Source organism: Salvia splendens, chromosome 5 (assembly GCF_004379255.2).
Source record: "Salvia splendens isolate huo1 chromosome 5, SspV2, whole genome shotgun sequence".
Classification (NCBI taxonomy): domain Eukaryota; kingdom Viridiplantae; phylum Streptophyta; class Magnoliopsida; order Lamiales; family Lamiaceae; genus Salvia; species Salvia splendens.
The window spans coordinates 8,680,256-8,799,600 of record NC_056036.1 but is presented as its reverse complement, the minus strand read 5'-3'; the positions used below and the strand labels follow the sequence as shown (position 1 = coordinate 8,799,600).

Sequence of the window (119,345 nt, the reverse complement as noted above, 5' to 3'; positions counted from 1 at the left end):
TCGAATGAAACATGTGTTAAATCATTTGAAAACCTACTGTATGCAATGAACTAAAAACCTGTTTGAATGAAGTAACGACTCATTTAAATGAAGTAATATGGAATGAAGTAAATTCTGTTCATTTCAATATATTACGTACTGGAATGAAGTAATGAACTTACTTGAATGAAGTAAAAACCAACTAGAATGAAGTAAAAACATTTTCATTTTAAATTTATTAGATAATGAACTGAAGTAATAAACTTACTGTAATAAAATAAAAAACTACAAAAATGAAGTAATACCTACTGGAAATAAATTACTTCATATTGATTTGTTTATTACTAAAAGCGTGAAAAAATCAAATGAAACCTACTGGTGAAATAATTTACTAATGCTCTTCTTCTTCTTCTTCTTCTTCTTCTTCCTCCCAGTACTGCTAATATTACTTCATTCAATCTGGTGATTACTTCATTCAGATAATCTATTACTTCATACTGATCTATTTATTACTACAAACGTGGAAAAATAAAAAATATAAAAATTGTTAATATGAGTTTGTATGAAGAAGAGTGCCAATTGGTGTTTGTAGATCATCCATAATCAGAATTCTTCTATGAGATTCTGAAGGTAAGCTTGAGAAGTAATCGAAATTCTGATCTCACGAAGTAATCGAAATTCTTCACGTTCGGCCTCGTTGTGTAGATATCTCCAGCTTTATTTTCAGAGATGAATCACGATTTGATGCAGATCGCGATTGTTGAATTGATGAAATTGCAAAACGATCGATGAAATTGATGAATTGATGCAGATAGTGAATCGATGAAGGCGATGGAGACGATGGAGATTACAGGAAGAAGATCGATGGAGATTGAAGAAATCCGCGATTGAAGATTTGAGAAAGATGAAACACGTATTTTTGGAGAGTTAATAAATTGATTTCCTAAAATACCCTCAGCAAGTTTTTTAAAATAAAATAATGAAATAATGGTAAATTAATCATAACCACAAGATCTAGAAGATGGAGGGCCCTAATTTGGTCTCTAGTTCGGTCCTTAAGAATGGTTCGACATTGATCACAACCCTAGAGTCCTATTATTTACATTTCCACTCTTAAAGACCGAACTAGAGACCAAATTAGGGCCCTTAGATCTAGATTTGAATGGATGAGATTAAACCATGTCTCATGAATTTTGCTACTTCATTATGTAAGCAATATACTTCAAATCAGGGGTATTTCGGTCAAATTACATCTAGGCTAAAAAAAATTCCATGCTGCTTCTCCTCATTCACGCCGCTCATCTTCTTTCTCATCTCTCTCGTTTTCTTCTTCTCCAAATCGAAGAATACTTCTCCAAATCAAAGAATTCTTCTACAAATCGATGAATTTTCTTCCACAAAACGACGAATCTTCTTCTTCAAAGCGACGCTCATCTTCTTCTCAAAATCAACTCTCACTTCTACTGCAAATCGACGCTCAAACGCTGCTTCTCTACCAAAATCGACGACTCCACAACTTCCTCTTCTACAATCGACGACATCTCAAGCTGATTCAAGTCGATTAACCACAGATTCAAAATGGTTGACACACGAAAGTCGTCGATCGATAGTCGTTGATTAACCACGGATTCAACATCTATATCCGTCGATCTCAGCATCTCTATCTCTCTATCAGCCGACGTCCACATCTCCACGCGATTTGAAATAGTTGACACCAAATTCATCAATGGAAGGTGAAGGTTTATATTATATTGTTTTTCTGAACTTCCTATTTTGAAGTCTATGGCTAAAATTGCTTCGATTTACTGTTTCAGATGGACGCCGATTGCGTTCCGGCAAAACGTTATGCCTCATGTAATACACTGTATTGAAGTTTTATATTTTTCAAAATTCTACTTTACTTCATACTTTCTTACTTTGGTTTCTGATTTTTGCGTAATTAATTTATCAATCAGTGGGTAACAAGTTCAATTAGGGGTGAAATATAATCGTTTGCTGGTGGCTAATTCGCAACATCATTAGTATTACTTCAAGTCCAATTTATGTCTTCATCATGTTTCCTGTTACTTCATTTTTCAGATTGTTCATAGTACTTCATTCGTACACTTTATTACTTCATTCATGTTGCATTTTACTTCATTCGTACACTATATTACTTCAATCATGTTGCCTGTTACTTCATTTTTCAGATTGTTCATAGTACTTCATTAGTATACTTTATTACTTCATTCATGTTGCTTGTTACTTCATTCAATAGGTCTTGTTTCTCATATGTGCAAATCAGCATTATTATGTTGTTTGTTTTTGCTTCAAGAGAAATGCAATTGCTGTAATAGACAATTCTGCAAACGGGATGACAATGACCTCACAATAAATTATGGTCACATTCCAGAAACATTGGTTTGTATTCTTCTCTTATGATTGAATTTTATAGCACATACATATGAATACACACAACTATAAATGATATGTATTTGTTTTGTACATGCAGAGATCATACTTTTGTCACTTCCTCATCAAGAATGGTCTCCATGCATATTGTAAGATCGTGTCCAACTCCAAAATGCAGAGATTGAAAATGCCATGGAGGATAACGTTGAAGATTGTGGAGTATTTCTAACGCGGCATATGGAAACGTACAAGGGTGAGCGAGAAGGTTGCTGGAATTGTGACTTGAATAAATCAAGTTCGGGTGTGCTTCAGAGCTTTAGGGCTAAATATTGTTCGGCGCTGATGCTAGCCGAAAACAGCCACGAAAGCTTCAACAACAAAATTGTTACAGCAGCGTATTACGAAGAGGAAAGTAAACACACTGAAATTGATGTTGAGAAAATGATTGCAGCATATTTAAAGAAGAAATGATCATTTTAGTAGATCAAATTTTGTATTCGACATACATCTGTTATGAGCACTGAATAAGGTACCACGCTTTCTAATGTTGTTCATTATTAGCCTATACTACTGCATTTGGTAACAGATTTAGTCCATTTCAGAAATCTTAGTTCATTTCAAAGATCTATTGACAAATGGAAAATATTTCATATAAAGTAAGATTAATAATCTACTCCTACAATATATTTTGTCTATTCTCTTTAAGCTTGCAAAAAGTCTAAACAAATTCAAATTCAAAATGTAAATGAAGTAAGAAACTACATGATTGAAGTACAGAAGTAAGGGAATGAAGAACATAATTATCCGAATGAAGTAAATTTGGAACAGAACTACTTGAACTAAATAGAATAACCAGCCTTAACATCGGATTTTCCTCTTTAAATGTTGTTCAATATTAGCTTGTAATACTGCATTAGGTACCATATTTAGTTCATTTCAGAGATCTTAGTTCATTATTGAGATCTATTGATTATTGATGAGTGAATGACAAATGGAAAATATATCAAAGTAAGACTAAGAAAAACATTATAATAAAGAAAAAATAAGCCATATAAAAACACTTCAGTCTATTATCTTTAAGCTTGCAAGAAGTTTTAACAAATTCAAATTCAAAATGTAAATGAAGTAAGAAACTACAAGACTGAAGTACAGAAGTAAGAGAATGAAGAACAGAAATATCCGAATGAAGTAATAAAACAACCAGCTTCAACATCCAGAATTGATCCAATACTAGCTTCTTCATTATTGGTCGATGAAGATCCATCTTCAACCGCAGAATTTGTCGGTGTTTTTCCTACTCCATCTTCAACCGCAAAATTTGGACACTGCAGAAATGAAATATGCATAAAAGCATTTGAAGTCCTACTGGAATGGAATGAAGTAAAAACCTAGTTCAATGAAGTAATTATGTTTTTGAATGAAGTAATAAATCTATTGGAATAAATTATACTATTGTTTACACTGAATAAAGTAAAAACCTAGCTCAATATATTACATGCTGGAATGAAGTAATAAACTTACTTGAATGAAGTAAAAATCAACTAAAATGAAGTAAAAACTAACTGGAATGAAGTAAAAACCTAGTTCAATGAATTCGAATGAAACATGTGTTAAATCATTTGAAAACCTACTGCATGCAATGAACTAAAAACATGTTTGAATGAAGTAACGACTCATTTAAATGAAGTAGTATTTAATGAAGTAAAAATCTGTTCATTTTCAATATATTACGTACTGGAATGAAGTAATAAACTTACTTGAATGAAGTAAAAATCAACTGAAATGAAGTAAAAACTAACTGGAATGAAGTAAAAACCTAGTTCAATGAATTCGAATGAAACATGTGTTAAATCATTTGAAAACCTACTGCATGCAATGAACTAAAAACCTGTTTGAATGAAGTAACGACTCATTTAAATGAAGTAATATGGAATGAAGTAAATTTTGTTCATTTCAATATATTACGTACTGGAATGAAGTAATGAACTTACTTGAATGAAGTAAAAACCAACTAGAATGAAGTAAAAACATTTTCATTTTAAATTTAATAGATAATGAACTGAAGCAATAAACTTACTGTAATGAAATAAAAAACTACAAAAATGAAGTAATACCTACTGGAAATAAATTACTCCACATTGATCTGTTTATTACTAAAAGCGTGAAAAAATCAAATGAAACCTACTGGTGAAATAATTTACTAATGCTCTTCTTCTTCTTCTTCTTCTTCTTCTTCCTCCTCCTCCTCCTCCCAGTACTGCTAATATTACTTCATTCAATCTGGTGATTACTTCATTCAGATAATCTATTACTTCATACTGATATATTTATTACTACAAACGTGAAAAAATAAAAAATATACAAATTGTTAATATGAGTTTGCATGAAGAAGAGTGCCAATTGGTGTTTGTAGATCATCCATAATCAGAATTCTTCTATGAGATTCTGAAGGTAAGCTTGAGAAGTAATCGAAATTCTGATCTCACGAAGTAATCGGAATTCTGATCTCACGAAGTAATCGAAATTCTTCACGTTCGGCTTCATTGTGTAGATATCTCCAGCTTTATATTCAGAGAAGAATCACGATTTGATGCAGATCGCGATTGATGAATTGATGCAGATAGTGAATTGATGAAGGCGAGGGAGACTATGGAGATTTAAGGAGATTACATTAAGAAGATCGATGAAGATCGATGGAGATTGAAGAATTTGATGCAGATCCAGAATTTGATGCAGATCACGATTGTTGAATTGGTGAAATTGCAAAACGATCAATGAAATTGATGAATTGATGCAGATAGTGAATCGATGAAGGCGATGGAGGCGATGAAGGCGATGGAGACGATGGAGATTTAAGGAGATTACAGGAAGAAGATCGATGGAGATTGAAGAAATCCGCGATCGAAGATTTGAGAAAGATGAAACACGTATTTTTGGAGAGTTAATAAATTGATTTCCTAAAATAACCTCAGCAAGTTATTTAAAATAAAATAATGAAATAATGGTAAATTAATCATAACCACAAGATCTAGAAGATGGAGGGCCCTAATTTGGTCTCTAGTTCGGTCCTTAAGAATGGTTCGACATTGATCACAACCCTATATATATATATATATATATATATATATATATGTGAGCGTTATTCTCCTATTCATCCCTTAGATCTTTTATTCTTCTTAATATGAGCTGTTAGATCTCATTCATCAACGGTCCAGATGATCTGCATTATTACACTATAATGATGCATTATTAGTCGGTGTGCATTATTCAACGGAAAATCTGCATTATTACACTATAATTGTGCATTATTAGTCGGTGTGCATTATTCAACGGAAAATCTGCATTATTAAATGACACGTAGCACTAATCTAACCGTCGAATGACAAAATCGTGGGGCTGAGATCAAGAAGGAAAAAAGAGAAAATATGCAAAAAGGAAATGAATACATCCCTATATATATTAGACTTATTTTTAGTATGAGACTAAGTTTGGTGGAGGGAAGAAAATAGAAAGATGAATTTTTTTATGGACGAAAGAAGTACTATTAATTTGGACCCCCCAATATTAAAATCATGTGTCCGCCACTGTGCACACTTGAACTTATTCATGAAAAAAAAAACACTTAGAACTTATTTACTCAGATTGTCTGATTTGTGTTAAACTCTCATAATGTTTTTGGGTCACTTCCCAACCTCATATCAATAAAATTAGAAAAACACCACTTGTATTTCTTGCTTGCAATTTTACTCTTTCAGTAGTGAAATTAGGGAAAAACTTGTAGTATCTTTTGCGTACAACTTTACTTTTTCACTAATATAAAAAGAGTTTACACCTTGCCAAGTACTTATGATATACTTTATCGATCTTTTAACTTTGTACTTTTCATGTACGACGATTGAGATTACAATTTACTTACAATAAAATAAAAATGAAATTTTATTGAACACATGCATGTCGGTTATTAAAACTAGTGTCTGTACATAGGAAGTACTTTATTATGTAGATCGGAATCCTGATGGGTAGATCTGAATCCCATTGGTTACAATGTCTCGGATAATGTTTTCTATAGTCTATCCCATTCCATTTCACAAACTTTTATTTAGTTTTTGTTTTTATTTTTAACTTGATTAAATAAATTTAAAGATGACTCAGACTCTTTATCCTTCAATGACAAAAGGTCAAACATAATCTTCAATAATCCATTTTATCTTACGGAGTCATAAAAAATGGTTTTTGTAGTCCTATTTTAGAACATGTTCGTGAACAATGGTTTTTTTTTGGTATTCTTGATTGGTATTCACCTAATTCATATCGTCATAATTATTAAACCAGTGTGCAATGCGGAAGTCATATAATATGTGCAAGTTTGAATTTGACGAATTTACCAATTTCTAACCATTCTAGATCTAGAAATCACAATTACAAAAAGATGATTTAGATAGAGAAGATAGTCCGAAAATCTAATAGCCAAAGTGAAATAAATAGTCACCACTTTGTCCCATAAAAATTGAAACTATTTTCATTTTGATCTGTCCAATAAAAATAGTGCACTTCTATTTTTTATTACTTCTTTCTCTAGTGGTTACTACAATCTGAAATTGATAGAGGTGAAGTGAAATTGAATCGCGTTAAACTCGGGTGTATTTTGATTTTTTAAGTTGATGGCCGACTATATGAATTGACCGGTGAAATAGTGTCCTAATAAATGTTTCATGTGAAATGTAAAGTCAACCGAATTAAATACTCCATATTTTAGCACCAATCATGCAAATTAATTTTTGCCAATTAAATACAGTATACAATACAGTAGAAGATAGTGGAGCACAACGTTATGCTCAGTTGCCTAACTAGCCACCGGTAAAATTTATAAAAAATGGAATCGACCAAAAGTTTAAAAATCGATTCATACACTAACACAACCGTTTGAATATTTGGTTTGCCACGAGTTTTAATGCATAGTTGAAAAAGTAAGAGAGAAAATGTTTTTAAAATATTATTAGTAAATAATAGGTCTCACCTCATTAGAGAGCAAAAAGTTTTTGAAATTAGAAAATTCATATTTTTCAGGGACGGACTAAAAAAGTAATACTAGTTTACGTTCTTTGGGGACGGAGGGAGTATATGAATTGAGTTCACCCAAAACACACACTTTTGAGCTCTAACTCCGAATTTCTTCGAAGTTAATAAATTGTGGTTTTGTTTCGTATTAACATGATCATGGTAATGGGATATATCATTTGTAACTACATACCAAATATTAAAAGAACACGTGATTTAGTTTTATTATACAATTATTTTAATGATAATTATATTATTTTATACTAAAATCAAACAATATTAAACAACGAATTATTAAATGAGATCAACATAATTATTTGTGATATAGTGTATGGTTGTTATAAAGACAATACCTGATTGTCCATTTGTCTTCGAGATTAAATTAGTTATTAAAGTATTGGTAGATATAACTAGAAGCAACATCATCTCCAAACAAATGCCAAAAGTTTATGGTGTAGTATTTACTTAAATTTCAAGACCTTAATAAATTAATAATATTCTTTTGGCAAATGATGTATACAAACTATTTGTTTACTAGTAATTCTTGCGAGTTGCGACTGAATTTTCATTAGCAAACTTAGGATTCAAGTGTCCCATTAATCTATAACGAAACTCACTTAATCCCACAAGATTTAATTTTAAGTATCATCATAAAGAATAATGTTTTGGAGACATAATGTCTAAAACATAATGAGGTTAAAATGGTAATTATATATTATGTGGTATTTTTAATTAAAATTTTATTTTATGTGTTTACTTTACTACCCCTATATTAATTTGTTTATTTATTACACCTATAACCTATTTAAGGATATAAATGTAGATTATGCATATATTATGCATGCATTTAATAAACACGTGAATCATATATACGATTTTAAAATATGACTGGATAATATTTTTTTATCTATTCCCCTTTTATTGCATTTATTTAAAGAAAATTTTAAAATATAGAGTAGTACAATTTTACTACCAAATAAAAAATATTGGATTTCTTTACAAATTAGTTTTATAAATTTTAGTTTAAAATTACTAACTAAAAAAAGATATTATTAATGGAGCTTATGATTCTTCATTTTCTTAATTCTTAATATAATTAGTTGATGTACGATATATTAAATAATCTAAAATGAGAAAAGTTGATTCATCCAATTATTTTCGTATTAAAAAATACAACAATTTTTTATTTTTGAAACGTTATAAAGTTAACTTTCTAAGCATAATTTTGTAGAGTCGAAAACAAATATTACATGTGATAAAAGTTAAGAAAATTAATACAAAAATACAAAAGATAACGCAAATAAATGATTCATCATAATAACTACTACTATTATTTAATCATACAATTCAAATTTGAATAAGAAATTTAACAAAAAAAATAATAAAACCGGCTATGAAAGTATAACATAAAAAAGAAAATAACTCATAATTAAATTATCAACTGATTATATAAAAATTTATTTGAAATAATAATAATAGATGAAGCTATCAAATTATTTTATTATTAAATAATAATTTAGTATGTATTTTGTTAATTACTACTATAGTAACTAATTTATAATCTAAATTCATGATTTTTAAATGAATAAAATAGTATAAAATTAACATGAAAAAAATGATGTGTAAACATATAAAAAGTTTCGAGCATGATTGTAGTTTATCTCTAATCAAATCAATAAATATGCATTTAGATAAAGATATTTAATTTGATTTAATATTCCTTAATTAGATTTGTATCCATTTAACATGATATTGGGTAAAGTAGTCATAATAAAAAATATATCTATGTCAAAATGCCATAAGGGTATTATGGCATGGAGACATTATGTCTCTAAATCACTACCCCATCACAAAATAAGAATAAACATTATTGTCGTTGCAAGATTTTATTTTTTCCAATTATACCCACCTAACAAAGGTTGTTACTTCATTTCCACTCATTGTCAACTAATCATTATCTTAAACATAGCAGTTTTAGATTCATGTGTTTATTATCCAACGTGTATATCTGTTATATAATCATGCTGCATTGTGACATTATATTTGGCCTGATTGTGTAATCAAACTTTAAACATTAAAAGCATTGTTTTAATTAGACTCGTTTTAGCAAAAGGCAGTGACAAATTAACAAAAATTGTGTATACAAAATTGGACATTTTAGGTATTTTCATTCACAATAGTTTGTACATTACATATTACCCTTCTATAACTATTTAGGGAAGATTAAGTGTTTAAGTTTAATAACTGCACATTTAGGAAAGGTAATTCATTCCATCATAAAGCTACATAATTATAGCTAAATCAAAAAACTAAAAAGATAAATTTATCACATTCTTCTCCATACATTTTTAAAACTATTGGGTACGTATTTGAAGAATATTAAATTTCTTCTATTTTCTAAACACTCAAATACCTTATGCAATAAAATTTAATGAATAAATTAACATATAAAATGTTAGTAGTCATTAGAAAAAAGTCACATAATGTATTTAGATTTTTAGTATTGTCATTCAACTAATCAAATATTAGTATTTTAATTTTTAATATTACCATCCAACTAATATTATTTCGATTAACCATTAATAAAAAATAAAGTAAAACATTAATAGTTATTCAAAACCAACTATTTCATTGTGCAATAAAAATTACTACATAAATTATAAAAATAACTATGTGATAGTGTTGTCATTCAACTAATTAAAAATAATTAAAAATCATTAACGCCGTTTCTTTGAGTATTGTATATCTTAACTCAAAAATAATGAAATGAATATAAAATAGTAAAAAATAAATTAAAACAAATAACGGTCATTTGTATCCAACTATTTTAACACTCTTACTATTAAATTTTAAAATTGTAAATTATAAAACAACCATATGTATATTTATTTAATTTTTTAGTATTATCATCAAAGTAACTGTTGATCATTGAATCGATTTTTTTTGTGTATTCAATATCTTGACTCAAAACCATGAAACATTAAAAAGTGTTATAAAAGAATAAAAAAAATTAAAATAATAACAATAATCATTCACATCCAACTATGTTATTGTTCAACAATTTTAAAATTATAAATTATAAAAATGACTATATATATAATATATATACTTGATTTCTTAATACTCACATCCAACTAATTGACGGTGATTACATCGATTTTTTGTATACTAGAAAATTGATTAAACGATAACAATCATTACCATTCAACTATCATCCAACTAATTGACGATCACTACGTCGATATCTTTGCATACTCTACATCTTGACTAAAATATCATGAAATAGAGACAATTTTGAGTATGTCATAGTAACAAAAAAGTTAAAACGATAAAATCATTCAAATAGAATGATTCTTTAAATGTAAATTATAAATATAACTACAATATATATTTAATTTCTTAGTACTACCATCCAACTAATTAATGATAATTAAGTCGATTTACTTATGTACTCTTCTTGACCGAAAAATCATGAAACAAAATTAATAGTCATTCACATTCTAATCTACTATTATTGAATTATTCTAAAAAGTGACTATATATACTTAATTTTTTATTGTCATCCAACTAATCGATAATCATTAGATCAATTTTCTCGTAACTCTACGTTATTTAAAAACCATGAAACATAAATAAATTCAATACGTACTACTAAAAAAATACATTAAATCAATATTAGTTATTCGCCTCGAAAAATTGCAAATTATAAAATGACTAAGTAAAAATTGTAAACTATAAAAATGATAGTATTAGAATATGTACTTAAATCATGAGCATCGTCATTCAACAAATTAATTACCATTAATTCAATTTCATTTTATTCTCTGCATCTAGAATAAAAAATTATGAAATGAAACTAAAATTGATATAATAATAAAAATAAGTAAAAAGAATTTATTTGCATCGAACTATTTCATGATTGAATAATTCTAAAAATTATAAATATAAATGCAACTGTACTTAATTTCTATTATAAACACCCTTCATGTTAATTAAGAAAGAAATAAGATTAATATTTTCTTAATATAAAAATACCCATCACTAAAAGTAAATTAAAATAAAAAGTATTCATATATCTGCTTTTGGATATAATGAAAAAGGAAACAGGCTAAGGAAAAATAGTATTAAATCATTATGGCTATAATATTTTCTCATGTATTCCACATATCAAATATAGAAATGCTTTATTATTTTAATTTATTTTTCATATATTAAAAATTATTTTATTGTCACGACATCGATGATTTATATCGCATGATAATTTAAAATAAAAAATTAACAAAAAAGAAGACAAACAAGTTATGAAAAAGTAACACAAATGACAAAAATAACTAGATACTCCACTAAAGTATAAAATGATCAAACATAATTTTCGTTAAAAAAATATACGTTACTTTATTAAATTATGTAGTACTAGTAATTATTTTATGATTAAATATAGCACTTTAGTTATGTAGTATGTTAATTAGTAATACCATAAATAATTCATAATCTAAATCAATGCGGTTTTCCTAAATTAATAGGGTTAAAAATATTCAATATTAAATAAGGATAAATTAGTCATAAAATTGTATTCTGAAAATAGAATTAAATTAAAGGGTATTTTGTATATACAATTTTTGTCAATTTATTAGATTAAAAATTCCTATTATGAAAAGTTACTCTAACTCATAATCTTTATCATACAAAAATATCACTTTCAAATTACTCCGTATTTACTAAAAAAAGATTACGTTTTAAATTTGTCACAACAAAATAAGAAAATTTCCCGAAAATCAGATTTTATCCATTGTAGAAAAATGTCTTATTCATATAAAAATAATTGAAGAAGTAAAATAGAAAAAAATGCATAATCATAAACCAAACTGCAACCACCATCTGCTTAGTTTGAGAGAGAGAGAGAGAGAGACATTTCGACCGAAGAAGTCGCCTTTATCAATTCTTCAAGCAAACGAAGACGTCAATTTCTACCTACTGACTCCTGCTTTTGTTTTCCTGCAATTTTCTAAATTGTTTGCTTCAGATCTCTGCATTCCCTCTCCCAATTTCTAGGGCATCCTTTCATATATATCCGCGCATTGTCCACTGTGTATCACTGATTCAGTCGTGTGTATGTGTGTGTGGATGCACCTCAGCTCCCTGCATTCCCTTGATCGATGAGATTTCTGTAGATTGGGGATTTGGTGCTTGATCGTTTGAATTTTCGATTCCTGATGGCTGTAGATTCTGGCCCTGTGACGCCTGGACAGGTGCGATTTCGATATCACGACTTCATTTATGCTTCGGTTTTAGTTGATTTAGAGTTCCTGAGAGAGTTGAAGATTTACTTGATTTTGGATTTGGATGTTCAGAGAAGTTTTATTTAGTGAGGTTCAAGATATTCCGTGCATGCTGTCATTAGCTGTAATGGTGACTCGGTTTCTATTGTGAAGCTTTGATTTGCCATTTTTAAAATTTAGTTGTTTAGTTCTTGATAGATTGGCTTTAACGGCGTCATTGACTTGAGTCTAGGTTTTAGGAGTTCTTTTATGTAGAATGATGTAAATCTACTTTGATTTTCTCTGCTTCGATTTATTCGAGTTTTTTGGCCTCTGAAAGGTTAGTTTGACTCCTAGGTTGGTTTCATTTATTGAATGCAAAAATGGGGTAAAGGATTGATATGAGTATTAGCGATGGTGCTTGTCTGCTGTTATGCGTTTGTTTTCTGGGTGAGCTTGTACATTCGCTGGGGACTATTCAACTTGTTTTGGGATGGTTTGAGGTATTCTATGATCTGGTTGATGTAATGATATAACTAGGATGAAAGAAAGTAAATCTTGTCTGATGCAAGTGTAATGTGAGAAATTTGATGACCTTTTTCATAAAATTTGAAAAGAGTATGAGGCAGCGAAATTATTTCATCTAGCTTTGTACTAGTTCATTTTATATTTAGATAGTAATATAATTTGGTGGATTTCTACAATCTTGATTAGAAGACAGGTTTCTAATATAAGCTTAATAATGCACTACATGAAAAGGTAGCAATAATTAAATTTATTGGCCCTGTTGCAGAGGAACTCTTATCTTTGAATATAAAATAAAGACTATAAAGTGATTTTGCATTACAACTGAGGATGCTCTATTTTCAAAGGTTGTGCAACGATTTTTTGCCTCGTAAAGATGAGTCATTGGAAATGTTATGCAACTTAAGCTTAATTAACAGTTTTTGGGACATGCCTAATGAGATCCTTTTTCATTCATAAACCGAAGTGATATCATTGGTGGGTTAGTATATTTGAGGATTGCCACTCCCTTTAACTATTCTTCTCGTTTTAAATCTTTACTTGTGATTTTCTAGGTGTCGTTTTTGCTTGGTGTAATCCCAATTTATATCTCATGGATCTATTCTGAGTGGTTGGAGCATAAGAAATCATCTTCCCCTTCTAAAGTGTAAGCTCCCTAATACTTCTCTCGTCAATACACTTAGGACCAACAGGGTGGTAGTAACCATTATTATCATCATATCTTCGTGTGTTAATCATCTTCTCTGATGTATGAATTGTTTTTATGTCCAAAAGTCATTCAGATAATAACCTGGCTGAACTGGAAAGTGAAGCTATCAAAGATGAGCAGCGAGCACTATTAATGGAAGGCGGTCTCACTAAATCGGTGTCTACAAAAGTTTCTAGTCCATCCATTAAGACTAACATAATTAGGTATGTTTTCCTTGTGACTAGATGAGTAAACATAATTAGGTGACTTATTGAAATGTACATAATTTAATTGATGGATTCAGTCTTACCAGCTGTGTGTGATCTACAGGTTTCTAACCATGGACGATGCATTTTTACTTGAAAATCGGCTACTTTTAAGAGCAATGTGAGTTTTGTATGATGATTATTTTTTGATCTTGTGTTGTTTCATTTGTTAATGAAAAATAACTCACGCAGGGCTGAATTTGGGGGAATTTTGTTGTACTTTTATATATGCGATCGGACAGATATATTTTCAGATTCTACCAAGGTGATATTATCATTCTCTGTTATTATTGTTGATATATGTCAGAAATAGCTGATAGCAGTTACGCCTACCTGTTCAAAGTTAAAGTTATAAAATAGTGAACTTTACAAATATCTCATTCATATCTCCTGATACAGTATAAAGACTGCAACGAGTATACCTTAATTTCTGTATGTTTTGCTATAATGTGAATAGATTTTTTCATAATTTTCTCATTTTTCTATTGTTGGACAGAACTACAACCGCGATCTGTTTATTTTTCTGTATATCCTTCTCATCATAACTTCGGCAATGACTTCTCTTAAGAAGCACCATGACAAATCAGCTTTTTCTGGAAAAGCAATTCTATACCTTAATCGCCATCAGACTGAGGAGTGGAAAGGATGGATGCAGGCAAGTATTCTTTTAGTTTAATTTAATGATATACTCATGAGTATGTTGTATAAGAAATAAAAATAGTCTTGTAGGTGCCCCATGACTTTTAGGTCTGGCTTTCTCTTAGTTGATACTGGATGTTTCCAACACTTATCAGATGCCAATCTCTTTCTGCTGGCTATGTGTCTGACAATGTACTATGTTTATTATAGGTGCTGTTTTTGATGTATCATTACTTTGCCGCAGCAGAGATATACAATGCAATTCGCATTTTTATTGCTGCATATGTTTGGATGACTGGCTTTGGAAACTTCTCTTATTATTATATTCGCAAAGATTTTAGTGTTGCTCGATTTGCTCAGGTGATGTTGCAATCTGTCATTGGTCTTTTGTTGTTTTTCTAACAATTGGTCTAATTTGACTGGGTTCTTAATGCAGATGATGTGGAGGCTCAACTTTTTTGTGGCATTTGCATGTATTGTTCTTAATAATGACTACATGCTGTACTATATCTGCCCAATGCATACCCTTTTCACTCTAATGGTGTACGGGGCTCTTGGTATTGGCCACAAGTATAATGATATAAGATCAGTTATGGCTTTGAAGCTTTTGGTGTGCTTTCTGGTAGTTATCTTTGTATGGGAAGTTCCTGGAGTTTTTGAAGTTCTATGGAGTCCTTTCACCTTTCTTTTAGGTTCGTGATCCATTTATTTTATGTTCCTTGAAAACCAATCTCATTCTGTCTTCTTTTAAGTGATATTCACATCTTCCTCTAAAGCTATTCAATGCCAGTTAGCTGTATTTGTTAACTGTGACAGTGCAATGATACCTTATTGTCATGTTACTGACAGGATATAGTGATCCAGCAAAACCAGAACTTCCACGACTTCATGAGTGGCATTTTAGATCTGGACTTGATCGCTATATTTGGATCATTGGAATGATTTATGCCTATTTTCACCCAAATGTAATGCCCTATAATTGCAATTTTTGCTAATGTTCTATTAGCATGAATTAGGAACTAAGACCTTTTTGTCATTACAGGTTGAAAGGTTGATGGAGAAAATGGAGGAATCCGAGGCCAAGAGGAGACGTACCATCAAGGGATCCATTGTTACTGTTGCCTTAGTAGTAAGTCAATTTATTGATTCATGGTGTGTGGCATTTGATAATCTTCTTCAAACTTTCTCATAACTAAAAGGCAAAATTGGGTTGTAGGTTGGCTACCTATGGTACGAATACATTTACAAGCTGGACAAAATTGCATATAACAAGCTGCATCCTTACACATCATGGATCCCCATAACGTATGTACCAAAGCATTGTTTCAATCTAACTAATGGCAGTTCTTTTAAAATTTGTTAGAGAAGAAAGATCTGTTCTCATTTGCTTCAATCTATTTTTACAGTGTCTACATTTGTTTGCGGAATATCAGCCAGAACCTTCGCAACTTTTCCTTGACACTTTTTGCGTAAGTCATATTAAGATTTTCTTTAGATATCGACAGTCAACAGATGTAAGCATATCACGTTACTTTTGCTGGATTAATATTTGATGCTTTCTTTCCAGGTGGCTTGGAAAAATTACTTTGGAGACCTATATTTCCCAGTTCCATATCTGGCTGAGGTTTGTGCTTATTTTTGTATTTAAATGTCATATATATGGTGATATTCGAACACTTACCTTCAAATATACCCGTATATCTTGACAAATTGATAGTTCTTTATAAAATTCTGCTTGACTATGTTTGAGCAGTTTCGATGATATAGGAACTCAGTGTGGCCAAACATATGCGATTTACTACGGCTCACATGTTTCTCTTGATGTACTATAACAGATCTAATACGCCCAATGGACAGCCTAAATGGTTGCTATCCTTCATTCCAGATTATCCCATGCTTAACTTCATGCTGACAACTGTCATTTATATCTTGGTTAGTTACTTTGCCTAGCTTCGTGTTGAATCGATGTACTGCTACTAATCCAATTGGTGCTGCAGGTATCTTGCCGGATTTTTGAGCTCACCAATACACTCAAGTCAGCTTTTATACCCACAAGAGATGATAAGAAACTGTTGCACAACTTTTTTGCTGCGGCTGTCATCTCCGTGTGTTTGTATTCCATTTCGTTCGTCCTGGTTCAGATTCCTCATTAGTAAGTTCTGTATGTGAGCTACTGATTGGCAAAAATGTACCCCTCTGTTTTCATTCCTGACTGAGATTCGAAAAGCTTCAACCTATTAATTGGAATTCATGATCTGCGCTTGATGTTTTTTATTTGAATCTTGACTTGTTTGGTGCAGATTTGTGCATAAACAAGCTAAAGAAGGCGTGTTCAAGGCCCAAAGGGAAATCTGGGACCTATAATTTCTTCTCTTGGGATTGGTTTGATGATTGCGATCGTCCATTCCCAGCAATTTTGAGAGATATCGCTGCATTACTTTTCTTGTCTCTAATTGAAGAAAGATAAAAAATTCTAAGTGTATTTTGTTACACGCACAACACACACACATATTCTTATTCTTTGATTTCTCTTATGCAAAAAAAGTGTTTATAGGGATTCAAACTGATGGCCTTAATGAATCCACATCTTTGACCAAGAATAGTTCGCATGTTCATTTCATTAAATTGAGTAATTAATACATGTGAAAATTTTGTGCTGCGCTATTTCTCGTGAATTACTTTATTTTCCGGGGACAAAGTTTGTAGCATAAGACCAAGCATTGTTGTTAACGGGGTCAGCCAGGTGGTCGGCGAGGTTCTCCAACGGCCCTTTTCCGGTGACGATAGCCTGAACAAAGAAACCAAACATTGAAAACATGGCGAGTCTACCGTTCTTGAGCTCCTTCACCTTTAGCTCAGCAAATGCTTCTGGGTCATCAGCTAGGCCCAACGGGTCGAAGCTTCCACCAGGGTACAATGGGTCCACCACTTCGCCGAGGGGCCCACCGGCAATTCTGTAGCCCTCAACTGCTCCCATGAGTAGCACTTGAGTAGCCCAGATGGCCAAGATGCTCTGAGCATGAACCAAATTTGGGTTGCCCAAATAATCAAGTCCGCCTATCCAATATAGTAGTAAAGTATTAATTATAATGAGAATGTGTTTGATCGAATAGTTTGATATCTATAATGAAATTAAATTAAATGGAAAGTATACCCTCGCTGAAGATTTGAGCGCCGGCCTTGAACCAGACTGCCTCTCCGAACTTGACGCCGTTGCGGGCCAAGAGCTCGGGGAAGACGCAGCCGAGGGCACCAAGCATGGCCCATCGGCTGTGGATGACCTCAAGCTCGCGGTTCTTGGCGAAAGTCTCGGGGTCAGCCGAAAGTCCGGCGGTATCCCAGCCGTAGTCGCCAGGGAATTCTCCGGTGAGATAGCTGGGGGCTTCGCCGGAGAATGGGCCTAAGTACTTAACACGGTCGGGGGCCTCGGGGCCATACCAAGGGCTGCCGGAGGAGACGGCAGGCTTCTTGGTGGCGGTCTTCCTCATTGAAACTCTTCCGTTACCGGCTGTCTCTGAGGCGGGCGGAGAGAGCTTCACTGCCTGACCGGCGAAAGAAGAGGAAGAAAGAGCCATTGAAGTGGAAGCCATTGTATTGATTTGTGTAGAGAGTTGGGATTGAGGATGGGAGAAATGCAGGTTTGTTGATAGTTATATATAGAGAGAGAGGTAGTGATGATAGGGAGTTTCAGACCATCCACAACGCGTCTCGCGCCGGGCTCGCGTCTCGTCTCGGAGAGACGAGACCCCCGCGAGACGCATTGCAGCGCCCATCTCGTCTCCAGCTCGCGACCGTCTCGTCGCGTAGCTCGTCTCGGAGAGACACGATACGAGCTGTCTCGCCACGCGCCAGGGACACGTGGCACGTCCCCATGCGTGCGTGACGCCCACTCGCTGGCCCGCGAGTGGGCGTCGTCACTGATGACGCAATAATTCATTTTTTTTAAAAAAAATCGATTTTTAATAAAAAAAATTTTTTTTTCAAACGGTAATATTACCGTTAAATATTTATTTTCATTTTTTAAATTTTTAATTTTTTTACTCTATAAATAATTCTATTCCATACTCATTTCAAACACAAACACACATCTATTCCTCTCAAATCCTCTCTATCACTCCAATTTCCATCTTCAATCAACTCAAACAAATGGATCCTTTTGAGCAAATGCGCCAATTAATGGAACAATCACTCGAAGAAGATCGACGACGAGAGGCGGAGGAAGCCGCACCACCCCCACGACGCTCCCGGAAGTACATCAATCGGAACCGGGAGGAAGCCGCCGCACGGTTAGTACGCGACTACTTCTGCGATAACCCGATTTGGGGAGATACCTATTTCCGTCGCCGTTTCCGCATGCGAAAACCGCTATTTCTCCACATAGCGAATACTTTGGTGGCCAGGGAGGAGTTCTTCCGAGAAGGGTTCGACGCGGTCGGTCGTCCCAGCCACACGACGCTGCAGAAAAGTACTGCAGCCATCCGGCAGCTTGCGACTGGACAAACGGCCGACATATTCGACGAATACCTGCACATCGGAGACAGCACTGGGCGCTTGTGCTTGCTCAACTTCTGCAGAGGCGTCCGGGCAGCCTTCAGTGACGAATCTCCGGAGGCCAACCACGGAGGATTGTCAGTTCCTCCTCAACCTGCACGAACAAGTGCACGGATTCCCCGGGATGCTTGGCAGTGTCGATTGCATGCACTGGCAATGGAAGAATTGCCCGGTGGCTTGGAGGGGTTCCTACACGAGCGGCCACAAAGGCACCCACCCAACCGTTGTACTCGAGGCCGTTGCCGACTACCGACTTTGGATCTGGCATGCGTACTTCGGGGTCCCTGGCTCGAACAACGACGTAAACGTGCTCCAACAGTCCGACCTCTTTACCGAAGTTTTGGATGGTAAAGCGCCGGCCATCAACTTCGTCGCCAACAACCGGCGGTATAAAATGGGGTACTATCTCGCCGACGGCATCTACCCGAAGTGGCCGACCTTCGTGAAGACGTGCGGCAGGCCAGCGAACCCAAAGCAGGCTCTTTTTGCGCAGAAGCAGGAGGCTGCGCGCAAGGATGTGGAGAGGGCGTTCGGGGTTCTCCAAGCGCGCTTCAACATCATCAAAGCCCCGGCTCGTTCGTGGTTCATGGAGAGCATGGTCGACATCATGTATACGTGCATAATCTTGCACAACATGATTGTCCGAGACGAAGGACCCGATGCCGGAAATTGGTTCGACCCCGAATCCCCCGGAAGCTCAACCGCAAGTAGTCCGCCGCGAAGTGGAGCGCATCCATCTATACAAGAACGGTTGGCTATTCGGGCAAGGACACGCGACTCTAGCGCCCACACCCAACTCCAAGAGGATCTAATTGAGCACATTTGGGAAAACTTTGGCGGAGAAGATTAAATTATGTCATTTTTATTTTTTTAGAATTTTAATTATGTCTTCGTTTTTTTTAATGTTAAGTTGTAATATTGTTTTAATTTTAATAAAGTGTGTTTGTTTAAATTGAATTGGGTTTTAAAAAAAATTATAAATTAAATTGAATGAATAGTAATTAAGAGACGGTATAGAGACGGTTAAGAGACGGAGCGTTGCAGGTTCCGTCTCTTAGTTAAGAGATGGAGGAAAAAAGGACAGTGGGGCCCTCAAATAGTGCTCAAATAGTAGTTAAGAGACGGTTTAAGAGACGGTATAGAGACAGCGTTGTGGATGGCCTCATATTAGAATATGTCTCTCTCTTTTGATTGGATGTGAAGATTTTATGTCGAGTTGGCATATGCTTAACCATCTACTTTTGCAATTCGACACACATCCCAAATTCCCATCACGAAATCTATCCTTGATAGTTTGGATGTTGTGTGAATCATCCAATGCCACACATCAATTTTTGAGGTAACGTTTCTTAAAAGAATTAAATAATTACTTATAAATTATTAGGGACGTATCCGTGTATTTCATCTATACTGTATTTGATAAGTACCAGAGATTTTTGTGTTGATGAGAATTGAAAATTCAACAAAATTTTTTGCAGAAACGGATTCAAGTTATCCAAACCCAGAACAATTAAAATATCCCCAGCTTTAAGTTTGGAAACTCTGTAAATAAGGAAATTTTATAGCTATACGTGTTTAGGAATTAAAGGGATAAAATATCCGTTGTAGAACTCAACTTTCCATATGAAACTCAGGAGATTAATTAATAAGCTACATAAATAAGGAAAGAAAACCAGATATACTACTACATTTAGGTTTTATATTTCGATCATAAATAAACAGCTCTTACAAATCACACCAACAACATTCAGTTTCCAAGAGCAGATTTAGGTTTATTACTACTTAGTATTAGTCCAATTCCGATTCCAATTCTACAGTATGGCGTGCATTTATGGGTTCGTTTCACAGTTTCATTATCCAATTCCAATCCGTCCAATTCCATTGATCCCAATTCCGATTCGACCGTTGATTAAAGAGTATGATACGTGCCCCGAAAGTTTGAACGGCTTCAAGTATAAGGTGACGGGGCAGATTGTTCCCAACGAAGGAGAGGAGATGATTTCGCTCGCTGATCTCTGCGACGCGCTACACGCCTTCTGGCAGCCGTCTCTCACTTGGCGAGTTATCCCCGTGGCCGGCCAAGGCTACTGCTACTCCCTCCAATTTTCGAGCTTTAAAGACTTCATGAAGGTAGCTACTGCCACTCTCCCACGCGTATCCAAGAACCTTCACAAGGTTCTTGTGCCGTAGTTGGCTGGCCTAATATGTTTGCTTCTCTGTAGAAGCATTTGTCGGATTCCTCTGCAAATTGCTCCAAATTCAGCTTTTTTACTGCTATTACCTTCCCATCTTGTAACCTGCCTTTGTAGATACGCTCCCAGTACGCGAGCTGCTTTTGGTTGTTCGCGAATATCGGATCCTCCGATATATCCACCCAACACCTCGCCAAGACGAAGGTTTCATCCGGTTGATAGTTCGTACGTCCGGGGGCGTACTCTTCATTCGTTGCCGGAGGTGGCAACTTGTACGCCTTGTACTTGGTCCGCTTCTTTCTAGGGCTGGCAATTTTTGACACGACACGATAATCCGACACGAATCCGCACAAAATTATTGGGTTGGGGTCAAGTCTTATTGGGTCCGTGTCCTTATCGGGTTGACCCATTAAGAACCCGATAATTTCGGGTTGGGTGCGGGTTGGATGCGGGTCGGATACAGATAACCCATTAAGAAATAATAATAATAATATTATTATTATTATTTTAAAAATATGTATATTAATTTAATTTTTAATTTCTTGTAAATTAGGTTTAAATAGTATAAAACAAATTTTAATCGCGTAAATTAGGTTGAAAAATAAGGTTTAATCGTGTAATATCATGTTTTAATCGTTTAATATCGGGTTCGGGTCGTTATCGTGTCGTGTCAACCCATATTATATCGTGTCGATAACGGGTTCGTGTCGGGTGCGGGTCGTGTTCGGATTTGAAGGTAGCAGGTCGGGTTCGTGTTCGGATTTACAGTTTTCTTAACAGGTCAGGTTCGTGTTAGGCCTTATTGGGTTGGGTCGTTATCAGGTTGACCCGATAACGACCCAATCCGCACGATTTGCCAGCCCTACTTCTTTCTGGCGGAGGCGGCAGAGGCAGAGGGGGCGGCGGCGGCGGCGCGACGGGAAGGGGCGGCAAGGCGAGTTGGGGACGGCTCCATTTCAGAGAGACCTACGAATTCGTACTGAAATCGGGATCGTACTGCGTGTTGGGGTCGAACGACCGATATTCGTCAGGTTGTGTACCCGGCCAACGTGCACTGTCTCCAAACATCGGGCTATTGGGACTTGAGTATTCACCGGAATCCATTTTATAGCGTAAGTTGAGAGTGAAAAACTGAATCGAAAGGTTACAAATTAAATGTGGGGTATGGGTATTTATATAAACACAATTTTCGAATTTAAAAAAAATCAAAAACGCGTTGAATCGTCCGTGCCATTATCCGTGTCGCCCACAGTGGGCGGCCGATGGCGCAAACGATGTCCTATTGTCCGCGCTTCATCCGCGGACTAAGCTTAGGGCGAGGACGACGCATCGTCCATCGTCCGCGCACCCACAGTGGCGGACGATGGCGCGCCTGAGGTATCGGGCGGCCTATCGTCCGCCCCACTGTGGATGCCCTAAGACCACTCGGCCAAATTGTCAGATATTTAGTTAATCTAGGTTTCATATTATGGTCAACTAACGAATTATGCATGCAACTTTTGGTACAATCACAGTTAAATAAATATATGTATAGGGTTGTGATCAATTGATATTTTTAGCCTAATTGAGATGCATTATCAGCTACTCATTTTTATTAAATGAGTGGTCCAGAATTTACCACATGGAAAATATTTTTAGATTAATTAATTATGAAAGAGCAGAATGACAATTTCATGGTACATTTTATTCGATAAATATTTTTTTAATTTTTTTTTGTTTTTTTTAATTTTTTTTTAAATTTTTATTTTTGTCAACTACATATACAATTCATGTCAACTACGCACATATAATATCAACTACATATACAATTCATGTCAACTATACACATATAATGTCAACTATGTGTACAATTCATGTCAGTTACATATATAATCCATGTCAACTACATACATATAATATCAACTACATATATTTACATATATTATATGTAAAACGTTATTGTTGACATAAATAATATAGGTCGTTGACATTAAAATATTTATTGTTGACATTAATTATTTGTAAAATGTTGTTGTTGACATAATAGTTGACATAAATAACGTTTGTTGTTGACATCGTAGTTGACAATGTCTCTATCGTTGACATCGCGCGAAAATGACAATTATGCCCCCTAGTTGACATCGCGCGAAAATTGTGAATAAGTGGCTGAAAATGCATCTTAGTTTTTAATTAATAACGGCCGAAAATCATGTAGATATTAGACCAACACTACATTAGTGCACTTAATCATGTACTCTCTGTCCCACCGAAAATGACTCACTTTCCTTTTTAGTTTATCCCACCCAAGATGTCTCATTACCAAAATTGGAAACCCTTTATCTCTACTTTACTCTCTCTACCTAACACACAAAATAAAATTGCATAAAATCTCGTTCCGCCCAAGGAATGGGTCATCTTCCTTGGGACGGAGAGAGTAGATATTATAACATTTACGCGACACATATATGTTCTGTGCATGTAGACTGATTCAAAGACTAAAATACAATCAATTTGTATAAAAAAACTAAAATAGTAATATTTGGATTTTAGAAGTTAAGGAAATAACATCACGACCAAGATGGGAAATAAAATGCAAATGCAAATGCAAATGCAAATTCAAATTCAAGATTACAGAGGAGTACTTCATTTAGAATTACATTGCTACAGATAAGAAATTTAAACAAAGCATCATCAAAGACAAACTAGGCAATCATCAAACCTACTACACAATAATTATATTAAAACTACAAATATGGCGACAAATTTATAGTCAATCTTGCTAGCTGACCTGGCACAGTGGTCAGTGGGCGTCGTCAATTAAGTTCAAGCTTCTTCACCTCCACACGGAGGGACTTCAGATAACGAACAGCTTCATCAAGTACTGCCACAGAGCTCATCCGGTTAGCACCAGGCACAATCCCTCTCAATGCCTTCACCATCTTCCTCACACTCTGCCGTTTCTTGCCGTTGCCGCGGCTCTCAGTTGACTTCTTGAACAGTGACCTGCTCCTCTTGGACACGGACTCAAAGTTCGAACATGAATCCGGGGAGCTGCACTCATATGGAGCGTAAGTTCGCGCTGTGCTCACTTCATCGCCTGATTCTTCGTCTTCTTCGTATTCCGTGGCGAGAAGAGCATCAATGTCATCCAAATCTTCTTTTAGTTGAGATGCTGTAGCTTCTCCTTCATTGTTAGCTTCCTTTAGACTGACGGTCTCTTGGAAGAGAGCCGTCTCAGCACCAAAACCGGGATAGAACATTTTGGAGCTCATCTCTGGGTGGAGCATGATCTGGCTTCGGTTCTTGTTTTGGTCAAAGATAATGAAGTTTCTCGGGCAGGCATTGGTAGGTTGGATATCAATGTTGCCAAAAGGCATACATGGGTTGATAATGTCGGGGGCAACGAGCCCGTCAAAGAGAGAGGGCATACGAGCATTTTGTGCGTGATAGCTCACTTGATCAGCGAGTGGGGGTGGCAAGTTTGGATGGTGGCTATGCATGAAAGCTAGTTTAGAAAGTAGGTCTGAAACAAATAACAGTAACAGTTTGGGTTGGGTTTCGAATTTGGGCAGAATAGGGAAAGGAATAAAGTCTTGACAAAAGGCTAATGGTAGAACTAAGTTGTATCCATCGAGGCTAAATGGTGCGCACACTATTTTTAACAAGATCTCGGTTGATTTCAAACCAGATGATAACAAAGGTTGATCCCAATGGCCAGACTACGTAACAGGCTTAAGCAACTGACGGAAATACTCAGCCTGCAAGCAATAGATAAGCAAGAAAATAGTTTAGAAGCCAATTAAGCAGAGAACATTAGCAGATTTAACCATGCAGGTTGTATGATTCATCTCGTAACATCGAGCAAAAGCAAAAAACAAGCTCACTACGAAATTCACGTGCATAGATAAATACAATACTAAAACTCAATCATGAGATATTAAAGATAAATGATACAGTGAAGATGCAAAATCAATCTAAAATATTTATCATAATGTTATCATATCATGTGAAACTGCAAAGGGAAATCTACACAAAATGATGTGCATCACGAAAGAAGCACTAACCTGTCGAACTTGCATCAATTGGTAAAAAGCAATGCTTCCAATACTCATATTAATTTGTCCCAGTTGTTTTGCTTTCAGATTTTTCTTTCGATAAACAGCAATGCGCATTCTCACTTCCCCCACCACAACAAAATACAGCTAGTAGACAAGTCAGCCAAAACAAGGCAGCTCAAGAAAACTTATCTGCAAGAAACAAACTCAAGAGGTTATCGGCATGAAGTAAATCACATTACTCAAAAGAGGAAAACAACTTATCAGCAGTGCATCCACAACAACTAAAAACATCCAAGGAAAGGAAATTTAAGGTTTATTGATCTTAATTAAGATTTAAACTTTTACGTTTACTTCAACAGCACATAAGACATCATGAACTAGAGCTTCAAACAAAGACACGCATGCAAACAACTCCTCTGAAATCCTAAAATGTAAAATCACACACATTGGTCCTACCAAAAAAAACGTGTTTCTGTAAAACCAAAATTTCAACGGGTTTCAATATACCAAATAAGACCACAACGAAGAAACATTTATGCATCATTTACACATTATCAATTTAAATCAAGCATTGAAGTGTGCACAAATACAAAATGTCAATAAGAAAAGGGAGAAACTCACCAAATGAAAGCAATTTATAGGATAACGAGAAAAAACACAACCAATCGCATACACTTCCCAAAATAATTCGGAGCCCACGGCATGTTGATCTACTTCTTCAGCTCAGTAGGTTTAAATTGTTTGGCACGTAACCCTTTTCTGTCACATGAGAAAACGTAATCGAACACAAATCAATACCGGTTGTGGAATAGATATATAAATAACAATTGAATCGTAAAATCAACTACTTGTTTAAAAGAATTCAGGAGGTATAAAACAGTCAACAGTACTTCAGATCTCGGGCTTGAAAGCATTGAATCTAAAATGTGAGAGAGAATTTATCACAATACTTAGATCTCAGGCTCAGAAACAAGAAACCAGAAACTTAACCACCGCAAAATCACATCCATAAAAAGCCTAATTCTACATTAATTGTTTATACAGTTCATAAAGGGGAAAAATCTGATCTCAGAGATGCAACATTTAAATATACAAGAACAAATTCAGCATGAAAAGGTTACAGCTTGCAAGAATTAGAGGTTAATTAGCTAACATAAGCACCAATTAGAGACACACGTAACCCCAGATCGATTAAACCAATCACAATCCTAGAAAGTAGAAACCCAAAATCCAAGCAAATCAGAAGGCTCGCGGATAGATTACAAACAAAATACCCCAAAATCCAAAAAAAAATCACCCAAAATTCAACAAATCAATTCATTCACAGTAACAATCAACAACCCTTCAAAACAAAATCACCAAAATCAAGGAGAAATCACATGAGCTGAGCTGAGAAGATTACCCAAGAAAAAAAAAACAGAAATTAGAAAACCCCAAAGCAGAATCAGTCGTTCAGATAGGATAATGAGCAAGCAAACTCTAGAGAGATTAGTATTTTTCTTGGCAGAGATGGGAGAAAAGTAGTGGAGGAGTGGCGTGTGAAGATTATTAAATGCAGTAAGTCTGTATGGGGATGAGTGAGAGAGTTAGGGGGTCAAAGTAGGCGAAGGAGGGCCGTGGGATGGGGGGTTTCCGTGCGATACGGATGCGGATGCGGCGGTGGCCGTCGGATGAGCAAGCACGCGTGATAAGAAAAAGGTAGGCGTCCAAGACTATGTGGTGTTTGACAAAATGCGTATCTATTGGAATTCGTAAAATTATTTAATTCCAACCTTTTGACATTTTTACTTTTTATTTTCTTTCACTTTGTTTTTACTTTCTTACCCTTGCCCATTCACCCCAGTCTTTCTCCTATTTCATCCGTACCACAAAAATCGAGAATTTCAGGTTTCATAATTCTATGTGTATGTGATTTAGTGATGGAAGCATAAAAATACCCAATCTGTCTCATTAGGCTATTCGCAATAGGGTCGATAAATCTGTCCTGCGCGTCGGCAGTTTTATCGGCCCTATTGCAAGCCAACCGCCGACGAACCCGCCCTATGCATCAGGCGCGCGCCGATCCTCGGCAGATTTCATGGGCGGAGGGATGGGCACTATTGCAGCATCTTCATGAGATAAAACAAATTATTTCTTCTTGCTTTAAATTTTTTCTACTATTTGTAATATGCAAATACCATGTTTTTCATCTCATTTATCACCCCTTCATTTCAATCTCTTCTCTATAAATATCATATTTTTTCTACTAAGTTTTTTTCTTTGTAATTATTTAAAAATTAAGTAGGGTTTGATATTGCCTTTAACTTATTTTATTTTGCTATTTTTATTTTATTTTTCTATTTTATTTTATTTTACTATTTTATTTTATTTGATAACATAAATTTTAAAAAAAATAAAAAAAGTGGTTAAAATAGGGATAGACGGATTTTAAGGGCAGAATTTAAAGAGCTATACATATGCTTGGGTTGAAAGCTAAAATGTTGACGTGGCAAGAGAAAAATATGGATATGCGGATTTATAGGGCAATATTGTGAGTGCCCTTAGTGTTGGGTAGTACTCGTATTTCTTTTTACGTTGTCTCAAATATAGTTGAATCAGTTTTTTGTTTCAAAAAATCAACACATATAATTTGTCTTATTTTATTATACTACTGTCTTTTACTTTGTTCTCGGTTACTTTATTTTTCTTTTCCCCACTTTATCCTCTCGGCTTATCTCACTAAATATTTATTTTTAATTTTTTGTATCCAAAAGAAATTCTTTAACACTAATGGGATGGAGAGAATAGAATTTACTCTCTCCGTCCCAAGATAGTTATGGCATTTCTTTTGGATATGAGAATTAAGAAATTGAGGTATTAAATAAAAAAAATACAATACAACTCAATTATGTTGGTACGAGGGAATATATGTTATTAAATGGAATACTATTCAGTATTCACAAATCACATGCTGATAGGTTGAAATCATTACAAAACGAAGATTGTTTTCCAACATAAATAAGTACTCCATATTATGTGTAAAATAAATAAGTTAAAATGTCTTTAACACTAAGCTAACATTATTGTTACACCCATATCAAGAAGGCATTCTGTAATGAAAAATTTAACGATTTTATATCTTTAACTTTTCGTACAAAAAAGGCAGCTTGTATACTGTGTAAATATAAATGCCAATTAACTTAGGACTACTATAAAAAGATGAAAATGAAAGGTTCATATTGTAACTAGCCAAATTTTGCATAATTCAGCATGAGGAGTGACCGAGTGAGGATTGATTAGTATCGATACGATGGATTATGGAATAAGTAAATTGAGATATAAATTAATATTATGGAATGTGTACTCCTATTATCTATCCCCGCAATGAATTTTTTAAAATAAAACTGTATCATAATTTCGAATAATGGCTATTAACAATTGTAAGTATATACTTATATTAATATGTCTACAGTAACAGAACATACTTCGAGGAAAATAGCTAAATTTAAGTTACCCGTTAATTAAATAAAAATTGCATTATGGTATATATTAGGATTTGACTTACTCCAAAATTGGTTTCTCGAGGTACACGCACTCACCCTGATTTTAAGTAATTGTTGATTATATTTTATCTAATATTCGAATTAAATAAAATTTCTTTTGGATAAAAGGTGGTCAATCAAACCTAGTAGTATTAAAATTTCACCAAACAACTAACCCCAGCTCAAACAATAAATAAATAAACCTTGAAATTTCTTGTTGTAATGTAACCTATATACATCGCCTCATTTATAATTTATAGAAGTAATTTAATAAAAGTCGAGCTATCGAGAGCATACAAATGGTTTCACTGGAAACTTGCATATGTAGCTTTGATATATATCTAAAAAGTATTGTGATATGACGCGTGTTTTAGAGCACATATAATGAGCTCCATTAATAACGTTAATTTAGCGGTATAATTATACCATACATATAAAATATTTTGTTAATATTTTAAATTGGTAAAAAAAAATTAATTTACATAAAATAATACGAAAAGTTTCATTAATAATTCAAGTTAATGCATTGTTATAAAAAGTTTCATGGGAGAACTTGCATCGTATGCAACAACGCCTTCGCCTTCAGGCCAACAAACATTGCTATTTGCTATCATACGCGTTGTTGCCATCACCAAGCGACGTTCACATCCTCAAGGGAGTTGATACGAACACAACTAATGATGGCTCGATCGAGACGTGAGGACCTCGTCAAACCAAAGTGATAGTCTGGAAGAGATTGGTCTTAAGAATTGATACATGGATTAAAGTTTGGTGTTCAGACTTTTTATTATCATTGATGCATGGGACTGATAGTCTAGAAGAGATGAGAAGTGGCTTCGAGTTTTCATATCATCAAATTAATTAGTAGGAATTGTTGAATGTGGTATGTTTTGCTGGTACGTTTTTACTTGCTTGTTTTTTTTTTGTTGGGAGAAAATAGTAGGGTGGTTGTGGGCGTGGTTTTTACTTGCTTGTTTTTGTTTGTTGGGAGAAAATAGTTGGGTGGTTGTGGGCGTGGTAGTACTGTAGCTAGTCTTTTGTGATTTTTGCATTTTGAATCTGCTTAGACTATATCTAGATGTCGCTTCTCTTTTGTTTTTTATGATGCTGTTGTGCTTGGTCAATTTATAGACTCTTAACTCACTACTGATTTGAGCATTTTTTTATATATAAAAAATCCCACCACAAGACCAAGAAGGAATGGTACGATTCTAATAAATCATGTAATGAGTCAAATTAGTTATCTCTATTTTTTTTATTTCCTTGTCTTAATTTAGTCATTTAATCAATCATGTAATGAGTCAGAGCATTATTATACGTCTCACTACAGAAATTTCTATAATATACACATGTTATTGTATTGACATTTTTAATACAGTGTATTGATTGGTTAGCATATAGCACATAATTAAGTTGGTTACTATTGATTACACCCACAAATATGTGGTAAACCACCACCTCTCATGCCCCCGACGGATTCTACCATAGAGGCCAACGATAGACAATATCTCTCTTGTTACTTAACACAACAGAATACGATAAATCTTAGTTAAATCTCTCATACTATTATAGAACGCAATAATATATGTAAAACTCTCTTAGTTGAATCTCTTTTTCATCTTTTCTTCTGAAACATTTCGAACCCTAACCCTAGGGACTCGAACCTCGCACCCTTCCTCTCGGTCGACGTTAGGCCGGCCAACTCCACTGGTCTCTCTCGCCGATCGCAAGCCTATCATGGTCACCATATTATTAAAGGGGAAATGTGCATTTGAGAACTGAACATATATATAAATAATCCGGAATGTCAACATACATTATCCCTAAAATATATGTCCCCTCCATTGCCAAGTAGTCATCTGAAAAATTGGCATTTTATCTAATAACATTATTACCATGCGTGAATATTTTAAAATCCGAGCTCCTAGATAACTTAAAATTTGATTTTTCTGAAACTATTTTTAATAAAAGATTACGTAGCATAGCAACATCTTCTAATGGGGCAACTATTTTTATAATTCTCATGTTAAGTGTTTATTACGAACCGACCATGAATATATATTGTTTGATTGTTTTGTGACTATTCATCAATTGGAGATCAATAGAGAAACTTGCTATTTAAAACAATAAAAATTAGCGGATCAAATTGATCTGGATCACTATAGACGACTGTACTTTTATTTCCAAAAAAACTGAAGTGAAAAAAATTATATGCCGAGACTTTGTATTAATTTATCAGCCCTAATAATAGGTTAGGGCTCGTCCAACTGAACTTAAAAAAAATTATTACAACTTTAATTTTTATTCAAAAGTTATGGTAAAATATTTGGCAAAGAAACCAACTAAATAGTTAAAATAGTACTACTAGGAGTATAATATTTTAAAAACTGAAAAGTAGAGAAAAGCATGCTTTGATAGCATTGTAAATGATTTCGGTGAGTGGTGAATTGTTGAAAATTGTAAAACCAAAATATCACGCGGCTTCAACATTCAACCAATTCATTATTTATGGCTAGTTATAAAAGTCAATCAACAATCAAACTCGTCACTGTCAAATCCAGTTAAAATATCCCCAAATTTATATAGATGTATTTATAAAATTAATATTTAAGCTAGTTTTTCGAACATAGTAATACTAACTACACATCTCTCTTTAGTTTATTACTCCTATTTCCTATATGACGAGGAGATATTCACAATCACTAGAGACGTGCTTAATATCTCAACTAAAAGAGAAGTGGTGAAATTCATTGTCACGAGGCTTCTATAATATTATGCCCATTACACCATTTATATATGTCGAGATAACTAAATTAAACTACGGCCATAGTTTTTCTAAATAAAAATTTTGAATTATACTACTCCCTCAGTCCCCTATTAATTGGCACCAATTTCTTTTTTCGCCCGTCCCATATTAATTGGAACCCTTACAGTACTACTTTTGGTAATGAATATCACATTTCACTCACATTTTATTATAAAATTAATATATAAAAGTACGATTAAAATTCCACAAACTTTTTTTCACCTACTCTCCACTACATTTCTTAAAACTCGTACCAAGTCAACCGGTGTCAATTAATGGGGGACGAGGGAGTAGCACTTAACATTTTTAAAACAATATTTGTCGAAAAATGGTAAAATAAATTAAATCATCAATTTTAGTATTTACAAAAAAAGGGGCCAAATTGATGTTATTGCACATAGTCATAGTTTTCCGATGCATTAACTAATGGAGTATAATTATATTAGATGAAGATAGACTATTTTGTCGAGATAATAACGATAATCCATGAACAAAATAAAAGAAATTTATTTCAAATTTTTCTGAATTTATGACTTAAGAGACATCACTGTCTAAACGACCATTTATGCACTTATCTGATTAAAAAAAAAGGATATACAATGTGTTAATCTAATTAGTGAACCTAAATAGTTATAATTAGAAAATTAGGGAAATTGGGAGTGATATGAGTTGACGCGCATGCTAAGTGCACGCTTCTGTGGTGACAGCGCCAACCCAGTGTGATGATATGAACTTCTCCTCTTTCAAGGATCATTTTATTTTTATCAAATCTAACTTTTCTTTTTCTTGTTTTTATTCTTTCACGTGTGACAAGATTATAGTAGTAGTATATTAATTTCACTTTTTGCAGAAATAATTACTCATCCTAACTTTAATCTGATGGCTTGATAGTCTTATGCTTTGCATCGTATTTTTTTATTTAGGTTAATATCCGATGTATTATGAATTTTAGGAATAATTTCTTTTTAGTGTAGAAAAAGTTATTAATAAGCATAACTCTCATTTGTATGGAATTCTAAAAAAATTATAACAGCGTTAAATTTATATATTTATTCGCAATGTCCAAAATTCAATTACAAAATTAAAATACACCCAAAATCCATGTGCAACCACTTCTTTATATAAGATGATGATGGTGATGATGATGAATTCCTTCCACCAACATTAGGTTAATAGATTTTGATGCTCTGAGCCAACTCTCAGCCACTGAGAAAATTTTCATAACATAAATTTAAAAAAGTAGTAGTAACAAAGAAATATGTTATCCATACCATTTTCAATAAAAGTCTAACGTTTACACGTAGATAAGATAATTGCCACATCTCATTCAATATGGCTGTAAAATAGTTGAGCTAGGTCAATTTGAAAAATTCGCATAATCCTTAAAACTAGTACATTTTTTAGAACATTTAAAAAGTTTTGATACAAAATATTTAACTTTAAATATGTAGTTTTCCTTCCAATACCCCTTTTTCGTAATTTAAACTTACTAGATAGTTATGGACCAACATAATTTCTCTTTCAAGCCTGGAGCCCTGATATTATTCAAAAAATAAAATATTACAAATAAATTAACATGGATATAGTTCATAGTTCTCGATTTACACTCCTATTGAGCCACTGCGCACCTTCATTATACTTAATTTTTAATATTGCAAACTATACATTTTGTTTTATCCAAAAAGAACAAGAAAAAGAAAATAAAAAGAAGCACATAGATGTATTAAAAAACAAGTAGTACTTTGTTTATGGAACATCTATTGCATCAGAAACCCTAATCCATCAAAACAGGCAGAAATTATAAACTGAACAAAATATAGTACAGAAAATTTAGAGAAGAAAATAACGCCTAAAATGGTCTTCAATATGTAAGGAACTTCCTTTCATCAACCTCTTCCATGTATAGTTGCTATGTACAACACCCAAAGCTGTTTCAAACTTAGGGCACAAAAGACAGGTGAGTGTCGTAACCCCGGTTGCCTTCTAGCGCTTGTGATGGAGCTGCATCATGCCCTGTCCCATTCGATTTCTTCCTCCCCTTAATTTACAACACTGTCTTCTCACAGTTCCGCAGCTGAGGGCTATTCAGGCATGACATGGAGGGTGATGGTGCACAATGCAGTCTTTCATACCGGGCTCGCTCGAGAAATCTGCAATCGCGAAACCTCAAACCAGCTGATGGCAGAGGTGGGGCTAGAAATTTAGTAAATTTGGGAGACTGAAAAGAAGCGAACACAGCAAACAAAAATAGTATCGAAACTAAATCTACGGGGCTAAACACACTCGTTTAGCCCCCAAAATTGACATAGGCCAATTTCAGCTCGAACCTCAACTAAACATTATTCAATCATCATAAATCTTTCAGTGATAATATTATCTCGTTAATGATTCTTGGCATCAGAAAGTTCAGTTGAAAGGCCAGATTCTACGGGTGATATTTTGACCTGAATAAATTTAATGATATACTACTAGAAATTTAAGATTTTTCACGTCATTTATGTGTCTTTTAAATAAAATAAAAACAAATGCATAAAACATCATTTTGGTGATTTGGAACATTTCAACTTTTCATTATTAAATTTTATACGGGAGGAAATGTCAATTGGATTTTCCGACGTTGGATATCACTTCGAGCTAAAACTGTTACCAGTTCAATTTATGAAAGATTGAATAATGTTAAGTGAAGTTCCAAGTTAAAACTGCCAGTTAATCAAAATATAACACGGCACAAATTATCATATAAAGTATCTAAAACTATCATATATAGTATCCGAATCTCTAAGGAAAACAAAAATTTGAGGGAGGAGAGCCGAACCTGACTCCGTGCATTGGTTTCATTCGTCCGGCACTGTGGATGGACAGCCACAGATCGGTCACTAATGAATGCTATTGTGGTCGATTCTCGTCGTGAATTGATCAGGGCCAGAGGCGGTAACTCTCTCATGACAAATAGGACAAAGGCCGAAGGGACTGATGAACCTGGACATCAGACAAATAGGCATCAAGAAAATCCAACAGGACTTTCAAATCGAGTAGTTTCCATATTAGATATACAGGACTGTAACGGAATGGGGAAGTTGGAAACATTACCTATGAAATAATATAAAACCAGTAGAAGAGATGTATAAATGTCGCCTATCTGTTGCTCATGCCAGTGATAAACTAGCTGCAGCAAGAATAAATTTGCTTTGATGTGATTTCTCTGCAGAAATCAGAATCGGAGAAAATGTGTGACGAAGAACAGTGGAAACTTACAGGTATATTTGTTGCCATAGCAACTGCAGCACTTGATGTGAAACATATAACAGACACAATGGCCAAGCCAGCAACCTGTACATAGATGCAGGACACGAAGAGATATTTTAGACAACAAAAATATTAATTGGCCAAACTTGATATTTCGAGCTAGATTGAAAAAAGGGTGATAATTTGGGACATAATATTTGAGCATTTTGGCTAAGATTTTAAATGACAAGTGATACGACACAAAATAGTACAAAGTAGTTAACCTTCCACATTTCTGTTGAAGCTCGGTCGGATCTAACTTTTCTCATTTTTAGGAACAATATAAGTCCTGAAACCAAAGATGATTGGTAAAAGAAAGTATGGGTAAAGAAACATGAAGATATACTACACCGAGGACTTCAAAGTACTAACAGTAAGTTGAACTTCCGTGGACTAAATACAATGCATGCTCATGGTATTATTTTATTGGGCTAATCGTAATTTATGACCTCAATGCTAGCATTTGTTTTGTTTATTACCTCTATTTTATTTTATTTTATTTTATTTTTAAATATACCTAACCTTGCAAATTTCACCACACTCACCCGTAATTTTTTCCTGCTCCATATCCGATGCTGGAATATTTGTTGCGAGAATTAAAAACTTTGCAAGGTTCAAGAGATTTTCAATGCAAATCATAGTTGAGGTCATTGATAAAAACGCCAAAACAGAGGTCATAAACTCCTATTAGGGAATGCTTATGGAACAAACTAGAGGTCATAAGCTACCATCAGGGATTGCTTATGGAGCAAATTGGAGGCCTAAGGAATTAATATGAAGGAATGCTTATGGAACAAAAGATCTTCAAGCCAACGAGACTAGACACACATCTTAGAGCTCCTTTGTTGAAGTCGTGTGACTCCAAGGCTCAAGGCACTAGACACATGAGCATCATAAGCATTGCTTTAATAATTAGGACACTAATAAGGTAACCCATACGAGTATCGCACCACATGAAATTCAACAATTTTGTCATGGCACTTAAAAGTTGCTGAAGGAAAATCTGAAAATTTACTAAGAGGGAAACAGGTATTCACCATAGCAAGCCAAGGCTCCTCCGAGCAAAAGAACTGCTATGGCCATCAGATCTACATATACCTGCAAAAATGGTAATGAGCAGGCATAAAATTTTTGCTAGCTAGGCATAGGCATTACCGTATTAGCATTGTCAATAAAGTTGATGTATCTTTTAACTCATAACAGTGATGGGTATCCATTTGTGAACAAAATAACTAGATGAGACTCGAGAAGTAAGTAGTTAGATCTAATTTGAGAATAATTCTTTGGATTCAAACTCGCTAGAGCCGAGGATAACAAAGAGGCAAGTATTCGTGCCTGAGCAACGACAGCTGAGTCGATAGGATTCTTCCCCATTCCAATCCATATAAGCACAGAAGCCACAACCATTATTGCAAAGATTAAGATAGAAACCTGGTCAAACAATTGTTATTAGATAAGAGACATGTATGATAATATTTTTTAAGATAAAGACTGTTGCAGAAGGATTAAGAAGTTGATATTATACCAGAATCACAACTTTTTGACGGCTTCCTATACGAATTGACATGAAGGAGAAACATCTACACCGATTACTGGTGTTCGAGTCAGTTGTGTTCGTTTTCTCCAGCAAGGTATCTTGGGGGTTCCATCCATCATCTTCATCGTCATCATTTGAGTGATGGCAAAGGTCAACCCTGCAAGCCATCATGTCAGCCCTTTAGCTTCGAAGCATGATATTATTATTTTGAGTCAGCATTAAACACAAATGGGAATCTGAAAATCATTTGCCCGTGAATTACAGACATAACTAAGATAGTAAGGAACACAAACTAAAAAAAGTATACTATCCTAATGTCTGAGATAGGAGTTTTATACTATTTAGGATAGTAGCCTGGCGCACAGCAAAAAGATTCTGTACTTTACTTCCTTTTTAATGGTTCCGATGTTGCAACTGATATCTGTTTACCCCCAAAGTAATGCTGACATGTCTGGAAACCATCTAAATACTTTGCCATAATATAGTAATCACTGAAAATTTTTGTAGTGAGTTGCTTGCTTGAACTTTTGGGATAAACTGATCTCAGTAAGTTCATAATCAAATTATAAATATAGTGTGGGCAGAACTTTTGTAGTGAGCAAAACTAGAATTTGGGTAGAAGTTCAGTAACTTACAAGCTACAACTATTTCTAGTGCATATAATCATCTTATCTTAGTTCGAAATTGGTATATTTAGAAGTATTGTCATATTCAGCCTAGCAACACTCTAGTAGTGTACAGAGGGTGGCATAAAGGATCTTCATCTATGTAGTTCTCCCTAGACATTTCAATTCTACATTAAATATAAATATAGGTGCCTAACATATCCCAGATCATGATTGCTAGCATGTCTACAAGAAACCGCTTCATTATTCCTAATTTACAGAAAATAGAGATAAACACCATGGGTATTTATAGATGAAAATCTACATTTATTTTGCAGCCAGAAACAAATATGTGTTGAGAAGTGCAAGATTGCAAAAGTGGGACGAATACTAAGGTCGGTATACAATGGAAAAATAAATTTTTGATAACTAATTTGATAAAAAGAAAACTTACCAAAATGACAATAGTAGAAGGAATGCTGCAACAAACAGAATTTTTGGGCAAGCTGTGGAAAAATCATATAGCTGAGGTGAGCAACTGTTGTACTGTGATTATCAACATTGTATTTCTAAAATCGTAACATGCTTGTGCTCGGCATACCCATGACAATGAACCCACAGGACTGGGACCAACAAGTCCAACTCTTACAAGCAGCAACGAGAGTCAACACAAAATATAGGAAATTACCTGCCAGACAGCCAGAGAAATTTTATATTTTAAGAATCGATCATAGGACAAAGGGGGAGCTTCTCGGTTATTAGATTTGAGAATCTAAAAGCCATTGTCAGGAAGCACAAAATCAATTTACAAGAGGGTTAATAGTAGTTTATGACCTTATATTTGGCAGGGTTTTTATGACCTCATAGAAAACATGTCTAATGGGTGAGACTAACTGGATTTTTTATGCATGACAAAATTAAAGAAATTTGCAACGTTTGGGATATTTTTATGAAAATAAAGTTTATAAGAAAAGGAATTTGATTAAGAAAATAAAACAATACAAGCCTGTGTGCATGCTGTCGTGTGTGTAGCACAACTTGCATGAACTCAGGGGTTCTGTGTGATACAGTACTCGAAAGCCATAATTTTTCTCACCCAGATTAGAAGACCCGATCAGAAGATGAAAGACCTGAAACAAGAGCATAACTACATCAAATAAAAATTTAAATAAAAATGAATGCACGCTGAAGAGCCAGTTTGGAAAATCAACAACAAAACAACATAGTCTTGAGCACTCATTATTGATCATTAGGGCCAAAGGGTCGAAAATAAATTATTCCAGAATGTGGTTAAGAATAATCCACTCTGGAACTACCATGGTATTAGTCTGAACAATTAATTATAAAATTACCTTTTGACGGTTCCAGCCAAGCAGTGGATTCCTTGAGTGAATCCTTATTAACTGAAAAAATGGGGAGAGATTAAATGAGATATAAAAAGCTACACATAGACTGCTAAAAGGTTTTTATATAATGTTGATTTCAATGAGAGCTGTAGATCAGACAAAAATCAATGGTCCACATTGGTTTCGGACCTTCGGTTCCCATTTAACTCAGGGGAAAAGTATTTATTTGAACACAATATTCAAAATTCATGTAGATCCATTTGTTTCTCACATTACATAATTTTTTTAACATAGCATTTGGCAATAAATCTACTCAACTGATACAAAAACTAGAAAATGTTCATTTTCTCTTTCCTTTAGGTCTTTATCTATTAGGGTGTGTTATCTTTGATGGGAAAATGGTTAAGTGCCTATATTTCACTCTTTTTCACATGTTTTGTACAATGGAATACATTCCAGGACAACCCGTTTTCTCTCATTTATACTCCTGTTCATGATAACATTATCATGGGGTATTAATGTTCATTTATTTTCCCATATTTTCCACCCTAGAGAATATGTGACAGAAAAAATGGTGTTAGAAAATTTTCCAATCTTTTCTTATCCATCATTTTCTCATAATACATTTTCAATCAGAGAATGCACCCATGTAATCAAATTATCACATGCAAGAACATGCTTGGATGAATCTACATTTAACATATGCAACCGATAAGAAAATAAACATCATCAGTGCTTAGACATTTTGAACTATTAGATACTCCTATATATCAACATGAAAGTATGACCAAGTGCAGGCTAAACAGTGTTATTAATAGCGTATGGCGGCTTATGGCGGTCGGTCAAAAAACCGCCATTGGGATATGGTGGTCGGCATGGCGGTATTATGGCGTAAATGGCGGTCGATAAATTAACAAATAAATAAAATATAATACATAACATAAGATGCAAAAAAATTAGAATAGTTATAGGAAAATTAGAAAATTCAATGGTGGAAGACAATAATTATGGAGACGCTTTCATCGAGTAGAATAGTTATAGGAAAAGAGAGAGAATTATACAGTGGAATTAATCCTTGCATCGAGTAGAACAGTTATAAGAAAAGAGAGAATTAAATAGTGGAATTAATACAAATTGAGCATCCACAATAGTGGACTAGACGCCCGCCCTAGCCGCTGGCTAGCGGCTAGGGCGGGCGTCTAGTCCACTATTCCAATCGGCTAACGGTAAGGACGAGCGCGGAGCGGACGAGAGGTTGGGCATGGACTAACCGGCTAGCCGATCGCTGGCCGCCTATTTTGCGGCGAGCAATAGGCTACCCGATTTATTTATTTATTTTTATTTTTTATTTATACTCTATATTTACAACTCATTCTACTTCATTTTTTTAATATTTGATAAACACCAATAATTAAAATGAATTAAATCGTATTTGTCAATTTATTTGTTGGGCTAGGGCATTGGCTAGGCTATTGTTAGCCTATTGCTAGGCTGTTACTTGGCTAGGAAAGTGACTAGGCTGTAGGAAGGGCATGATGATGTGGCAGGAAGAGTTTTTTGCTAGACTATGCTAGTCTGATGCTATTGTGGATGGTCCAATTAGTAGTACATAAAAATTTTCAGTTATCTTGAATCGTGAATGAAAATCTAGAATCTGGAGCCTTGTGCATGTGGAGACTGGAGAGACGATAACTTGGATTGACAGCAGCGGTTATGGTTTTGAAGCCAGAAACTCCATACTGTTTATAATGGCCAATGGGCTAGGTTACATGTCACGTGGGCGGGGTAGTGGGGTAAGTGGGGTCGTTTTACAAGGCAAAAAGGCATCTCGACCGCCATGAAAGCCATATCCTGCCACGGCGCTTCGCAAATGGCGGCCGCCATTCAAAAAAGGGAGTAAACTGCCATATCACATGGTGGCGGTGGCTTTGAGCCTAGAAACTGCCACCGCCATCCGCCATGGCGCCGCCATCTCCGCTTTTTAATAACACTGAGGCTAAATATATGAAAATTCGACTACTCATAAATATAGCTAGTATGTCAAAAATGAAATAACACCTAAACATTTCCAATGGGATCTGAACTGCAATACGGATTCTAGCACATAAATTACATTCTAACAGGAAAAGGCAGAGACCAGCAGTCCTTCTAAGCTATTTCCAACAAATATCACATACTACGCCAGCACAACAGATAAGTTTCTGGGAAATTCTTCACCCAAGAGCCAAGATTAAGATCAAGGTAATATGATGCCATCTAAAACAAATCAGTACCACTGTATCAGCCCATGATTGAAATGCTGCATTCCTAAGTCAAACTCAATGAGGCATAAAAAAATCTTAACTTACGACTGGTGCTTATTAATAGAAACTCCATAGATATGTTCAAAGTTGCATTTAACATGATTCACTTTCTGCAGCTGCCAATAACCCTGACACTGTCTACTTATGCCTAAATCACTATCCAATTGCTTATCTCACCATGCAATTCTCATTTATGACAGCCAAACTAAATCTCACTAAAGAGCAAAGCAATGATCCACAATTAAACACAGTAAAACGTCAATCCTCTACCCGAATAGGCCAAAACAAATAAAGAGAACTTCAAGAGGAAACCTCAAGAATGCCACATGGCATTCACTCTAGGAACCTGCTTCCAGTTGAACCAAATCTACACCTAAAAACAACCAAAACCGAGCTAATCCAAACCAATTTCCTTCGAGAATGCAATGCCGCCTCGATACATCCACCAAATACTACACAGAACAACCAAAAGAAGGGCAATGATCACCTAATACAAAGCAATGAATGCCTCAATCAATCCCCATTTGCTTAACCATTGTTGCAAATCCCCATTCATTAAATCAAACTAAAGCTCAGTATTCCAAAACACTCAACATCACTCAACGCAAGCATCTAAAACCTGTTAATCCGAATCAATCGAACAACATGACAAAGGAAATTTAAAATTGCTGCATAAAGAACCTTTTTTTCCAACTGAATCAAATTTCCCAACAAAAAAATTGCCAAAAACCAATTCTCACCAAAAAAATACATCGTCACCTAATGCAAAATCATCAACTTCACAAAATTAACTATACATAAATTTATAAAAACAATAAAATTACCTGATAAAAAGCAATGAATGCAATAACGCCGTCAACACAGGCAAGCCCCACATTCACTCCTACCACCGCCTCCGGATAGCAATTTCCATCTCTCACTTCCAACATTTTAATTTCCCCCCTCTCTCTCACAGTCTGCGCAAACACTCACTTACCTCAAGTGTGTGCGGTACAATCACTTAGTTATAGATAATTCACACCGCAAAAGACAACGTATGTATAGAAATATATATATATATATAATGAATATACAAAACAGCGGCGATTATCGAGGAGGGTATCTTTTGATTCACAACTTTTTCGATGGTATCTTTGAATTCCTATGCTCTACAGATCTGATTCGGAATCCCTTACCTCTCTTGATATGTGTATCTCTCCTCGGTCTCTATTTAATCAATGGGTTTATAAAATAAATTACTAGAATTTAAATTAATCGCGTACGAATATATAGTAGTATTAAATTGATAAATTTATGCTCCCAAAAGTATTGGCAATACTATACTAGAATAGAGATTGACTTCAGCTAATAAAAGAGTCATTGTAAATTGAAAGCAATCGTTTTAGCACTAAGAGCATCTCCAGTGGGCGGACATCCCACTCGGACATCCACTAGGACATCCCAAAAACACCTCCTGCCACGTCACTAGGACATCCCACCCCACTGCCACATCACTAGGACATCACATGCATATCCGCCCTTCCCATCGCCCTTCCCACTAGGACATCCCGCAATAAAAAAAATCATAAATTCACAAATAAAACAATTTACGTTTACGGAAATAAAATTTGACCGAGAATACGAACGGGAAAAATTAACAACTTTATCGGAAAAAACATACATGATTCGAAAAAAAAAATTACACACTAATAAAAAAAAAATTCATACATTATCACGTCAACCCCTCCGAGTCCAAACCTCTTCGATAATATCCTGCTGAAGTCGAATATGGGCATCTGTTTGCCGCATGTCGGCAAATGCACGCAGCCGCTCGACCTCTCCATGAGGTACCCCCATATTCACATTCGCGGTGGCCACGCCATGACTTGGACCTGCACCCGTATCATCTTCATTGGTCCACTGAGTTAGTTCCGCAGCTTCATTTTCGACAATCATGTTGTGCATTATGATACATGCGTACATGACATCGCCGATGTTGGGAATATACCACTGCCGTGCAGGACCCTTCACTACCGCCCACCGACTCTGGAGCACACCAAATGCCCGCTCCACATCCTTGCGCGCTGCTTCCTGACGGCTCGCAAAGTATGTCTTCTTTTGTCCGGTCGCATGCTTGATTGACTTCACAAAGACAGGCCAGTTTGGGTATATCCCATCTGCCAAATAGTACCCCATATTATGCTGGTTGCCGTTGGCGACGAAACTGATGGCGGGACCAACGCCATTGCACTGATCGTTGAACAGGGGCGACGACTGGAGAACGTTGATGTCGTTGTTGGACCCGGCGACTCCAAAATAAGCATGCCATATCCACAACCGGTAGTCAGCTACAGCTTCAAGGATCATCGTGGGATGCTTGGCTTTGAAGCCGGTAGTGTACATCCCCTTCCAGGCGGCGGGGCAGTTCTTCCACTCCCAGTGCATACAATCTATGCTGCCCAACATCCCAGGGAACCCGTGCACCGACCCATGCATATCTATCAGCATCTGGCAGTCTTCGGGGCTCGGACTCCGAAGATACCGCTCCCCGAATATCGCTCTCACGCCCGCGCAAAAATTTTGCAGACACTCGACTGCTGTCGACTCGCCAATGTGGAGGTACTCGTCGAACATGTCGGCCGCGCCTCCATACGCCAGTTGTCTGATTGCGACAGTGCACTTCTGCAAGGGCGTGAGTCCGGGTTTGCCAGCTGCATCCTCTCTGATCCTAAAAAACAGGTATCTACTCTCTAAAGCACCCACGATGTGCAGAAACAGCGGACGATGCATCCTAAAGCGTCGCCGGAATAAGGCTTCCCCAAAACGCGGTTGCGGAGCGAAGTAGTCCGCATACAACCGAATATGTGCAGCAATGTGGTCACGGGGTACTTGAGTTCGACGATGGATCGGCCGAGGTACCGCCGCCTGCTGCCGCCGCTGCAACCTCTGTTGTAGCAGCCTCTGTATAGCACCTGAAACAGCGACCTCCAACTCATTCTCGCTATCACTTTCACTAGACATTCTAGATATACTTGAGATTATAGATGTAGAGAGAGAAACTTGTTATTAACGCAAGTGGTGCGAATGAAATAAAATTCAACGAGCCGTATATATAGAGTTTCAAAAAAAAAAAAAAAAAAAACGGGACGTCCGACCGGACGTCCGAGTTGAAGCCACAGTGGCGGACGTCCGCCCGCCCGTCGCCGGGATGTCCGAGGACACCCGACGTCCTCACGGGACGTCCGTATCCGACCTCCGACCTCCCAACGGCGGACGTCCCGTCGCCCTTCCCGGTGTCCGACCGGACGTCCTACCGGAGGGGCGCCATAGGAGATGCTCTAAGGTGTCTGATACGTGTCGTGATTATGTTTTTCAAATTAATTTATATCCCCTCCTCCCGACTAAATTGGCAGTACTACAAAACTGTTAAGGGTAGCCTTCCTTAACGTCAGAATTCCATAAAAACAAGAAACACAAACCGGAGTTGTCGAGCGCCCAAGAGATTTGGGTCGGCGATTACTTCCGGCGAAGGGGTTTGCTGAGCGCGAGAGAGGTTCTCGTCGGCAGAGATAGAGAATTAGAGTTTTGTGATTCAAGCCAAGTTGGGCGAAATACTTATTTTATTAATTGGTTGAATGAATAAAATGATAACAACTTATCCCTATTTATAATACTAGAATACTAGCTTATGGAACAAGAAAACAATATATGAAAAGACATTATGAATCAAAAGATAACTAAATAAAAGATATGGAATATATGGCATTAATATCTCGTATCAACTCCCCCACGGTTAAAATCCACCTTGTCCTCAAGGTGGAAACCACGAACCAACGACGAGAGTTGACAGCAAAAACTATTGCGAGGCGTCTCCTCCTGGATCAAATGCATACCGAACAACTGAACGTCTCCCTATATATTCTTGCACGGAATGATTGTTTACCAAGCAGATGTCCCACTCGTCGTGTGTATGTCCCTGCAGCAAACACTTGAAATCCCCGTCGACATCCGACAATAATGCAGCAGCAAGCAGAGGCGCTGTTGAGAGGATGTTATTCACATCGGAGCTGCATGACCAATATATTTCTTTAGAAGCTTAAACTTGGTGGTCTGCAGGACTTACAGCTCTATCCTCCTCAACTCCATGCTTCTCACCAAGCAAGGCAATAGACGAAATCGATACACCAGTAGCATCCGAATTAGAAGCATCATCGCCACATACATCTTCCACTTCTATCTCGGATTTAGAGTCCATTAAAAGCATACTGCCCAAGTTTTCACAATGCTCCTCTTCCACCGTCATGCGCTTAGAATAATAGTCAAAATCTCTTGTAACCTCACATGAATACCCAATCGGCGCAACGATACTCGATGAAGAAGAATTGTCTTCGTCTTGGTCTCTCAATTTATGTGCATATCCACACACATAACTATCCAAACACTCGTCAAGGTTTGGTGAATGTGTATTATTAATGACTTCTCCAATGCATCTTTCATCATCTGCTGCATTCTGACAGCAATGTGGTTGTGGTGGCTGCGGCAGAGGTTGGAAAATACAGTCCGGGGGCTCCATACGCACTGGTGGCTCATGTGGCTGGTATTCGGCATCGGGATTTTGCAGCGCCGCGTCTGAAAGCGTGCATGTGTACGGCGAATGCTCAAAGACCGGTGTTGGGTTTGATTGATGTCGAGGTCGGGAATCGCCAAACCGATTAAGGGGCTCCATATGTGCAGCAACAGGTTGGTGTTACTGCCTATAGGCGTGTGTCTGGTGCTGCTTCCCGTAGGCGTGCCGACGCTGCTGTGCGGACCAGTAACTTGGGGATGAGTGTTGCCAAGGTTGTGTGCCCGGGCGTGGGCTGTGCTGCTGCCGGAAGTGATCGGTTTGCCACCTGGGTGTATCCCAACAACTAGGCGGACATGGTAGTGGTTGATCATAATCCGAGTATCCTTGCAATGCACGATGAGGAGGTGGTTCCCAACAAGAGGGCTGCCATGACCGTGGTGGGTCATAGGGCTGGAAGCTCGGTAGTGGTCGGTTTCCGGGAGGATCCCAACAGGAGGGGCGACCTGTCCGGACAGACCCCATTCGGTGAGGCGGCGGTGGCCGGTGGCCATTCTGTCAGTATTGTTTCCGACGAAGGTTGTCCACGCGCCGATCTGCTTCGTCAATACGGGATTCCATCATGTCCAGTAGGCAATCAAGTTTTGCAATAATATGGTGCATCTGGTGCAGGGGCAGATATTGGTGGATTTTGGTTTGAGAAGTGGAGTTGGTGGTAGCCATGGTTTGTGAAAATTTTGACGGCTTTGATGAAGGGATAAAAGTGGTGGTGGATTAAATTGTTTTTTTGGTGAGGTTTGGGTTAGGAGTTTTGTGATGATAACAACGAGTGAGGGTGCATCGGAACCGAGCGTGGAGTGTGCAACACATGATCAAGAAGAAAGAGTTCAAGATTCAGTTGTGCAACGGCTACAGCGGCAGTTGCAACTGCATGAGGTGATGCGATTCCTATAAGTATGCTGCAAGCCACAGAGATCATTTGAGAGAAGAAACGAGAGAGAGAAATCAGCTGAGAGATCATAACAACAATCAATAGCTAGAGAGAGAGATACACACTATCTTTGTGAGGAACTAGCTTGTATAGTCTTCGGTTTGATGTGAGTTCATATGCGAAGAGAGAGTAGCTTGTTCTTGAGTGTGTGATCTTGTTGTATGATTGTAGTTCTTGATCGTGATTGAAGTAAATCGATCCGTTACTCTCCCGTGGATGTAGGCTTACGCCGAACCACGTTAAATCTCTCGTGTTCTTGTTTCTGTTTCGACTTTGCTCCGATCTCGATTTCCAACAAGTGGCGCCGTCTGTGGGAAGGAGGAGAATCGTTGGAAGAAGTCGGAGGATCAGTTCGAAAAGGGATGCGCAGCGGTCTTGGTGAAGGGATATGCAGCGGTCTTGGAGAAGGAGATTAAGTTCTTGATCACGTCAGTTGAAGGGACGACGGTGTGGCCAGTTTTGGTTCGTGCAGCTTTGAGCGATATTGTTGAGAAGTTTTCTGCATTGGCGATTCATTGTGGAGAGAGCTCGAAGGTTCATCGATCAAGAAAGAGGGAAGTTCTTGGTGATCGTTGGTGTAGCTCGCTCAATGATCGTTGCTCATACTGATGATCCATAATGGGATCGAGTATGGCGATATGCAACTCATTTCCGAAGCCTATGATGATGTTGATGGATATTGAAGGCCATGAGAGCCTTGATGAGATGATGCTTCAGAGGCAGACGACGATGGTGAGATATCTTGGATGGTGCAAAGAAGGTGTTCGATAGAATGCCTGTGAGAGAAAAGGTATGCTGGAACACTGATTGCTTGGATGCCGAGAAGGGCGTTGGAAGAAGCAGTTCGGCACCAAGCTCAGCAGTTCGGCACCAAGCTCAGCAGTTCGGCACCAAGTCCGGCAGTTCGGCACCAAGTCCGGCAGTTCGGTACCAAGCTCGGCAGTTCGGTACCAGGCTCGGTAGTTCGGCACCAAGTCCGGCAGTTCGGCACCAAGCCCGGCAGTTCGGTACTAAGCTCGGCAGTTCGGTACTAAGCTCGGCAGTTCGGCAGTTCGGCACCAAGCTCGGCAATTCGAGCAGAGCGTGTTCGACGAAATGTCTGAGAGAAGTTTTTTAGTCAGTGAGCTGTTTTTCAGTTGTTGAGTCTCCGAGGTTGAGCTTCTTGGTGAAATGAGGAGATTGGGGATAAGGCCAGACATCATCACGTACAACACGCCGATCAATGGATGCTCGCGGGAATGCAATTTGGAGGAGGCTGTGAAGCTTTGTTTGTTGAATTGTCCGTGAGAGAGGTGCAACAGCCGTGTCATCCTAAGCGGTGAAGGTGGCATAATCTTGACAGAAATTTGGTTATCACTTATGAGAGATGTGTGATATCTCTAGGGATCAGCGACTCCAATTCTGAATCGGGGAAGATTCAGATTAGGTGGAGGTTTTGTCGTCCGGTGGAGGCGATCGTCCGGTGGGGGCGTTGTGGCTGATCAAGGAAGTGATAAAGGAGGATCTGGGTATGATTCTCGGAGTCAGGATGCTGACAATAATAGTCAAGATTGGCGCTACTCGGACATGAGATCAACAAAGAACAAAATGATCGAAAGATGTGTTGTATCATCTCAAAAGGTGGAGGATTGTTAGGAGTTTTGTGATGATAACAACGAGTGAGGGTGCATCGGAACCGAGCGTGGAGTGTGCAACACATGATCAAGAAGAAAGAGTTCAAGATTCAGTTGTGCAACGGCTACAGCGGCAGTTGCAACTGCATGAGGTGATGCGATTCCTATAAGTATGCTGCAAGCCACAGAGATCATTTGAGAGAAGAAACGAGAGAGAGAAATCAGCTGAGAGATCATAACAACAATCAATAGCTAGAGAGAGAGATACACACTATCTTTGTGAGGAACTAGCTTGTATAGTCTTCGGTTTGATGTGAGTTCATATGCGAAGAGAGAGTAGCTTGTTCTTGAGTGTGTGATCTTGTTGTATGATTGTAGTTCTTGATCGTGATTGAAGTAAATCGATCCGTTACTCTCCCGTGGATGTAGGCTTACGCCGAACCACGTTAAATCTCTCGTGTTCTTGTTTCTGTTTCGACTTTGCTCCGATCTCGATTTCCAACAGTTTGGGTTATGGTTGATAGAAGATGGAGGATGAGCACGAGAAGCGGCGGTGATGATGGTGCTGCGGAGGGTGTGCGGAATGATTCCGTCGGGCAGCGGTGTGGCTAGTTGCTGTGCGTGGGTGGATTCCCGTCGGGCAGCGACGTAGCTATGGTTCGATCGGTGTTGTGGAGGGTAAGCTCACAATGAAAGCACCAGTTGTTAAGGGTAGCCTTCCTTAACATCAGAATTCCACAAAAACAAGAAACACAAACCGGAGTTGTCGAGCGCCCAATAGATTTGGGTCGGCAATTACTCCCGGCGAAGGAGTTTGCTGAACGCGGGAGAGGTTCTCGTCGGCAACGATAGAGAATTAGAGTTTTGTGATTCAAGTCAAGTTGGGCGAAATACTTATTTCATTAATTGATTGAATGGATAAAATGATAACAACCTATCCATATTTATAATACTAGAATACTAGCTTATGGAACAAGAAAACAATATATGAAAAGATACTATAAATCAAAAGATAACTAAATAAAAGATATGACATTAATGTCTCGTATCAAAAACTTTTAGACATAATTAACAAAATTGAGTTGAATAGATTAAATGAAAGTAAATATAAAAGAGAGTGAAAAAAGTATTAGGACAGGGTAAAGTAGTGATGAAATAAAATAAGAGTAATTGAATGTTATATAAAAAAATGACTCAAGTTTGTTGAAACATCCAAAAATAATACAACATAACTTAATTAGAATAGAAGAAGTAAATATTGTGACATGAGATCTAGGGATATCAATCATATCAATGGACTATTAAGACACTAAATTTTGTAGGCTATATATTTTCAACTCTACCAAGTTCTGAGTCAAAATGAAATAAAACATATATTGACATTTTTTTAGTTTTCTAAACATATTCTTTTATATTTTTAAGGGGTAAATTAAATTCATAAAGCAAGTATGGAGTAATAAATTTCTAAAACGGAGGAGTACTATTTATGCAAGTATACAAAATTGTATTGGAGTACGACAAGATATCAATCCCACATAAAGGAATTTATTGCTAATGCTATTAAAATCCACTAAAAATCAGTAAATTTGTTTGATTTAAAATTTTGAACAAAAGATGGGTAAGACGAATCGGAAAGACGCAATACAAGGGGATCAAAATAAAGAGAGGAGATTACTCATATATTGTTTCGGTTGCTTGTTTGGTGCATGGTTTTATACAAATATAATTTGGCCCATTATCATAAGGTAGATGAATCATTATCCTGATGCGGTACTTACCTATTTTTATAATCAAGAGTAATGGAATGTGTAATTCAATTTATATCTCTCGTTATACTCACTGTAACCCATTTATGAATAATAATAAAATTGATTATGAATTTACTATTGTGTTTTATCACTCAGCCCTCAAAGTAAATAGTACATAATGAATAGTTTACATATCTCATAATTTATCACTTCATATTTATGTATTAATATAGTACTACTATTGATAGTACTTTTCCACGTTTATAAATACGAAATTTTGATTCGTGAGACAAGACTCTTAGGCCATCCACGATAAGAATAGCCCAGCAATAGCTCATCCATAGCCTAGCCACTGCCACTGCCACATCATCAGCACAAAAAATCCTCCTGTCACATCATCAAAACAAGCAAATAGCCCAGCAATAGCCCAGCCATAGCCTAGCCACATAATATCCACATCACTATTAACAAATATATACAAAATGAAATAATTAACAATCACACAATATACGAAATTTAATTTACGAGACATATACGGAAAAAATTTAATAATACTATTAAAATTTTAAAAAATACAATAATAAAAAAATACAATAATAAGATAGAGAGAGTACTCGTTAAAACAAGTGGTGCGAATGAAAATGACGAGCAAAGCGCGTATATATAGTGTTTCGGAAAAAAAAATTAAATTTCGCGCTAGGCGGTGCGCTGGGCGATCCGGGCGCTGCAATAGCGCCGAGCGGATCGCCCAGCGCCACGAAACCGCCCAGCGCTGCGCGGTTTCTCTCTCCATTCGTCCGCTGGGCGACTGCAATAGACCGCCCAGCGCCGGCGCTCGGCTGGGCGCTATTGTGGATGGTCTTATGTTTAAGTTTCCATCATTGCTGAGTGAGTTTCATGATTGGTTTCAATGATAATATTCCATATCTATTGCAATAATTCTCTCAGATTTTTTTTTTGTTATTTTCGAGTATCCCGTGCATTCAAATATCTAACTGTTATTTGTACATTTAAAATATTGCATGTACATAAAATTGAGTAATATTTTTCGAAGGTTTAGATTTGGGGTGAGGAATTATACCGAAATACCGGATTTACCGTACCGAAAAATACTGAAAATACTGATTTTTCGGTATATCGTAGTTTTCGGTATGGTATATCGTGGTATACCGAATCTTCGGTATACCTGTATATACCGTCATACTGAATCGTCGATATATACCGACACTTCGGTATACCGTAGTATACCGGTATACCGATTGATTATTATACATATAAATTTAATATATATGTATGTATATATATATGTTATATTTATACTAAATTTTAAAAATAGAATTCTCTATTATACGAAAATAAAAATAGAATTATTTATTTGAATATTTTGGGTATAATACAAAAAATGGTATAACAGGTATAACGGTATGTCGTACCGCAGTTGGTATACCGAAAACACGGTATGGTAACGGTATCAAAAACTACCTTACCGAATCCCCGGTATACCGAACTCCGGTATACCGAAAGTTCGGTACGGTATCGGTATGAGGTTTTGTCATACCGTAACTTTGGCAACAGTATACGGTATGACACTCACGTTACGGTATACCGTACCGAACCACCCCTAGTTCAGATTCGTTGGGATACTGTAATTAACCATTATAGACACAAATACTCTTTCAACTTATGTAGGGATGTAAATCCAGTCCGAAACTCTGTGGGTCAGCCTAAATAGCCCGATAAAATAGTGGGTTGAGGCTATGCAAAACGGGCTAGCCCGAATGGGTTGACGGGTTAAACGGGTTGGCCCGACGAGTTGCAACTTTTAATTAAAAAAATATTAACTTTTATGTGTTTTTTTTGTATTTTTGAATTTCACATGACACAATCATTAGTCTCCTTCAATATTCATTCTATATTTTTCCACTCGATTCCATACTATCAACTTTCAAGTTTCACCTCGACTTATTATTCCATCGTTCCATCATCTGCCACTATTGTTGTACCACTACCAAAGTCAATCAAGACAAAATCAAGAACCAGCCATCAAAATCTCAATATATTTATCGTTTTAATAACGATCAATGTAAGATATAATTTTTAATCTTCATAAATAATTAATTATGAACAATGCCAAAATAATGACACAAACACAAGCTTTAATTCAAATTGATTGATTTAATATTTACTTATCTATGATTATGTTGTAATTGATCGAGATGAAAGACTTCTCTACAATTATTATTGAAGAAAATTATGAAAAATTGAAGATTTTATATGATTCTAAAACTAAGAAGAAAAAAATGTCTAAAATTTAAAATCATTTTATTGAGAAAAAATTTGATACAAGAGATTATATTTGAAAGTTTTTAGGCCAGAATAGCCCGATTGGTTAGCCCGAAATTCGGCGGGTTAGAGTTGAAAATTTATTACTCGAAAAATCCATAACCCGAATTGCCCACACACAAATAGCTCGACAACCTAAATAGATCGGCCTGAACTCGAACGAGTTAGCCCGATTGACATCCCTGATAACTACTAGGAGTATATAATTATGAATTTGTTATATATAATTATGAATTTGTTGTGAAAAATAATGGATTTGATAAAATGTAATCTGTCCATATCCATGCTATACAAGCTTTGGAGTTTGGACCAACAATTTATTTAGCTAAATTCGTCATAAATCTTTCAGTATCGATATGCTGAAAATAAAACATATCTCAACTTTTTTGAACAGCTCACCATATATAGTATAAGAAAATGATAATCATATAAAGATCCAAATTTATATTCGATCTTCAATAGTTTTACACTTTTACTGATTCATTATATTATCTAATCTAACAATGATAAAGTTTTATTGATTCATTAAAAACTAGCATCCTCAAGTTCCATGTAATAGAGTATTATAAAAAGGTCATATTAGAGCATCCGCAGCGGTGGCGAAAGACGCCACCGCCGTCCGCGCCGTTGGCAAGGCGCAGGACCGCCGCCGCTGCAGCCGCGCCGCTGGCACGGCGCTGCTCGATGTATCGAGCACGTCCGTGCCAGCGGACGCACACGTGGCGCGCTCCCATTCGTCAACGGTATAGCCGTTGTGTTTAAACTTTTTTTATTATTTTTATTTTTAAAAATCGGTATTTAATTATAAATAATGCTAAAAAATAAAAAAAAATATTTTCCAAATCCCAAAAATATGGCCGTTTTTTTCCCGTTTTTTCTGAATTTTTTTGATTTTTTTTATTTTTTTTTTCCCCAAAATCATCTATAAATACACACATTCATCATCCATTTATCACATCAAATCATCTCTCATTCATCTCTCATTCATAATTCTCATACAAACTATCAACACATTCATCACCCACTCAAAATCTCAAATGGATTTCACGCATATTATGGCGGAAGCGGAACGCGAAGAACAAGAATACTACGAACAACATCGTGCCGCTTACGAAGCATATGTCGCGGCGAATACCCCTGCTCCTCCTCCTCAACGAACCAGATCAAATCGACGGTACATCCATCGTGACCGGGAGGGAGCCCACGAAAGGCTCGTTGCCGACTACTTTGCCGACCAGCCGCGGTTTCCGGCAGATTACTTCAGGCGCCGTTTTCGCATGTCAAAGCGCTTGTTCATGCGAATTGTCAACACATTGTCCGCACGTGTTGAATACTTTCAAACAGGTGTAGATGCAGCCGGCCGGCAAAGTATCACGGCGTTGCAGAAGTGTACGTGTGCCATCCGACAACTCGCTACTGGGCAAACGGCCGACATGTTCGACGAGTATTTGCATATCGGTGAGTCCACTGGAATCCTATGTTTAAAGAATTTTTGCGAGGGCGTTCGTTCTGCTTTTGGGGATGAATTCCTTCGAGCACCCACCACTGATGATTGCCAACGGTTGCTTCGTCTTCATGAATCAGTCCATGGCTTTCCCGGAAGCTCAACAGCGAGGTCTCCCTTACGCCGAGGCGAGCATACGACGGTTGGCCAGAGGATCGAGACAAGACACACAATGCGCGATACTCGAATCCACAATCAACTACAAGAAGACCTAATCAACCACATGTGGGCGAAATTCGGCAACGAGTAGTGTCATTTTTAATTTTTAGGATTTTAATTATGTAATTTTTAATTTTTAGGATTTTAATTATGTAATTTTTAATTTTTAGGATTTTAATTATGCAATGTTTAATTTTATTTGTCATTTGTAATATTTATTGTGGGTTTTAAATGAATTTTAATATTATGGAAATGTTTTTGTGTAATTGAATTTTATATTAATTGTGCTCGTCCTTGCGGAAGAGCACAGTTGTGGGTGTTGTGCTCTTGCCAGAGAGCAGGCATGAATAGTACCGCCCGGGCCCACAACCGTGCCGCTGGCAAGAGCACGGTTGTGGATGCTCTTAAGAAGAGCCCGTTGACTAAGAAAAACGCAGTAGCCTGCGCGCAAATCTTCCCAAACTACCCCTATCCAGCCTCCTCATTCCTAACATTCAAACCCAAACACTATAAAAATTTAAAACCCGTCACTCAACAGCAAATACAACAAACACAAAATTCCAACCAACACGAATCACGATGTTTGCAATGAGAGAAAGAGAAGAAAAGTTCGCCACGGAGAAGAAGAAGTCGCCGTCCGCTTTTTCGTCACTATTCTTCAAGAGGCTGAAAGCGACGGACAGCAACGGCGGAAGTCGAAGAGCTCCACTGGATTCCGTTGGAAGAGGAAATTCAACTTCAATTGGCGCGTTTGGTTCGTGGACAATGTTCTCTTCAAAATCGTATCGATTTTCGAAGCCGCGGTGCTCGTCGCCAAGCTCTGTTTCTTCTACCTCTACTGCGGCTGCCACTTCTGATTATTGCGAATTTGATCGATGTGGATTCCGATTGATTGGTGAAGAATGAATCGAAGACGTTGATTAGGGGGAAATTTTGGATTCGGTTTATGAAATTGAGTTCTGGATTATTCCCATGGCCATGGCATGGCTGATTTGGAGTATTTCTTTTAATTCGAATTGTTACTACTATTATTTAGTTTGGTTGGCGCAATATATTAATTTTGTTAATTGTAAAAGACTAAATCGATACCAACATTAACACAAAATATTTTTTTTATACGATACGGATACGATGAAATAAAAGTAACATATGGTAATGTTTACAAGAACTTTAAAAACGTCTAATTTATAAAATGCATTACATAAATTAATAATCATTGTTTATAATACGATCATATATATACTTTCACAGTGTTTGTATGTCTATGATGCTGATATAATGAAATTATAGTACAAAAGACTCGTAATTAAAACTATCGTCTTGAAACATTGTACTTTAAACAAAGTAAGTATGAACTATTTGACACATAATTTTGCGAAGTAGAGTACAAATGAAATAGTGAAATAGGAGTATGATTGATGTTGAGCATTTTTTTTATATGAAAACATGGTAATTAGACTTTAGTTAAAATATGATAGAAAAATCTAAACTTTTTTTTAAGTTACAATTGGGAAACAAAATTTTCAGCATCCAACAGATCATAAAACGTTGCAAATAGTTTGGGTAAGGATTATCCAATGCTCCAACTCGATCGACTGCTTGAAATAATTAATCTGATTACATTTTTTAATTTATAAAGATTAGTTGTTCTTTTCCCATACTTTACTTAAACATACAATAAATTAAAATATAGTACAAGTTGTTTTCTCAATAAATATTCAAAGTAGCCCAAAAGTCCACGTCAAAACAAGTGTTACTCAAATTGACTAAGAAAATTATGAAATTTCGAAGAAAATATGAATAGTAGTAATGAAGCGGGGAATCAAATTGTGATGCAGTCATAAGAGCATCCACAATAGCACCTAGCGCACCGCCTAGCCGAGCGGAATCAAATTGTGATGCAGTCATAAGAGCATCCACAATAGCACCTAGCGCACCGCCTAGCCGAGCGCCGGCGCTAGGCGGTGCGCTAGGCGATCTATTGCAGCCGCCTAGCGGATTTCGTGAAAAAAAACGGCCTAGCGCTCGGCGGTTCCGCGGCGCTAGGCGATCCGCTAGGCGCTATTGCAGCGTCCAGATCGCCTAGCGCACCGCCTAGCGCGAATTTTTAATTTTTTTTTGTTTCCGAAACACTATATATACGCGACTTGCCTGTCATTTTCATTTGCACCACTTGTATTAACGATTACTCTCTCTATCTAAATTTCTATACAAGATCAACAACGGTAAATGGATCTCAACAACGAGCCTACTTCAGGGAGTAGCGGGTCTCAAACTCCCCCGATCCCCGTGGGAGGTGGATGGAGTCAGATGCCCCCATACTACAACATGTACCCGTGGCAGCAGATGATGCCCGGGATGCCAGCGGGGGGGAGTCCGCCGGGGGCATTTCCGGCGATGTCGGGGTGGGCACCCAGTGTCCAGATGCCGGGGTGGGCACCCGGGATGCAGATGATGCCCGGGGGATACCGGCGACGCAGGGGACGCCCGCGACACAGGGGACGCCGGGGGACGTCTATCGCCCCAGTTTTGATTTTTCGACTGGTTCGTCGCACACATCGACGCCAACGGAGGCTGCGCCTCCGGCCCAGTTTGACACTTTCTCCTTCGATGAGTTGGGGTTAGATCTTTCCGGTGTTCCGGATGCTCCCGTTCAAACGGGGGGCGCAGGGCGAGGTCGGGGCGCCCCAAAGAAGAAAGGCAAGGGGAAAAGGGTCGGCGAGTCCTCGCAGCCGGGTGAGGACGACAACTCGGTACGGAGGAGGTGGACGGACGCGGAGAACGTCGCGCTGTCCAAGGCGTGGGTGAGTGTTTGCGACGATCCTCTCGTTTCGAACAACCAGAGGATCGTCAACTTGTGGGGCAAGTTAGCAGCAGCCTACCAGAGGTTTTGCCCGGAGGGGAGGCCACGCAATGGGGAGGATTGCCGGAAGGGGTGGGACCGAATCAGGGTTGCGGTCTCCCGATTTTCGGGCTTGTACACCAACGCCCTCCGCATGATGAGCAGTGGGCAAACGGAGGACGACTGCAGGAGGATAGCGGAGAAAGCCTTCCCCCTGAAGGGGGTGTACAAGGACTTCACCTACTGGAACTGCTATCTTGTGCTGAACGACTCCGAGAAGTTCCGAGTAGCTGTCGACTCTGGCTGGCCGAAGAAGCAACGGCTGAATTATTCCGGTGATTTCAGCGGCAGTAGCGGTGGTTCCCACGACCTCCCTGAGACGGCCCAGGAGGTCCTGACCCCTCGTTCGTTTGCTCGCCGTACTCGCCTGGTTGGGCATAGGCGGGCTCAACGGGAGGCGAGGGGGGTCGCCGGGGGTTCACAGGAGGTCCAGTCGGCATCCCCCCTTGGCCAATCCACAGCAGATCTCAAATTCTTCGTGCGTCAACAAACACGCGCTCAGATGGTCAAGACGATGGCCGAATGGCGGGCGGCGGTGGACCCCGTGGAGAGGAGTTTGCTTCAAACATTGCTCCTGAGCATGCAGGAAGATTTGGAGGCGGCACGGAGGGAAGCCGCCGGGAGTAGAGGCGGCGGCGACGGAGGCGGAGGCGATGGTGGCGACAGCGACGGAGGAGACGACGACGTCGACGAGGAGTGAATTATTGTACTTTTTAAAAAATTATTGTAATTTTTTTTAATTATTGTAGTTTTTTTAAATTATTGTACTTTTTAAAATTTTAATAGTATTATTAATGTTTCCCGTATATGTCTCGTAAATTAAATTTCGTATATTGTGTGATTGTTAATTATTTCATTTTGTATATATTTGTTAATAGTGATGTGGATATTATGTGGCTAGGCTATGGCTGAGCTATTTGCTTGTTTTGATAATGTGGCAGGAGGATTTTTAGTGCTGATGATGTGGCAGTGGCTAGGCTATGGCTGGGCTATTGCTGGGCTATTCCTATTGTGGATGGCCTAATGGAAAATGTCTATTCAATTTTCACATCCCATTGAAATTTAGTGGAATGACTGCAATATAGAATATCATAAGAATTTCCAAGAAACAGCCCACGAACGAATTTCCAAGAAACAGCCCACGAACCTATATAAGTAGTGACAACTAAGGGTTGGACACTAAGCCCGGTCAAAGTATTTTGATCGGGTCATAGAGGTCACTGAATTATATGACACATAATCGATCTATATTTTGCGTATATTTATTTTTTTTAAAAACGATTCTCGACGTGTAAGAAATAATGAATTATAGTTGGTCATAATAATGAAGCTATGAGATTAATTAACATGTGTGTTACTTAATCTCAAATTAATTTTAGAGCCTTCATTAAACTTGTAGTAATGAAGCTATGTCCATTTAAAATGAAACATTTCCTAAAATGGAAACAACATTATCTATATTTTTCATCTCTCTTACTTCTTTAACTCATAAAATAATACTACATCTCGTGCTGAAAAATAAATGTTTCATTTCTAATGAAACGAACGGAGTATTTAAAAGACAATTTTTTTACGTTTAATAATTAATGTGCACAAAAAAGCCTACATGTGCGCGCCGCACGTCTCGATGCAGCTGCAGATGCGGCCGCGAGACATGCCTTTGACATGACAATTGGTCTTTGAGTGATCATTTGGCTTTATCCAAGCACGACTTAATTTTTTGGAGCAATAATTAGACCAAATTAAACAGCTCAAGTGTGCCTGATGGCCACATGACCAACAAAACGTGCAAACATGGCCTGGCCCGTGGATGTCACCCCAATAATGATGACATATTTAATGTTTACTTAGCATCCTCCAATGCATCAGACTACGCCAATAAATAAGGTTGTCATCCATGTATTCCGGACACCAACAAACTCTATCCCATAAGCATACAAGAGCTCTCTTTCTCTCTGCATTGCTCTTCTGTTAAAACTCTGTCCTCGCCATAATTCAGTTTGTCGAAGCTTTATTGGTAGTGGTGCTGCTAAACTAGAGAGGAAGTCGTTTCTGTAGAAATCATGGTATTAAATATGCCCGGTCAATGGATTTTGACCAAATAATAAATGTGACGAGACATTTAATTTTGTGAAATTAAATGACATAGCGTCGATCTTTATTTTACGTAGATAAATGTAGTATATTCACTTTCTCAAATCCGATTTCCGGTGAGTGAGAAATAGTGGATTAAAGTTGGGCATAATTAGCTTTTAATTAAAGCTTGGAGTTGGAGCTTAGAGAATAATTAACTAGTGTTAATTATTCCACATTGGAGGATTAAACACATCTTTTAATGTGTATAAATTAAGTGACTTTATGTTACTTAATAATTATAGTGGACCAAGATGGGTGAAAGAGCCCACACGCGCGCACACGGGCGCGCCACCGCCGCCGCCCGCCCGAGCCCGAGCCCGATCCCGATCTTGATCTTGGACTTGGATCTTGGATCTTGGTCTTTGGGTGGTCTTTGGGCTTGGTGCTTGGCCCAAACTATTCTTTTTAGACCACCGCCGAGTCAGCAATCCAAGTGGCTTGACACGTCGTCAAGCGAGGCACAGTCACGGCTGCCACGTGAGAAATCCACACGCTCCACACACGGGTGGCACACTCCAGCCACACGCCTGTAACCGACGTCGGTTACGAATTGCCATGATGAGCCTTCAATGGCTGGTTGACCCTGCATGGTGGCTTGGCCTATAAATAGGCTAGCCATACCACTGCATTAGGACACAACATTCACAAGCATTCTCTGCATAAGCTCTCTCCCTCTTTCTACATTGTCCTTCTGTCGAAGCTCTGCCCTCTCCTCCATCCCGTTCGTCGGAGCTCTACTGATTGCGGTGCTGCATCAATAGAGACGTAGCCGTTTTACCTTTGGGGACGACACGCCAAACCGAAGAGCACTACCGGGGCGTATCTCGTCTTGCGGGAAGAGGCCTCCTCGACTCGGCTAATCATACTGGTTTAGTAGTTTCGATTCTACGTTGTAATTTTTAAGTTCAGTTCCTCCTTTTCCTTTCTTTTGGGTTGTATTACGCCGGTTCTGTTATCTCTTGTAATCCATAAACCAACAATCGCAAGACGAGATAACTTGTCTTTGAAGGGATTTGAACCTTTTAAACTGAACTTAATAATTTCGAAACTTAAACACCTTTGCTGGAGATGTCGACGAAATCTAACACCACTACTGCCGCCACCACCGCCGCCATTCCTTCCACCATGGCGACCACTGGACCGGTCAACACGTCGTCGATTCAAACGATGATGCCCACTCCCGGGCGCTATCCCTCTTCATCAACAACCCCTTGGGAGTTCGTTAACCCCCTTGGGCTCACTGGTGGATCCACCTCGAGTGGATCGGCTGGTTCCACTTTTAGTGGTTCCTTCGGATCCTTTAATGGATCGAGTGCTGGGGTCTTCGGGCCTCACACGAATGCTGGGGCCTTCGGGTCTCATGCGAGTGCTAGTCCCTTCGGGGAGAGTACGTTCATGGCGGGCTCTATGCCTAACGTGAATGGTGGGGGCTCTATGCCCAACCACGTTGTTGGCTCCTTCGGGGGCAACGGAATTGGTTCCTTCCAAGGACCAACTGCGGCACCTTTGGCACCAAGAATGATGCCACCGGCCGAGAAACCACCCAAGTTTGGAGGATCAGACTTCAAGAGGTGGTATCAAAAGATGTTGTTTTACTTGACAACATTGGGCGTCGCCAACTTCCTCACGGAGAACGAGCCGCCCGCGCCAAGCGACCAAGAGACTAGGCTCGAAGTCATGGCAGACTATGAAGCTTGGAGGAAAGGAGATTATCTTTGTAAAAATTTCATTCTAAGTGCATTAGATGATAGTTTGTACAATGTATACTCCAATGTAACCACATCTAAACAAATGTGGGAAAGCCTAGAAAAGAAATATAGCATAGATAATGCTGCAGGGACTGAACAGGTCGTAGCGTCCAAGTTTATGGACTACAAAATGGTCGACTCTCGACCCATCATGGAGCAAGTCCAAGAGCTCCAAATGATCATCCACTCCTTAGTGGCTGAAGGGATGACCTTGCCCGATAAGTTCCTAAGGTGCACGATCATTGACAAGCTCCCTCCAAGTTGGAAGGACTTCAAGAGTTATCTCAAGCACAAGCGAAAGCAGATGACCCTTGAAGACTTGATCGTGAAGTTGCGCATTGAGGCCGACGTGCGCAAAAGTGATCAAAAGGCTAAGGGCTTCACCCCAAATGAAGCCAAAGCCAACCTGTTGGAGCGGGGCGGTCCCTCCAACAAACGCCCTCACAAAAACCGTCCAAACGACAAAGGGAAGGGAAAGCAGCCTTCAAAGAAGTTTGAAGGCGACTGCTACAAATGTAGCAAACTAGGCCACTTTGCTAAAGACTGCCGCAGCAAGAAGAAGAAGCCGGCTGCCCACGTCGTTGAGAAGGAGTTCAAGGACTGGGATGAAAACGACCTCATTGTTGTGGTCACCGAAGAGGTTAACCTTGTGGATAACAAGGGTGGCTGGTACATCGACACCGGCGCTACTGCTCATGTCTGCTCAGATAGGAGCAAGTTTGCCTCCTACACTGCTGCTGAAGGGAGGAAGATCAACATGGGGAATCAAGCATCGTCCGAAGTCCTCGGCGTTGGTAACGTGATTCTCATGATGACGTCTGGCGTCACGATCACTTTGAAGGATGTGCTGCATGTCCCGGACATCCGCAAGAACCTAGTGTCAGGATCAATACTAGTTAATAATGGGTTTAAACTTGTATTTGAGTCTGATAGGTTTACTTTGTATAAGTTTGGAAAATCCCTCGGAAAAGGTTATGTAACCGATGGGCTTTTCAAGCTTAGTGTGGCAACTCGCAGTGTTGCAAAGCCTTTGGCTAATAAAAATAAAGCATCTACTTCCTCTTATTTGACCGAGTCTTCAAATTTGTGGCATTGTAGACTAGGACATGTAAATTCTAAAGCCATTAAAAGATTAGTAAATTTAGATTTACTAAAGGCTAATGAATTGGATATCCAAGATAAATGTGAAATTTGTCTTGAAGCAAAAATGACTAAGTTGTCGTTTCATTCGGTTGAACGAAGCACAAAACCCCTTGAATTAATTCACACGGATGTATGTGATTTAAAGATGGTGCAAACAAGAGATGGTAAAAAGTACTTTATCACTTTCATAGATGATTGCACAAGGTATTGCTACATTTATCTTTTAAGAAGTAAAGATGAAGCAATAGAAGCGTTCAAAAATTATAAGAATGAAGTTGAGAATCAACTTGGTTGTAAAATCAAAACGATTCGAAGCGATAGAGGAGGCGAATATGTAGCCCCGTTTGAGGAGTTATGCAACGAAAGTGGTATAATCCATCAAACGACTGCACCATATTCACCACAATCTAATGGTGTTGCAGAACGCAAAAATCGAACTCTAAAAGAGATGATGAATGCACTGCTTCTAACTTCAGGATTACCACATAACATGTGGGGGGAAGCTGTTTTGACAGCCAACTATATCTTGAATAAGATCTCTCTCAAATGAAAAGATGTCACTCCTTATGAGTTGTGGAAGGGAAGGAAGCCATCCTACAAATACCTCAAAGTGTGGGGTGTTTGGCAAAGGTGATGGTTCCTTCGCCCAAAGAAGTTACAATCGGACCTAAGACGGTTGATTGCATCTTCATTGGATATGCACTTAACAGTAGTGCATATCGATTTGTTGTTCACAAGTCTGAAATATCGACTATCACAGTAGGAACAACAATTGAGTCGAGGAATGCTGTATTTCTCGAAAATACATTTCCTTGCAAAGACAAGGAAAAAGTCTCAACCAATTCTGAGACAAGAATTGAAGAAGCCACTAGTTCTAAACAAGTGGAAGAAGAAGCCACTAGTTCTAAATCAGCGGATGCGGAACCTGAATCGCGCAAGCGTGCAAGGCCCGATCCAAAAGATACAGTACTAAGACGTGGTAATAGAGTCAAAACACCAAAAACTTTTGGTCCCGACTACATTGCTTTCATATTGGATGAAGAACCAACATCGATAAAAGTAGCCTTTGCTGGCCCAGACAGGCTGCATTGGAGAAAAACTGTTCAAAGTGAAATTGATTCAATTTTGCTAAACCACACATGGGTGTTGGTTGATTTGCCCGAAGGTGCTAAACCTTTAGGATGCAAATGGGTTCTTAAAAGAAAGTTTAAGGCCGATGGAACAGTTGATAAGTATAAAGCCCGATTAGTAGTAAAGGGTTTTAAACAAAAGGAAGGACATGACTTCTTTGATACCTATTCACCTGTAACAAGGATTACATCTATCCGGGTGCTTCTCGCTATTGCTGCATTGCACAATCTTGAGATTCATCAAATGGATGTAAAGACCGCGTTTCTGAATGGTGAATTAGAAGACGAAATCTATATGGAACAACCCAAAGGGTTTGTAGTACCTGGACAAGAGAAAAAGGTATGCAAGCTCGTAAAGTCCCTATATGGATTGAAACAAGCGCCATTGCAATGGCACTTGAAGTTTGATAATGTGATGTTATCAAATGGGTTTAAAATCAACGAGTGCGACAAATGTGTCTACATCAAGAGCACTAATAACGGTCATGTTATAGTGTGTCTCTACGTTGATTATATGTTAATCTTGGGTAGCAACACTCAAGTAATTAACGATACAAAGGCCATGTTAAAGAGAAACTTTGACATGAAAGACATGGGTCTAGCCGATGTAATTCTTGGAATGAAGATTCTAAGAACGAATGATGGAATCATCTTAACACAATCACATTATGTTGAGAGGATATTGAATAAATTCAAAGCCTATGATGGCGCGCCGGTTAAGACTCCAATTGAACTCGACGTTCACTTGAGCAAAAACAAAGGCGAGCCCGTTGCACAAGAAGAGTATGCACGGGTCATCGGGTGCATTATGTACTTGACTAATTGCACTCGACCTGACATTGCTTGTGCCGTGAACAAGTTGAGTCGTTACACGAGCAATCCAAGCAAAGAGAATTGGAGAGCTCTTGTGAGGGTTTTGAGATATTTAAAACATACTCAAAATCTTGGGCTACACTTTTCGAGATACCCTCCGGTACTTGAAGGGTACTGTGATGCCAATTGGATATCCGATAATAGAGACTCACTTTCAACAAGTGGATACGTCTTTACTATTGGGGGAGGTGCTGTATCGTGGAAATCCACAAAACAGACATGTATAGCCCGATCAACAATGGAATCGGAGTTCATTGCCTTAGATAAGGCGGGTGAGGAAGCCAAGTGGCTTAAGAACTTCCTTGAAGATATTCCATGTTGGTCTAAGCCAGTGCCACCAATGCTAATCCATTGCGATAGCCAAGCGGCTATTGGAAGAGCAAACAATGGTTTCTATAACGGTAAGTCTCGACATATACGTCGACGACATAACACCGTGAGACATTTGATCACAACAGGGGTGATTACAATTGACTATGTGAAGTCAATAGATAATCTAGCGGATCCGCTAACCAAAGGGTTAAACCGTGATCAAATGAACAAGTTGCTAGAGGGAATGGGTTTGAAATCCACAAACTAAAGAACTATTATAGTGGTAACCCAACCATGATGACTGGAGATCCCAAGAACTTGGTTCAAGGAGACAACTAAGCTATGAGAGTTCATGAGAAACACTCAACTATATCTATTCCCTAGAGAGCAATAGAGTGTTAGAGAACTTGCCTAGTGGTAAAGGCTAAGTCTATGACTTTTAATGGTTCTTAAGGATCTCAAAGAGATGGAGTTCTCAAAGAGACCAAGTATGGCAAGGTACTTGACTAAGAATCACCTATGTAAGTGTGAAGTGTGGTCGCTTCATAAAAAACGCACTTATGAATCCAAAGTGGTGTCCAAGACCGCAATGGACACAAAACGTGAGAACGGATGAGGTTGAGGTGTTTAAGCGTTAACACCATTGTCTCGGTGCACGCCGTGGGGGATTAGTTCAAAGCATCGCACTACTAAGCCGCCTGTGTATCCGATGGTATCGACTATGGAGGGTTCAAAGTCAACAACTACCTATCCTTATGCTTATATACCTCTCGAGGGTTGAGCTTGTGTCTGCATGCATATGCATTCGGCTATTTCCACTCATGTGGGGGATTGTAGAAATCATGGTATTAAATATGCCCGGTCAATGGATTTTGACCAAATAATAAATGTGACGAGACATTTAATTTTGTGAAATTAAATGATATAGCGTCGATCTACATTTTACGTAGATAAATGTAGTATTTTCACTTTCTCAAATCCGATTTCCGGTGAGTGAGAAATAGTGGATTAAAGTTGGGCATAATTAGCTTTTAATTAAAGCTTGGAGTTGGAGCTTAGGGAATAATTAACTAGTATTAATTATCCCACATTGGAGGATTAACACATCTTTAATGTGCATAAATTAAGTGACTTTATGTTACTTAATAATTATAGTGGACCAAGATGGGTGAAAGAGCCCACACGCGCGCGCCCGCCCGCCCGAGCCCGAGCCCGAGCCCGTGCCCGTGCCCGTGCTCGTGCTCGGAGCCGCGGGCCCGGGCCCGATCCCGATCCCGATCTCGATCTTGGACTTGGACTTGGACTTGGACTTGGACTTGGATCTTGGCAATTGGTCTTTGGGTGGTCTTTGGGCTTGGTGCTTGGCCCAAACTATTCTTTTTGGACCACCGCCGAGTCAGCAATCCAAGTGGCTTGACACGTCGTCAAGCGAGGCACAGTCACGGGTGCCACGTGAGAAATCCACACGCTCCACACACGGATGGCACACTCCTGCCACACGCCTGTAACCGACGTCGGTTACGAATTGCCACGATGAGCCTTCAATGGCTGGTTGACCCTGCAGGTGGCTTGGCCTATAAATGGCTAGCCATACCACTGCATTAGGACACACATACAAGCATTCTCTGCATAAGCTCTCTCCCTCTTTCTGCATTGTCCTTCTGTCGAAGCTCTGCCCTCTCCTCCATCCCGTTGGTCGGAGCTCTACTGATTGCGGTGCTGCATCAATAGAGACGTAGCCGTTTTACCTTTGGGGACGACACGCCAAACCGAAGAGCACTACCGGGGGGTATCTCGTCTTGCGGGAAGAGGCCTCCTCGACTCGGCTAATCACACTGGTTTAGTAGTTTCGATTCTACGTTGTAATTTTTAAGTTCAGTTCCTCCTTTTCCTTTCTTTTGGGTTGTATTACGCCCGGTTCTGTTATCTCTTGTAATCCAGAAACCAACAGTTTCATCTTTGAAGACGACACACCAAATCTGATAGCACTACCGGTACATAGCGGCGAACATTCGGTTTTCGGTTCAATTTTTTGGCCAAACTGAACCGAACCGAAAACCTAAAATTTTGTGAAAATGAAAACTGAATCAAACCATGTTATCCAAAAAAACCAAAAACCGAATTAAAAAATCGACCTGAACCGAAAAAACTGAAATTGCATAAATATATCAAAAAGTTTCGAAAAACCGAAATTGCACAATAAATCTAAAAAATAGAAAAAAAACAAATTTTATTTTCTATAGTTAACACAAAAATTATATTGTATCAACCAATCAACATTTTCAAATAGTTCATACTCCATTTGTCCCACTCTAAGTGGAATATTTCCTTTTCGCACAATTCTGTTTTGTGAGTTGAGTATAGATAAAGATGTTTTTATTTAAAAAGTGTGATATCCGAAAAAGAAAAATATGTCACTTAGAGTAAAACGAAGGAAATAGAATCTATTTATTAGTATTAGAATTATTAATATAAATCCCACAAATAGAGTTTGTTTTTAGGTATAATATACTTCCTCGGTGTCTTGTGAGGTGCGTCCTCCAAGAATTGTAGTGTTATGTTGACATTGTGTACACCGCTAAGTTGTGTATTTGTTTTTTCGCACACTCTTGTTGAGTTAAATAAAATTTCATTTGTATGTTTTATTATAATTAATTTTGGGGTTCCACTAATACATTGTACTCCCTTCATCCCCTATTAATTGTCCACTTTTGTCATTTTCGTCAGTCCCTCATTAATTATCCACTTTCAATTTTTACCGTAAATGGTAAGTAGATCTCCATATTTCAATAACTCATTCTAGTCACATTTTATTAAGTATAAAACTAATTTATAACAGTGGGAGTCGTATTCCACTGACTTTTCAACCTACTCTCAATTACATTTTTTAAAACTCGCGCCGAAATCAAAGTGAACAATTATTGGGAGACAAGTAGAGTAATTGATTATGGGGTTCCACTAATACACCATCTAACACATCAGACATTGAGAATAAACACTCAATAGTACTAAAAGTTTCATAAAAGCATACACCTACATCGAGAATAAACCCATCAACCACTTGTGAAAGGTCAAGCACAACGCATTTTAAGCCCGGAAATGTGCCAGCCACCGCCTTCGCCACCACCCCTGTGCCCCCACCAACATCCACCATACTCTCCAAACCCTCAAAAACATGTCTTTCACAAGTATGCTGCTCACAAACCGCGAATCACTAGCCATTCCCTCATTAAACACTTTATTCCAACCCTCATCTCTCCCTCCAAACTCCCATTGATTTACACCGTTTCTAGTGAAGAATGGAGTTGGGCATTCGTCGCTAAACCATTCGGCCATATGATGGAATGGATCCACCGTGATCGCATCAATCCCGATGAGTGCGAGAGGGGCGAAGCTCAAGGGCTCGTCTCTCAGCAAGAGACACGAAGCCCTTGTGAGCGAGTAAGCCTCTTCCTCATCCTGGATGTTGAAATGGACTAGAATTCGCATCAGGCGAAAGAGGGCGTGGGATTTGGCTTTGTTGATGGAGAGGGCGTTGGCCAATTCACAAAGTGTGATAGGCTTTTTTGTATTTGTGGATGCCTAATTGAATCGCGGATTTAAGGGACATTGAGCTTATGTAGTTCTATATGAGATTCCAAACATGAGATTGAGCATCCAGAAGCTCTTGCCTGGAATCTACTACTGCATTGGATTAGGAAACACCATTTTTTTTGGATGTGCAATAGTTACATGTAATTGGTGTCCATTTATAGCAATAATTGCATAAAATTTGCAGGCGACGTCCTCCCTCTTAGATATTTCAAAATAAGAAGCTAGATCACCTAATTAATAACGGATCTATATAAATAGTGGTGACCAAAATCGAAACGGACATAGTATAAAAAATCGAAAAGAATTCGAAATCTGAAAGCGGCGTCTTGAATGGAATAATGGTTTGATATTGTACATGAATGGAATAACAAAAAAAATGAATAATTTATATATTTCTCTTAGAATTTTATTGTATGTTTGCAAGTGTATGTTTCTTATGTCGATCCATCAGAATTTCCAATTGCCTTAATGGTAGGACAACTAACCTGCCCTGCTTAGAGTAGATGGATCGAGTCGAGATGAATTTATTAGTGCTAGATTAATCTTGACTCATTTAGTAGTGAATCGAATTTAAGATTTATTTGATTGAATATTCTAAAACTAGCGCTGAACGACATTTTGATAGTACTAAAAAAGGTCTAAAAGTGCTTTGACTATTATTACATGTTCATAGATATGTAGTAGTACTAATATTTTTAAGGAATAAAACATGTACTACCTCCGTCCCATATTAAATGTCACATTTAGTGTATGAGGTTTTAAGAAATGTAAAGAGAAATGAGTTGAATAAGTTAGAGGATTATGTGTCTCACTTATATATATATATTAGTTTTATAATAAAATGTGAGTAGAATTGGTTGGTGGAATATGAGGTCTACTTGCCATTTATGGTAAAAGTGAAATGTGACACTCTTATTGTGGGACGGACTGAAATGACAAAATGTGACACTTATTGTGGGACAAAAGTAGTAAATGATATTATAGCAAAATTAATGGATTATAAATGTAGTTCACTCTTCCCCTAAAGTTGAACCAAGCTAACTTATAATTTTGTCAAAAAAAGTTATTATAATCTAATCGAATTACCAATTTTAGCATCAAAACCAATTATCTCAAACCGCTCAAAAACTTTTGTTACTCTATAGTGTTTTCTTTTAAAATAGAATTAAACTATTTAACATAAAACCAAATATTATAAACACAACTCTATTCCAATTTTATTTGATTTTTGAAATGCCAAACCATCGGAATTGAATAATTCGAAAAATGAAATTTGTTGAATATTGTTTTAAAAAAGGGAACTAAATTCAATATTTTAATTCGATTAATCTAAAATATTTACTACTACTATTTTTCTGATCGATCATTTAGAAATTACAATTTCAGACTACACAATAGAAAAACCAACAAAAAATGTGAGACAATAAACCCCCCAAAACGCAAACCAACCGTAACCCCTTGATCCTTATTCATTTTCACACCTCACCTCACCTCACTTCACTTCACTTCACTTCACTCACATCGTTCGCATAGAATCGAATCGAAAATTTCCGCTGTTGCTGCCGCCATGCAATCTCTCAACTCCACCGCGCTCCGCCCCTCCCCTCTCGAGCCTCTCCGCTCCGCCTCCCTCACCGGAGGTGCCATGCTCCCCGCCAAAAAGAAGCTCCAATTCAAAGTTTCCTCCTCCGCGGTGCCGAAGCGGGAGACGGACCCGAAGAAGCGTGTTGTGATTGTTGGGAAATAAACACAGGCAATCACGAATATGAAAGATAATGAACACAAGAAGTTGTTTACCCAGTTCGATACAATGTGTATCTACGTCTGGGGGCGATGCCAAGCCAGGGATTTCACTATATAATTTCAGGATGATTTAACAATGAGGGAGCACCTCTATTTATAAGTAACTAGAGAGCCCTAATTCTAGTCAAACTAGGAAACATATTCCATAAGGAAATATCTTTTAAGGAATAAATCTATCACAAGGAAATATACTTCAAGGAAACAAATCCTAAACATGGTAGGAGATATTTTAGGCTCCATAATTAACAATCTCCCACTTGGAGACTAACAACTACTAAACAACCATTTCCTCGTGATCTCATCCCTTCATCCGCTTAGCATCGCCTAACCTTCTCTTCAAGTTCCAAGGCCAATTGAAGCTATGCATAGCTTCAATTTCTCTAAGGTCACCACCTTAGTAAACATGTCTGCAGGATTCTCACTTCCAAGTATCTTCACAAGTTGCAGGATTTTCATCTCCACTAGGTGTCGGATGTAATGATATTTCAACTCCACATGCTTTGTCCTAGAATGAAACGCTAGATTCTTCGCCAAGAAAATAGCACTCTGACTATCACTATAGAGTATGCTACTCTTGTTCTCCTTCCCAAGTTCATCTAAGAAACTCTGCAACCACACCATCTCCTTGCTTGCCTCTGTCGCAGCTACATATTCAGCCTCCATAGTAGACAAAGCAACAGTCTTCTGCAACTTAGAAGTCCATGAAATAGCAGTACCACCATAAGTAAATACATACCCGGTTGTGCTTCTTCTCCCATCAAGATCATTGGACGCCAAGTCTGCATCTAGGGATGTCAATCGGGCCAGCCCACCGGGTTTCGGGCCAACCCTATTCGGGTTGCGGGTCAATCGGGTGCGGGCTAATCGGGTTGTTATTTTTTCGGGTTATAAAAGTTCAGCCCTAACCCTAAAAGCTCGGGTTTCGGGCTAGCCCATCGGGTTAATCGGGTTGCTACCGATAAAATTAACATGCGATCAATCCAATAAATAATGGTGAAAATTAGTTATATTTATAAAATGTAAAATATTTAATTATGATAAATTTGAGATATATGCGTAAACTCAAATATTAACATGATCAAATACTAATATTTGAGATTTATGCAACATAAAACATAAACATCAAAAAATTTTAAAGCATGTTTAGAAATTTAAATATATTTTTTTAGTGAATTTGAAGTTTCTAATTCATTTATCTATTATTATATTAATAAAAACTTAATATATAATTTATATATTTAATATATAAAATGGAAAGTTATTTTTTCAGTAATCTGTATTATAAAATAATCAATGAAGTGTCGAATTAGAGTCAAACAAATAGAACAATATAAATTTTATCGGGTTTCCGGGCCAGCCCATCGGGTTTTCGGGTCTGGCCATAACGGGTTGCGGGTTAATCGGGTGCGGGCTAATCGGGCTGTAATTTTATCGGGCTGGAAATTTTCAGCCCTAACCCTACAAATTTGGCGGGCTATTCGGGTCAGCCCACGGGTTACGGGCTAAATTGACATCCCTATCTGCATCCACATAACCTGCCAGCTCGACATTCTTGCCATTGAAACATAAGACGCTTTCTGTAGTACCTCTCAAGTATCGAAGGATCCATTTAACTGCTTCCCAATGTTGCTTGCCCGGATCACCCATGAACCGCCTCATTACTCCCACTGCTTGTGCAATATCAGGCCTCGTACACACCATTGCATACATAATACTGCCAATTGCTGAAGCATAAGGAATTTTCTTCATTTCAGCACGTTCTTCTTTTGTACTCGGCGACTCCTTCTTCGACAACTTAAAGTGACTGCCCAAAGGCACAATTACTGGCTTCGAATTATCCATGTTGAATCTTTCCAAAACCTTACCAATGTAAGCAGCTTGCGAAAGATACAATTTTCCTGCCGCCTTGTCACGCTCGATTCTCATGCCCAAAATTTGATTAGCCTCTCCAAGATCTTTCATGGAGAATCGTTCAGACAATTGCCTTTTCAACTTATCTATCTCCTTTTGATCACCTCCTGCGATCAACATATCATCAACATATAATAACAGAATAAGATAGCTCTTGTCAAACCTCTTGTAGTAACAACAATGGTCAGCGTAGCATCTTTTATAGCCAATCTCCATCATGAATCTATCAAACTTCTTGTACCACTGCTTTGGAGCTTGCTTTAAACCATACAAGCTCTTCTTCAACTTGCATACAAGGTTTTCCATTCCTTTTACTATGAATCCTTCAGGCTGTGTCATGTACAACTCATCCTCCAAATCACCATGAAGGAATGCCGTCTTTACATCCATCTGATGTAACAATAGATTTTCTGCAACTACCATACTCAACACTAAACGAATAGTAGTTAGTTTCACAATAGGAGTGAACACATCTGTATAATCAATACCGTATCGTTGCTCAAATCCCTTGACAACCAGCCTAGCCTTGTAGCGCTTGCTACCATCAGCTTCACCTTTGATTTGATAGACCCACTTGCAATGCAATGCCTTTTTCCCTTTAGGAAGTTCCACAAGCTCCCATGTGCCATTTAGGAGAAGAGAGGCAAACTCGTCATCCATGGCAATTTTCCACCTTCGTTTATCAGGGCCTTCTCCTGCCTCTGCATAACACTCGGGCTCACCACCATCAGTAAGTAACAAATAGAAATTAGAGGGCGAGTACCTATCAGGTGCACGTCGCTCTCTAGTCGATTTAGGCAGCGGAATAGTCGGTGGTGGAGTGCTTGGTTCTTCTTCAAGAACCTCTTCAGCATTCTGACTCTCCTTGCTCCCACTCGAGTTTGAGATGTCTAGCTCGACCACTTGTGGCTCAGAACTGCTGGGACTTGACGCCTCCAATCTATCCTTGTACAATACCTGTTCATTGAAGATGACATTTCTACTGCGAATAACCTTACGGTTCTGCTCATCCCAGAGTCTATAACCGAACTCATCGCCTCCATAACCAATGAACGTACACTTAATAGATTTAGCATCCAACTTACTTCTCTCAACGGAATTAACATGAGCATAAACAACACAACCAAAGATGCGTAGGAAAGATAGACTTACCTCTTTTCCTGTCCAAACCTCCTCGGGTATCCGAAACTCCAAGGGAACTGATGGACCTCTATTAATTAGGAATGCAGCTGTGTTGACTGCATCTGCCCAAAAACTCTTTGGCAATCCACTTTTCAACCTCATGCATCTTGCTCGCTCATTCAACGTTCTGTTCATGCGCTCTGCGATTCCATTCTGCTGTGGAGTTCCTTTCACAATTTTCTCCATGCGGATTCCATTCTCGGCGCAGAATTCCTTGAACTTTGCTAGTTCATATTCTCCTCCATTATCGGATCTTAGACACTTCACCTTCATCCCGGTTTCAGTTTCAACAAGGGCTTTCCATTTCCTGAAAGCGTCAAACGCATCGGATTTACTCTTCAGAAAATAAACCCATAGCTTTCGAGTAGAGTCGTCGATGAAAGTCATATAATATTCAGAGCCTCCTAGGGACTTCACAGGTGCTGGTCCCCATAGATCAGTGTGGACCATCTTCAACTTCTGTGTCTTCAATTTTCTGCCTCCTCTTGAGAAACTCACCCTTTTCTGTTTCCCAAACACGCAATCCTCGCACAGGCCAACTTCAACAGTTTTCAAGCCAGACAGTAAACCTCTTGAGCACATTATCTTCATCCCTTTCTCGCTCATGTGGCCAAGACGACAGTGCCACAAATCTGCATTATTTGCCTCACTTGCAATATCAATGCAATCTTTGGAGTTAGTTGTGGTATACAACGTACCCTCCTTCTTACCTCGAGCTACTATCATAGCTCCCTTGGTAATCTTCCAATTGTTGCAGCCAAACGTCACAGTGTACCCTTCTGCATCAAGCTGCCCAATCGAAATCAAACTTCTCTGCAATCCAGGAATGTGTCTGACTCCATTCAGTTTTATTACGGATCCATTGGACGTCACTACCTTCACGTTTCCCTTTCCCACGATATCTAAGGGCTCGTCATCAGCCAAATGTACCTTCCCAAAATCGCCAGAAACGTAGTCTTCCATTATCTCCACATTGCTGCAGGAGTGAAACGACGCCCCAGAATCCAATACCCACGATTCCATCGGACTACTGACGCTCAAGACCAACGCCTCGCCATCGTCATCAGACATGGTAGCGTTTGCTGTCTTCTTGTCCTTCTGATCATTATTCTTATACTTCTTCGGTGCCTCACATTGATTTCTAAAATGCCCAAACTCATCACAATTCCAGCATTTAACTTTATCCAAATCCTTCTTGGATTGACTCCTTCCTCTGGAATTTGATCTTCCACGATTTTGCTTTCCCTTCGATCTGCCTCTCTGTTCTGTATTCAGTGCTGATCCCGAAGTAGAAGATCCTGATTCTCTCCGGCGAACTTCCTCACCAATCATCAGATCTCTTACTCTGTCAATTGTTAGTTTTGTCTCTGCAGCAGTAACTGCTTTCACTGTGCCAGCCCAACTCTCAGGCAGAGACAATAGCAAAATCAGGGCACGAATTTCATCATCGAATTTTATATTAACCGAGTTCAGTTGCGAAGTAATCATGTTGAACTCGTTGAGATGTTGTTGCACCAGCTTTCCCTCTTGCATTCTAAAATTAAACAATCGTCTAATCAGATGTACCTTGTTTGCCGTTGATGGTTTCTAATACATGTCCTCCAAGATCTTTATCATCTCCTTTGTCGACTTTGCTGCAGTCGTGTGATAAGCCACATCCTTGGACAACGATAGCCTAATCGCGCTCATCGCTTTTCTGTCCAGCAGCTCCCACTCCTCATGTTCCATCTTTTCGGGTTTGGTTTTTAAAGGCTTCCAGAGATCTTTACCGTACAGGTAATCCTCAATCTGCATCTTCCAAAATCCGAAATCAGATCCATCGAACTTCTCTACAGCAATTTTCTCGTCGATCCCCATCGTGATTTCTGCCTCTTAAACCCTAGGCTCTGATACCAGTTGTTGGGAAATAAACACAGGCAATCACGAATATGAAAGAGAATGAACACAAGAAGTTGTTTACCCAGTTCGATACAATGTGTATCTACGTCTGGGGGCGATGCCAAGCCAGGGATTTCACTATATAATTTCAGGATGATTTAACAATGAGGGAGCACCTCTATTTATAAGTAACTAGAGAGCCCTAATTCTAGTCAAACTAGGAAACATATTCTATAAGGAAATATCTTTTAAGGAATAAATCTTTAGGAATAAATCTATCACAAGGAAATATACTTCAAGGAAACAAATCCTAAACATGGTAGGAGATATTTTACGCTCCATGGTGTCGGTTTTCGGGAACGAGGTTGACGCCTACTACGAGAAGCTGCTGAGCGGCGAGAGCGGAATTTCGCTGATTGACAGATTCGATGCGTCAAAGTTCCCCACGCGCTTCGGCGGTCAGATTCGGGGCTTCAATTCGGAGGGCTACATTGACGGGAAGAATGACCGGAGATTGGATGACTGTTTGAGGTATTGCATAGTCGCCGGTAAGAAGGCGCTCGAGGGCGCAGATCTTGGCGGGGAGAAGATCAATAAGGTATATTTGTGCTTTTATTCTTTTCCTGAGCTGATTTCTAGGTTTTAGGATTTCGGTAAAATCGATGTGTTTCTGTTGAATTTGGTTTGGTTAATGTTAAGCTGTTGTTGTTTTTATTGGTGAATAGTAATGCTGAGTGTTTCGTGTGTGGATCCATTGGCTATTTGCACTTGAGCTTTGATTCGTAAGCAACTCATTATTTAATTTGTAGTATGCTTTAACTTTGAATTTGGTTTTATATAATGTGATAATGATAATGTTTTTAGTAGTGATGAGTACTTCTCAGTGTTTCAGGGTGTCCGATGTTTAGTGTGCGTGTCTCGAATTATCTGTATTTGCATTTGAGCTTTGATTCGTGTTGTCAAGACTCAAGAAGCAACTAATTGTTTATTTTAAAATTGTGCCTTTGTTTAGCTTGCTTTCTTGCTGATTTTTGAGGTTATAAGATTTCCATAAATCAATGTTTTTAATTGGACTCGGTTTGATAATGCTGCGATGATGATGTTTTTATTACTGAGAAGTAATGCTGAGTGTTTCAGAATTCACGATGTTCAGGTGTGTGGTTTCATTGGCTATTTGCATTTGAGCGTTGAATAGCTTTGTTAATAAGCAATTAATTTTTTTTATTAAAACAAAATTGGTTAATAGGTGTGTTTAACTTAAATAAAGTTTCATAAATAATTTTTTTTCATTTATATTGATTCTAATACTTTGCTGCTGTCTACTTTGTTTGCAGTGTTTGTTCTTTTCTGAATTTGGTTTGATAATGTGATGATGATGGTGTTGGTTCAGTACGGGGTTATGATGCAGAGTTTCTGGAGTTTCCGATTTTAAGCTTGTAGGTTCATCAGCTGTTTGCATTGAGCCTTGGTTCATGTTGTTTAGAAGCAACTAATTGTTTAATTTCTATGAAAATTTTCGGTGTCTAATTACTTCATTCCAGTTTTCAGTGTGCACCTTTTTTATTGATCTCAAAATTATTGGGATTGAGAAACTTCTCATTTGCCCCAACACTGTGTGTGAATGTCCTTTCATATCGCTGTGGCTGAGAGCTGGTAGATTTTGGAATACATTGTTGGCCTCTTCGAGCTTTCCAATTTTTAATCTGTGTGGATTCTCTGGGCCTTGTATTGGATGTGGATTGGTGTTGAATGGGTTCTTAAGAAACAACTTTTTATTGTATAACCTTTCCCCACTTTTTGAATTGGTTTGTAACTTTGTACTTATGATTTTCGTCTAGTTCATTATGCATCTGTTGTAGCATGCAAATCTTCCCAAAATGATTGTTTCGCAATTCATTTTACCTTCAAATTGATCTTAATTCTTGGAATTAGTTACTAGATTCTTGACTGCTGACTCTTTTATCGTCAATTTGGCATATGCTTCATTTGTATTATTGTTTGAGTCGTCATTTTTTTGTGAATATCTTTTGGCTTTCCTCGAAGCTGATTGTGTATGTTGTCATTGCAGATTGATAAGATCCGAGGTGGTGTTCTGGTCGGTACGGGAATGGGTGGTCTTCAAGTATTCTCTGATGGTGTCCAGGCTCTAATAGAGAAAGGCCACAGGAAAATAACTCCGTTTTTCATACCTTATGCTATAACAAACATGGCCTCTGCTTTGCTTGCTATTGATCTTGGCTTGATGGGACCCAACTATTCGATTTCCACTGCCTGTGCCACCTCGAATTATTGTTTCTATGCGGCAGCCAACCATATCCGTCGGGGGGAAGCTGATTTGATGATTGCCGGTGGAACTGAAGCTGCTATTATTCCTATCGGATTGGGTGGTTTTGTTGCTTGCAGAGCGTTGTCGCAGAGAAACGACGACCCGCAAACTGCTTCGAGGCCCTGGGACAGAGCGAGATGGTTTTGTTATGGGTGAAGGCGCTGGAGTTTTGGTATGGATCCGATTTCTTTGTTTCTCGTCTCTACAAACATGATATTTAAGATAACCTTAAATTAGCATTTTCTTCGATCTTTTTAAACAGGTGATGGAAAGTTTGGATCACGCAATGAAACGAGGGGCACCAATCATTGCTGAATATTTGGGAGGTGCAGTGAATTGTGATGCGTATCATATGACAGATCCTAGAGCTGATGGACTTGGAGTCTCGTCGTGTATTCAGAAGGCACTTGAAGACTCGGGCGTTTCACCCGAAGAGGTACTTTTAGATTGTTATATCTTCGTATGATGCTCTGAGCTGCCACACCTGCACGTAGGAAGGAGTAAAACCATCTACCTTAATGTAATTGGATTCTCTAGAACTGTAGAGTGTGTTCATAGATTCGTGACCATCTGTTTCCTAGTTAATGTAGTAGTAATTTTTGAGACAGGAAACACATTTCTTGCCTCTGCTATTGCACATACTAAATTCGAACTCAGATATTAAAATTTCATTTAGGGTGCTAAGGTTGCTGTAACCGGTCTAACATGAGCCTTTGCAGGTTAACTACATAAATGCACATGCTACTTCCACGATCGTGGGTGATCTTGCCGAACTAAATGCAATTAAGAAGGTGTTCAAGAACACTTCTGGGATCAAAATCAATGCAACTAAGGTTAATACTCTCTCTCTCTCTCTCACACACACACACGCGCGCACACACATGCTCTCTTATACTGATTTCTGCATATTTATCTTCTTACAGTCGATGATAGGGCACTGTCTTGGTGCTGCTGGTGGTTTGGAAGCTATTGCAACTGTAAAAGCAATTACAACGGGGTGGCTTCATCCGACCATAAACCAATTTGTAAGTTGCAACAATACTTAAACGAATACTTGAAATGCAGTCTGTGCTCGAAAGAAAGGTCTCTCTCAGCTAACATTTCTCTCTTTCAAATTGCTTTCTTCTGCAGAACAAAGAGCCCTCTGTAGATTTTGACACAGTTGCAAATGAAAAACAGCAGCATGACATCAATGTTGGTAAGATCTTGTATACTAGTATCATCTAATTCATCATTGAATGAGATTTTACACTTGATGGTCTATGGTTTAGTGTTTAAGATCTGGTTTCTCACTTGCATTCTTTGCAGCAATCTCGAATTCCTTTGGATTTGGAGGTCACAACTCTGTTGTCGCGTTTTCTGTATTCAAACCATGATCTGGATCGAGCCTCCAACCGAGTTGCTTGCAGTCCATCAGTGGCGGTAAGCTGTGAGTTTTCGAGAACTAGTATTCCAAAGTGCGTTTAGTTTAACCTCTTCTTGAATGCATAATTTTTGCTTCAATCTTGTAGCAACAGCTCTCTTTTGTAATTGTATGTACCTTTGTTCTTCAACAACTATTCAAACTTTCTCATGTTTCCGAGACCATTTTCACCCTTGTTTCCATTAAAATGCATTTTTCTTTCCTTTTCCAAAATGAATAGTGCATCTCAAACTCTCTATATTTTGTACACGTATACTATCAACTTATGATCTCCCAGTCTCCAGATATGCACAAAAAAAGAGTACTATGCAAATCTTGAATTCATGAATAATGCATTAACTCGTAAAATTCAGGGCTCAAAATTTAATTTTCTCATCCTCCAACTCGGAAAAAAAACTACTGGAATTCTAAAACAATATTGTTAAAAATCAAAAGGCTTGGAATAAGGTTTACAAATAAGCTTATCATACTAGGATACAGAGTGTATGCCTTACAAAACAGATGTGTGCAACCTTTTTTCCGAAGGAACTCTTATGAAGGAATTTATTTGAACCTAAAAGTGCAAAATTTATAATTCATTGAGACTAACTTAATCTTCAATTATTCAAGATTATTTATTCACAATTATTTGAAATTAATTATCGTAATAGGAGGAGATTATCCAAATTCGTACGATAATATTAATCTTATGATATTGCCCTAAACAAGTGGAGTACACAAAATCAAATCATGCAATAGAACAGAATTGACTCTCTATTCCTTATCCTCATTCCTCCTCTCTTGAACCCCATCTATGACAACCATTTTCCTTTTTTTTTCTTTAAATTTCAACCCTTTCTAATCCTCGAACTACCGTCGATCTAGTCTTCGTCGATGTTAGATTAGTAAAAATTAAAGATAATTTTGGACATTTTTGACAAATTGATACTAAAAAAATGATAGGGGTTTAGTTTAAGCCTCTCCCTCTCACTATAGATGATTGACATGTCAGTTGCTATTATTTCTAAGCTAAAATCAGATTAAATTCCGGCCCAAGAGGATAAAGAAATAATCAGTGGGCCCAAGCCCAACCCTATATGGATCCCTTTCTATTTACCCGCCAAAATGCTTACCTCTTTCCCGCCAAATCTCCCCCAAAATGGAAGTTAGCAGCAATATTTCTATTGAAAATCTCTCAACTCTTCTCTGTCTGTCTCCGTAAATCATCGCCTGATCAAATTGAGGGCATTTTTCGACCGAACAGGGAGCTGAAGAAGATTCGCGATGGATCTCAGCGACGATATCAGGATGGCGCACAAGCGCACATTCCTCAAATTTTTCGAGCAAACTGTGAGTTTCCAAACAGCGTGGTTCAATTTACTGGATTTTTTACTCATTTTCCTGTTTTGGTGATTTGTATTGCTGAATTAAACATCTTCTGAAACGCTCGCTTCGCAGGATTACAACATTGAGCTGAAGAAATCTCTCGATTCGATGTTCAACCAAAACGGCCGCCGTTGCGTGATTAATCTCGCCCATTTCTACCACAACAGAGAAGGCACCGATCTGGCGCGCAGGTTGACAGCGTTCTCTGCTAATTTACTTTGTTGTTTGGAATTTTGGATTAATTTGTTGAATCCTAAGTGATTTTTGTAAATATTTCAGGCTTTTGCAAACTCCGAGTGAGTACATACAGCCGCTCTGTGATGCGGTGACGGATATGACCAGGAGCACGAATGCCAAGTATCTCAAGGAAGGAGAGCAGGTTTTGGTTGGTCTGGAGGGTCCATTTGTTTCGAGAAGGGTGACGCCTAGAGATCTCTTGTCTGCCTTTATTGGCTCGATGGTTTGTGTTGAAGGCATTATTACTAAATGTAAGTGGGTAAATTTATTTCATAATTATGATTGTATGATGTGGCATTATATGCATTCGTATCTTCTTAAAGTTGCAAAGGTTTAGACTTTAAGAAGTTTGGGTTGGTTTTTATTGTTAAGGGGAATTAGCTCTTGCTAGTTCTTTTTATAGCATCGACTGCTGTATGATTGAACTGATATAGAATTATAGTCAGAGAAAATCTCTATTGGGGGCTACATTTTCTAAATTGAGTTTAAGGTTTTAAAGAAGACTATTTTCTTACGATTTGATTTGGTCATAGAGGGTATTGCACAGTGATTCATGCCAAATACTGCTAATTTGATGAGTTTGAAAGAACGACAAAAGAAATAGTACTAGTATTTTGTTTGGTGTGGGCTTAAGCTCCCCTTAGCTCCTATTGGATCCGCAACTGATAGTGAAATGTGCTTTTACTATGTAGTTGCTGCAGTGTTATTTCTCCTAGTTCATATTTGTAATAGAGAATCTAATAATTGGTGTTTCTTGTTTTATGTTTAGGTTCTCTTGTTAGGCCAAAGGTTGTAAAGAGTGTCCACTTTTGCCCTGTTACTGATAAATTCACAGTTCGGGAATACAGGGACATTACATCAAATATCGGCTTGCCCACTGGATCAGTGTATCCAACACGTGTATAATTTCTCTTGTTTCCTTCTCTATCTTCTAATCGTATTATGTTGAGGTAATTCTGATAAGTTCCAACTTGTTGCAGGATGACAATGGCAACTTGTTGGTGACTGAGTTTGGTTTGTGCACCTATAAGGACCACCAGACACTATCTATGCAAGAGGTCCCAGAAAACTCAGCTCCTGGCCAACTTCCTCGAACAGTTGATATCATTGTAGAAGACGATTTGGTGGATTCGTGTAAGCCTGGGGATCGAGTGGCAATTGTTGGGATTTACAAGGCTCTTCCTGGGAAAAGCAAAGGCAGTGTGAATGGAGTATTCAGGTTATTTTATGTCTGCAGCAAACAGTTTCTAATAATCTGTTTCATCTTTGTAATCAATTTGTTATTTACAATGTTTGTTATTGATAATGCAGGACTGTCCTTATAGCCAACAATGTCTCTCTTCTTAACAAAATGTCGCAGAATTTGCAGTATTCAAGTGATGATATGAGAAATATTAGAAAGATATCTGAAAGAAATGACACATTTGATCTACTTGCTAATTCTCTAGCACCTTCAATATATGGGCATTCATGGATAAAGAAAGCTGTCATTCTGTTGATGCTTGGAGGAAGTGAGAAAAACTTGAAAAATGGAACCCACTTGAGGGGGTAAGGATGCTATTAGCTTTTCCTGTTTTTTTATGCTCAATTCTTTGAACATGGCTTCTTGTTCTTGTTACCTGCTCTAGATTCTTTCGAACTTATATGCTGTTTTCTTATATCTAGTGATATAAATATGATGATGGTTGGAGACCCTTCTGTTGCTAAGTCTCAGTTGTTGAGAGCCATCATGAATATTGCTCCTCTAGCCATATCTACCACCGGTCGAGGTTCTTCTGGGGTTGGATTGACAGCTGCGGTTACTTCTGATCAAGAAACTGGTAAATTATGGTCTTGATTGTGGTTTAGTTATTAGATTTATGATTTTACTCATTTGATCATTCTGTAAATTCAGGGGAGCGAAGACTAGAAGCTGGTGCCATGGTTCTTGCTGATAGAGGAGTCGTTTGTATTGATGAATTTGACAAGATGAATGACCAAGATCGTGTAGCTATACATGAAGTGATGGAGCAGCAGACAGTAACAATTGCAAAAGCTGGTATTCATGCATCTTTAAATGCTAGGTGTAGTGTTGTGGCAGCTGCCAATCCAATATACGGAACTGTAAGTCAAAGATTTTGATAGTTCAAGGTTCGCTAATCCCTTTTATGTTATGTTATTAATGACATATTGACTATATGCACAGTATGATCGTTCGCTAACTCCAACAAAAAACATTGGACTTCCGGATTCTCTGCTTTCTCGTTTTGATCTGCTGTTCATTGTTTTGGATCAAATGGATCCTGGGATTGATCGCCAGATTTCAGAACACGTGCTAAGAATGCATCGTTACCGATCAGTAGCTGATGGAGGTCTGTGAAGTCTACTTTTCTATTAAATACAGAGGCCTAATGCTCAATTGAAATATAGATGTATAACTATGAAAACAAGCAGGTACAAGACTAGATGAGAGCTCAAGAAATGAGGTGGAGGATGATCCTGAGGCTGGTTCTACTGTTTTTGTCAAATACAACAGAATGTTACATGGGAGAAAATCTGACAGGAGTCGTAAACGTGATACACTCACCATCAATTTTCTGAAGAAGTATATTTATTATGCCAAATCCAAGACTCAGCCTGAGCTTACTGATGAGGTGAGCTTTCTTGGGAACATATAGATATTTGATAATCGATCTATGCCATATCATGAAATTCATCACACCTCGATACTCAATTCCCGTAGCGTTCTGATTTTTCAATCAACAAATGATTCGTTCCTCCAGGCATCTGAACACATAGCAACTACCTATGCGGAGCTCAGAAATGCAAGTTCAAATACAAAGGTTGGTAAATTATTACACTTATCTGATTTAACTTTTGAAATTTAAGATGTGCCTGCAGTCGTCTAAATGAAACATGTGATATATTCTCTAGACGGGAGGGACACTTCCAATCACTGCAAGAACCTTGGAAACAATAATTCGTCTATCAACTGCCCATGCTAAACTGATGCTGCGAAGACAGGTACTACAGTAGAATGCTGTTTCAGTTCATTCTCTATCTCGATACTAGTTAGATGTGATTAGACATTTCTTCACATAATTATCTGCAAATTAGAGAAACCTTTTGATGATTTTTTGCGTTTCTTCACTTTAGAATTGCTATAATGTTTGATCTTGAAATAGGTGCTGAAGTCAGATGCTGAAGCTGCTCTTCAAGTTCTAAATTTTGCCATTTATCATCAAGAGTTGAGTGACATGGAGGCGCGGGAGAATGAAAGGCTGAGAGAAATGGAAAGAGACAGCGCCATGGACACTGAGGCTGTTAATAATGATGGAGCTCGTAGAACTGGAAGGAAAAAGAGCAACAATGCTGGCTCTACTGCCACAACAGAGTATGTGAAAATTTTAACTCCCTAGTTGTGCTATCCCACTTTTATTTTTTTCTCTAATTAATTTCCATATATTATAATTTCATTAACTGAATTTCTTCTCTATTATTTTGAAGTGATACGGAAGCAATGGATGTCGATCCACCTCCAACAAATGAAGTCAACTTATCATCAGAGAGGTCCGTATCTGATCTATATATTCATTTATAGATCCAAAGATCATTTTAAATAATGTTTCATTTCCTAGTATATGTATTTCTAAAACTTGCTAGACTGATTTGCCCCAAATATTCTCCCTGCAAGCAGATTGGATGCATTTAGCGCTGCATTGGGGCGGTATAGACACGCCCAACACGTTGAACAAATGTCGATTGCTGATATTGAGGGCGTAGTAAACACTGGTGCAGGCGCCCCTTACTCTGCAGCAGAGGTCATGGCTCTTTTGGAGGTAACATTTTCGCATTCAGTACAATAAACTTTGATTTGCCATTTCGACTTTGAATGATATAACAGCAAAAAATCAATCCCTTCTGCAGATAATGCACGACAAGGGCAGCTTGATGATCGTCCGGGACACGAACGTTGTTTACTTCATGTGAAAAGATATCATCTCCCGACACCCCCATCCACCAGCTCAGCTCCGAATATCGCTGTCCAGGGACGATGATGTTGTATTAGTCATGGCTTACCTGAGATGTCACTGGCGTTAATTCAAAACTTCTAATGTTATATTTCATTTCAAAACTTGTATTGGTGTACTAGAATGCGTAATCCATCACTTTTCACTTGCATTCATAGTTGAATTCTAATGTTATATTTCCAGTTCAAAACTTGTATTGTTGCACTATAAATAATGCGTAATCTATCACTCCTGAAATTCGAGTACTGCCAAACTATTTTTTCTATAAGGTTCAAATTGTTTAAGAATATTATTATAGATAAAAGGGGAACTCAGAAAATGTAGCTTTGTCCCACATCGAAACTTGAATAAGAATAAATGGGCTATAAAAGGAGAGAAGCATGAGATGTTTATGTGTTTGTAGAAAGGAGCGAACAGCCTTCGGTGGATCTTATTATAACCCAAATTTTTTTATTTAATTTTCAAACTACCAAATTCCTTCTCGACATCTCGTATTCTCGTGCCTCTATATAATCATTACTTTAATCAGATATAATAACTATCAATATCAATTAGTGATAGTTATATAGCGATAAATTGAAATAGAAGTAATTATATTTTGAAGAAAATAAGAAAAAAATCGATAATATTCCACCAAATTTTGGATTTTCTTTTTACGATCAGAAGAAAACAAAGATGATTCGAGTTTTGAAATTGAAGAAGCCGAATCAATGTTATAAACTTACCTTGATTCACAATCACAAAAAATATTAAAATTAGATTCATCTATTAGGGCAAAGAAACCTAAACAGTACTTATAGGCTATAGCAAAAGAGTGATTTCTTTTTACTCCTTTTTCATCTCTGTGGCTATAATATGAATATAGGCTACTTTGATATTGTTGGCAATTGAAACATAAAATGAATGTAAAAATATTCTACATCGGTGTACACAAAGAGCTTAATCCACTATATAAGTCTCATGAGCCTCTCCTCTTATCACCAATTGATTTTAGGATGGAACGATTTCTATTAGATATATTAACTCATCTTATGTTCCTGAAATCATATCCAATCAAACCATCTCTTTTTCCATTCCAAAATGGTTTTATTCCAACCGAAGGCGAAACAGAGATACATTACACGCTACATCGTTTTTCAGTCCACATAAACATCTCAATGTTTCCAAACTAAAGACGTTTCTTGCTCGTTGCTGTTTCCCAAGCACCTAAAACATGTTCCACAATTTCCTTCACTCCAACACCATGTTTCACCTGCTTATACACAATTTTTTCATCATTATAAATACAACCAATATGTATATCCAAGTCCCAACTCAAATTATAAGGTTGTGTGTTACTATAGGTGATAACTTGGATGGATAAAATCATAATAATAGGTGCTGTTCTTAAATTATAGTAACTTTGACCTTATGATGACATTTTACTCGCGTTTACAAATATTACTAATATGCTATGCATGTTTATCTGCTTCGTTCACTTAATAACGCAAGTCAAAATATCGCCAACAGCTAATAAATCCTCATTTTTCTCTCGATGCTAATGATCAAGCATTTGTATTGGGTAAAAGAGACAACCAAACAATGAAGATGAGTAATAAAGCTCGTCTACAACAAGAACGGCTATGGGAGACGGGATATGAAGAAAACCTGAGCAAAAACAAATGGACCACCATCCCTCATTCGGAGTGAATCACGTTCCATGACTGATAAATCAGCTCCCACTGCAGCTGCAATGTCAGTTTTGTTGATCACCTGCAACAAAACAGTAAATCAACCATAATATAGTCAGACGAGAGAAGCTAGAAGGAGGGAGAAACCTACTAGGAGGTCAGCTTGAGTGATGCCCGGCCCTCCTTTTCGAGGAATTTTATCACCAGCAGATACATCTATTATGTAGATTATGTAATCAGCCAGTTCTCGGCTGAAATTGGCTGCCAGATTATCTGAAACCAAAACAAAGGAAGCAAAATAAAAAATCAAAAGCATTTCTCAACAGTATATATCAAGTAGAAACCACTTATGCTCTAATAGATTATAAGAGGAGTATTTAATGGATTTGAACATGAAAATGGAGTCTGGACACAATTTTTACCACCATGCCCTCGTTTATTCACCAGAAGATCAAGAGAATAAAATAGTGCTCATTTGATCAAGAAGGTGGATTATAATATTGGGACGGACAAAAAAGGAACAAAGAACTATAACTTTGGTACTATTGAAGGAGTAATTGCCTCAAAATACATGACCTTATTTCTGGTTTGGCACGTAAATTTTTTTAACTTGTCCTGAAATACATGAACTTCACTATTTAATGTATTTCTCACAAATTAAATCCCAAATCGAAACTTACATGAGAGCCGAAATCAAGATTGTTGTCTGCATTCGGAGTTAGTTAGGGGAAAAAAAAATTGCAGTTCATGGCCAATGTATTTTGTAACAAATAATGTTCGTAAATTCTGTGCTAAACCAAAAACAGTCCAAAGTTCGTGTGTTTTGAGACAATTGACCCTATTATGGGAAAAAATTCAGTAAACAATGTGATGATATTGAGTCGAGAATTACCTCCACCAGATTCACAAAGGAGTATATCTGCTTTGTACAAATTGGAGAGCTCCTCAAGAGGCCCCAAATTTATGCTGATGTCTTCTCTTATAGCTGCATGGGGGCACCCGCCTGTTTCTACAGCACGGATCCTTTCCTCGGGAAGAGCTCCATGCTTTATCAAGAACTCGCCGTCCTCTTTTGTGAATATATCGTTGGTTACCTGCAAGGATTCACATTACTTCCTATAAAGACTTCCATGAAGAACAGCAATGGCAACAAGCATAAAATCAAGCAGGAGTCAGCCGAGAGTAACGCTGATCTCAACATTTTCTTATGCACATTTGGATCATTTCACACACTAACAACATTTGTTCTTAGTTATATCAAGCAAACACACATCTTACAAACTGGACCTTTGGCGGAAACTAGGTGGAACAATGAAGAATAATCTTTTTATATTTTTTCACTTTTCATGAATAATAGTAGTACATGATTGAGTTTTATATCCTTATTAAAAATAAAGTTCAATTATAACCGTTCAAGCCTAAGGGTGCAATACAAGTGAGTCAAGCCGGCCCAAAAATAATCGAAAATAATCTCAGTTTCCAGCTTGATCTCAAACTCACCATTATCAGGTTCACAAGCTTTATCGAGCTTCAATGTATTAATAATTCAAATTTCAAATATATATATATATATATGTGATCCAGATATTGGCCTTTTTTGTAAGTGCAAAAAGTTCAAATTTTATTACTCCCTCCATCCACCAAGAGTGTGAACAATTGTGACTACTACTCTTGGTGGATGTTGGTAGATAGAGAGTACTTATTAATTTTCTTCGGATTCGGATAATATCCTGTTTAACTGACTGAAAATAGGTATTTAAGTTCAGATTAGTTCAATATTAAGAGGTACTAGTAGTTTATTCGAGCTGAGATGGCTTTGTTTTGAGATCGAGGTTGGCACTATCTGGACTAGTTTCGACTCGATTCAATAACCTCCCTTTCAGTGCTCTATTGAAGGCATTGACACAATGATACCATGACCTTTCAACTGAGGCCTCTCTACTTTGCGCCCAACTCCTTCATTATTTATTTACTTTGTTTTTGGGAGGCCATAATTTTCTAAACAACAAAACAGATTTCATCAAATAATTCCCTCAAAATAATTCAACTAATCCTGCATACAATAACTTTTGGTGGCAAAAATATATTTCCAATTAACAAAAACTCACCAATTATTCGGAAAAAGGCAGAAATAAAAACCCCACAAAATTATACTTACAGCTGCAAGACTGTATTTTTCCCTCAGAAATTCACACAAAGCTAACATCAACGCCGTCTTCCTGCATTAGTAAAAAAATTAAAAACAAAAAAATAATCTATTACTACTATATTTATTTTGAAAAATACTCCTATCTCTCTTTATTTTCTTTAAAAAGGTAACGTTTATCTAAAAGAAAATTACATAAAACGTAAAAAATACTATATAAATAAAAAAAGAAGAGAAAGAAAAAAGAGAGACCCAGTGCCGACGGGGCCGCCAATTCCGACGGTGAAGGCTCTCTCGTTGAAATCGCGATTAAGGAGCGGCGGTGCTCGTCTAGTGAAGTAGCCAGGGGATTCGATTGGGTCGTGCGAGTGCGGCGCCAGTCCATCGTGGCTGTGGTACACCTTCCCATCAGGACCAATCCACGATTCTCTGTTGAAATTGCGCCAACTTAATCAATTCATAGCTTCAAATTGGGGAAAATTGATGAATTAGTTGAAAAACTGAAGTAGAAGCGCATTACTCCTTGTGGTGGTGGTGGTGGTCGTGGTCGTGGTCGTGGTCGTGGTCGTCCTCTCTGTTAGGAATTTTGTGATGATAACAACTAGTGATGGTGCATCGGAACCGAGCGTGGAGTGTGCAACACATGATCAAGAAGAAAGAGTTCAAGATTCAGTTGTGCAACGGCTACAGCGGCAGTTGCAACTGCATGAGGTGATGCGATTCCTATAAGTATGCTGCAAGCCACAGAGATCATTTGAGAGAAGAAACGAGAGAGAGAAATCAGCTGAGAGATCATAACAACAATCAATAGCTAGAGAGAGAGATACACACTATCTTTGTGAGGAACTAGCTTGTATAGTCTTCGGTTTGATGTGAGTTCATATGCGAAGAGAGAGTAGCTTGTTCTTGAGTGTGTGATCTTGTTGTATGATTGTAGTTCTTGATCGTGATTGAAGTAAATCGATCCGTTACTCTCCCGTGGATGTAGGCTTACGCCGAACCACGTTAAATCTCTCGTGTTCTTATTTCCGTTTCGATTTTGCTCCGATCTCGATTTCCAACAAGTGGCGCCGTCTGTGGGAAGGAGGAGAATCGTTGGAAGAAGTCGGAGGATCAGTTCGTGAAGGGATATGCAGCAGTCTTGGAGAAGGAGATTAAGTTCTTGATCACGTCAGTTGAAGGGACGACGGTGTGGCCAGTTTTGGTTCGTGCAGCTTTGAGCGATATTGTTGAGAAGTTTTCTGCATTGGCGATTCATTGTGGAGAGAGCTCGAAGGTTCATCGATCAAGAAAGAGGGAAGTTCTTGGTGATCGTTGGTGTAGCTCGCTCAATGATCATTGCTCATACTGATGATCCATAATGGGATCGAGTATGGCGATATGCAACTCATTTCCGAAGCCTATGATGATGTTGATGGATATTGAAGGCCATGAGAGCCTTGATGAGATGATGCTTCAGAGGCAGACGACGATGGTGAGATATCTTGGATGGTGCAAAGAAGGTGTTCGATAGAATGCCTGTGAGAGAAAAGGTATGCTGGAACACTGATTGCTTGGATGCCGAGAAGGGCGTTGGATTTAGCAGTTCGGCACCAAGCTCAGCAGTTCGGCACCAAGCCCGGCAGTTCGGCACCAAGTCCGGCAGTTCGGTACCAAGCTCGGCAGTTCGGTACCAGGCTCGGTAGTTCGGCACCAAGTCCGGCAGTTCGGCACCAAGCCCGGCAGTTCGGTACTAAGCTCGGCAGTTCGGTACTAAGCTCGGCAGTTCGGCAGTTCGGCACCAAGCTCGGCAATTCGAGCAGAGCGTGTTCGACGAAATGTCTGAGAGAAGTTTTTAGTCAGGGAGCTGTATTCAGTTGTTGAGTCTCCGAGGTTGAGCTTCTTGGTGAAATGAGGAGATTGGGGATAAGGCCAGACATCATCACGTACAACACGCCGATCAATGGATGCTCGCGGGAATGCAATTTGGAGGAGGCTGTGAAGCTTTGTTTGTTGAATTGTCCGTGAGAGAGGTGCAACAGCCGTGTCATCCTAAGCGGTGAAGGTGGCATAATCTTGACAGAAATTTGGTTATCACTTATGAGAGATGTGTGATATCTCTAGGGATCAGCAACTCCAATTCTGAATCGGGGAAGATTCAGATTAGGTGGAGGTTTTGTCGTCCGGTGGAGGCGATCGTCCGGTGGGGGCGTTGTGGCTGATCAAGGAAGTGATAAAGGAGGATCTGGGTATGATTCTCGGAGTCAGGATGCTGACAACAATAGTCAAGATTGGCGCTACTCGGACATGAGATCAACAAAGAACAAAATGATCGAAAGATGTGTTGTATCATCTCAAAAGGTGGAGGATTGTTAGGAATTTTGTGATGATAACAACTAGTGATGGTGCATCGGAACCGAGCGTGGAGTGTGCAACACATGATCAAGAAGAAAGAGTTCAAGATTCAGTTGTGCAACGGCTACAGCGGCAGTTGCAACTGCATGAGGTGATGCGATTCCTATAAGTATGCTGCAAGCCACAGAGATCATTTGAGAGAAGAAACGAGAGAGAGAAATCAGCTGAGAGATCATAACAACAATCAATAGCTAGAGAGAGAGATACACACTATCTTTGTGAGGAACTAGCTTGTATAGTCTTCGGTTTGATGTGAGTTCATATGCGAAGAGAGAGTAGCTTGTTCTTGAGTGTGTGATCTTGTTGTATGATTGTAGTTCTTGATCGTGATTGAAGTAAATCGATCCGTTACTCTCCCGTGGATGTAGGCTTACGCCGAACCACGTTAAATCTCTCGTGTTCTTATTTCCGTTTCGATTTTGCTCCGATCTCGATTTCCAACACTCTCCGTGCATGTGATGATCGGTAGACGCCATTGAAATGTGTGGTGTGGGTGTGAGTGTGCGAGCGCAGTCGGTTACTTGAAGTGATAATTATCAGCACAGGAACAGAAGGAGATGTGAATTATTTTGCTTTCTTGAAATAAGTGTCAACAAATATTTTTTTTCTTTTTTCATTCTAAATGTTTATATGAGAGATAAATCAGGGGATATGTTTTTAATGATTTAAGGATATGGTTTTCTTTCTTAAAATGGATATCCCTATGTGCATATAATGTGATGTATTCACTATTGACAATGAAATAATACTTGAATTTATTAATGATAGAGTCCAGAGCCTTTATCCTAGAGCCAAAGAACTTAGACATTATTGTATGATGTGCCGAGTTCGAGCCCTCATAACATCAATTGTAATTTCCTATACTATAGCTCAATTATAATTTCCTCCTATCTATAGTATAACAGTTTATTTGTAATTTCCCACCTTATATAGGAGTTAATTTAAAAAAAAAGAATTTATTAATGATAGAGAATACTACGTGAGTTCTGTAGTCAAATTCAAGTTCCCTAGTCAAATATTATTAATGAAATATAGTAATATTTGATTTTTTTTTAAATTTATTCACAAATATAAGCTTCAAGTGGTCTTGTATCTCAAAAAATGTACATATTCTTATCCCTTCAAGATATGGTAAGTTCCTTAAAACTCAATACATAGCTAACAATGTGCTTGATATAGTGTTCATTATATATGTACAATGGTACTATCATACTAGTATTAAATTGCAAAACTTGCAAATCAATTAAGAACCGCAATATTTGCGTAGGAGACACTTAGAGCATCCTCATCCATACTCTTTGGCAAGAGTATGAAAGTGGATCAGGACACACTTTTATTTATTTTTTACTCTCTGCTCTTTCCCAAGAGCACCAACATCCATCCTCTTTCGCAATGACATGCTCAAAGATCCCACCATTCTATTATTCAATTTAAATAAAAACATTTCCACAATATTAGAATGCATTAAAAATACCCGGAATACTATTACAAATTACAAAAAAAAAATCCATAATTAAAATCCTAAAAATTAAAAAATTACATAATTAAAGTCCTAAAAATTACATAATTTAAATCCTAAAAATTAAAAATTACATAATTAAATTCATAAAATTAAAAAAAACCACTACTCGTGGCTGAATTTCCCGCAAATATGGGTTCTGGTATCGTTCATTATGTGTCTTGTTTCGATCCTCTCGCCCACCGTCGTATGCACACCTCGGCGTGGGGGAGACCCCGCGGTTGAGCTTCTGGCTTCATCATCGTCGTAAAAGTTAGCCGCCCTCAGTCCTTCGTCAGCTATAATCATGTTATGCAAGATAATACATGTGTACATGATGTCGACGATATTTTTAACGTACCACAGCCGAGACGAGGCCTTCACAATGTTGAACCGGCCTTGAAGGACCCCAAAAGCTCTTTCGACGTCTTTTCGAGCAGACTCTTAACGCTGCGAATAAAGAATCCGTCTCGGGTCTTGCGGATTGCTGAGCGTCTTCATGAAAGTCGACCACCTTGGGTAGATACCATCGGTGAGATAGTAACCCATGTGGTATGCATTTCCGTTGACGGTGAAGTCGATCACCTGTGCTACACCATTCAAAACATCATTGAAGAGTGGTGAAGAATAGAGCGCGTTCAAGTCGTTGTTGGATCCGGCAACACCGAAATATGCATGCCAAATCCATATGCGGTAGTCGGCGACCGCTTCAAGGATAAGCGTTGGGCCGCCGCCTTTGTGGCCGCTTAAGTGTTTCCTCCTCCAAGCATTCGGACAATTCTTCCACTTCTAATGCATGCAGTCATTGCTGCCAAGCACACCAGGAAAACCGTGGACTATTTCGTGAAGATGGAGCAACAGTTGACAATCTTCGGTGGTGGGTGCCCGAAGGAATTCCTCACCGAAAGTAGAACGAACGCCGGTGCAAAAAATTTTGAGGCATAGGATTCCAGTTGACTCCCCCACATGCAAATACTCGTCGAAGAGGTCAGCCGTTTGCCCAGTAGCAAGTTGTCGAAGGGCACAAGTACACTTCTACAACGCCGAGAGGCTTTGCCGACTGGTTGCGTCTCTACGTGACTGAAAGTATTAAACACGGGTGGACAATGTGTTGACAATATGCATAAACAACCGTTTTGACATGCGAAAGCGGTGCCAAAAGTAATCTTCCGGAAACCGCGGCTAGTCGGAAAAATAGTCGGCAACGAGCCTTTCGTGAGCTCCCTCCCGGTCACGAGGGATGTAGCGGCGATTTGATCTAGTTGGTTGAGGAGAAGGGTTGGGGGTAGCGGCGGCGACATAGGCTTCATAGGCGGCACGATATTGTTCATAGTATTCTTGTTCTTCACACTCCGCTTCCGCAATGATATCGATGAAATCCATTTTTGAATTTTTAGAGAGGGTTTGAGTGAGAGAGGAAGATGTAGATGAGTTGTATGAAAAAATATGAACGAGAGATAATTCGATGTGAAAAATGGATGATGAATGTGTGTATTTATAGATGATTTTGGGATTAAAAAAAATTTTAAAAAAACAAAATAATTTCATAAAAATGGTAATAAAACGGCTATATTTTTTAGAATCTGAAAATATATTTTTAAATTTTTGGTATTATTTTCGATTTAAAAAAAATAGAAAATCCAACGGCTAATCCGTTGGCGAATAGAAACGCGCCACGTAGCCTGCTCAGCGGCACGGACGCCGTCCGTCCCAGAGAGAACCGATGCGGATGCTCTAATCAGTTAATTGCAAAAAATGGCTTTTAATTAACAAAAAAAATTGTACTCCATGATCATCAGTTTTGTACGTGGCTAGTAAATATTGTCCACGTGATAAAGAAATTATACTATTCACGGACAAAAAATTAGGGAATCGAACATGTAACAAACCGAAAGCTGGTCCAAAAATCATGTCTATATTAAAAATTGATGGAAATGTTGTGCATTATTTAACAATTAAACCTAAAAACATACTAGAAGGATAGAATAAGTTCAAGTCAGTTGAAATAGTGTATTGAGCACATTGGTTCTTGAAAAATGAGTGCCCAATGCATTGCTCTTCATGGATGGTTCATTGAAGGAATCCTTGATTCGATCATCTTCCACTTGTTGAGATAATGTTATTGGCAATGGTATATCATTGTTTCCATAACTACCAACAACGCCAGGTGGCATCCCCTGTCTTAAAATGTAATCCCATTTGTCTTGGAAAAGATAGAGAATTACCATGAAAGATAATTGAGCTGTGAAGATTATGGTGTAAAATCTTGTGTTTGTTGAAGTTCTTATGTGGTAGGCTTGTAATCCAGTGTAGATATTCAAGACTCCAACCAAACAAGTTATGGTACCTAGTAACCAATGTAACAAGTACCATGCACTTCTAGCTCTAGTCCCCCTGCACAAAAATTGGAAAAAGAAAAAATTAGCAAAATAAAATGGTTTCTTTTTCTTTTCTTAAGTTAATTGTGATGAGCTACTATATGCAATAATGTGTCATCTTAGTGGTTACAAAAAATACTTCTCCCACAAAATAATTTCAACTACATTTGGATTAAGGATATAAATATTGTGTTAGTTACCTTTTAGGTCTTTTAAATCCGAGGATAAGTTGCATATAAATAGCAGCATAAAGAGCCAGCCCTAGTCTTTGATGTGTGTTGTTGAATGCATTCTCGAAGTTTCTGATTGATAAAATTGCTCCAACGGTTACAAGCAGAACCGAAAGTACCTGTCAATTATATGATATAACTTTAATTGGCAATTAAAAAGTGAAATTGAAGAGAAAAAAAAATAAGACTTTAATTCATATAAGCAACATACAATGATAGGAGTATAAAATAGTAATAGGAGTAGTATTTTAAACTGAAATTGCAAGTAGTATTTGAAATCAAGCTACAATGTCATAAATCGAATCACACAATTTGACCCTCAAAATGCATTAAAAAAGGTAATTATGTGTACCAAAATACTATCTCTAGTGTATCTAATACTCCACTACTCATGGACTTTCAAGACACAATGGCCATGCTAGATAGTATTAAACGAAAATCATGATTATGCTTTATGAAAATGCAGTAAAACCATAGACTATAAAGTAACACAATGATTTTGATCACAACCATCTAAAAAAACTCATTATACTAGTATATTGATTTCTTTCATTTCTTTGATGCATTTTAGTTTTTCTTCTTTTCCTATCTTCTCAATTTCTTGAAAGTAGAGTGACTATACCTGCAAAAGTGCATGAACATAGAACACTTTTTTGTGCCTAGAAGGTTGAAATTCACTTGTGCAACTGGAAACTCTCATCACCAATATTCCCAAAGGGATCAAGAATCCCATTGATGCCCACAGCAAGATTCCATGAACTACAATATCAAACACCCTCTGAGAATTTTCCTGCACAATACTACATTTTTTTAGAACCAGTCGAGCAACTCGAACCACACCAGAAATTAAATACTCCTACTTACATCGTGTTCGTTGAGGCTGCCGGAATCTTGATTTTTGTATGGTGAAGATTCACATAAATGTGCAAGAAGTAGAAGAGCTATGGCAACACTAAAACTGCTTAAAGGAGACATCTTTTGTTTCCTCCTTCAAGATTTTGAAGGGAGGTTTTGAGGTGTTTGGTGAATTTAATGCTGTCTTTTTGGATGATCTAAGGTTGTGGCAATAGATGGGACTAGATTGATTCTTTTTATATTTGGTGAAAATGTTTTATTTCCAAGCTTGCAATGATGGTGTGTGTCTTTGATTATCTCTCTTTATTCATTGAAAATGTTTGTTTTGCTTTTTGACATGGATGCCTTTTTGTAAAGAAGTAATCAAATGGACTATATTTATCTTCATGGTAATGATAGTCTTAATCTTTATTAGAGTGAATTAGGTTTAGACAAGTTAATGTTCGCTGATGAGAAACGTGTGGCAATGTTGCATTTCGATAAATTTCTATATTGATCTGTTTTTCATTTATATTTAAGTTATTAAAATATCACCCTAAATCCCCAAGTCTATTTTTTATTCTTATGATCTACTGTCCTAATAATTATGTATCTGAAATCTGCATTGCTTTAATTTGAAGCTAGATTTGGACAACAACGAAAACCACGCTCACAAGGAGTATCATCAATGGAATTGCAATTACTAGCTCTTACATCTAATTATTTGTTTAATGTGGGTGGAAAAGATTACTAGTAGAATATGAAGTTTACTTTAATATAAAATGAGAGTAAAATGAGCTAATGAAATTATATATTAATTTTATAATAAAATAGGAGTGAAACATATTTCATGTGGGGTCTATTTATAAAAAAATTTAAGATGAAATATTTAATGATGAAAATGTCAAAATGATAATAAATTTAATAATAATAAAGCAAAGGAGAATTCTACATTTTTAAAATATTAATAAATTTCTACGATTATTTAAACTCTATCAATTTTGTCATCAGAGCTTCAATTAGATGACTGAATCCTAGCATGGTGCATTACCAAACAATAACTACTAACTTTACTTAAAACTCGTTACACCCTTCAATTAAATATTATCCTCCACATCTAGATTATCTTGATGATCATGATGCAACTTAATTTACTTAAAACTCCATTTTACACCCTTCGCCCAACTCATAAATAGCAATTGTGCTTATTTTGTTTAGAAAAAAAACTGAATAAAATGAAAAGGTTAGATGTTAAACAGAAAGCTTGTTTCAGAGGTTGGAATATAGTAATTGATAATATAATTAAAAGATAGTGTTTAGATTCAATTATCAAGCCTTTAACTATCTATAACTCAGTTGGATTTTCTTTTGTTTGAATAAAAAACATTAAGAACTTATATGGTTTGCTTCACTCGATATGATAATTTGAGTTTATAAAATCATTTTCATGACAAAATTAGAAAACCAAGCACGAATATTTCAACATAAGACTACACCTAAAAATCATAAATTCCAGTGTTCAATTTTATTTTCAATCAATCGATCATTCCAAAGACACAGAAGACATCCAATTTCAAGTATACATTCAAACGTAAGAACTGCGTAACTATTCTTGAATTCATCAGTATTAGAGCATCCATATCTGTGAGCACAAGCTCGTCCGTCCGTGCCAGCGGCGCGGATGAGCTGTCCGCCGCTGCCCTCTTGCCACTGGCACGTCGCTGCTCGATGCATTGAGCACGTCCGTGCCAGCGAGCAGGCGACGTGGCAGCTTCCTATTGGCCAACGGCATAGCTGTTGGCAATTTAAAATTTTTTTATAAAAAAATCGGATTTTAATATAAAAATCTGATTAAAAATAAAAAAATATTTTCCCACTTCCCAAAAAATTATATCCGTTTTCTACCCACTTTTAATTTATTTTTCAATTTTTTTGCCCAAAAATACACATTTTCATATATAAATACTCCCACTTCCATACCAAAAATTCACATTTCACACCACACTACACAATTCTCATCTAAATTCTCTCATTTCCATTCTCAATTCTCAATCTTTCTTTCACTCTTACAACAAAACAATGTCCGGCCACGGCGATCACCCCCCGGTTCCCATGGTTGGAACCCCGATTGGTTCGGTTCACAAACGTTTCCTAGTCCGAAAACGGAATATTCAGCCCATCCTCAAACCCAAGGTTCGGAAGTTCCGGGTGGCTACCGGCCTTACCCGATTGACGACCAAGATGCCCCCGAAGGGAAATACGGTTGGACACCAGAGCCTAGAGCGAGGTCGAGCGGCCTCTCCCAAACTCCGACTCCTCCTACTTGCTGTGTCCGCACACTGTACACTCCAGCGGAGATGGAGCAATTGTTCAAAGCGTTCTTGTCAATCTCCGAAGATCTGGAGGTTGGCACAAACCAATCCGGCGATCATTATTGGTGGCGCATCTGTCGCCGGTACAATGAAAACCGGCCGGCTGGAACAATCGAGCGCAACGAGAGTATGGTGCGCAATGCCATATACAGAGCCAACGAAGAAATCCAAAAGTTCAGGGGGTATTACCTCCCGGAAGAGCGGTCGGCGGGAAGCGGCTGGAGCGAGGTCGGCATCATCAGTTCCGCCTTGTCGACCTACCAATCCATGAACTACAAGCCGTTCAAGTACCTCAACATTTGGCAGGAGACACGGTCGCATCCGAAGTATAGGGGAGGCGTAACATCCTCCTCTAGCGGCTCCTCCAAACGGTCAAGGTCGGTATCCCTATCCGACGCCAGCTCCGAAGACATGGCTAGCAAACTTGCCGGAGCTAACTTGGGTAGCCCCGACGCCGGCCCGAGCGGTTCCCAACGCCAACCGCAAGGAAGAAAGAAGGCCGCGGCCAACCGCCGTCGCGGCGCGACTCCATCTGCTCCTGCTCCTTATGTGCCACCTCAACCCCCCACCAACTCGTTGTGGGGGGTTTTGGCCCAACTCAATTTGGCCGATAGGTCAAATATGACCCCCGAGCAACTTCGATCGCATGTGGCGATGATACGGGGTCTTCAAAGAACGTTGGGGGCATTGTCGGATGATGACTAGTCTTCCCCGAGGGCATTTTTACGTTTAAATTAGGTAATTTTTATTTTTTAGGATTTTAAGTATATAATTTTTATTTTTTAGCATGCAATTTTTATTTTTTAGGAATTTAATTATGTAATTTTTAATTTTTTATAATTTGTAATATTATTCCGAGTATTTTAATGTATTTTAATTTTATGGAAATGTTTTTATTTAAATTGAATAATGGAATGGTGGAACCCTTGTGCTCGTCCGTCCAGGCCCACATCCGTGCTCGTTGGCAAGAGCACGGATGTGGATGCTCTTAGGGCTCGATAATACACAAGAATCACTTTCTAGATTGCCTGAACATAAGAACCAAAAAAAAACCATAGACCAGAAAACAAGACGAGCATCATAAGAAGCGGAATTCTGAAATTAACAACATTCAATCCTATAGATAAAAGTGTAATGATAAAGGCAAACAAGATATAAGTCCACCAAAACTCAAAACTGATAACTTGCATAAATGTCAATCTCACCCTCCAACACTCGTCGAAGCTCCTTACACAAATAAGTTGGGCCTGGTTGCCTTGTACGTGGTCTTGAGCTTCCTCGTTGGTGGCCTCACCTTCCTGTACATCAGGGGGAATTTGATCTTAGAGTTGTGAAACTGCTTTGTGCTCTCCCTCTTGCAAAGCTTGGCTGGGACAGTGGCTGTCTTGATGATCTGAATGCAGTGATGGCGGACCCTGTGGCGGGAGGCCATCTCGGTGTACATCTGCTCGACACCACCGTTGAGAGTGGTGTCACGGTACTCCTTGTACATGTTGTGGTACCCAGTCCTACTTTGGTATCTCAACCAGATCCCCTAGTTCTTGATTGTGGTTGGGTTCTTCCCAAAAATCTATGATGAAAGAAATGGCAAAGGATGCAAATTCAATGCAAGGGTTTTGAGGTGCAAGAAACACGAACATGTCCTATGACAAGCACACAGCATAGTGTTCTATACATAATGAACCATAACTAAGGTAAAGGCAATCACATAATATAAGAAAGTCTACTCAAGCAAGGGAGAAATTTATGATTGCTAATTGCATACATTATAGTACTGTTTGATGTTTGATGTAAAACCAACTCAAATTCCTAATCATGTTGTGCATGTTGCGAAATCTGAAGAAGAAAACAAGTTCTCACTAGTATTTTTTTTAGCTAAAATGTGCTGAAGCCTAAATGTCCAAACATAAACATATGCATAGTACTGAAAAACAATTCGAAGACGAAAAACAAATAACCAAACGAACAAAGCACTCAACTTTCTGTTTAAAAATTAAGCAAGTGACAACTTAATTCAATAAAAACATCTTTTTCAGATATAATAACAAAAAAGATGAGGTTTCGAAATAATATACATACCTCATTGATAGCAAGAACCTGACCGTTACTCTTCTTCACCTTCTTAAGCTTCCTCAGAAAGTACCTTCATAGATAAACACACACATTGAATCTAAATTCCAAAACAAATTTCTGAGTAGTATCCTAAAATTTACCAAATCAATATTCTATAATAAAAACCCTAACAATTCAGATTATTCACCACAAAAAAATCATTTATCTCATTTTCCAAATAATCAACTAACAATTCATTTCTTCAATAACAAAGACGAACGAATATAGGTCACCTAGCTCCACACACAGAAAAATTATGAAACCGAAGCTCAAAATTACCAGAATTTGGACTTGGCGCGGACCTCGTTTGTCGCCCATAGCTTCATTCGGTAGATCTTGGGGGTGCTCATCCGTCTCCGTCGGCAGAGCTCTTCCGACCACCTGGTACTGGTGGAACTGCAAAAACCGCAACTCACAAAATCAAATCAGCACTCATCATTTCAGCAAACAAATCGAAAACAAAAACAACTGCATCAGCGATCAAATTTAGATAGAGCGAGAGCATACTTTGTATGTCACCATTTTTCCCGGTAGCTCAAATTTTCTCTCTCCTCCAAGCCTGCGGGCGGGGGCAGTATCTAGGGTTATACTGTTTGAGATGGTAAAGAAGAGAATTACAACCCTAACTTCATTTGGGTCTGTCTTCCAACATGGGCTTCATTTCTTTTCGGATTTGGGCTCTTATTGATTATGTTTTCATTTCATACCTCAGTTTTCAACTTTTCCATTATTAAGTCCGAAATGTGCTACTAATATTATTACGCTACATATGTTGTCAAATCATATTCAAAAATTTGGTCTGACCTTTAATTTGTGATAATTTTCTCATCGTTTGGCATGTTAATTAAAATATCTCGCACATAAGATCGATCCCACTCTTCGAAGTACCTACGAATCAGTACGGGGAATAGTCACTAAGTCTGTCGGTAGATAGATGATACCTTTGGTCACAATTTAAGTAACTACTACTATTATCATTTTTTAGGAATAAAATAAAATATCATATAAAAAGCAACACTAATTTCTTTAAGTTAGTCCCATTTAATTTGCAGCAGCATGTATTCTTGTATCATGGCTTTTTCTTCTTTTGCTACTTGCTAGTAAGAGATAGTACGATTTTAATTTTAATTGACCTATTATGTATCGTATCAATGATGACATTTGGGATGGGTTAACGAGATCAATTAACTCAATCTAACTATTTTTTTCGGTGTTATTATTGTAGTAGTTACTTTTTTTTCTTTCTATTTTAATACATTAACTACATATCTTAAACATTCATGTCATTCAAGACACGTAACATGCTCATTGAGACGAAGGAATATCAATTATTATAAAATAATGAAAAAATACAGTTATTTTTTTTTCTATTGATTCATTAAGATTTTCCATCTTGTTACCTTTGAGTACGAATTTTGTTATCTTGGTAATTAAGATTGTGGATTTCGCTAGACTGAAGTACCAATTAAACAAGCAAAGAACAAAACAAATTACTTTTTTATTTATATTGGTTTATTATGTTTTTTCATCTCGTAAACTTTGATTCTTTGAGACCATAATTTATTTTTGGTAAGACGATGGATTCCGTTAAAATTTATGTAAGCTTTTGCAAAGAATCTTGAGTGTGCGTGTGTGAGTATGTGTGTTTGATCGAGAGAGATGGTTGAAGAATTCTTGAGTGAGTGCTTTATTCAAGCTCTCGGAAGAAGACTAATTGAATCAACTAACTACTTTTACAACAACTTTAACAAACTATTTAAAGCTTCTAATATCCAACGGTCGAATCTAATCGAACGGCTGTGATTTAATCTTGCACGATGAACATGATCCAGCGGTTGCTGAACCATTTCATCTTGATCAAGTACCAAACAATTCCAGCTTGATCAAGTAACAAATAATTCGATGCAATTGATTTATCAAACCATTCCACAATTTATGTTAGTTTTTAATTGTAGATTCGAAAACTTGGATAACGATTTTTTTTCTCTTTTTTTTTTGCTAATATGACGAATTCCGCTAAATTGCACTATCAATTAAACAAATAATGATCAACACATGTTAATTTTCACTCTATTGATTCATTGTGCTTTTTCATTTTATAAACTTTGAGACAGACTTTTTTGGGGCAAGATGATGGATATCATCTAATTTATCAATTATAATGATGATGACGATGATGAAGTTATATTGATTATTTCTTTTAGTAGGACTTGGAATAGGAATATGTATAAGTATTGATTGATCATAGTTGACACTTCATAGTGGTAATAACTTTGAATATATTTGACTACAATAACTTTGAATAAATTTGACTATTTAGCTTTTTCACAACCATGTATTCACTATGCATATATCACTATATAATTGTCAATATTTCGAATTGCTTTCATCAATCATATCATATGATCCCATAAATTAATAAAATACTCAGGTTAAGATTAAGAAGATGTTGGTGGAAAAATGAATATTGAATTTCCCTTTGAAATATCTAGTCTCCATTTTTCGTTATTGGTCAAGCATAATAAAATGGAATATAAATAGCAAATAGATTAGAAAATTAAGTTCAAAGTTGGAATTTGACTTGAACGAAACTTAAAGCATTCAAATTTTTGCGCCATCGTTAAATACCTCTTTATGTCTGGACTATTATCATCTCTAATCATGATAGTACAATTTAATTATTCAACATATATGTTTAATCAAATCAAAATATATAATTTTTTGAGTTTTCTAAACTAGGCTACAACTATATTTTATTCCAGCAATGTTTCTAAAGAATATGTACATTTCGTCGTTCTCATTTGGCATATTCGTGTTTAAAGCAAATGCAATTTGTTTTCTCTCTTACTATAATTTTATTGATTAGCCAATACAAAGTCATTGTCCGTGTCCAACAACAAAGCTGATATTTCTTGGGAAGGAAACAAATTGGTTGTGCACAAATAAAATTTTACAACTAAAAAATTCATTGCATTTTCAGACATATGCAGAAAAAGTGAAATTTTGCAATTCGGCCACCGTCGTGTAGCCAATATGCAATAATCTTTATTTTCCCAAATCATCACAAACCAGAAAAAGGGACTGTTTTTAGCAACTGAGATATGAATTATATTTAAATTAATTATATTTATACAGATCACACTTGTATATATTGATTTGTCATAATGTTGGTCCAATTGAAATTCGACGTATCTAATTGGTTTACTTAACTTGATAACTAGAGTTGGGGCAAAGCTACTTTGTAGCCATCTTAAAGTACTACTAGTACTATTATTTTTTTCAAGCCCAGCTAGATAGGGTATAAGTGAGGGGAGTAAATTAATCAGTTACTACAAATGTGGAGTAGTATATTTGAGCTCAACAAAAGTTTTAAAATCCAACTAATTCAAATTAATTAATCAAGTTGTGCTCAAAAGACTTGCTTTAACAATAGAGATTATTAATTTGACTCCAAGTAAGGTTTCGATCTTAATCAAAATGATTCGAATCATGCATCAAGTTTGTGAAAAATTAGAAACTATGAGCTGTCAATTCTATAAATTTATAGTACTATCATAGATTTTAATTTAGATATGGTAGAATCTAAAAAAAAGTCAATCAAACTTATCACTAGCTTAATTATCAAAGCGCACGTACTACAAGTCTACCTTTCGTCATTAGCTGGTGATAGTCTATACATAAATTAACCTTATCATAGTAACAATGAACGTTCTAGAAAGAAAATAATAAAATTACAATTTAATCTCTAAAAATATGAAATCTAGTGTCAAAGTAAGAAAAATATAGTGTCATTTCAAAGTAATTTTCAGCGTATCAAAATAAAATTTGCATTGTAACTCGGCCTGTTAAAATGGATATATGATATTGGATACCCGATATCTGAACACAAAAAAGTCGGGTAATTGAATACCCAAAATCTGATTTTTCGGGTTTTGGATTGGGACCGGGTATTGAGAATTTTGGATTTTCGAGTATCGGGTATACCCAAATTATCCGATTTTTAAAAAAATTAATATATAGTGTGTTAACTCTAATTTGCATATTCTTACTTATTTACACACCCAAAGATGAAATACCCAACTGTCCGCTTTATATTATATACTTAATTTCTAATTACTAATATTAGTTCTAATTTTTAAAGTTTAAGTAATTAAATATTAGGGTTAATGGTAGTAACTGAGTTACAGACTTACAGCAGACACGACTCCCTCCTCTCTCCAGCTCTCCGACTCTCTCACCTGCGCCCACTGCCGGCGCTGTCACCTCTCCCAACGTCGCCGTCGTCTCTTCTCCCAGCGCCGGCCACAACGAGCTCTCCTCTACTGCCCAGCCGGGGGCAGTCTCCTCTACCAGCGCCGCCACCCTCTTCTGCGCGCCGAACTCTCCTCAAAATTGAAATTGAAATCGGGACTGGATACCCGATTATTCGGGACTGGATACTCGGATATCCGGATATCCGAAATTAAAATCGGATCGAGTATCGGGTACTAGATTTTGGAAAATTCGAGATTGGGTGCCCGAAATTTTCGAATCGGGTATCCGCAAATACCCGATTTGACAAGCCTAACTGTAACACTTGACGAATGTATTTTGGTGCAGTCAACAAATGACTTTTCAATTGCGAAGAACCAAAGAATAAGAAGTTTCAATTATCACAAATTAAATTGTCAACATTCAACAGTGAAGTCTCAATAATTTATGCATTTGTCGTATCATCATCATCATCATCAATTCATCATCATGTAATAAAAACGGTTGACAGATCATACAAGATCAACTTTGCACTCTTCACAATAACTATGGGTTGGATTTATCCAAATTTAATAAATTTAGTAATAATGATATAACCACACACCCCCCTTCTTTCAACTATTAATAATGTATAGTACTATGAAAATTATATCCGGAAGGTTAATATACAAATAGGCACTAAAATAGTAGTAGTAATATCAGTTTGATTTGATTACACCCACTAATCTATATGCATATTACAGACGCAACTTATGTAAGCATCACTTATAATTTTATCAAATTGGTATAGCTGTACTGAATTATCAATATTCAAAGTCCAAAACCTTGATGATAGGATAGCAGACCTCCATCGGACAAAGGTCAATCCACATTTCAAAAAATAGAGAATATTAGTAGCAAATAACATGTACGGAGTACCTATTAATTTATTACTATTTCCATTTCGCCTGCAATCGCAAGTTACGTACATAATTCTCCTTATTTGAGAACATTAAGCTATAACTCCATTTTTCAGTTGTTCTTATTTTATCACCACTTCGCAATACCATGAGCTTTTGATTTAGCTAACAAGAATTGAAATTTTTGTTATATTTTTTTTACTTTATTAAATTTATATTAAAATTAATTTTTTATGGTCTGATATATTAAAAGCATTACATACCTTCCATCCTATTCTAAGTGAAATATTTTATATTCAGTGCAAAAATTTATGTAAATTATTTTATAAATTAAATAAAAAAGAATAATATAAGGGAATTAATAGAATAGAAATATTGATATTTTAATTTTAGAAAAATGTGTCAAAATAAAATAACAATCCAAAGTTGGCGTTGTCAGCCCACGTCAAAAGGGTAAAAATATGGCAATGTATTGACAAAAGAACCAGTTAAAGGCAACTGACACTGACACGAAATGAATAAATTACTACAATAATTAATTTCCGAAACAATAATTTCACTGCTTGAATTCCATTGAATAAAAATTGAAAAATTAAATTAACAGCGGACAACATAATGACAATTACAATAACAGACCCCCGCAACGAACACCCTGAATATTTGCCACCCAATCAAATCACCCAATTATTTCACCCAATAAATAAATCAACCGAAAACATAATTTTAAATAATTTTTTTGTTTTTTCCAAAGATAATTTTATCCCCCAGCACACCCACATCCCATCAGTCAATACGAAGGCGGGAATAATCCACTGCATCGCGGCAACAGGAAAACCCTGCAATCATCTTTCGGCACAATTGTTGGAACATAAGCGATCTCATCACAGCCGTCGGATCTATCCCTTTTGAAATCAATTAGAGAGGTGAATATCGCGATGAATAACATCAGATGATTGATCGCGTATCTTTGCCCCACACACTGGTGGGCCCCGGATCCGAACGCTAAAAAGTTCTTCTTATAAACCCGGTCCTCCTGCCTGTGCTCCATGAACCGGTCCGGATCGAACTTCTCCGGTTCGGTGAATCCCTGAAAAGATGAGTCGAAGACAGAGGGAAAGACGATTGTGCCCTTCGGCACGGTGTAATTCTCAGTCAATGGAAAGTCAACGCCTGCGATGTGCGGCACCATCGTCGCCGGCGCTCTGATCCTCACGACCTCACGCGCCACCGCTTCGGTGAACTTCATCTCGCGGAGCTGGTCGCCGCTGATCTCGGCGCCGCTCTCTGGCGACCAGTGCCGCGAGACCTCCTCCCTCACTCGCGCGAGTACCTGCGGGTGCGAGTCGAGCAGCGCCACTGCCCAGAGCAGCGAGGAAGTGGAGGCGTCCTGCGCGGCGAAGAGGAAATCGAAGAGGTGACCGCCGATTTCGCGGTGGCTGCACTCGTACTCCTTCTCCGCCGCTAACCGCAGATTCTCCTGCATCCAGAAATCGATCAAACACGATGGCTCCTCCTCCTTCGCCTCCATCCGCCGCTCACTCGCCGCCGCACAGGTTCCGAGCGTCTCAATCAGCCTCCCAACCGCAAGCCGCGCGTTGCGGAAGGCGAATCCAGGAAGATCGATCGGCAGCTTCATCAATCCAACGTTAAAAAAGTTGTAATCGACGTTAAACCGCTCCCGCGCGGATTCATCGAGATAAGGTCCGACGAAAACCGTCTGCGACGTCTCGAGATTCATATCTCGGCACAAAATCCGGAGCGGCAGCGATTTATCCGGCTGCGATTGACGCAGCCAGCGCGCCAAATGCTGGATTATAATCCTCTGCTGAATATCGGTGTAAATGGAGAGCGCTTTGGGAGTGAAATTAGGCGCGATTTGACGACGGAGATCCTTGTGATCCTGGCCGAACATGTAAATCAGATTGTGCTCGCCGAAGAGCTTTTTACCGAAGGGGTGGCCGACGAGGTGAAAGGCGTCGGGGCGGACATTTGCGAAGATTTTGTGCGAGAGGTCGGAGCTGTAGACGTAGAGGATGTAGCGGCCGATGATGTAATTGGCGGAGATTCCGGTGGAGGTGGATTTGGCGTAGGCGGATTGGCGGTTCCAGAAATTGGTGGGATCGGCGACGAGGGAGATGGCGTTGCCGAGGAAGGGGAGGACGAGGGCGGGACCGGGAAGGAAGCGTTTCTTTTTGAGGTAGGAGAACTGCTCGAGGAAGAGGAGGAGAGCGACAATGGAGATTATGTGAGGGAAGAAGGGGGTTATCGAGCTCCAGGTGAGCTCCATTTTTTATTTCTCTGTGGCTCTACTTGTTTGAAAATTGAATTAGTTGGGGAGATTAGCGATACAGAGGGGGAAAGTGAAACAGAGTTTGGGGGGGATTGTTTTTATAGTGTCTAGAATTTTATTTTTGATTAATCGGCTATTGAAAGGGTATGCCGTGCTAATAAAATACTACACCATATATTATTTATTTATAAAGTGAAAATTGTAAACCCTAGTTTGTTTAATCAGGAAAGACGGCTATGGATTATATAAAGTAAAGTCGTTAATTTTATAGTACATCCGTGGCAAGGCTGAGCGGCCGAACGCGACGAGATATCACGGCTCCATTGCAGCACTGCTAAGAGTGTCCACAATGGGGGAGTCGCGGCCCGCGGCTCGGTGCGCGGCCCCCCATTGCAAAGAGCCGAGAGGCGGGGTGCAGAGCCGAGAGCCGAGGGGGAGCCGCGGCCCTCCATTGCAGCGGGCCACGGATTTAAATTTTTTTTTTGTAAATTTTGAAAATTTTTTATAAAATACTACACTTCCATTCCATTTTTCCAACTCCATTTTACTTCCATTTTCCTCCAATCTTTCCAATATTTTCTTCCAATTTCAATTCAACCTTGCAACTATGGATTCCGACGATGAACAATTCCAACAAGCGGTAGATCTGGAGTTCCAAAATTATTTTATTTTAATTATTTTATTTATTTACAGTCCAAATTATTTTTTTATTTACAATCCAAATTATTTTATTTTAATTAAATTTATAAATATCATAAATTTAAAGTCTAATAAAATTTAATATAGTTAAATTAAAAATAACATTAAAAAAAGTGAACAAATTATTTTTTATTTGGGAGGGCCACATTTGGTGGCCCTTGTTGTTTTTGTTAAATTTTGTTAATTATCTTTGCAGAGGGCCACAAGAGAGCCACGAATGGTGGCCGAGCCACATTTGGTGGCCTTCAAGGGCCACCATTGTGGACACCTTAACGTAGGCGTCAGCTAGAAGAATATCGGTTGCGACTAGAGTCTTTAAAAATTACTTTTTATTTAAAATTTAGATATTAATTTAGTTTTTATTTAAATTTAACCTATTATTGTTTCCTATTGGTTGGTTAACCTATTGTATTAATTAAGAGTTTTGCTTATGTAATTTTGGAAGTTGATTTATGTGATTTAAACATTTTTCTTATGTATATTAATGATTCTTGGTGTGAATCAACAAACTGGTTAATCAGATCATTGGTTAATTTGAGGTTAACTGACTTCTCTAATGTTGTTGTAATATTTAGGATAAAAGTAGTGAGTGATCGTCAGTGCATAACTAAGGAGCGGATCCTACTGAATGTTGGTGCATAGACACAGATAAGGAGCGGCTACTACTTGTAAAGCGTAGAATTACATAAATGTACCGAAACATACCAGAAAGAGAGAGAGATTATGAGAATATGCATGTATGTGACAATCGGTGCATATTCAATGAGAGGTTAATAGATTTGATAGGTGTTACTCATCCAACAAGGTGCATATTCTTTTGGCATCCATCTCATAAGGAGCGGCTACTACTTGTAAAGCGTAGAGTTACATAAATGTACCAAAACATACCAGAAAGAGAGAGAGATTATGAGAATATGCATGTACGTGACAATCGGTGCATATTCAATGAGAGATAGGTGAACCCCCTAGAAGCTGCTTATGGAGCAAGTGAGTGAAAACAAAGCATATTGGAAAAACTTATATTGGCCTATGGAACAACTGTAAGCTAATAAGAGCATATCCAAGGAAGGAAAGTATATAGAAAAGGTTATCATATATTTACCTTCTCAAAAAGTGAAATATACCCTTCTAAAAAATAATATATTCCAAAGGGAAAAGATATATAGAAAGATAAATTAATTCTTTTAAATAAAATAATCATACAAAATGCATTAAAAACATAAAGTGTAATACCTTATCAAATACGTTTCCCCTTGGAGAATGATTTTTCATGAAAAAAAGGTAAATATGGTAGTTATAAAATTTTACCTCTCCATTGATGGAAAGGTAAAGATACATCTTCAAAATGGGAAAATGTATAATACCTTCTCAAATACATCTCCCATTGGAGAATGATTTTTCATTAAAAAAAGTAAATATGATAATTATATTAGTTTACCTATTCCCTTGGAGATGCTCTAAGAGTTAGGTTGTTACAATTGTAATTTGATTAACATGTTTAATGTTCACATCGTTGATAAATATCCTGGTCCGAATTCACATAGAATCAAATTAATATTTGAGATTACCTTTTAGTCTAAAGAATATTAGGGCAGCAATATCTTTTTTGTTTATCTAACTTTCGGTCGGTCTTGTTTCAATTATTAAACTTCAAATAGTTTAGTAACAAAAACTCAAACCTCTGGTCGATCACGATTAAAACATGATTACACTATTAAAGCTTGATCATGATTTCAGTCTAATTTATACAAACCTAAATTACATAATTAAAAAAGTATTTCACATAATAACAACAAAGTATAAGAGAATATATTATGCATTCAAATTTCATAATAGTAGATAAAATCCTCAACATATTAACCAAATGTCCAAATCACATACTTATGGTCGACCCAACTTAACTTTAAGGTTTTTATGTACGACCAAACCGAATAAGTAGTTATCATGTTCTTAGCGAGTCGATACGATAAAGACACAAATCTAATAAGGCTTGACATTAACCTATTAATTTTGTACATGCTTGTATCGAAAATTATCAACCTCAAATCTAGCTATAAAAGTTGCGGTTGAAATAAGACTTCATCATGTGACAATTGAAAAAATGAAGGTGTGATGAAAATGTGGCTGAATTTGAGACGGGCCAATATGAATGCTCCTAAAAATTAATATGTTGAAAAATGTAAAAATGAACTATTCTTGTTAATATACGTATAATGTTAAAATCATTACATCCGTTCACATAATATAATTTTGACAGTGAACAATACAAATTTTAATTCACAATTGATAAACTAATCGAAAGATAAAGAAAAAAATAGTTAGAATAATATTATTAATAAAAAAAGAATTAACCTCATTAAAAAGAAAATACATACCATAAATGAATAGAAACTAATCTGGATATACGAACCAGAATGAACAAATATGTGTATTCTCGTGAAATTACATTGCATCGTGTAATTTAGAAAGTCTGATTTTTAAATTAATGCCAATTTACTGTATCAATAAGACCCAAATTTCCTAAGGAAAGGCGGCATGATATAAATGATGATAAACACGAGATGAATTAGTTTAATAACTAAATAATCTTACTCTTACTTTAGGAAAAAAGCTAGTGACGATAAATAATCTTATTGATAATTTAAGATTTTAATTTTTAATCTCACTAAATAATCTTACTCTTACTTTAGGAGTATTATCTAATACAGTATTTTATTTCATTTATTTTGTTTTCAATAAATACATTCTCAAATGAGAAGGATGAGTTATATACTTATACTCTCTACATCCACAGGCCAATTAATAATCATGTTTTTTTATTGTAATAGTAATTTCATTAAATAAACCTTATTCTCTATTAATTTCTGTTCCAACATTTTTCATAATTTTTTCTCATAAAAAATTTATATCTTCTGCTAACAATATTATTGATAGAATGATTGTAGATGGATAGAGATACAAAATGTTGTTGAATGTGGGGCGACTTGGCCTACTCCCAGCTGGGCATGTGTTGGCTTCTTATTTTGTTCAATTATATTTTTGTTCATATTAACAAATTTAGAATGAGGAAAAACATACGAAATAAGATAAAATCCACGTAGGAAATCAACGTGGTGTAGCGTATATCAAAGTAATATGCAGTCTAAAAATGGATTTGAAGTTAGATACATTAAGAGTCCTATGCGTGACGCAATAAAAATTAGTACTACTACAATTTATTATGGATTGACATTATATTAAAAACAGTTGTGTGATGTTTCCAATATATGGAGATGTGAAAATGACATTTTGTTGTTTTGAACTTATTTTGTCGTGAAAATGTAACGTGTATATATATAAAATGACAAGCTAATAAATTGTTGTGATTTGTTATAGTACTAATATTTATTTACATTAACTAAAAAGAACAAGCTATACACAATTGTTATTTAATCTCACAATCTTATAAATTTTAAAATTGGGCGATCAACACCATTAAATGTTTCAACTTTTTATAGTAACCCATTAGGAATAGAAAATTGCGCATGTGACACCATTTTCTTAAGTTTGCACATGAGATGTTTGTAGACATTATTTATTTCAAAAAGAAAAGATAAATGTACATAAATTGTACGCACAATATCTTTAAAATTTTAAATTTAAGTGAATTTAATTAAAAATTAGTTTTGTTAGTTATTGTATTATAAGTATGTAGCAGTAAGAAAAAAGTGATATAGAAATTTTATGCGAATCATAACATGATTTCGAGCTTGATTCGAATTAATTATACGATATTTAGTAAGAAAATATTTTCTTGCTTAAATATACAAATATTTAAGTTAAAATTTTAATTTTTTTTCAAAGTGTTGCAAAATGGTTAGTATGAAATTTATTTTCAATTATTGTTTATAAAAAGATTTTCAATATAAAATGTTAGAAAAGAGTTCGGTTATGTATGTACAATTATGTACTTTTATGAAATTGAAATTTATCCATACGTGACACAATTATGAAATACGAATTATAAGATTTCCTTTTGGTTGTAGGATATCCAGGAAGACAAATAACTTATGAATTGTGAATATATCCAGATTTGATTGTAGGATATAGTACCCCTTTTACATTAAGATTTTGTTTTGAAAATGAGCTAGTGATAGACCTCGAGTAAAATACTGTCATTATTTTGATTAGTTGCGAATAGAAATAGTGAATACCTGATTTATTGTTGATTAATTGTGTGGTGAAAATAGTCTATCGGATTGTCGTGAGAGTCGTTGATGGGAAAATTGGGCGTTCAATTACGAGTACTTAGAATAACACCAAAGTACGCAAATAATAAAATGCCACAATTTGATCAATGTAATAAATAATTATATATATTTTGGACCTATCACTTTTATCTATTTTTATTCTTTTCTAGCTCATTTATCCTTATTCAATTGAGCTACTTTTAATATAGCCATTTATTCTTAATTCCTATTTAATTTGTCTATTTTTATTCTTTTCTAGCTCATTTATCCTTATTCAATTGGACTACTTTTAATATAGCCATTTATTCCTAATTCCTATTTAATTCCTGCTGTCAACATAAATCTCTTCTCCTAAACCCTTTTTAGAGTGTCCACTATAATGTGGACGCGGCTATAGCCGCGTTTGGGGCGGAAGCGGGGCGGCTTATAGTGGGAAGGGTGTCCGCCGCGGGGGTGGACGCGGCGGGTGGGGGGAGGGGCGGCGGACGAGGAATCGCCGGGTGCGGGGCGAGGACGCGGGGGGGGGGGGGGGGGGCTATAGCCGCGCCTATAGTGGGGGACATTATAGCCGCGGCGGTTGCATGCGAATTTTAATTTTTTTTTACACTTCAATTCACCTATAATTACACCCTACTCCATTCATTATTTTCACACCATTCAAACACAACATCTATACAGATTTCTCTCACTACAATTTAGGGTCGGAAATGAACAATTTGTGGAGAGACAACTGGAATGCTCTGATTCAACAGGTGCAACACCAGGCCACCCAGGAGGTAGTGGCGCGTTTGGCGGAGGAGGCGGAGGATCCGATCCCTCGCACCATTACTCATCGGCGGACAATCCCACGAGATCACGTCGGTGCTCACCAACGTTTAATGGATGATTACTTCGAGGATAACCCCCGTTATCCACCCGAGATATTCCGCCGGAGATTCAGGATGTCGCAGCGGCTGTTCAACTATATAGTGTGTAAACTTGGTAGTGATTTGTACTAGATTCAATGTAGTGTGTGATTTTAATTTTAATTTAGTGTGTAATTCTAATTTTAATTTTAATTTGTATTTTATTTTATTTTAATTTTTATTTTTAATTCGTATAGTCGGCTTCTTCTAATCCACTAAGAGCCCGATAAATTTGTTCATAATTACTTGAAATATTATAAAAAGAAAGTTGATTACAAAATTTGGGGCTATTGGAGGTGTCCACCATAGTGGCGGACACAAAATTTTGGGGCTATGGACAATAAAATTGGGGCTATGGATAAAAACTGGGGCGGGGCTATTGAGCGTGTTCGCCTTATAGTGGACACCCTTACACATTTTCTTTTCATTCACCAAAACCTCCGCTCCCTAAAATCTCTCCCACCACCAAATCAATCAATATCTATCAGTTTTACCTATAAATATAGGGCAACCCTGCTGCAATTCTTTTTGTCTATCCCAACAAAAGGTATATTCTTCTCCTCAAATTCATTAATATGAAAATCTCAATTCGTTGATTCCATGGCCAAATAATTGATATCACAGCGTTGAAAGGAGAAGACCGAGAGAGCTGTGGATTTAATTCTTCTTATTATTCTCTTCTTCCCAAAGGTATATCCATAAATCTCTGAACCCTCTGCATTCATACACTCACTGTAGTTCACGGAATTGAATTTCATAAACTGTTGAAGGAAGCATTCTTGATAAAGCTTGAACCATTAATGCTTTAGTAGCCTTGTTTTCTTCAAATCCCCAATTCATAAAATCCCTATCTGCCCATTAATAAGTGAAATCAAACAAATAGATTTTTTAATAAAAGGTTTAGAATGGGGTAAAGGAGATCGGACTTACCGGTCGTAAGAAGCCTCTCGGCGATGGAGAGGCCGTGACAGCAGCTGCGGCGAAGGCTACCTGCGGCGCCGATTTTGGAACGAGAGATGGGAGTCTTTTGGTTGTTTCTGTTTTTGTGAGAAAGAGAGAGCTAGGACTGAGCAGGAAATTTGTGCTTCTGTGAAATAATTTTGAGAGATGATTTGGGATTTGTTTCTATATTGTGAATTTTTGAAGAATTGCAAATTTGAGAATGGTGGAGATCTGGTAGGGGCGAGAGGGAAATGATAGGCGTGGATAGTTGGCAGATGGTATATACGTGTGTTAAGCGGAAGTATATACGTTGCCGACTCTTTTTCTTTTTCTTAGGGACAAAAGGTGATTCGCTCACCCCAGGCGCCCCCATAATCCGGCCCGACATCGCTATGGAGGGGTTCAAACACGGTACCTCAATGGCCCATTAGGTGGGAGGAACTTACACTGGTAACCAGCACACAAGGAGCCACCACAGTGGTGAAACTCCCACACTGCGGCTGCCAGCATTCGATCCTGTCTGCTTAGGGACAATCTACCACCCAGGAACCAACTGAGTTAAGCCCGTGCGGGCACTCTTTTTCTTTTTCTAATTTTAATTGTTTGAGCACTACTAATTATACTCCCTCCGTCCCGGACTACTCGCACATTTCCTTTTCGGCACGGAGATTAAGGAATGAGTGTATAGCAAAGTCAACAATTGCGGCTGTAGGTGATAATTTTTACTAAAAATGGAAAGAGTGCAAATAACTTGGGACGCCTAGAAAGGAAATAAGTGCAAGTAACACGGGACGGAGGGAGTATTATTTTATGGGGCCAATTAGTTTTAGTGTATAGTCGTTTTAAAGGGTGGAATTGATATTAATATGTATACATAATACTACATGTGTTGTGAAAGGGGTATGTACACAGAGGTGATTGGGAGTATATTTCTTAAATTCTTTTATTTATTTATGCTTTGTCGTGTGATAGGAAGTAGACTTGTAATGTTCGGGAGTATATTAAGTTACACAGATTTTTTTTATTCTTTAATTTTGTTTAATTGGATGGGTATAGTTTATTAACTAATTGGATTTATTTTATTGGAATTTTACATACTAGCCTAATTTCGGTGATGACCGAGAGTTTTGTGTGATAGGGAGTAGACGTGTAATGTTTGGGTTTAGAACTGTCTTATCATTGAGAGTCAAAATTGTTTACGTTCCAGTCTTTATTTCCTTAGAGTTCGTACTTTGTTGAGATGATACTATGTCGTTTTCCAAGTTATTTAACTATTTTGGTCAAGTATGTATGTCTTCCCATTTTCTTTCTCGTTTCTTTAATCCTCCCTTAGTCGCGATCAACTGTGTTTTCTATCATTAGAAAATGCGGGCATGGCAGATATCCACTTATCGTAATAATGTTGGTTACAAGTCATTCTCACATAATATGACAAAACTTGACCAAATAAACGACATCAACATAAACTCTTGAAAAATATGTTGCGTTTGAACATTGAGTATATATGTTGCGTTTGAACATTCAGTATTTTTTTAAAAAATTTTGTGCTTAAGTTAACTAATGCCCAAATACTACTCCTTCCGCCTCGATTGAGACAAATCTTTTGGGACGGAGGGAGTATGATTTTATGATAATGTAATGTGTAAAATATTATTAGAAATGAGTCACTCACAGAGATAAAATCCATCATCGACTTGGGTCGCTCTGATACCATATTAGTAATGAGTCACTCACCTTTTAAAAGGCTTTGTAAGGAGGAGAATTTATCCATACTTATATTATTAAACTAGGATCGTTACTAAGTCGACGGGTGACGAGATTTAAAAGTTTCAGCAAATGCTATGATTCAATTTTGTAATCAAAAGACGTGATATGCATTGTGGTGCATAACCGTATCACGCATTCAATTCGAGTTGACATTTTGTTGTGTTTATCATTTTATTTCTGATATTCTATGATGTTATAAACTCTATATGAATATGTTTACTTCATACGCTCTATTGCATGCTATGTTTATTGCATAGGTTGTGGCGGATTAAATACACTCAAACACAAACGCGTGGGCCATCACGTCTCCTAGTACTTCCCCTGTCTCATAGCCTCTAGGCTAGTTATCAGAAATATAAAAGAAAATGGATAAAAAGTAAGTAAAATACACTTTTATATATACTTGTTTCGTTCCTTTAAAATAACTTTTTTGAAAATGATATAAATTTTAATATAGAATTAATAAAATACGAGAGAAATAAAAAAGAAGAATTGACTGAAGCATTATTAGTGAAATGTGAATGAAAGGAGTGAAATTTTTACTCCATCATTTATAGTAAAAGTGAAATGACAGCCATGCCAAAAAAAAGACTCAAGTGCTAAAATTTATAAAGGGGAAATTACGTATTTACCCCAAAGATTGGGTTGATCTTCAAATATCGAACATATTTTCAACTTTGACTTATTAGTACAATGAACTGATTGGTTATAAAGTTCTATATATACTAGGTTAAGTGTCGAAAGTGTGTCCAAAATTTGACATATAATCCTAAATTTGGACGTGAATATGTAATTTCCCCAGTTATAAAACTTGCAGTGAGACATTTAGGCGATTATGATGGAATATGAAAAAAGCGTGTTATATGTGAAGAATGAGATCGCGATTGAATATACAAGAAATCGTGCTTATATGTCAAAATCGACCAAAATAACAATGCATATATGCAAAACTAATTGCAGTAAAATGATTCTCAAGTTGACAATTCCATAACCAAATCCTAAAATGACATATTTTATTTAATCTGACGTTTACACTAAGTTTTCATAAACAACAAATTGAGTTCTTATTCTTAATGAGTAAAGGCCAAAATTGGTCCTGAACATATAGCCATTTTACGATTTTGGTCCTAAACATTATCTTTTGGATTTTTTTGGTCCTGCACATATGGACATTTGATCATTTTGGTCCTCCGTCAATATTTCCGTTAAAAACTAACGGTCAACATTATCTTTTGTATTTTTTGGTCCTGCACATATGGACATTTGATCATTTTGGTCCTGCACATATGGAATTTTGATCATTTTGGTCATTCGTCAACATTTTCGTTAAAAACTAACGGTCAACGGCCGATTTTTGACTAAAACAATGGGTTGGGTCGGGTCGTGTTTGGGTCGGGTTTGGGTTATACGTTAAGAAAAAAATAATATTTTCTTAAAATCTAAGCATAATATTTTCGTTAAAATCTAAGCATAATATTCTTAAAAAATTAATTAATATTTTTTACTCCCTCCGTCCCTGAAAATTTGTCCCAACTTTCCTTTTTCGTCCGTCCCCCAAAATTTGTCCCATTTCACTTTTACCATTTTTGGTAGTGGACCCCACATTCCACTAACTCATTCCTACTCACATTTTATTATAAAACTAATATATAAAAGTCAAGCCCACATTCCACTAACTTTTTCAATCCACTTTCCATTACATTCCTTAAAACCCGTGCCCGGTCAAACCGGGACGAATTTTGGGGGACGGAGGTAGTAATTAATAAAATTAAAGTATAGTATTTTTTAATTAATTTTTTCATGAATTTGAAGAAAATATTATGCTTAGATTTTATTAAAAATAATTTTTTAATTATTTAATTTTATTATATAGATTTAATATTAATATACTTTAATTTTATTATTTTGATTAAAAATGATTATTTTAATTTGGTAATTTTTTATTTTATTGTGTAATATCATGTTTAAATCGTATAATAACATCATGTTTTAGTCGTTATAATATTTTTAATCAACAAAAATAACTAAAAATTAAAGTTTTATAATTTTTTAATTAATAAAAAATAATTATTTTTTTTCTTAACGTGTAACCCAAACCCGACCCAAACACGACCCGACCCAACCCAACCCATTGTTTTAGTAAAAAATCGGCCGTTGACCGTTAGTTTTTAACGAAAATGTTGACGGAGGACCAAAATGATCAAAATTCCATATGTGCAGGACCAAAATGATCAAATATCCATATGTGCAGGACCAAAAAATCCAAAAGATAATGTTGACCGTTAGTTTTTAACGAAAATGTTGACGGGGGACCAAAATGATCAAATTTCCATATGTGCAGGACCAAAATGATCAAATGTCCATATGTGCAGGACCAAAAAATCCAAAAGATAATGTTTAGGACCAAAATCGTAAAATGGCTATATGTTCAGGACCAATTTTGGCCTTTACTCTATTCTTAATCAACATATTTACAAACTAAGTTTCAGAATATGTAATTGAGGAGTTTATATATGTACAAGTACTCTATACCAAGGCTTTTTAATCGAGAATCTTCAGTACTCTTAATTATTTTAGTTGAATCTTTCAATTTTCTATGTGAATATATTTATTAATTACTCCTATATAGGTAGAAATACGACGTGTATATCCAATTGCTAACTTAACTTTTCAATGATTGAAACTGTCATGTGTCAACATTGGTTCATGTCTTCATGATGCTTAGTATTATAAGCGTTTTCTCAAATTAATAACTATTACTACATTCATTCCATAAAAATAAAAATTTCGAGGATGATAGTTTTAATGCAAAAAAAAGTTAAAGTATGAGATATATAAAAGAAAAAGTGAATGAAGTATTGTTAATGAAGAATAAGGCTCACCATTTAAGAGTGAAAAGACTTGCCAAAAACAGAAATTAACTAATTTTGTGGAACGGAGTAAAATGGAAAAAGAAGTCTATTTTCCTAGGACGGATGAAGTATTAAAATAAAATTATCTAATATATTGAAATTATTATTCAATTGAATATAGAATAATTAGACCTAATAGAGTTAATACATTTAATTTGGTGTATTTTTCTATGCTTTATGCTAGGTGGACCTTACCCCACTTTGAATTGTTGTTACTATAGGTCATAGAATCATAGGACATAAATATTTAAGTAGTGGCTCCTGCTACAATGATGAAGGGTTGTTCTTAATGTTATTATAATGTGAATAATTAAAGAATATTTGTTCACTTACGTATAGCTTCATTATTATGACATTAATTTAATTTATATAATCTACTAGCATCAGCAATACAAAGATGTTTCAACAGAATGAAATTGATGCATTGTTTTTTTTTTTGAGAGAGAGAGATAACTTAGGTGGATCTGTTAACAAAGCCCAACAAATTCGGGCTCAATTCAGTGCAAAACTTCAATTGGGCCGTCCAAGCCTGAGCTGAGCCCAATACAAAAATGAAAACAGTTTCATTTCCATTACTTCAAACTTGAATAACACATCACAAACAAAATATGGAAGCTTGGTTTACCCATGCTCCCAATTCCACATATTACAAACATAACACCCTCATTTCCAATCTACACCAACATCAAAACCATCAACAACATGAATCCCAATCCCCCAAACCTAGCCTTGCTCGACCCCGAAAGCTCAACTCTAACATCATCCACAACAGGGCCACACAACGAGCTCAGGTCATCCGTCCTCGTGTTGTAGTACACACTGTAGAAGGCCACGCGCGTCCTCTCCGCCTTGGACGTGAAGTTCACATTCGCTGTCTGGAAGGTGGAGTTGGAGTCAGGAGTGTAATGTATGTTCTCAGCTTGATCACCGGCAAAAACCATCACCGCCAACGGCTG

At 37.4% G+C, this 119,345-nt stretch overlaps 10 protein-coding genes, 1 long non-coding RNA gene and 1 pseudogene across 13 annotated transcripts in view; 3 read left to right on the top strand and 9 right to left on the bottom strand.

The window, feature by feature from the left end:
• Window positions 1-12,291: 12,291 nt before the first annotated feature.
• On the top strand, window positions 12,292-17,401 carry LOC121804531 (protein REDUCED WALL ACETYLATION 3-like). Of its 2 annotated transcripts, XM_042204110.1 has the most exons (16): window positions 12,292-12,677; window positions 13,766-13,857; window positions 13,986-14,123; window positions 14,230-14,286; window positions 14,358-14,430; window positions 14,662-14,820; window positions 15,015-15,164; window positions 15,241-15,496; window positions 15,654-15,769; window positions 15,847-15,933; window positions 16,021-16,109; window positions 16,211-16,273; window positions 16,372-16,428; window positions 16,640-16,736; window positions 16,802-16,956; window positions 17,105-17,401. In XM_042204110.1, coding segments are annotated over exons 1-16 (1,626 nt in total). In that variant the 5' UTR covers window positions 12,292-12,641; the 3' UTR covers window positions 17,106-17,401. The 2 variants fall into 2 exon arrangements, with proteins under 2 accessions (XP_042060044.1, XP_042060045.1); XM_042204111.1 differs by having other exon boundaries at window positions 16,802-17,401.
• LOC121804532 (chlorophyll a-b binding protein of LHCII type 1-like) lies at window positions 17,393-18,432 on the bottom strand. Its single transcript, XM_042204112.1, has 2 exons — window positions 17,959-18,432; window positions 17,393-17,861 (listed from the first exon to the last, which is right to left on the bottom strand). Exons 1-2 carry the CDS (start codon window positions 18,392-18,394, stop codon window positions 17,485-17,487), a joined length of 813 nt encoding a protein of 270 aa, XP_042060046.1. The 5' UTR covers window positions 18,395-18,432; the 3' UTR covers window positions 17,393-17,484.
• A 5,675-nt stretch (window positions 18,433-24,107) lies between these two features.
• LOC121802126 (transcription factor bHLH144-like) lies at window positions 24,108-27,276 on the bottom strand. Its single transcript, XM_042201703.1, has 4 exons — window positions 26,987-27,276; window positions 26,206-26,343; window positions 25,591-25,773; window positions 24,108-25,284 (listed from the first exon to the last, which is right to left on the bottom strand). Exon 4 carries the CDS (start codon window positions 25,024-25,026, stop codon window positions 24,340-24,342), a length of 687 nt encoding a protein of 228 aa, XP_042057637.1. The 5' UTR covers window positions 25,027-25,284; window positions 25,591-25,773; window positions 26,206-26,343; window positions 26,987-27,276; the 3' UTR covers window positions 24,108-24,339.
• Window positions 27,277-33,612: 6,336 nt separating this feature from the next.
• LOC121802675 (tobamovirus multiplication protein 1-like) lies at window positions 33,613-42,213 on the bottom strand. The gene is made up of 13 exons (XM_042202352.1): window positions 41,812-42,213; window positions 38,691-38,741; window positions 38,435-38,468; window positions 37,940-38,026; window positions 37,793-37,844; window positions 36,722-36,890; window positions 36,532-36,627; window positions 36,234-36,294; window positions 35,421-35,485; window positions 35,167-35,241; window positions 35,002-35,077; window positions 34,727-34,890; window positions 33,613-34,086 (listed from the first exon to the last, which is right to left on the bottom strand). Exons 1-13 carry the CDS (start codon window positions 41,914-41,916, stop codon window positions 34,078-34,080), a joined length of 1,044 nt encoding a protein of 347 aa, XP_042058286.1. The 5' UTR covers window positions 41,917-42,213; the 3' UTR covers window positions 33,613-34,077.
• A 32,622-nt stretch (window positions 42,214-74,835) lies between these two features.
• LOC121803091 (3-oxoacyl-[acyl-carrier-protein] synthase I, chloroplastic-like) lies at window positions 74,836-78,413 on the top strand. Its single transcript, XM_042202800.1, is given in 8 exon segments — window positions 74,836-75,098; window positions 76,569-76,954; window positions 76,956-76,998; window positions 77,089-77,262; window positions 77,546-77,659; window positions 77,750-77,851; window positions 77,958-78,024; window positions 78,135-78,413. Coding segments are annotated over 8 exon segments (1,212 nt in total). The 5' UTR covers window positions 74,836-74,840; the 3' UTR covers window positions 78,203-78,413.
• A 972-nt stretch (window positions 78,414-79,385) lies between these two features.
• LOC121805189 (DNA replication licensing factor MCM3 homolog 2-like) lies at window positions 79,386-84,045 on the top strand. The gene is made up of 16 exons (XM_042204979.1): window positions 79,386-79,578; window positions 79,687-79,805; window positions 79,894-80,102; window positions 80,621-80,751; window positions 80,832-81,070; window positions 81,163-81,399; window positions 81,517-81,671; window positions 81,746-81,954; window positions 82,037-82,202; window positions 82,285-82,484; window positions 82,614-82,673; window positions 82,765-82,854; window positions 83,016-83,224; window positions 83,338-83,400; window positions 83,528-83,669; window positions 83,758-84,045. Exons 1-16 carry the CDS (start codon window positions 79,513-79,515, stop codon window positions 83,818-83,820), a joined length of 2,358 nt encoding a protein of 785 aa, XP_042060913.1. The 5' UTR covers window positions 79,386-79,512; the 3' UTR covers window positions 83,821-84,045.
• Window positions 84,046-84,909: 864 nt separating this feature from the next.
• LOC121803521 (urease accessory protein G-like) lies at window positions 84,910-90,467 on the bottom strand. Of its 2 annotated transcripts, XM_042203160.1 has the most exons (8): window positions 90,037-90,467; window positions 88,198-88,262; window positions 87,930-88,106; window positions 87,690-87,750; window positions 86,424-86,625; window positions 85,683-85,804; window positions 85,509-85,613; window positions 84,910-85,113 (listed from the first exon to the last, which is right to left on the bottom strand). In XM_042203160.1, exons 1-8 carry the CDS (start codon window positions 90,094-90,096, stop codon window positions 85,030-85,032), a joined length of 876 nt encoding a protein of 291 aa, XP_042059094.1. In that variant the 5' UTR covers window positions 90,097-90,467; the 3' UTR covers window positions 84,910-85,029. The 2 variants fall into 2 exon arrangements, with proteins under 2 accessions (XP_042059094.1, XP_042059093.1); XM_042203159.1 differs by lacking the exon at window positions 90,037-90,467 and having other exon boundaries at window positions 88,198-88,693.
• A 3,093-nt stretch (window positions 90,468-93,560) lies between these two features.
• Window positions 93,561-95,234, bottom strand: LOC121803522 (cytochrome b561 domain-containing protein At4g18260-like). The gene is made up of 4 exons (XM_042203162.1): window positions 95,042-95,234; window positions 94,800-94,967; window positions 94,148-94,296; window positions 93,561-93,963 (listed from the first exon to the last, which is right to left on the bottom strand). The coding sequence occupies exons 1-4, from the start codon at window positions 95,150-95,152 to the stop codon at window positions 93,561-93,563; spliced, it is 831 nt and encodes a 276-aa protein (XP_042059096.1). The 5' UTR covers window positions 95,153-95,234.
• A 3,206-nt stretch (window positions 95,235-98,440) lies between these two features.
• On the bottom strand, window positions 98,441-100,017 carry LOC121805299 (annotated as a pseudogene).
• A 5,167-nt stretch (window positions 100,018-105,184) lies between these two features.
• LOC121805298 (cytochrome P450 710A11-like) lies at window positions 105,185-107,232 on the bottom strand. Its single transcript, XM_042205104.1, has one exon. The coding sequence runs from the start codon at window positions 106,930-106,932 to the stop codon at window positions 105,433-105,435; it is 1,500 nt and encodes a 499-aa protein (XP_042061038.1). The 5' UTR covers window positions 106,933-107,232; the 3' UTR covers window positions 105,185-105,432.
• A 6,188-nt stretch (window positions 107,233-113,420) lies between these two features.
• On the bottom strand, window positions 113,421-114,038 carry LOC121802311. Its single transcript, XR_006050760.1, has 2 exons — window positions 113,699-114,038; window positions 113,421-113,619 (listed from the first exon to the last, which is right to left on the bottom strand). It is a non-coding gene; the product is annotated as an uncharacterized LOC121802311 (long non-coding RNA).
• Window positions 114,039-118,937: 4,899 nt separating this feature from the next.
• LOC121805476 overlaps window positions 118,938-119,345 on the bottom strand; it is a 2,814-nt gene continuing 2,406 nt past the window's right edge. Inside the window, exon 3 of the mRNA XM_042205346.1 lies at window positions 118,938-119,345. This exon is cut by the window's right edge and continues 299 nt beyond it. Coding sequence (XP_042061280.1) covers window positions 119,064-119,345 — 282 coding nt within the window. The 3' untranslated portion in view covers window positions 118,938-119,063.

What these genes read in the sequence shown, in the direction of transcription:
- LOC121804531 (XM_042204110.1), top strand. Translation starts at nt 12,642, where the DNA reads ATGGCTGTAGATTCTGGCCCTGTGACGCCTGGACAG. An exon ending in CGGCTACTTTTAAGAGCAAT is followed by an intron (nt 14,287 to 14,357) that starts GTGAGTTTTGTA and finishes TAACTCACGCAG; the next exon opens with GGCTGAATTTGGGGGAATTT. An exon ending in TTGTTACTGTTGCCTTAGTA is followed by an intron (nt 15,934 to 16,020) that starts GTAAGTCAATTT and finishes ATTGGGTTGTAG; the next exon opens with GTTGGCTACCTATGGTACGA.
- LOC121805189 (XM_042204979.1), top strand. Translation starts at nt 79,513, where the DNA reads ATGGATCTCAGCGACGATATCAGGATGGCGCACAAGCGCACATTCCTC. An exon ending in AACTGATGCTGCGAAGACAG is followed by an intron (nt 82,855 to 83,015) that starts GTACTACAGTAG and finishes ATCTTGAAATAG; the next exon opens with GTGCTGAAGTCAGATGCTGA. An exon ending in GGCTCTACTGCCACAACAGA is followed by an intron (nt 83,225 to 83,337) that starts GTATGTGAAAAT and finishes ATTATTTTGAAG; the next exon opens with TGATACGGAAGCAATGGATG.
- LOC121803522 (XM_042203162.1), bottom strand. Translation starts at nt 95,152, where the DNA reads ATGTCTCCTTTAAGCAGTTTTAGTGTTGCCATAGCTCTTCTACTTCTT. An exon ending in GCAGCCTCAACGAACACGAT is followed by an intron (nt 94,968 to 95,041) that starts GTAAGTAGGAGT and finishes AGTATTGTGCAG; the next exon opens with GAAAATTCTCAGAGGGTGTT. An exon ending in GGATTTAAAAGACCTAAAAG is followed by an intron (nt 93,964 to 94,147) that starts GTAACTAACACA and finishes ATTTTTGTGCAG; the next exon opens with GGGGACTAGAGCTAGAAGTG.
- LOC121802126 (XM_042201703.1), bottom strand. Translation starts at nt 25,026, where the DNA reads ATGCATAGCCACCATCCAAACTTGCCACCCCCACTCGCTGATCAAGTG.
- LOC121803521 (XM_042203160.1), bottom strand. Translation starts at nt 90,096, where the DNA reads ATGTGTTGCACACTCCACGCTCGGTTCCGATGCACCATCACTAGTTGT. An exon ending in GGCGGCCCCGTCGGCACTGG is followed by an intron (nt 87,751 to 87,929) that starts GTCTCTCTTTTT and finishes TTACTAATGCAG; the next exon opens with GAAGACGGCGTTGATGTTAG. An exon ending in TCACTCAAGCTGACCTCCTA is followed by an intron (nt 85,614 to 85,682) that starts GTAGGTTTCTCC and finishes GTTTTGTTGCAG; the next exon opens with GTGATCAACAAAACTGACAT.
- LOC121805298 (XM_042205104.1), bottom strand. Translation starts at nt 106,932, where the DNA reads ATGGAGCTCACCTGGAGCTCGATAACCCCCTTCTTCCCTCACATAATC.
- LOC121802675 (XM_042202352.1), bottom strand. Translation starts at nt 41,916, where the DNA reads ATGTTGGAAGTGAGAGATGGAAATTGCTATCCGGAGGCGGTGGTAGGA. An exon ending in GATCGGGTCTTCTAATCTGG is followed by an intron (nt 38,027 to 38,434) that starts GTGAGAAAAATT and finishes GCTGTCTGGCAG; the next exon opens with GTAATTTCCTATATTTTGTG. An exon ending in CTTCTACTATTGTCATTTTG is followed by an intron (nt 36,891 to 37,792) that starts GTAAGTTTTCTT and finishes GATGGCTTGCAG; the next exon opens with GGTTGACCTTTGCCATCACT.
- LOC121804532 (XM_042204112.1), bottom strand. Translation starts at nt 18,394, where the DNA reads ATGGCTTCCACTTCAATGGCTCTTTCTTCCTCTTCTTTCGCCGGTCAG. An exon ending in CGCTCAAATCTTCAGCGAGG is followed by an intron (nt 17,862 to 17,958) that starts GTATACTTTCCA and finishes TATATTGGATAG; the next exon opens with GCGGACTTGATTATTTGGGC.